General features: G+C 43.2%; 5 long non-coding RNA genes across 7 annotated transcripts; 2 read left to right on the forward strand and 3 right to left on the reverse strand.

Moving 5' to 3' along the window:
• Positions 1 to 1,860: 1,860 nt before the first annotated feature.
• Positions 1,861 to 83,092, reverse strand: LOC310837033. 2 transcript variants are annotated; one of them, XR_014560354.1, is made up of 11 exons: positions 82,876 to 83,092; positions 53,859 to 53,942; positions 52,076 to 52,245; positions 23,950 to 24,013; positions 21,299 to 21,526; positions 20,930 to 20,962; positions 17,944 to 18,082; positions 14,161 to 14,227; positions 12,967 to 13,049; positions 5,769 to 5,960; positions 1,861 to 2,494 (listed from the first exon to the last, which is right to left on the reverse strand). It is a non-coding gene; the product is annotated as an uncharacterized lncRNA (long non-coding RNA). The 2 variants fall into 2 exon arrangements; XR_014560355.1 differs by lacking the exon at positions 1,861 to 2,494 and having other exon boundaries at positions 5,538 to 5,960; positions 17,989 to 18,082; positions 82,876 to 83,091.
• LOC310837061 lies at positions 28,575 to 29,160 on the reverse strand. The gene is made up of 2 exons (XR_014560393.1): positions 29,100 to 29,160; positions 28,575 to 29,015 (listed from the first exon to the last, which is right to left on the reverse strand). It is a non-coding gene; the product is annotated as an uncharacterized lncRNA (long non-coding RNA).
• On the reverse strand, positions 34,814 to 40,201 carry LOC310837031. 2 transcript variants are annotated; one of them, XR_014560348.1, is made up of 4 exons: positions 40,084 to 40,200; positions 39,348 to 39,793; positions 37,093 to 37,134; positions 34,814 to 35,386 (listed from the first exon to the last, which is right to left on the reverse strand). It is a non-coding gene; the product is annotated as an uncharacterized lncRNA (long non-coding RNA). The 2 variants fall into 2 exon arrangements; XR_014560349.1 differs by lacking the exons at positions 34,814 to 35,386; positions 37,093 to 37,134 and adding an exon at positions 39,181 to 39,195 and having other exon boundaries at positions 39,249 to 39,793; positions 40,084 to 40,201.
• On the forward strand, positions 39,736 to 41,103 carry LOC310837048. The gene is made up of 3 exons (XR_014560373.1): positions 39,736 to 39,795; positions 40,162 to 40,942; positions 41,010 to 41,103. It is a non-coding gene; the product is annotated as an uncharacterized lncRNA (long non-coding RNA).
• Positions 45,995 to 94,480, forward strand: LOC310837046. Its single transcript, XR_014560371.1, has 3 exons — positions 45,995 to 46,587; positions 50,649 to 51,018; positions 94,470 to 94,480. It is a non-coding gene; the product is annotated as an uncharacterized lncRNA (long non-coding RNA).
• The last annotated feature ends 49,699 nt before the right edge of the window (positions 94,481 to 144,179 follow it).

Here is a 144,179-nt window from a genome sequence, read left to right on the forward strand (position 1 = left end):
GAAATGTAAGGTTATCAAGAGTATGGCTCCTCCTACTTCCTGCTGGCTTCTATAAGGGGCAATAATATGACTGAGGAGGAAGGTTACAGGCAGTGTCACATCTTTAACCAACTGCTAAATAGAAAGGTAGACAGATCAGGGGCTGGCTGAAGGTAGAATGAGATTGGTGGGGCAGTGCCTCATTTGCCCTATTGGAACAGTCTACAGTGTTGAGAACAACCATTTGACAAATAGTGGAAATTGCTGAGGAACAGAACTAATTCATTCCTGAGCAACCTTCTCAGTTGTCATAAAAAAAGGCTAGTCCCAAACACCTCATTTAGATGGCTGCTTCACTAATGAAGGATTATTGGCATTTGTGTTTTATGATAATTAATTTAGGAGTTACTGGATGTGGGTGTAAAGAGCTTCACCTGAGAAAAGCGTTAGGGAATGCCAAATAGTAACAGGTGGTGATACAGAAACTGTTGCCTGTTTGCTGAAATCTAATGTTCTTGCAAGAAAGACTTGTTTTAACAATTTTCTGCAAATGTTTTTATTTCAGGACATCTGGTAGTTAGATGGTAAGATACTATTTTTTATTTTATTTTTTACTTTTTACATTCTCTTCTTAGAATAGATGAGTGCATTTCATGACTTGGGTCTTTACATTTTCTTTCCAGCTAGGACAACTGTACGATAAAAATGTTTTAGCTGCCTACATTTAGCAGCTTTGGGGAAGCTAAACATGTGAAGCATCCTCCTAGAAAGAGGGATACAATTGGCAGACCCACCTCTTCAGATTCTACTACTCTCTTTCTGTCTGCCAGAGTAAATTTAATCAGTGTAACTGCAATCTGATTTAATAGTTATTGGACAAGGCAATCATGGTATACACATAACAGTATTGCCCTGCTGAGCTTGGATTTTGCCCCCCCCCCCTTCTTCCAAAAAAAAAAAGAAAAGAAAGAAATCTTACAGGAAAATAACACAATTTGGTCAAATTATGTGGTTCTATTTGGTAGACCAGTAAATTAAGAAGAGTTAGAAAACTCTGAACAGAACATTTAATGGTGCTGCCTTGTGCCCATTGGGACTGGTGAGGCAGAAGGAAGGAAGAGCAACAATAAGGGGAACCAATGACAAGCAGAGCCAGCTAATTCTAGCTTTGTCTCTATTCTGCTCCCTGTTGAGTTGTGCAAAGGCAAAACTGAAGCTGGTGCTTCCTTCCCTTGAGTGATTTTGAGTAGGAAGAAAAACAGGTAGGGGTAGAATTAGGATGGTGGGGCACTGCCCAGATAGGCCAGCCTCCATTAGCATTTCACTGGCTTGAATATTACTTTATGAGAGCCCAGAGAGAGGTTCATATGACTGATTTCAAGGGAAACCAAGAAAATGTATTGCTGAGTGTCATAACCCCGGGCTCGGATTATGCTTATTCAGGGGATGAGATTGGGGACCCTGTGAGTCATATTAAGATACTCACACCATACATTTAGACTCATAGAATCGTAGAATTGTAGAGTTGGAAGGGATCCTGAGGGTCATCTAGCCCGAACCCCTGCAATGCAGGAATCTCATTGAGATCATCCATGACAGATGGCCATCCAACCTCTGCTTAAAAGCTCCAATGAAGGAGAGTCCACCACCTCCCAAGAGAGTCCATTCCACTGTCTAAAAGCTCTTACTAGCTGGAACATGTACAGTGCAGGGTGATCAAGGGTATGGAAACCAAGTCTTACAAGGAACAGTTGAGGGAGCTTGGCATGTTTGGCATGGGAAAGAGGAGGCTGAGAGGAGATATGATAACTATCTTCAAATATCTAAAGGGACATCACATGGAAAATGGAGTAGCCTTGTTTTTCTCCTGCTCTGGCTTCAAGTTATAAGAAAGGAGTTTCCGACCAACATCAGGAAAACGCTATCCATATTTGAACATAAAATGAGAAGCAATTGTGTGCAGCTCCAAGGGATCATACCACATAGAATAGCACCCTACTGATGAAAAATGCAGACTTATTTACCATGCACAATGACAGCTAATCAATGGAGCTTTAGCCTGTTCACCTGTGCTATCAGACCTTTGGGGTGGATGTTTGCAGGGGAATTAACTTTTCTACAAAACAAGGGGGGAAGAGAGGGAAATGTCTGAAAATTTCAGGAAGGATTTGCTGCTTACAAGGTGGCCAACAGTTTTATATTTTTCTTGCTTTTTAACTTGAAAAGAGAGAGAAGGTTTTCAGGAAATGGAGTGGTGGTGACTTCGGCCCAGCCTTAACATCGAGGGATGGAACATTTGCTTTCAGAGTGGCTATGGAGGAAGACCAATAGGACATCATGAACTCTCTCTTCTCCAGGGCCCCAATCTTCACACAAGATTTATAGCTCATAGATTCTTTTGCAAGAAACACAAGTGTATGCCAGAGTCTCCTGCCTTCAGTTGTGAACAAATGCAATATCAATGCCAAAGTTTTCTTTTTTATATTTCTCTGCCTTCAAGGAAGCATCTATTTCTCTGCAAGCAACAAAAAAGAACAGCTACATCTTCACAACGAAACAAGGGAAACTGTCCACTAGGTATTGATTGTTGGAGAAAGGAGAAAGGGGGAGGAAAAGATACATAGCAAGTTCATCATTGTGGGGCCTGAAAGTCTTGCAAGCTGGATACTTTGGAGAAACTAAATAAAGAAATTGCACGACCTTGCATGATTGTATATTAGGTATTTGTGTGGTGGAATCACTTATAATTGCTCATTATGTTGTTGCCATTTATCTTGCATTTATTTTTAATTTTTTTAAAAGAGAGAGAGAGAGAGAGAGAATGAATCCCACCCTTCTGCTAGGCAGGGGCTTAAAGGTGGCTTAGGAGTAACTACAGGAATCCGTTTAAGAGGAAAGGTTTGCAATAAGAATGTCAAAGTTACTTAGTTATCATTATGTAGGGTTGCCGTACGTCCGGGAAAATTCAGACATGTCCTCTTTTGGAGGTGATGTCTGGGTTTGGGGGGGTAGGGGGGTACATGCATGCCCAGGAGGGCATTGTGCCCCCAAAGCAGAAACACTGGAGTACAGTGAGGCCCTCACAGTGAAGATAAGGTAGGAACTGGGATACTGCCTCCACTTGGACTGGCAGCGACTTGGGCTTGGGCTGCTCTGCATGCTGCAGCTGCTGCCAGCCCAAGCTGGGGAAAGAGGCCCGTGGGCATTCTGCATGCTGTGGCCACTGCCAGCCTCAACCATGGAAAGAGATGCTTGCGCTTGGTGGCTGTGGCCCCATGCACCTGGATTCATGTGCCCCTTTCCCCAGCTTGGGCTGGCAGCAGCTCAGGCTGTCCACCTCATATGCTTGGCTATATATTTTGTTCTGTAACTTCCTAGACAAGTGGATGAAAATATAGCATCTTTAGATTTAGTCTTGCTTTCCTTATGTGAACAACAGTGTGGCATTTACACCCCTGAACACCTGAACCAGGCATCAATTTGTTCTCCTTCCTAAACAAGACCTGAGTAGGCATCAGTTACATGAGATAAGGAGTCTGTCTAGGGAAGTGGAGAAATTCATACCAAAATGCTGATTGCTATTAGAATATGGATGACTAAATTTAAATGAGAAACTGAGATCGTTCCTTTGTTCTAGGATAAAAGAACTACACAAGATCCCTTCAATGACTGTAAACAGTTCTAAGGAAACACAAGCGGAACTGTCAACAAATTGTAGCTTTTATCCTCACCTTCCAGCAAGAGTGATCCTCTCTGGCCAACCATCCATGCCTGCTATATGATACAATGAGTTGTAAGGCATTCAAGAAGGCTGTTCTGCATACCCCTTAAATTTTCTACCACCACCACCCCAAATGACTTTCAAAAGACTGCAGCTGCCAAGCATGCTCAGTCCTCATGACCTTTGTAAGTGGGGATTTTTCAGCTTTTAAAATATTCCTGAAAACTGCAAGTGTTCCCTCAAGCTTGCTGATTTCTCCCTCTTGTTTCTTAGGTCCTATTTTGGTTCCAGTGCTGTGGGCACCCATCACCAGAGTTTTCAATTAAAGGAAGTAGTGTTCATAAGCCAACTTGCATTACGCAGACCAGTATCTGTGAGTGAAAGCTGTTCTCCAAATGGAAAAGGCTAACTTTGGTCATCTGGAGTTTTAGAGTACATTGGCAGCAATATGCTGATGACACACAACTCTGCTTCTCCTTTACATCTGCAGCTGTGGCAGTGGATGTGCTGGACCATTTTCTAGCCTTGATAATGGACTGGATGAGAGCTATCAAATTAATCTCAATCCAGATAAGACTGAGGCACTGTTAGTGGGCAGTTCCCTTGCTTGATTGGAGGTTGCCTGCTCTCATTGGGGTTATATTCCCTCTGAAGGAGTGGGCATGAAGCTTAGGGGTACTCCTGGATCCTTTGAGGCTGAGAGGACCTCAGTGGTGTGGTGTGCTTCCATCAGTTTCAGGTTGTAGCCCAGTTGCATTCTTATCTGGACAGGGATAGCTTAATTTATGTTGTTTATGCTCTGGTGACCTTTGTGTTGCATTATTGCAATACATTATACATAGATGGTTTGGAAACTTCAGCTGATGCTGAATTCAGCAGCCAGGATGCTCACTAGGATAAGATGGTTTGAGCATGTAAAGTCAATCCTGACCTGAGTGCACTGGCTGCCTATTAGATTCTGGGTCCAATTCAAAGTGCTGGTTTTGACCTATAAAGCCTGGAATGACCCAGGACCATGTATCTGAAGGACCACCTCTCCCCATATGAACAGACCCAGACCCTGTGATCATTATCTGAGGCCCTCTTCTATGAGATGTCTGGAGGCTGGCAACACCGGAACAGGCCTTTTCTGTATTGGCTCTCCACTTGTGGAATACTCTCCCCAGGGAGGCTTGCCTTATGCCTTTGTTACATATCTTTAGGCACGAAGCAAAAACATTCCTCTTCCTCCAAGCCTTTGACTAATTAAACAACCCACAGCCTTTTAAACTGTGTGTGTTATTGGGGGGGGGGGTTCCTTGTTTACTATGGTATTTTTTGTGTTTTTATATTGTAAACTGCCTTGTGATCCTTGGGTGAAGGGAGGCACAGAAATATAATAGACAACAATAACAACAACTTTTGATCCAACCCACTGTGACCCAGAATCTAGTAGCAAAGTATAAAATGACTTTGTTTGACTTTGAAACATGCATCCATCTGTGGCACATTTGGCCTCCATAGCCCTGTCCATGGGCGGATGCTTTCTTAATGGGATTATTCTTGTACCGGAAGATTAAGACCCTTGAAGAGAACAGCTGAAGAGTGAAAATGCATCAGCTTCATCATTCATGGGAACCATTAAGGATGGTTTTTACAGACCAGTGGCACGGTGGGGATATAAATGGCACTTATCATGCCAAAATGTTACATGTGTCGCACTGCTTGTACAATCTTTAATGGTTCCCTGTAATTATGTGGGCACAATTACATATTCCATTTTCAATACATAAGGCTCTAAACAACTTGGGATGCACTTCTCTGTAATGCAACCTTTTTCACCTGTAATGCAACCTTTCACTGCATGTCAGTTCACTGCAAATCTTCACAAATTATTTACTGGTTATAACATTCTGTAGGGATACTTTAGGCAACATTTTGATGGTAACTTTGCTGGTCCATTCATGTATCAAGTGCATTTGAAGAGTTGTTCTGGTAAATATCAAGAGATTAATATTGTTGACAATAATTAAGCAAAGTAGGCCCAAGGACTTTGTGGTGATGCCTGAATGTCACCACTGCCACTCACCTCTCTGCCTGCAATCCTGAGGATTCAGCCAGACTTGTTGCCAATCCCTGCAACTCCAGAAGTCATGCTTGCATCCTAGTGAGAGGCTGTACCCACATGGCAAGATAGTGTAGTGGGTGATGCTCCCATTTGTCACCCCAGAAGGGAGGAAAAAAGAGTCCATTTTGTCCTGATTGCTAGTTAATCTTCTATCTAATGAAACAAAACCCTGATATTGAGATATATATATATATAAAAGCATCTGCATTGCCTCAGAACATCAGAAGTATGAAATCCAGTGGATACTTTAGGACACTGTCCTTCCGTTTCATTGATTGAATCCATGTAACTATTCCTGCTTTCTTTAAAGCAGGAATTTGGATGGAGGGCATACACACACACACACACACACACACACACTTTGAAAAGTGTTGCATCTGTCCAATGAGCTATGAACATTGCAATTATCTCTTTCCAGCTTATACCTACATCATATTCAGGTTCCACTGTTTATTCCCTACCAAGATGTGAACCAATCTTCATACACGATTCATGCCTGATAACATTTTATCAGCATTTATAATGTGCTTATTATCTTTAGGGATACTATGTGACTGCCTAAGCCGTTGTCTAAAGGATTAAAAGCCTAGCAAAATGTTGAAACTTTTTTTTAAAGCTGAGATCTAATAGCTTTAGAGATTAGTATTAATTGAATTAGACTTTGATCTTTGGTGTTAGCTTAAAATAAAAAAAGACAAGCTTGGTGTAAAAATAAGAGAGTGTATCTAAAGAATGATTATCTTCTCTAAATGGAAAGTGTTATGACAACATCATTTCAGAATATACTGCAGAAGTAACAATAAAGTTTTCTAACAACTCCAAGTCCTGTGTGTGTGTGTGTGTAGAAAAGAAGGGGTTCAATACAGACAAAAAACATCAAGAAACAAACATCATCTTGCTTCATATTGGGACTTAAGGTCTATGAACTGAACAGGTTTTCCACTCATGGCTCATACACACCTCCATTTGCCCCAAGGGAAAGTGGATCTTTAGTGTGGAATCAGAACAAATGACAACTGGGTTTTCCACAGCGTTCCATTGGTTCCAATTTAGTGCTAAAGAGTGTGTTTTCTGCAGAAAAGTAGTGGGGCAAAGGCAAAACCATTGAGACCCATGCCTAGAAAGCATGGAACCACAATTGAAAAAGTTCTCTTTCCAATCACTACCCTCTGCACTTCTGATGGAGAGTCATTCTGATGAGCTTCTTAATGCATTAAATTAAGATCCTAGTAGGTTCATATGGGAAGAGACATTCTTTCAGGCACAGAAACCCTAGTTCCAAGTCCTGTAAAGTCTTAAAGGTTACCACTAGCAACCCAAATTCAGCAAAGAAATGCATGGCAGCTTTTCTACAGTGCAAGTCCAAACTGGGTGTCATCCTCACCCAGGCATGAAGGTGCTTTATTAGCCCAAGGACAACATTCTCTTCTAAACAACGTTCTGCGGGTCGCATGGCAGTGAAGGGTTGGACTAAAGGCAAACTGGGTGAAGCAATGAATATGAACTCTCTCTTCAGACAGTAGGCTAATTTCTTCATGCATGATCAGGCACTACTCTCCCACCTCCATTCAGACGAGAAACAATTCAAGGACACATTTTAGCCAGACAGATATGTTTGGGGTGTGTGAAGCAAGGACAGTGAGGGGTGTGAATTGGAGCAGTGAGTTGCTTCCAAGGGCCAGGTAGAGAGGCTTGGGGGGGCAACAATTGGCTCCTGGGCCCCGGGCCAGCCCAATCATAAGACAAGGTGAGGCGACCGTCTCAAGTGGCAGGATTCACAGTGATTCCCCTTGCTCCTGACGTAGATATTCACGTACCCCTTCTCCCTTAGCAAGCAGGGAGGCACTATTTCGTGGTTATCCTCAGGTGCCAAAATGTATTGGGCTGGCCCTGCCTGGGCCTGAGATTCCCCCTCTCAATAGCTGTCAACTTACAGATTTGAAAATAAGGGACCAGCAGCCTCGAAAATAAGGGATCAGCAGCCAAAATAAGGGATTTTGCTTAGCTTATACAGAAATCCGGCACTGATGAAGCCATGCTGCTTTTGCTGTGACTTGACAGTGTTTTGCAGGGGGTTGGACTAGATGATCCTAAGGGTCTACAACTCCGACCAAAGAAGAGTGGCAGACAAAACTGATGAACGACATCCAGATGGCAAAGCTCACAGGCAGAATTAGAAACCAGGAAGAGAACCTCTTTAATAAAGAATGGGGAAAGTTTATAATTTATTTGAAAAGCTATTGTCAAGACTTACATACATTGGTAGGATTGACAGAAAACTTGTAGTAAAAATTTGAACTATGGATGGACAAATGATTTATAAAAATAGAGTTATGAAAGGGATGCAGAGGGGGAAATCACTACATTAAGATGCTGTACTGGTTGGAGGGTATGCTAAGCAGCCATCGGCCCTTCTCCGCCCGATAGGGAGGGAAGGAGAGAGACTCTCGCCCATGCCGCCCGTGAGCCCAGCATGAGGCAGTTGTGGTGCCGCCGCGGCCCTGAAGTGCCACCCTTCTGCATCCCTCCCCATCTCCTCCTCTTCCTCCTCCCTCAGGCCGCCTCCTCGCCACCACCCGTCTCCTCACAACGCGCCCCTGAGGGGGAAAAAGGAGAGATGGAGACGTGGCAGCTCATGCGCATGCTCTCTCTCACGATGGAGGACCCTGAGCCGCTGCTTCCCTCCTGAGCCGGGCGAGCATGAAACCCGGGAAATTTAAGGGACATCATCCATAAGGGACAGCAGCGGGACATGGCGCTGGGATAAGGGAGTTTCCCGCCAAATAAGGGACGGTTGACAGCTATGCTCCTCTGTACTCTTGACTTTTTCTATCTCTGTGGAGGAGAGGAAAGTTTCTTACATACGAAGATTAACTTGCCAGGCAAATTACAGCCACATTTCACAATACATTTTCTGAAGCCCTCACACAATGTCTTTACTGTGCCATTTCTAATTGGGGAGATGTTTGCCTAACATTTTCCCCGTATGAAAATCTCTGGATTCTGTATGCTAGAGAAATCACAAGGTCTGGGATACCTCCGACATTAATGTATGGATGCATCATATATAGAAACTAACAAAATATATTATAAGGTTGGGCAGAATCATATGTTTCTGTTCCAAGTTAATTGTGAATGTGTTCCTTCTTCCCATTTCTGCATTATGTGATGGCTTTTTAAAAACACAAAATCCATATGAAAGTTCATATTCTAATATCTATTTTCTTACAAAATACCTATTTAAATACATATCTTATCTCAATGTACACATTTCTAAATGCATTTCATTCCAAAATGCACCTTTTTTTAAAAAAAAGGTCCGCATTTGAGCCGAGACTTGCATCACAAAACTTGTAGAAGTCCAAGTCAGAATTTCTTTTGGTAACCTGTGAGGAGACTCTTGAGAGTCCCATGGACTGCAAGAAGATCAAACCTATCCATTCTTAGGGAAATCAGCCCTGAGTGCTCACTGGAAGGACAGATCCTGAAGCTGAGGCTCCAATACTTTGGCCACCTCATGAGAAGAGAAGACTCCTTGGAAAAGACCCTGAGGTTGGGAAAGATGGAGGGTACAAGGAGAAGGGGACGACAGAGGATGAGATGGTTGGACAGTGTTCTCAAAGCTACCAGCATGAGTTTGACCAAACTGCGGGAGGCAGTGGAAGACAGGAGTGCCTGGTGTGCTCTGGTCCATGTGGCCACGAAGAGTTGGACACGACTAAACAACTAAAGAACAACAACAAACCTGTGAGTTACTGTAGGAGGTTTAAACTAGGCCAATCCATTTGCAAGTGTAGACTGTACTAACTTCTCCTCCATCCCTGTATGATACTCATCTCTGTCAACACTTGAAACACTGAGCTTATATTCAGCTATTTATAAATGAACTGTTTTGCTTCATCTTCATTCCTCCTCCTCCTCACTCTAAACCAAGATAGTTTGAAAGCATAACACTTAATTGCTGAGTGGAGCCAGGCAAAGTAAAGAATCAAGCTGTGAATGCCACTGCTATCCTTAGCACTCAAAAGATAATCAACATGCCATGGGGTCTTCTTGACTGCCTGTTTTGCTACAAGGTATGTTCTTGATGAAAACTTTGTTCTTACAATTTGGTTGCATTTTATTATTCAGAAAGGCAAAAAAAAAAAAAAGAGTGGAAGGAAATAAAAAAATAGCTAATTATCGGGTGCTATAAGAATGCAAATTCCTAATCAAACACCCTTGACTGTCATTGGTAGCGGTATTCTGTCTGCAAAGGGTTACAATTACTGACACACACAAGACAAATATATTTAAAGATTGTGTTCAGGTATTTGTGGCTAGCCAAGAGCTACCTGCTGGTATCTTAGCAACTCCTACAATTTATTAAGGCAACTTTAATTATAGTTCTCAATCACTGATGTCTGCTCAAAAAGAAGAGGTTCTTCAAGCATCGCTTTGGACTCATAGGGTACTTTACTCACTGCTGTTTGTTAAATCATCTGCCATTTTGATTGTGATAGAACTTTTCACTCATTACTTCTAATTATTAAGTAGCACTCCCAAATTTAGTCTCTGTCATTAAGACACAGTCAAAAACAGATCAAGTTGAAATGAAAGTGTGTAGCCAACAGGTGGATATCATACATTTATTTTTATTTAGACAAAACTTTTCTTCCATAGGCTTCAAAGCAGTTGTATAAATGCCCATTTTAACCATGCTCTGAGACCTGAAATAGAGCATCCATTAAGAAGCCATCAACTTTTTCTTGGGAGCATTATCTATGCATTACCTGGTTTGGAATGTCATAGAATGTATATGAACATCCTAAGTACTTTTGAGACCTTCCATCAGTAGAACACTGGCACACAATGAAACGAAATTCACTAAACAATTGGTTGTTAGCAGGGAGTGGCAGTCACAAACGTTTACTCAGAATTGACATAAGATGGAGATAGTAACCTGGTTTGTGCCACATGCAGTGAAGATTAGTGAATGCTATACAACAGTATTTTAATTGTTAGATGCAGATTCTGCTGAGCAATTTTATTGTACTGAATCTTTCAGTATTTTGTCTGCATGCCAATAAAAGTTTGAGATTGATTGAGATTGATTTATTGTGTTGAATAAGAGAAATTTACACTCACATGCCACCTTCCCCATACATGTCCATTACAGATGTTCTGAATGTTTGAAAAGGGCTGGTGTGTTTCCTGTTTGAGTCTTGTTCTCCTTTTTAAAAAAAACCAAAACAAAAAATCCTGGGCACTTAGAGTTCCCACTGGGTAACAGGAACACCAGTATGTTAATACCATTAATTTCCAGTCAGAATAGAACAGATCTTTCAAACTTCAGATCAGATTAAGTCAGTCTGGGAAGTTGGGTGTAGATTTGCTCATTAGGGAGTAAAATGTGAAGACTCTGTTATCCTTTTTTCCCCCTTCAAGATAAGAAAGTGAGATTAGAGGGCCTGACCTAAGGATGCCTTTGATCATAAAATGACTTATTCTTCAATTGATAGAGGTGAAAGGCTCAACGCTGGCAAACTTCCTTCACTGATTGGCAAATATAATAGAATACACTGCAGAAAGATTGAGGTCAGCCATTGATGGATGTCCCTTCAAGGTCTCATAACAAGACATGCACTTAAGGCCCAAAAGAAAAAAGCCATAGATATCTGCAGTATACCCACTGTTATCTATTATGCTAACATTAAAGATCATAGAAGGTATATAAGAAAAGTACATGATGCTAAAACACTCTTATTTCAACCTTCACCATAGTTTTCCTCCTTTTGGTCTTGTAAAAACTTGACATAGTTAGATGCAGAAAGTTTTGAACCAAACAATAAACAAACAAAAAATACACCAATTATGGTTTTAAGAGTTGCAGATTGTTATACCACGGGGGAATGTTGGTCCTTGCCAATGAAGTTGCGCTAATAACACACTTTATGGTATTTTGTTTTGTTTATTTATGTTGGTACTTGGATAGGGTCTAAAGTGAAACCCTAGGATTCAAGGAAAGGGGGTGGAACCAGAAGGTGTAGGTCATTGATTTTGGCAGGTCCGGGTACAAAGCCTAGTGGGTTCTTAAAAATAGGTACAGTGTTGGATCCCTGGCCTAAGGTTCTAGCATGGAGAAGGACCATAGTTCAATGGATAGAGTGCATGATTTCCATGCAGAAGTTCCCAGGCTCAATCTCTGAGCAGGAATTCTGCTTGGCCTGCCATACCTCCATGCTCTGCACCTGACATCATATTTGACATCAGATGTGCAGAGCTCAACTGAAAGGGGCTTTGCAAGCACCACCAGCATAAAGCTCCTTACGCAGTGCTTCTCAAGCACCCAAGATCCAGCTGACTGTCATGTGGTTTAGAAACTTCCTAAGCACCAAACAGAGGGTTTGCAAACCCTGTGAGCAGCACCTCTCAAGTGCCCTGCAATCAGTATGCAGTGCTGAGCAAAGCCAGCAATTACATTGTATATTTATGATGTCACAAGATTGACAGGTAGGTGGTCCTGGCCATCTGCCAAAGATGCCTTGCAGAGATGAGGGGAGATAAAAAAAATCTGGCCCCAACCCTGAAGCAGAAGGTGATTGCAATGATGTTTTTTTCTTTCTGGGACTGTGGAAAGCTTCTGCCAGTCATAACAAGCAGCAGTAGGCCAGTTGGATCAGGTATAAGGCAGATTTCTGCATTTGATTCAAAGCTTCATGCACTGGAACTTACTGTATGCTGAAGAATGGGCTGGGCTAGATGGGTACTACATTCAATTCAAGGCATGGCTGCGATAGTGCCTCTGGAGCTCTGTTCAGGAGATAGATGGGACTTGACCCTGAAGACCTGCAACGTTCCTTCTCTCCAGCAGCATGCTTTACTCAGCTTGATAAATGTAGGCCAGAACTACCATGTCCCAGAAAGGCATTACAAGTACAAAAGAAGGACAAAAATTAACAAGCTGAAAAACAAAGACTTAGGCCACATTCACACCATATATTTACAGTACTACGATATTACTTTAAACAGTCATGGCTTCTCCCAAAGTATGCTGGAAGCTGCAGTTTAAGGGTGCCAAGAGTTGTTAGAAGATTCCTGTCCCCAAACTACAATTCCCAGAGCTGTTTAAAAAATAAATATTGTTAGCAACTTAAGTGATTTAAATTGAATTACTTACAATTTCTGGAGTTCAAAGGATTTATTCATGCAGGAACTATTTACATGTGAGTGAAGATAGGAGAGAAATAGCAGCCATATTGTCTAGAGAAAACAGCAAAAAAAAGTCTAAGTTTTTAGGGGTGGAGTTAACTTAGAGAAGCTACAAACATGGGATAACTAGATCACTAGTCAAACAGATCACTGGTCAAACAGTGCCCTCTTCTGATTTAAAGTAATAGAAGTAGAAGTTCAGGAGAAGGAACGACTCCCTGTCTGAAACAATGGAATACTAAGCTAGATGGACCAATGGTTTGCTTATGCATAAGGCATAAGGCAGCATCCTATATGGCGGCGCGTGTAAATGCAGCAGCTGGTTGCTCCTCATTATGGAGCAGTCAAGTAATTTTGTTCTCCCCGAGAGGGGGCAATGACAATAAAGATGATATTATTATTATTATTATTATTATTTGCTTATGTCCCTAATTTAACACAGTTTGAATTCACCAACTCAAGTGTTTGTTTGTTTTGGCAGGTGGGGGTTGAACTTGTCTTGTACCACTGAACTTGTACCTCATAAAATTATAGCTTACATTAGAAGTGTATTAATTAGTCCCCAAATTCCTGATGAACATCTTACATCTTGCAGAATGCTTATAGCAGAGGGAAAGTTAATAAATTTAATAGTCCCAATCAGCTCACATGATGCTACTTTAGAATGCTAATGTTAATGCTACCTTTTTAAAAGTGCAAATCACCTTTCCTCCAAAAGTGGGAAGAAGAGTTGTCATTTAGTTTGGGTAAGTCTATTGCTTGAGGCAGTTTGCTTAAACCAGAGAATCTCAATTTTCCACATGATGGGCTACTTTCTAATTTATAATGATGTTTTAATCAAGAGACGTCCATCCATTTTGCAAGGAAAAGGAAGGCAAATAAAATATATTTTTAAACAAATGAAATGGAAAAAAATCATTTCTGATGAACAAGACCTGTTCAAAACAAGGGTGCTATTTCTCTGCCCCTTTGACAGGAAGTTCTATTCGGCTGCAAAGTTTCATTTGAGAGAAAGTTTATGATAAACGTTTTCAATGTGAACCAGTAAATGATAGTCAGTTGTGATTATACTTAAGGATGTTACAATCATATTTCTGGCTTACATTACTGGCATTCCACCCCCGCCCCCCTGCCCCCTTTTAAAAGGCTTTCAGCTGATTACTTTGTTCTTTTCTTCTTCTTCTTTTTGATTGGAAAGGCCACATCAAATGAAACACCTTGGAGAGATACTGTGTAAAAATAAACATCATGGATTTTGATTAACGTTAACATGGGGCAAACACTTCAGAAACATAAAAGACATCTGTAATATTGCAAAGTATCCTACTGTCTCTAGAGCAGGTTAAAAACAATCCTCTACATGTGTTCAGAATATATTCTCAAAACTGGATGGTAAGGAAGGTGAAGGGAGTTCACCACCAACCTGTTTGTATTGTTTAGTGTCGCTGAATGTCTTCAGCTATGGAACCTTTCTGAGCCTAAGAGCTTCATTCCCTGATTGCCAGCTTGCTGAAGACCAGTAGTGGGGAGCTTCAGAAGCAAAAGTGGACAGAGCAATTGATGTAGCTCTTAGGGCTTGCCCACACTTCATGCCTAGAAAGCACATCTCAGAGTGGTTTTCCCTTTACCCCGCTTCTTTCCCATGGAAAACCCGCTAAATCGGAGCAAACATCAATCCATAGAAAACCTGAATTGCCATTTGCTCCAACTGAGTGCTAAAGTGTGGTTTAAAAGGTAAAGGTAAACCATTAGGTCCAGTCGTAACCAACTCTGGGGTTGCGGCGCTCATCTCGCTTTATTGGCCGAGGGAGCCGGCATACAGCTTCCAGGTCATGTGTCCAGCATGACTAAGCCACTTCTGGCGAACCAGAGCAGCACAGAAATGCCATTTACCTTCCCGCTGGAGCGGTACCTATTTATCTACTTGCACTTTGACATGTTTTCGAACTGCTAGTTTGGCAGGAGCAGGGACCGAGCAACGGAAGCTCACCCCACCGTGGGGATTCGAACTGCCGACCTTCTGATCGGCAAGTCCTAGGCTCTGTGGTTTAACCCACAGTGCCTCCCGTGTTCCATAAAATGTGGTTTACCCTGGGGAAAAGCATCAGGACAAGAAGAAGTGTGGATAAATCCTTAAAGTCAGTTTCATTCCATCCATGGCAAGAGACATTATCAGACACACTTCAGCCAGTAAAAGTCATTCATTGTGGATGTGGAACAAAACTGGTGATCTGGGGAGAGTGGGTGTGACTGGGAAGAGTCCTGAGGGTGGACAGAGAAAACTGGAGGGCTGTGTATTCAGCCTGAGGGCTGGATATTCCTTATTTGCGGTCTTGGGGTTGAGTGCTATGTGCCAGGTTGATGAAAAAATAAATGAGAGACAAATATAATGATGGCTCTGTATCAACTGCAGCTAATAGCTAACTTAGAGAGGATCACCTTGGTTGAAAAGTGGAGATCTGGAATGAAAGCTGAAGCTTAGAACCGAAGAAGAAAGCAGTGGAGTATTTCCTCTACTTGGGTTGTTCCTTTCCCAGATTTTCCTGCCATGATAAATCTTACAACAGCATGTGTAGGAGGAGTGAGATCTAATGAACCAGGGGCACCGACTTGCCTCACATAACCCCTCTGCCGTCCTGCCCCTGTATGGCGCATGAGTGCTCACCTGGCAGCAGCAGTGGGGGATGGGGAACATGGAGGATGACCTTCACCCTCCCTGTGTCCTGCTCCTGCCCACCACATGAGCACTGCTTGGTAGCAGTGGGCTGTGGAGGATGGAGGCCCCCTCAGCATGGGGGGGGCTCAGTCCCCTACTCACAAATATTGAGGTGGCTGAAGCCCCTTCCACCCCTATAGTTGGTGCCCCTTTAATGAATCCATTCCTAGGGATAAGGGCCAAGTTTGTTTTAGTTCACACTTGAAGGTAAATCTGCATAATTTGAACTCTTAGAACCAATACACGAACTGAAAAACAGCCATCCTTTGAAATTTATAGGATTTTGAAATGCCAGGTGCAGTTTACAAAAATGATATACTGTACTAGATCAGAATGTGTACAAATTTCGGTATGCATTTCATGCATTAAAACAGGGTCAATTGCAAAGGTGTGTATATGATTAGGCAACGTTTCACACAAAATGTATATTGTTGCACGTCACCCCAATCTCTAAGCGGTGCAAGATTCAAGGGGTTCAAAGCACTTGTCCAGAGTTCGTGCTCCTTTCGGAATGAGGGACAGTGGAGATTGTGGTATCTTTATTATATATGGTTTATTTCTACATATATACAACCTGAGCCCATGATGGAGGAGCTCACAGCATTAACACCCCAAGAGGGTCTATCTCACATAGCCACAGCCTTGGATTGCAGGAAAAATCAGGCATGTCTCTCCCTCACAGGTTTTAGCCTGCTGCTTTATCAAGCTTCTATTTTCTAGCTTATACACCCACCCACCCACCCACCCACACCCTCAGCTCGAGCCTTTGTCCAACAAGTGAGTGAGTGGGGGACCACCCTTTTGCCACCTGGCACACATCCACTTCCTTTCTCCCTTTAATGGCCCATTACCTAGGTTATCACCTCATCAGGAAGGTAGCTAAGCTACTCTAGGATTTTTAATCCTTGCTTAAATTTTAACCCTTGCTGGATGAAGGAATGTTCCTTCCTTCGCAGCCCATAAAGTGAGCATAGTAGATGAACAACATCTAGGGCAGGCATAGGCAAACTCGGCCCTCCAGATGTTTTGGGACTACAACTCCCATCATCCCTAGCTAACAGGACCAGTGGTCAGGGATGATGGGGGTTGTAGTCCCAAAACATCTGGAGGGCCGAGTTTGCCTATGCCTGATCTAGGGGATCACGGTTACCTTTTGCATTAGTCTTCAGGGCTGCCACCTCAAATCAGGTCATTAAGGTATAAAGGTTGTGGCTCCATGGTAGAGCATCTACTCTGCTTGCCAAAGGCCCCGGTTCAACCCCCAGTATCTCTAGGAAAGACTGGAAAATTTCCATCTGAAACTTTGGAGAGCTGCTGCAAAGCAGCATAGACAATACTGAATTAGATGGACCAATGGTCTGATTTGGTATAAAGCAGCTTCCTTTGTTCCTGAAACATGTTTAGTTGGTTAAAGCAAATCATCCATTCCCAATAACTGAACTGTACACTTTTCACTTGTAAAAATTCTTCTGCTTACTTTGTTTTAGCCACACACTGAATCCACTATTTCAAAAATTTATATGGTTTGAAAAATAAGCTGAATTTTCTGCGCTTCAATATTTCATGAATAAACCCAATTAGCTGAAGACATTGTATATTCAAACTCATTCTCACATTGTCCCCTAATTAGTTTTATTCATGAAATATTGACAAAGAGGAAATCCAAATTATTTTTTCACCATGCATTAAATTTTTGGAGCGAATTCATTGGTTAAAAGAAAAAGAAAAAGAAACACACCCTACACAAGACAAAATAATTAATCAATTTTTACTCTTAATGCTCACAAAAGTTACTTTCCTGCCCCACTCCAAGAACATTGTTATTGGCAGGGAGCCAATGAAAATCAGGGACACTCAGCAGCAGACTTATGCTGGGTATTTGTGATGTCATGAATCAGAAATGCAAGGCAGGAGTAGATCTTCTTTAAAAAGAAAAAAATGAGCAGTTTGGGTGGTTCTCATCTTTATAGGAAGGAATTCAATGAGAATGCAGAACATGCTGAGGAAGTCCTCTTGAGCTCTGCTACAAATAAGGATGAGGGAGAAGTTTGATTCAGTTTGCCTATCTACCTAATTTGTGCTTTCTGAAGCAATATGTGAACTGAAACAACTTAATTCCCTTACAAATTCAGAAATAGCAGGTTTAGAAATGCATTCAGAAGAATTTGGGTATGAAACTGCTTAGCAGTGGTCACAATCTGAAAACCTTTCAGTGGTGGCTCTCCTCACTTGTGGGAAAGACTTGTGGCTCTCCTATAAGGGGGGGGGGGAGACCTGTTTTGGTGGCTGTGCCCCAGTAATGGAACTTCTTCTCTTGGGAGATCCATACAAAAGAATCCATGCTGATCCTTCTCCAGCCAAAGAGGGCCTATAGGACAAAGCATAAAATGTGGCCTCAAATCAACACTGCCAGAACAGTCATACCTGAACTTTATAAATGCTTCTCTGATTCTGTCGAACAAGTGCTATTGGACTGCTTTAGCAACTGCATTGAACAGCAACCTACAACATAGCTATGTCCTTTTGGGCAAAAGTAAACAGCAATTCCCCAACTGGTTTGAGGCTGGCATTAAGGACATGGAACCTTTTATCACTGCAAAGGGTTAGGCTCTTGTGAACTATAAGCATGTGTCTTGTGAGAAAATGCTTGCTGCACTGAGAAAGGCAAGGAGTAATGCCCAGTGGATTGCCAGGCAATGTGCCAATGACTACTGGCTAAAGCTGTGTCAGAGCATTCAACTTGCTGCTGACAGCTACACATGTAGGGAGGTGTGATGGGCACAGCGCTATCAAGAACTGAACTCATGGGAAAACATGGACTTCAACTGAACAGTTAGCAACTCTGGTTATCTTGGGAGAGCTGGATGTCCCTCTATCAATGAGCTGAAGAATGCCATCAACTCTCAAGTATGTGGTAAATCCCCAGGACAAAGGTTGAATCCCAATAGAAGTGCTGAAAGCCAGTCTCAACACCTCCCTCATGATGCACCTCCACAGCCTTCTCTTAATAATAAAATAATAATAATAATAATAATAATAATAATAATAATAATAATAATAATAATTTTATACCCCGCCTTCCCCAGCCAAGGCCGGGCTCAGAGTGGCTTACAAGCAATAATAAAAACAAGATGAATGATTACAACTTAAAAACAAAAATAAAATACAACATTAAAATATTGGAACATTAAAATATTAAAATGTAGCCTTGTCGCAGGAGGAGAAGGAAAAGAGAAAAGAAAGAGAGGGAGGGAGGGAATCAAATTGGCTCCAAGCCAAAGGCCAGGCGGAACAACTCTGTCTTACAGGCCCTGTGGAAAGAAATCAGATCCTGCAGGGCCCTGGTCTCATGAGGCAGAGCGTTCCACCAGGTCGGAGCCAGAGTTGAAAAGGCCCTGGCTCTGGTTGAAGCCAATCTAACTTCCTTAGGGCCTGGGACCACTAGTGTTGTTATTTATGGACCTTGAGGCTCTCCGTGGGGCATACCAGGAGAGGCTGTCCCGTAGGTATGAGGGTCCTAGGCCGTGAAGGGCTTTAAAGGTCAAAAGCAGCACCTTAAATCTGACCCTGTACTCCACCGGGAGCCAGTGCAGCTTGAAAAGCACTGGGTGAATATGCTCCCATGGCAGAGACCCCGTGAGGAGCCTCGCTGCAGCATTCTGTACCTGCTGGAGTTTCTGGGACAGCTTCAAGGGCAGCCCCGCGTAGAGCGAATTACAGTAGTCAAGCCTGGAGATGACCGTCCCATGGATCACTGTGGCCAGGTCAGGGCAGGAAAGGTAAGGGACCAACTGCTTGATGCAGCGAAGGTGGAAAAATGTCGCCTTGGCTGTTGCTGTAACTTGCGCCTCCATGGAAAGGGAGGCGTCAAGGATTACACCCAAACTCTTAACGGAAGGCAATGGCACTAATTGGGCCCCCACAAGAGAAGGGAGTTAGTCCCTCATCCCCATGCCATCCAGACCTAGCCATAGGACCTCTGTCTTCGAAGGATTTAGTTTCAATCGGCTCCCACGAAACCATCCAGCCTCCAAGCATCTGGTCAGTGTGTTCGGGGCTGAGTCGGTGTGGCCATCCATCAGCAGATAGAGCAGCATATTGGTGACAGCCCAGCCCAAAGCTGAGAAACAGAGAGCATACAGATCTCCTCTACCTTTGCACAATTCCAAATTTTGCATTGTGTCTATGTTTTAATTGTCTCTTCAGGGTGAACAGAAAGAACCCCCAAGTTTCAACATTTAGGCTATGCATGATATTTGTCAGAAAGCTCCTTTTCCTTCCCCCCTTCTAATAATTTATATTTTTTAAAGGAAGGGTTGATTAATGATCCTTGATTTATTGGAGTACTGCATGAAAAACCCATCTTGTTAGTCCTTTCAAGAGATGGTGCCACATGGGATGTGAAATTGTTAGCATTTGATGTCCCTCTGGTTCTAGCAGGCATGATAGTTTTATTAGAAATGTGCCGATTAGTGGTTTTATTTTCTGCCATTTCAGAGTTCTTTCTTCAGTGACCTTTTAACAGAAAAGAGCTGTGGGTCTGCTGGGGATGAGCAGCCTGTTACCTAGGGAAGGTGAATAAATCGTCATAAATCTTTATAGGTTATTATAAACCAGAGTTATCTTATCTCTAGCCAATCTGATCCTAAATTGTAATGACTCAGATTAGTTTTGATACAGCTGCTGCTAAGGTAGTGCAGGAAGCCTCCTGAGACATAAGAAAGACTTTGAAAGAGCCTTGATTCAGACTACCTTCTAGCTTAATGTATTTGCCAAATGAAGGAACTGAAGGAAACACAGCCCTTAAGAACAAAGTACAGGAACAGCAGCAAGGGCTAATGTGAGCCAGGGTTAAGCACTGGACTGAATTTTAAATGTCAAGATACAAACCCAGAACATTTAAAGCCATAGTAAATTCCTTTGAGCATGCATAGAGTGACATACAATCACCCAACATCCATTCCAAAAATTGTCCAAGGACTTTGGTTTGCATTCTGCTACTTAATGCTCAGCACAGACTCTATGACACAATGTGATGCAGCTTTTGCTTGACTGTAAGGCTTTAGAAGAGAGTTAGGGAAGCCAAAGCCCAGGAAGGCAAATGTGGCCCTTCAGTCCTCCCTAACTCGCTCCTGAGGCTCACCCCAGACCATAATTCCCCCTCAACCACATTCCCTCCCTAGCCCTGCTTTGCACCATCCATGAGTGTCCTTACCTGGCTGAAATGCTCCCTTGAACTCTTGCTTACCTGGATGGAGAAGAGAGAGAGGCATGAGTATATGTGAATTAACTAGCCTATTGTACATAAGAAAAAATTCTATTAATTGCCCCACCTATATTTGGTTTCTGGCTCCTCCAGCCACTGACATGTGGCCGTCAGAAGGTTGCTCAGAAAGGAATGTGGCCCCACCACTGCTTTAGATTTCCATTGCTGCAGAATTGCATGTTTTCATACTTCTTCCATTTAAAATCTATTGTATTGAAAATAAGAATGGCACAGGGAAGGATTGTCACCTAATTTTTCAATTACCATGCTATGGTGTTTTTTCTGTTTAGTTCCTGCCTCCCCTGTTATAAAACAAACCTTTCAAATACGTTGGCTCCCTCCACCCTCCTCCTAACATGCACATTTTGGAGTGGTAGAATCCAGCAAGAGCTGCTGGACCACATGCCTCTGGACCACATGCCACAGCTCACAATAGGTCTCAAATCTTCTTAATGCAGCTCTTGCTTTCTGTTCAAGTCGTGCCGTCAGCATCAAATTGTGAATTGCAGGTTGCTAAATGAGGCATACTCACTCAGAACCTAGTGTCTTCCAAGTATGAAGGGAAAATGAAGGCATGGTAGTTTATCACAAATTTGATTCTTCACTTGGTTCACTCTACATTTGACTAATGTCCTTGTTTCCTCATTTTGAGGGCATCAGCACGGGACCCCAACATTTGAAATCAAAATAAATAAATTAGGATTGGATGTTTTGATTCTTTGGAAAGGAAGGGGACGCCTTATCACACCCCCACCCATTCTGGGGAAGAAAATAAATCTTTGCTTCTATTGCTAAGAATTCTAGCTTCAAATGTGCATAGAAGTCCCATGAGCTTAGACCTGGAGAGTCTAAATTGTAAGGAGAACATTATTTACTAGAGAGCAACTGTGAAAAAATTAATGTACCAGGACCTTTTTCGCCCCCATTCCAGCTTTTCTGGATGGATTGCAGCTGTAATGAACCTTATCTGATTTCTATTCATCTGGCTCAGAATGGCTGGAATTGGAAATGAAAATTTAAAAGATTGCCCTTTGTGTTGTCCTTTTGCACCCCCTTACATTTTTAGTGGATTTTTTTAAATCCAATTTTAATTCTAATTTAGCTGGATCATCTGTGCATCACAGTTTCCCATGCAACAGAAACAACATTGCAATGCAGTACAAAGATAAACGAGGTTAACCCCCCACTCCACTTAATCTCCATTAATAATCATGATGTAGTACCTCACCTGTTCACCTCCAATTTACATACTATTAATAATTAATATTTTTGTTCCACCCTTTTCACCAAAGAGCTCATCACAGCAGCAGCAACCCTATGGGGTAGTTTATGCTGAGAGACAGTGGCTGCCTGAAGCACATCCAACAGACTTTGTGCAGTGTAGGCTGGCCCATTAAGGCTGATGTGATACTGCCACATCAAGTTTAGTCTGCCCTAACCTGCCTGCCTTCTTACTTACATCCAGTCCAGGGCATGGGACTGACTACCAGCTTGCTTCTCATTAATTTCAATGTTGCCCTTGAATAATTCAGCAGGGAGGAGGATGGGAACAAATCTAGAAATAGTTGGCTCTCTGCTTGTCACCAGCACTGACTCCACCTGCTGTTGGGCTCCCTATCTTCCATCCAAATGAGCACCAGCCACCACTGACTTTGTGGTTGGGTGGAGATTTGAACTTGTTCCTCAACCAAACAACTTAACCACTGTGCCACACCACATTTCCCCTTGTATTTTGTTAAGGGAAACATAACCCTGATACTTACAAAAATGACAAGTAAATAGGGTTGTTTGATGCCAGGTAAATGCTGCAGAAGGATGGTAGATTTTTGGCCTGATAACAATGATTTCTTGTGTGCACAGAACTCATGCATATGTGGATGTCCCCACTAACTTTAATGGAGGGAGCAACTGCACAGATACATTTCTTGTTTGGGGAACTGACCAAAGCTGAATGGCATGCTTTGAATGTAGAAGGTATTGGATAAGGGTGTGCAAAAGATTTGGACAAACCCTGAAGCAAGGATGGGAGCGAGTCTGCTATACACAGATTTAGAGGTTTGGGGTTCTTCAGAAGTTAAAAAAAACAAACAAACCAAAAAACCCAAAACCAAAACCCAGAAACAACCCTACAGTCAGTGGGCACCCCTATTGTGGGATAAGCACCCAACATGCAAAATAAATAAATAAATAAATAAATAAATAAATAAATAAATAAATAAATAGATAAATAAAAATGCAGTGTCTGCACGACTCACAATACCAGTTTGTATTTCCCCCACTAATCCATATTTATGTTTTACATGGGAAATTTGAGAAGTAAAGATAACAAACAAACATGTTGCCAATGACTCATTTGCAATATCTGAACCATCCATTTGCAGTATTAGCACACACAGCCTGTCTGGAAGCACTCATTGTGTCTGCAAAAGCTGAAACATTACTAATCCAAGCTCACTATATAAGGACAACACCGGGGGGGTGTGACTCTTTTCTGATGGACATATCTAGCTTCTAAACAGACAGAATGGTTTCACCAGAACAATCACAGTGCTTGGGAGAAGGAAGTTGGAGTAATGCATCACCTTGTTCTTGTCTGCCCTGTGCTCCTTGCTTGCTCTTCTAGTGGCTGCCCAGCCCCTGCTTGCAGACCTCCAAAGAGGATGAGCCTATCAGCCCCAACATAATTGGTTCCATTATTAAATGTCTCTTACTGTTTAGATATTCCTTCTAATGTTCAAGACTTAATTCACAAACCCTTAGGTAAGGGAATGGGGAAGGGTCACAAATCACTTGAGAGAGTAAGCATGTCACGGACAACATGTGGGATATTTGCTTCTTTAAAAAAAGTATTAAAAAATCTACCACAGCAGTTCCATTTTAACCCCCAAACCAAGAATCGATCTACATTTGCTATTTTAATGTTATTAGAATGTCACAGGGCACAATGGTAAAATACAAATGTTCCTTACCTTGTTTCCTCCATAACAATGCAGCTTCCTTTTCTGCCAGTTCCTGGTTGCTCTGCAGTGCCCTCTGGTGTCACATTTTAATAACACAAATTTAAATGTTACAAGCAAAACATAATGCAGCCAAATGCGTTATGATAACAGTTCCTTAAAAAGGTAAAGGTAAAGGGACCCCTGACCATTAGGTCCAGTCGTGACTGACTCTGGGGTTGCGGCGCTCATCTCGCTTTATTGGCCAAGGGAGCTGGCGTACAGCTTCCGGGTCATGTGGCCAGCATGCCTAAGCTGCTTCTGACAAACCAGAGCAGTGCACAGAAACACCATTTACCTTACCGCCAGAGCGGTACCTATTTATCTACTTGCATTTTGACGTGCTTTTGAACTGCTAGGTTGGCAGGAGCAGGGACCGAGCAATGGGAGCTCACCCCGTTGTGGGGATTCAAACCACCGACCTTCTGATCGGCAAGTCCTAGGCTCTGTGGTTTAACCCACAGCGCCACCTGCGTCCCTTAGAACTGTTCCTTAATCCTTCCTTAATGTTATAAATCATGAGTGTAGATCAAGTAATTCAGAATTTCAAAATTCAGGCAGAAGTTCAGATGATGAAAAAGTCAGAAGCACCCCTAATTTCAGCCCATGGAGATAAATTACATAAGCAGGTCATCTACCCTGCATAATAAATGTCACACATCCCAGTTTATATGACTCCATGATCTACTTACACAACACAACAATTCAACATACCCAGTATCATACTTCTCAAGCCATTATAATGGAATGGTGTCAGCCACAACTATATCTTAGTTACAGAGAACCTTTCTGGTCCATCTGCATTCTCTCAGATTTGGGAAATGTGACCTTAAGTCTAATCTGGATCAATCAGTATCTTTCTGCCTCTGTTTCTTGTCTGTAAAATAAGAATAACTGTATCCATACTTGCAAGAAAGTTAAGTGGGCATCCCTGCCAGAGACTAGCTAACACAGAGGCAGCTAACCTGTGACCTTCCAGATGTTGCTGGAATAAAAATTCCACCACCCCTAGTAATGGGCTGATGGGAGCAAACGTATGGCAACACCTGGAGGCCCAAAGCCTAGACACCTTGGCTGCAACACATTAAAAAAAAGAAAAGTGGTGAAAAGTGGCTACCTGCAATAACATATGGTGCCAGACCAGGCTGAATTAATTTGGAATACTCTGCTTTGCATATTCAAATGCAGTGTTTTACATATGCTCACATTCAAACCATAATGCACAAAATGTGATGACACTGGAGCATAATTAACCAATGACTTTGAAAATATGGAAGCAGGGGTCCTCATTTAGGTAGACAGCAAAAGAAATGCAGAACCCTTGCTAAGCGTTCCACACGCCTCCTTATCATTTGGAAACAAAGCTTCAATTTGCTTTGTTCTCGGCGGCATTATTTCATGACAGAGTTTGTGATCTATAGTTATCTTGCATTACAACAACACTGAAATTCTTCACCCTTTAGTACACGCTTCCGGACTAATTGTTTGGAAGCTCCCAGATGAATTACGCCAAAGCAAAATAAATGGCATGAGCAACGTCAGGAGCAAGTGGGCGGCAGGATACAAATGCTGAAGGCAACTAAGACTTGCTTAGATGAATATCTTTGTCGTTACTTCCCCAAAGAAGACTTGAGACACAACAATTATGGTACAAGCAGGTTATATTTATTGGAATGTAACAAATTAGAGAATCTGCAGAAACCAAATAAACAGATTAGACAAATCAATGTCATCTGGGCAGCTGCATTCTATGGCCTCACAGCAAAGACTTGGAAAGAATTCTCCTTTCCTTGCTACATGTACTTTGGCATGTGAACATGACATGCACAGTGAATGTTAAGGAGCATCCCCAAGGCTCCCCCACCCACCCACAATGCCAAGTCAATGAAAGGCAACTCAAGAGTACCCTAACTCAATACTGCCTTAGGTATATAAGCAATCCATATTAAATTCTCTCATGTGCTTGGATTCAATGCCACAGGAAGCGATCAGCTCCAGCTAATTCACTTCCACCCACTCAGACACAAGCTGAGTTCTCTGCAGATCCTAAAAAAACAAGCAAAAGTCACAACCCAAAACAGTAAGATCCCCAGTGTTCTACCATGGGGGAATATATGTGCCCCCATGGGCCAGAATACTTTAAAAAGAATACCAGTCTGTTTACCTTATTCTGTGTCCTATAAACTTATTATGGTGCACAGCCTCCCTCCAGTTGTGCTGCTCTAACAGCTCAGACCATACCGACAACATCTTCAGAGTCCTTGTTTGGAGTCAACAGATATCCTTGGTAATCCCAGCCAAAACTTCCAGAGCCATCCATTGAACAAAGCCATTCTCACCAGGGTGCATACCAGATAATAGGAAACAGCTCCTCCCCACAGCACACCCCACCACGACTCTTCTGAATGTATGCCTTTGAATGCCAAGATGGGGGGGGCTACCACTCACGCCCTATTTATTTGGCCTCTGTGGTAACAGGATACTGGATTAGATGGGTCTATGGCCTGAAGCAACAGGGAATGTATTATGCTTTCAATTTATTTATTAAATTTATATCCCCTCCTTCCTCCCAATGGAAAAATAAATGTGCGAGACTATATCCAATGCTTGGAGATTGTTGTTCTTTGTCCAGAGAGAGTGGGAGTGGGGTGGGGGGAGAGAGAATATAATCACCCAACTGTATAATACAATTACATCAACAACGTGATGGGTTAGTCCTTGTGGACAGGAGTAGATAACAGGCATGAATTAGGTACCCATTCTGAATTGTGTTGCTATGCCATGCCTAATGTGCCCAGATCTCTGAAACAGACGTTGAAAGGGGTTCCTAAGAATGTATGCATCTTTTGCTGCTATAATCTAGATACAAATATGGGGCTTTTCTTTTGATGTCAGTTTAAATGTACTTACACAAATGAGAAGGATATGTGTCATGCTAAGCCCAACAGAGAGATCAGGCGCAGTCTTCATTAAAAGAGGTACAAAAGGATACACCATCTGCTTCAACCAATCCCAGCTCTCAGTGGGTTTGTTTGCTCGGTCGCTCATACTAGTTGGAGCCACCTGTTCACTTTAATTATAAACGCTTTCTTAAAACCTTGCCTTTTATGATCTCTGCATCTCACCATAAGTGAAGAAGCGGAGTGGCGAAGATGGGAAAAGGAGCCTTCATCGCAGAAAGGAGCAAAAAAGAAGAAGAGATGTTTCAGTCACATGGACATGGAGGACAAAATAAAAATGAAAGAATCCAGAGTAAATGTGCAATGCTAGAGCACATCAAAGTTCACACCATGTTTCTTCAATCACAAAGATAAATGGCCCAATTCACTTCTCATTAACAGAAGATTTAGCTTGGTCAAGCATCATTAACTTTAGTGGGCTTAGTTGTGACTTACTCCAGAATAAATAGGAGAGAAAAGAAGGGAATTGTGTTTTGAGATCTGATCATGAGCAGATCTTTATTTCTGAGAGGCAGCATTTATATTAATGCTTGGAGAGTTGACATTTACGTGGGGAGGCTCATTGAGGTTGCTATCACCCATCTGTGACATAAGAAGACATATTTCTTGAAAGCTTGAAAGCTTAAGTAAGAGGTGCCAAGGTTCCCACTTGACCTCTGATCAGGATGCACTTTTCTATATTCTTATATGCTTGGTAACTATGGATCATCAAGTCAATTTCCAAGGGAAAGAAAGTAGTCACGTGTTCAGTTATGGAAAACTTTATAAATATTATATACAAAAATAAATAAATAAAATAAATACTCAATGACCTGCCTTTCAGATAAGTGGAAATGAAGCAGCTGGTTGCCATGGTGAAATTATGATGACACTCTCACTCTGTTGTCTCACTGCTGAAGTCATAAGTCAGATTCAAGGGGGGATTTGCCCCCAAGGCCCTGCTTACCAGTTAACAGTCACCTAAAGTTTTCCAGTAAAACATGAAATGGTGCACACGCTACACCTTGTTTGTGCGCTTATCAGGCATGTCCAAAGTCCATTTTGGGGGCCTAATCCAGCCCACCGGTCAGTTTAATCCGGCCCCTGTGGCAGTTTATTTATTTCCTGGGGTAAAATCCTAAAAAAACAAAACCTCAACAAATTCAACCCCAAAAATAGGTTAACAACTTGGGTTGGCCCTTTCGGCGGCCCTCACAGCCCTTCACTTCATCAAATATGGCCCTCTTTGAAAAAAAGATTGTACAGGGTGACAGTCAAAGAGTTCAAGAGAAGCAAAGCTGGGGAGCTGGATGTCCGGAGTTTCATTCTCTCCCGTGCTGCAGAGTGTGTGAGACTACTGGATCACATACTCTGTGTGTTGAAATTCCATTCTTTGGAAGAAGGAACAGAAGAAACTGTGCGCCACTTCTGTCTTCTTTGTTCTGTGTTCTGTTCTGTTGTTCTCTCTCGGAGGGCCCACCCCCCATGGTTCTTCCGTTGGAAAAGAGGTGTGGTTTAAGCAGCCCAGTTGCCCCACCCTTTCCCATTGTGCCCTGTCCCTTTCCCTGCAAGGGTTCAGGTGAGTATAAACGCATGCAGAAAGACAAACGTATTTTACCACCCTACTTCCCATGTTAATCACAACACTATACAACACAATACAATAAAAATACCTTTATTGGCATTTCAAGTTAAGACCTTCCAAAATGGCTTGAGATACAAAGTCTTTCTTCTTTCTGTTTCCTGTTTCTGAGAGATTTGAATTGGGAAATCCTTTCGATTCTTCATGAATAAGAGGCAGTGGGGTGAGGGAGGCCACGGCCACATCCACACCATTTAACGTGCTATGAAGCCGCTTTAAACACTCATGGCTTAAACACCCCCAAAGACTCTGGGAGCTATGGTTGGAAAAGGGTGCCAAGAGTTGTTAGGGGACCCCCTGTTCCCTGGCAAGAAGGGAACCCTACCTCTACCCCCACCCCTACCCCTGACGCTAACCCTAACTCTAACCCTAACGCTAACACTTAAGCCTTAACTAGAGCTACAATTCCCAGAGTTCCCCGGCAAGAAGGGAACCCTAACCCCAACCCTTCCCCCTATCTATAGCTACAATTCCCAGAGTTCCCTGGCAAAAAGGGAACCCTAACCCTATCCCTGCCCCTGACGCTAACCCTAACCCTTAACCCTTAACTAGAGCTACAATTCCCAGAGTTCCCTGGCAATAAGGGAACCCTACCCCTACCCCTAATCCTACACCTAATCCTAATCCTAATACAGTGGAACCCCGCAAGACGAACACCTCGGAAGACGAAAAACTCGCTAGACGAAGGAGTTTTTCGTTTTCTTAGCCGCTTTGCAAGACGCATTTCCCTATGGGCTTGCTTCGCAAAACGAAGCTTGCCCCGCAAGCTCCAGGGATAGCGGGGAAGCACAGCGCGCCTTCCCCTCTGTTCCCGGACCCCTTTTGGACCAAGGGGTGGCAACAGGGAGAAGCAATCTTCTCCCCGCCACCCCTTGCTTTAAACAGGTCCGGGGACAGAGGGGAAGGCGCGCGGCGCTTCCCCTCTGTCCCCGGACGGTCTCCATAGGAACACATTGATTTTCAATGCATTCCTATGGGAAACCGTGCTTCGCTAGACGAAAAACTCACAAGAAGAAAAAACTTGTGGAACGAATTAATTTCGTCTTGCGAGGCACCACTGTACTTAAGCACCGTAACAAGTCTCCGTCCCCTTAACTACCTACAGTTCCCAGAATCCCTGAGGGGAAGCCATGCCTGTTTAAAGTGACTTCATAGCAGTTCCAGTGGTGCACCTAATGTGGCCTAATGTTCCCTCCCTCATTTTCTTCTCTCCCCACTGCTCCATCACTTGCAGTGCAGCAGATGTCTGCCTGCAGTTTCCCTTCAAAGCTCCTTCTCTCAAGTATGGCCAAGGCCTTGCCCATTCCTCACTGCCAGTTTTTAACGTTCACTTCTCCGATGTAAATAGGGATGTCCTGCGGTTCTCTTGATGACTTTGAAGACTGGACTTGGGGAAAACCTCACTGGCTCCAGACATCCCTGTAAGGCAAAGGCAAACAGGTGAGTGGGATGGCCAACACCCGACAGCGTCCCCCCAGATTCCTCCTCTGTTTGGCTGCCTGTTAACAAACAAGGCTTCCAAACCACTTTGCACCCATCTCAGCCAGCGTAGCCTCACAACATCCACTAGCCTGAATGCAAATTCTTCCGACAACCATCCACCAGCTGCAACCTCATCAGGTCCATTGCCAGACATCAACCAGCTTCAGAGCTGAGTGTCAGTCACCTTCAAGAAGCGATCCCATCAGCAAGAAATCTTTGTACTTGCCTTCTCCTTGCTCCACAGCATCCCAGCTCTGAGCGATTGCCTCCTTCCGCTTGCCAGCTTGCCGCCACGGGACAGGAGACCGCCTAGGCTGAGTGTCTTCTTTCTGTTTCTTGTTTCCGAGAGATTTGAATTGGGAAATCCTTTCGATTCTTCATGAATAAGAGACAATGGGGACAGAGCATTTCAAGTTAAGACCTTCCAAAATGGCTTGAGAGACAAAGTCTTTCTTCTTTCTGTTTCCTGTTTCCGAGAGATTTGAATTGGGAAATCCTCTCGATTCTTCATGAATAAGAGGCAATGGGGACAGAGCATTTCAAGTTAAGACCTTCCAAAATGGCTTGAGAGACAAATTCTTTCTTCTTTCTGTTTCCTGTTTCCGAGAGATTTCAATTGGGAAATCCTTTCGATTCTTCATGAATAAGAGGCAATGGGGTGAGGGAGGCCACGGCCACATCCACACCATTTAACGTGCTATGAAGCCGCTTTAAACACTCATGGCTTAAACACCCCCAAAGACTCTGGGAGCTATAGTTGGAAAAGGGTGCCAAGAGTTGTTAGGGGACCCCCTGTTCCCTGGCAAGAAGGGAACCCTACCGCTACCCCCACCTCTACCCCTGACGCTAACCCTAACTCTAACCCTAACGCTAACCCTTAAGCCTTAACTAGAGCTACAATTCCCAGAGTTCCCCAGCAAGAAGGGAATCCTAACCCTGCCCCCTATCTACAGCTACAATTCCCAGAGTTCCCTGGCAAAAAGGGAACCCTAACCCCAACCCTTCCCCCTATCTACAGCTACAATTCCCAGAGTTCCCTGCCAAGGGAACCCCAACCCTATCCCTGCCCCTGACGCTAACCCCAACTCTAACCCTTAACCCTTAACTAGAGCTACAATTCCCAGAGTTCCCTGGCAAGAAGGGAACCCTACCCCTAATCCTACCCCTAATCCTACCCCTAATCCTAATCCTAATGCTTAAGCACCGTAACACGTCTCCGTCCCCTTAACCACCTACAGTTCCCAGAATCCCTGAGGGGAAGCCATGCCTGTTTAAAGTGACTTCATAGCAGTTCCAGTGGTGCACCTAATGTGGCCTAATGTTCCCTCCCTCATTTTCTTCTCTCCCCACTGCCCCATCACTTGCAGTGCAGCAGCTGTCTGCCTGCAGTCTCCCTTCAAAGCTCCTTCTCTCAAGTATGGCCAAGGCCTTGCCCATTCCTCACTGCCAGTATTTCACGTTCACTTCTCCGATGTAAATAGGGATGTCCTGCGGTTCTCTTGATGACTTTGAAGACTGGACTTGGGGAAAACCTCACCGGCTCCAGACATCCCTGTAAGGCAAAGGCAAACAGGTGAGTGGGATGGCCAACACCCGACAGCGTCCCCCCCAGATTCCTCCTCTGTTTGGCTGCCTGTTAACAAACAAGGCTTCCAAACCACTTTGCACCCATCTCAGCCAGCGTAGCCTCACAACATCCACTAGCCTGAATGCAAATTCTTCCGACAACCATCCACCAGCTGCAACCTCATCAGGTCCATTGCCAGACATCAACCAGTTTCAGAGCTGAGTGTCAGTCACCTTCAAGTAGCGATCCCACCAGCAAGTAATCTTTGTACTTGCCTTCTCCTTGCTCAACAGCATCCCAGCACCGGGTGATTGCTTTCTTCCGCTTGCCAGCTTGCCAACACGGGACAGGAGGCCACCAGAGCCACGGCATCCCAGCGCCGGGCAATTGCCTCCTTTCGCTTGCCGGCTCACCACCACGGGACAGGAGGCCGCCTGGGCTGAGTGCCACCGAGCTGCCCATTTCTCTCTGGGGAGGGCAACTGCTGAGGCTTGCGCCTTGGCCCACATTTATACCCGCTCAGCAGCCAAATGTTTTTGTCACATCACAATCAACCCACAGACAATGGCAGCAGCTGGGGAGGCATCACCATCACTCCCTCAGCCCTCACAATGGTGAGCCCAGCTCAGCAGCCAAAACACACACACACACACACACACACACACACACACACAAGTTGTGCCAATATCTGTGAAGGCCACACCGGAAACCCAAAGGGGCAGGAGGGGGACATTTTTCAGCCCAGTGGTTGCATTTCCCTCCACACAACACTAGTCCAACACACAAATGAACAGAGCAATGAAAGCAAGCCTTATCTTTGCACAGGAAGCTGTTGAAGGAATGACATGCAGAGAGAAAGTTAGCATCTCAGGAAAAAAACACTTTTTCATCAGTCAATCAATCAATCAATCAATCAATCATTTATTTATTGTATTTGACTAAAACCCATTATAAATCCAGTTACAAAAGCACCAAACCCAATGACCCAAACTATGGCTCCCAGATTCTTGGGGGGGGGGGGAGCCAGGTGGATGCCATGTTAACTCAGCAATGTGTCAAGTGATGGCGACCTACTACCTCCAGGTTCAGAGGTGACATATTTCTGCATATCAGTTCCTGAGAATCACGAGGGCTGTTGTGGTCAGATTCTGCTTGCAGTTTTTGCACAGGCATCTGTGAGAATGGGATGCTGAACTTGGGCCACTGGCCTGATCCAGGCAGCTTTCTTATGTTACAAAGGAAGACTTCCAAGAGAATACTTTTAATGCAGCACTCCAAGAAATGCTGCAAGTTTCAGAAAGTCACAAAATGCACTCCAAAAACAGAAATTTTGAAACCATTTCAGAACTGTGTCATTTATCTATTTTTCTGCATCTCTTATCTGAACTATGTACTTGCAGTTTCTTTGAGTATGTTTTTTCCAATTTATTTTTATTTGGTAGCCATTTCTCCTTTTCCGAGGAAGGAACAAAAACATTTGAAGTTCTTAGTGTCCCTGACTTAAGGGTCTGACTCCTCTGCCCTGCCTACCAAGCGCTCACTGGCTGGTGTGCCTTTCACTGTAGGGAGATCAGAAGAGGACCGCTACATTGGCAGAAGCCTAAGCAGCCACGAGCTTGCTATTCAGACACAAGGATATTGTTTTAGTCATTTATTCTTATTTTTAATTACTTGGCACCACAGGCAGCTCTCTCCAAAAATGGCAAAGGCTACAATCCCACCTACATGGGAGGAAGCCCCACTGAATTCAGTAGGACTTACTTCCAAGTAGACATGGGTGCAGCAGTGCTGCAAGGATCTCTCTTGGAAGTCCAAGTAAATAAACTGCCACAGTGGCCGGATTAAACCGACCTGTGCAAAAACTGCAAGGTTAGGATTAGGGGTAGGATTAGGGGTAGGGGTAGTGGTAGGGGTAGGTTTTTTTAGGGTTGAATTTGTTGAGGGTTTGTTTTTTTAGAATTTTACGCCAGGAAATAAACTGCCACAGGGGCCGGATTAAACTGACCGGTGGGCTGGATTAGGCCCCCAAAATGGACTTTGGACATGCCTGATAAGCGCTTGGTCAATCATCATTAACTTTAGTGGGCTTAATTGTGATTTACTCCAGAATAAATAGGAGAGAAAAGAAGGGAATTGTGTTTTGAGATCTGATCATGAGCAGATCTTTATTTCTGAGAGGCAGCATTTATATTAATGCTTGGAGAGTTGACATTTATGTGGGGAGGCTCATTGAGGTTGCTATCACCCATCTGTGACATAAGAAGACATATTTCTTGAAAGCTTGAAAGCTTAAGTAAGAGGTGCCAAGGTTCCCACTTGACCTCTGATCAGGATGCACTTTTCTATATTCTTATATGCTTGGTAACTATGGATCATCAAGTCAATTTCCAAGGGAAAGAAAGTAGTCACGTGTTCAGTTATGGAAAACTTTATAAATATTATATACAAAAATAAATAAATAAAATAAATACTCAATGACCTGCCTTTCAGATAAGTGGAAATGAAGCAGCTGGTTGCCATGGTGAAATTATGATGACACTCTCACTCTGTTGTCTCACTGCTGAAGTCATAAGTCAGATTCAAGGAGGGATTTGCCCCCAAGGCCCTGCTTACCAGTTAACAGTCACCTAAAGTTTTCCAGTAAAACATGAAATGGTGCACACGCTACACCTTGTTTGTGCGCTTATCAGGCATGTCCAAAGTCCATTTTGGGGGCCTAATCCAGCCCACCGGTCAGTTTAATCCGGCCCCTGTGGCAGTTTATTTATTTCCTGGGGTAAAATCCTAAAAAAAACACCTTCAACAAATTCTTTTTTTTAAAAGAATATTTATTAAAGTTTACAATAATAGAATAAAAGGAAAAAAGTTTCATTCTCTCCCGTGCTGCAGAGTGTGTGAGACTACTGGATCACATACTCTGTGTGTTGAAATTCCATTCTTTGGAAGAGAGGGAACAGAAGGAACTGTGCGCCACTTCCGTCTTCTTTGTTCTGTGTTCTGTTCTGTTGTTCTCTCTCGGAGGGCCCACCCCCCATGGTTCTTCCGTTGGAAAAGAGGTGTGGTTTAAGCAGCCCAGTTGCCCCACCCTTTCCCATTGTGCCCTGTCCCTTTCCCTGCAAGGGTTCAGGTGAGTATAAACGCATGCAGAAAGACAAACGTATTTTACCACCCTACTTCCCATGTTAATCACAACACTATACAACACAATACAATAAAAATACCTTTATTGGCATTTCAAGTTAAGACCTTCCAAAATGGCTTGAGATACAAAGTCTTTCTTCTTTCTGTTTCCTGTTTCTGAGAGATTTGAATTGGGAAATCCTTTCGATTCTTCATGAATAAGAGGCAGTGGGGTGAGGGAGGCCACGGCCACATCCACACCATTTAACGTACTATGAAGCCGCTTTAAACACTCATAGCTTAAACACCCCCAAAGACTCTGGGAGCTATAGTTGGAAAAGGGTGCCAAGAGTTGTTAGGGGACCCCCTGTTCCCTGGCAAGAAGGGAACCCTACCTCTACCCCCACCCCTACCCCTGACGCTAACCCTAACCCTAACCCTAACGCTAACACTTAAGCCTTAACTAGAGCTACAATTCCCAGAGTTCCCCGGCAAGAAGGGAACGCTAACCCTGCCCCCTATCTACAGCTACAATTCCCAGAGTTCCCTGGCAAAAAGGGAACCCTAACCCTATCCCTGCCCCTGACGCTAACCCTAACCCTTAACCCTTAACTAGAGCTACAATTCCCAGAGTTCCCTGGCAAGAAGGGAACCCTACCCCTACCCCTAATCCTAATCCTAATACAGTGGAACCCCGCAAGACGAACACCTCGGAAGACGAAAAAATCGCTAGACGAAGGAGTTTTTCGTTTTCTTAGCCGCTTTGCAAGACGCATTTCCCTATGGGCTTGCTTCGCAAAACGAAGCTTGCCCCGCAAGCTCCAGGGATAGCGGGGAAGCACAGCGCGCCTTCCCCTCTGTTCCCGGACCCCTTTTGGACCAAGGGGTGGCAACAGGGAGAAGCAATCTTCTCCCCGCCACCCCTTGCTTTAAACAGGTCCGGGGACAGAGGGGAAGGCGCGCGGCGCTTCCCCTCTGTCCCCGGACGGTCTCCATAGGAACGCATTGATTGATTTTCAATGCATTCCTATGGGAAACCGTGCTTCGCTAGACGAAAAACTCACAAGAAGAAAAAACTTGTGGAACGAATTAATTTCGTCTTGCGAGGCACCACTGTACTTAAGCACCGTAACAAGTCTCCGTCCCCTTAACTACCTACAGTTCCCAGAATCCCTGAGGGGAAGCCATGCCTGTTTAAAGTGACTTCATAGCAGTTCCAGTGGTGCACTTAATGTGGCCTAATGTTCCCTCCCTCATTTTCTTCTCTCCCCACTGCTCCATCACTTGCAGTGCAGCAGATGTCTGCCTGCAGTTTCCCTTCAAAGCTCCTTCTCTCAAGTATGGCCAAGGCCTTGCCCATTCCTCACTGCCAGTTTTTAACGTTCACTTCTCCGATGTAAATAGGGATGTCCTGCGGTTCTCTTGATGACTTTGAAGACTGGACTTGGGGAAAACCTCACTGGCTCCAGACATCCCTGTAAGGCAAAGGCAAACAGGTGAGTGGGATGGCCAACACCCGACAGCGTCCCCCCAGATTCCTCCTCTGTTTGGCTGCCTGTTAACAAACAAGGCTTCCAAACCACTTTGCACCCATCTCAGCCAGCGTAGCCTCACAACATCCACTAGCCTGAATGCAAATTCTTCCAACAACCATCCACCAGCTGCAACCTCATCAGGTCCATTGCCAGACATCAACCAGCTTCAGAGCTGAGTGTCAGTCACCTTCAAGTAGCGATCCCACCAGCAAGTAATCTTTGTACTTGCCTTCTCCTTGCTCCACAGCATCCCAGCTCCGAGCGATTGCCTCCTTCCGCTTGCCAGCTTGCCGCCACGGGACAGGAGACCGCCTCGGCTGAGTGTCTTCTTTCTGTTTCTTGTTTCCGAGAGATTTGAATTGGGAAATCCTCTCGATTCTTCATGAATAAGAGGCAATGGGGACAGAGCATTTCAAGTTAAGACCTTCCAAAATGGCTTGAGAGACAAAGTCTTTCTTCTTTCTGTTTCCTGTTTCCGAGAGATTTGAATTGGGAAATCCTCTCGATTCTTCATGAATAAGAGGCAATGGGGACAGAGCATTTCAAGTTAAGACCTTCCAAAATGGCTTGAGAGACAAAGTCTTTCTTCTTTCTGTTTCCTGTTTTCGAGAGATTTGAATTGGGAAATCCTTTCGATTCTTCATGAATAAGAGGCAATGGGGTGAGGGAGGCCACGGCCACATCCACACCATTTAACGTGCTATGAAGCCGCTTTAAACACTCATGGCTTAAACACCCCCAAAGACTCTGGGAGCTATAGTTGGAAAAGGGTGCCAAGAGTTGTTAGGGGACCCCCTGTTCCCTGGCAAGAAGGGAACCCTACCGCGACACCCACCCCTACCCCTGACGCTAACCCTAACTCTAACCCTAACGCTAACCCTTAAGCCTTAACTAGAGCTACAAATCCCAGAGTTCCCCGGCAAGAAGGGAACCCTAACCCTGCCCCCTATCTACACCTACAATTCCCAGAGTTCCCTGGCAAAAAGGGAACCCTAACACCAACCCTTCCCCCTATCTACAGCTACAATTCCCAGAGTTCCCTGCCAAGGGAACCCCAACCCTATCCCTGCCCCTGATGCTAGCCCTTACCCTTAACCCTTAACTAGAGCTACAATTCCCAGAGTTCCCTGCCAAGGGAACCCCAACCCTATCCCTGCCCCTGACGCTAACCCTAACCCTTAACCCTTAACTAGAGCTACAATTCCCAGAGTTCCCTGGCAATAAGGGAACCCTACCCCTACCCCTAATCCTACCCCTAATCCTAATCCTAATACAGTCGAACCCCGCAAGACGAACACCTCGGAAGACGAAAAACTCGCTAGACGAAGGAGTTTTTCGTTTTCTTAGCCGCTTCGCAAGACGCATTTCCCTATGGGCTTGCTTCGCAAAACGAAGCTTGCCCCGCAAGCTCCAGGGATAGCGGGGAAGCACAGCGCGCCTTCCCCTCTGATCCCGGACCCCTTTTGGACCAAGGGGCGGCAACAGGGAGAAGCAATCTTCTCCCCGCCACCCCTTGCTTTAAACAGGTCCGGGGACAGAGGGGAAGGCGCGCGGTGCTTCCCCTCTGTCCCCGGACGGTCTCCATAGGAGTCATTGATTGATTTTCCTATGGGAAACCGTGCTTCGCTAGACGAAAAACTCACAAGAAGAAAAATCTTGTGGAACAAATTAATTTCGTCTTGCGAGGCACCACTGTACTTAAGCACCGTAACAAGTCTCCGTCCCCTTAACCACCTACAGTTCCCAGAATCCCTGAGGGGAAGCCATGCCTGTTTAAAGTGACTTCATAGCAGTTCCAGTGGTGCACCTAATGTGGCCTAATGTTCCCTCCCTCATTTTCTTCTCTCCCCACTGCTCCATCACTTGCAGTGCAGCAGATGTCTGCCTGCAGTCTCCCTTCAAAGCTCCTTCTCTCAAGTATGGCCAAGGCCTTGCCCATTCCTCACTGCCAGTATTTCACGTTCACTTCTCCGATGTAAATAGGGATGTCCTGCGGTTCTCTTGATGACTTTTAAGACGGGATTTGGGGAAAACCTCACCGGCTCCAGACATCCCTGTAAGGCAAAGGCAAACAGGTGAGTGAGATGGCCAACACCCGACAGCGTCCCCCCAGATTCCTCCTCTGTTTGGCTGCCTGTTAACAAACAAGGCTTCCAAACCACTTTGCACCCATCTCAGCCAGCGTAGTCTCACAACATCCACTAGCCTGAATGCAAATTCTTCCGACAACCATCCACCAGCTGCAACCTCATCAGGTCCATTGCCAGACATCAACCAGCTTCAGAGCTGAGTGTCAGTCAACTTCAAGTAGCGATCCCACCAGCAAGTAATCTTTGTACTTGCCTTCTCCTTGCTCCACAGCATCCCAGCGCCGGGCGATTGCCTCCTTCAGCTTGCCAGCTTGCCGCCACGGGACAGGAGACTGCCTAGGCTGAGTGTCTTCTTTCTGTTTCTTCTTTCCGAGAGATTTGAATTGGGAAATCCTCTCGATTCTTCATGAATAAGAGGCAATGGGGACAGAGCATTTCAAGTTAAGACCTTCCAAAATGGCTTGAGAGACAAATTCTTTCTTCTTTCTGTTTCCTGTTTCCGAGAGATTTGAATTGGGAAATCCTTTCGATTCTTCATGAATAAGAGGCAATGGGGTGAGGGAGGCCACGGCCACATCCACACCATTTAACGTGCTATGAAGCCGCTTTAAACACTCATGGCTTAAACACCCCCAAAGACTCTGGGAGCTATAGTTGGAAAAGGGTGCCAAGAGTTGTTAGGGGACCCCCTGTTCCCTGGCAAGAAGGGAACCCTACCGCTACCCCCACCTCTACCCCTGACGCTAACCCTAACTCTAACCCTAACGCTAACCCTTAAGCCTTAACTAGAGCTACAATTCCCAGAGTTCCCCAGCAAGAAGGGAATCCTAACCCTGCCCCCTATCTACAGCTACAATTCCCAGAGTTCCCTGGCAAACAAGGAACCCTAACCCCAACCCTTCCCCCTATCTACAGCTACAATTCCCAGAGTTCCCTGCCAAGGGAACCCCAACCCTATCCCTGCCCCTGACGCTAACCCCAACTCTAACCCTTAACTAGAGCTACAATTCCCAGAGTTCCCTGGCAAGAAGGGAACCCTACCCCTAATCCTACCCCTAATCCTACCCCTAATCCTAATCCTAATGCTTAAGCACCGTAACAAGTCTCCGTCCCCTTAACCACCTACAGTTCCCAGAATCCCTGAGGGGAAGCCATGCCTGTTTAAAGTGACTTCATAGCAGTTCCAGTGGTGCACCTAATGTGGCCTAATGTTCCCTCCCTCATTTTCTTCTCTCCCCACTGCTCCATCACTTGCAGTGCAGCAGATGTCTGCCTGCAGTCTCCCTTCAAAGCTCCTTCTCTCAAGTATGGCCAAGGCCTTGCCCATTCCTCACTGCCAGTATTTCACGTTCACTTCTCCGATGTAAATAGGGATGTCCTGCGGTTCTCTTGATGACTTTGAAGACTGGACTTGGGGAAAACCTCACCGGCTCCAGACATCCCTGTAAGGCAAAGGCAAACAGGTGAGTGGGATGGCCAACACCCGACAGCGTCCCCCCCAGATTCCTCCTCTGTTTGGCTGCCTGTTAACAAACAAGGCTTCCAAACCACTTTGCACCCATCTCAGCCAGCGTAGCCTCACAACATCCACTAGCCTGAATGCAAATTCTTTCGACAACCATCCACCAGCTGCAACCTCATCAGGTCCATTCTCAGACATCAACCAGCTTCAGAGCTGAGTGTCAGTCACCTTCAAGTAGCGATCCCAACAGCAAGTAATCTTTGTACTTGCCTTCTCCTTGCTCCACAGCATCCCAGCACCGGGTGATTGCTTTCTTCCGCTTGCCAGCTTGCCAACACGGGACAGGAGGCCACCAGAGCCACGGCATCCCAGCGCCGGGCAATTGCCTCCTTTCGCTTGCCAGCTCGCCACCACGGGACAGGAGGCCGCCTGGGCTGAGTGCCACCGAGCTGCCCATTTCTCTCTGGGGAGGGCAACTGCTGAGGCTTGCGCCTTGGCCCACATTTATACCCGCTCAGCAGCCAAATGTTTTTGTCACATCACAATCAACCCACAGACAATGGCAGCAGCTGGGGAGGCATCACCATCACTCCCTCAGCCCTCACAATGGTGAGCCCAGCTCAGCAGCCAAAACACACACACACACACACACACAAGTTGTGCCAATATCTGTGAAGGCCACACCGGAAACCCAAAGGGGCAGGAGGGGGACATTTTTCAGCCCAGTGGTTGCATTTCCCTCCACACAACACTAGTCCAACACACAAATGAACAGAGCAATGAAAGCAAGCCTTATCTTGGCACAGGAAGCTGTTGAAGGAATGACATGCAGAGAGAAAGTTAGCATCTCAGGAAAAAAACACTTTTTCATCAGTCAATCAATCAATCAATCAATCAATCATTTATTGTATTTGACTAAAACCCATTATAAATCCAGTTACAAAAGCACCAAACCCAATGACCCAAACTATGGCTCCCACATTCTTGGGGGGGGGGGGGGAGCCAGGTGGATGCCATGTTAACTCAGCAATGTGTCAAGTGATGGCGACCTACTACCTCCAGGTTCAGAGGTGACATATTTCTGCATATCAGTTCCTGAGAATCACGAGGGCTGTTGTGGTCAGATTCTGTTTGCAGTTTTTGCACAGGCATCTGTGAGAATGGGATGCTGAACTTGGGCCACTGGCCTGATCCAGGCAGCTTTCTTATGTTACAAAGGAAGACTTCCAAGAGAATACTTTTAATGCAGCACTCCAAGAAATGCTGCAAGTTTCAGAAAGTCACAAAATGCACTCCAAAAACAGAAATTTTGAAACCATTTCAGCACTGTGTCATTTATCTATTTTTCTGCATCTCTTATCTGAACTATGTACTTGCAGTTTCTTTGAGTATGTTTTTTCCAATTTATTTTTATTTGGTAGCCATTTCTCCTTTTCCGAGGAAGGAACAAAAACATTTGAAGTTCTTAGTGTCCCTGACTTAAGGGTCTGACTCCTCTGCCCTGCCTACCAAGCGCTCACTGGCTGGTGTGCCTTTCACTGTAGGGAGATCAGAAGAGGACCGCTACATTGGCAGAAGTCTAAGCAGCCACGAGCTTGCTATTCAGACACAAGGATATTGTTTTAGTCATTTATTCTTATTTTTAATTACTTGGCACCACAGGCAGCTCTCTCCAAAAATGGCAAAGGCTACAATCCCACCTACATGGGAGGAAGCCCCACTGAATTCAGTAGGACTTACTTCCAAGTAGACATGGGTGCAGCAGTGCTGCAAGGATCTCTCTTGGAAGTCCAAGTAAATAAACTGCCACAGCGGCCGGATTAAACCGACCTGTGCAAAAACTGCAAGGTTAGGATTAGGGGTAGGATTAGGGGTAGGGGTAGTGGTAGGGGTAGGTTTTTTTAGGGTTGAATTTGTTGAGGGTTTGTTTTTTTAGGATTTTACGCCAGGAAATAAACTGCCACAGGGGCCGGATTAAACTGACCGGTGGGCTGGATTATGCCCCCAAAATGGACTTTGGACATGCCTGATAAGCGCACAAACAAGGTTTAGCGTGTGCACCATTTCATGTTTTACTGGAAAACTTTAGGTGACTGTTAACTGGTAGGCAGGTCCTTGGGGGGAAATCCCCCCTTGAATCTGACTTATGACTTCAGCAGTGAGACTACAGAGTGACAGTGTCATCATAATTTCACCATGGCAACCAACTGCTTCATTTCCACTTACTTGAAAGGCAGGTCATTGAGTATTTATTTTATTTATTTATTTTTGTATGAAATATTTATTAAGTTTTCCATAACTAAACACGTGACTACTTTCTTTCCCTTGGAAATTGAATTGATGATCCACAGTTACCAAGCATCTAAGAATATAGAAAAGAGCATCCTGATCAGAGGTCAAGTGGGAACCTTGGCACCTCTTACTTAAGCTTTCAAGCTTTCAAGAAATATGTCTTCTTATGTCACAGATGGGTGATAGCAACCTCAATGAGGCTCCCCACGTAAATGTCAACTCTCCAAGCATTAATATAAACGCTGCCTCTCAAAAATAAAGATCTGCTCATGATCAGATCTCAAAACACAATTCCCTTCTTTTCTCTCCTATTTATTCTGGAGTAAGTCACAATTAAGCCCACTAAAGTTAATGATGCTTGACCAAGCGCTTATCAGGCATGTCCAAAGTCCATCTTGTGTCTTCCAGTACTTTGCAATAAGTATTCTTACTGCTGTTGTAGCGTACATAAAGAAAGTTCTATCCTTCTTTGGCACCAATTGGCCGACCATGCCCAGGAGAAAGGCCTCTGGTTTCTTCAGGAAGGTATATTTAAATACCTTTTTCATTTCATTATAAATCATTTCCCAGAAAGCCTTAATCCTTGGGCACATCCACCAAAGGTGGATGCAAAGTACTGGAAGACACAAGATCTACCCACTCTGGAAGAATGGCAGATGAAGATGATTGACTATATGGGACTGGCAGAAATGACTGGCAGAATCCAAGACCAGGGAGAAGAGTCGGCGGAAGAAGATTGGAAGAAATTTAAAGACTATTTACAGAAATATTGCAAAATTAATGAATGTTAGAATGATGTTGGATAGAAACTAAGTGGTTTCCAGCTGTAATGCTTTAAGAGAATATGGGAAAAAAGGTTTAGAAACAGGTGAAAATTTATTGATAAGGATTTGCTGAACTAATAATTTGAACTGGAATACAAAAAAGGGAGGTATGAGGTGGTCTGGGAAATAAGTTAATGAAAAATAAGCATTGGAAACTTTATGTGTTTTTTAAATATTTTCATTTTTGTATTTTTGTATTTTTGTTACTTCTTTTCTTTTCTTTTTTCTTTTTTCTTTTTTCCTTTTATTCTATTATTATTGTAAACTTTAATAAATATTCTTTTAAAAAAAAGAATTTGTTGAGGGTTTTTTTTTAAGGATTTTACCCCAGGAAATAAATAAACTGCCACAGGGGCCGGATTAAACTGACCGGTGGGCTGGATTAGGCCCCCAAAATCGACTTTGGACATGCCTGATAAGCGCACAAACAAGCTGTAGCGTGTGCACCATTTCATGTTTTACTGGAAAACTTTAGGTGACTGTTAACTGGTAGGCAGGGCCTTGGGGGCAAATCCCTCCTTGAATCTGACTTATGACTTCAGCAGTGAGACAACAGAGTGACAGTGTCATCATAATTTCACCATGGCAACCAACTGCTTCATTTCCACTTACTTGAAAGGCAGGTCATTGAGTATTTATTTTATTTATTTATTTTTGTATGAAATATTTATTAAGTTTTCCATAACTGAACACATGACTACTTTCTTTCCCTTGGAAATTGAATTGATGATCCACAGTTACCAAGCATCTAAGAATATAGAAAAGAGCATCCTGATCAGAGGTCAAGTGGAAACCTTGGCACCTCTTACTTAAGCTTTCAAGCTTTCAAGAAATATGTCTTCTTATGTCACAGATGGGTGATAGCAACCTCAATGAGCCTCCCCATGTAAATGTCAACTCTCCAAGCATTAATATAAACGCTGCCTCTCAGAAATAAAGATCTGCTCATGATCAGATCTCAAAACACAATTCCCTTCTTTTCTCTCCTATTTATTCTGGAGTAAGCCACAATTAAGCCCACTAAAGTTAATGATGCTTGACCAAGCGCTTATCAGGCATGTCCAAAGTCCATTTTGGGGGCCTGATCCAGCCCACCAGTCAGTTTAATCCGGCCCCTGTGGCAGTTTATTTCCTGGCGTAAAATCCTAAAAAAACAAACCCTCAACAAATTCAACCCTAAAAAAACCTACCCCTACCACTACCCCTACCCCTAATCCTACCCCTAATCCTAACCTTGCAGTTTTTGCACAGGTCGGTTTAATCCGGCCGCTGTGGCAGTTTATTTACTTGGACTTCCAAGAGAGATCCTTGCAGCACTGCTGCACCCATGTCTACTTGGAAGTAAGTCCTACTGAATTCAGTGGGGCTTCCTCCCATGTAGGTGGGATTGTAGCCTTTGCCATTTTTGGAGAGAGCTGCCTGTGGTGCCAAGTAATTAAAAATAAGAATAAATGACTAAAACAATATCCTTGTGTCTGAATAGCAAGCTCGTGGCTGCTTAGGCTTCTGCCAATGTAGCGGTCCTCTTCTGATCTCCCTACAGTGAAAGGCACACCAGCCAGTGAGCGCTTGGTAGGCAGGGCAGAGGAGTCAGACCCTTAGGTCAGGGACACTAAGAACTTCAAATGCTTTTGTTCCTTCCTCGGAAAGGGAGAAATGGCTACCAAATAAAAATAAATTGGAATAAAACATACTCAAAGAAACTGCAAGTACATAGTTCAGATAAGAGATGCAGAAAAATAGATAAATGACACAGTTCTGAAATGGTTTCAAAATTTCTGTTTTTGGAGTGCATTATGTGACTTTCTGAAACTTGCAGCATTTCTTGGAGTGCTGCATTAAAAGTATTCTCTTGGAAATCTTCCTTTGTAACATAAGAAAGCTGCCTGGATCAGGCCAGTGGCCCAAATTCAGCTTCTCGTTCTCACAGATGCCTGTGCAAAAACTGCAAGCAGAATCTGACCACAACAGCCCTCGTGATTCTCAGGAACTGATATGCAGAAATATGTCACCTCTGAACCTGGAGGTAGTAGGTCGCCATCACTTGACACATTGCTGAGTTAACATGGCATCCACCTGGCTCCCTCCCCCAAGAATCTGGGAGCCATAGTTTGGGTCATTGGGTTTGGTGCTTTTGTAACTGGATTTATAATGGGTTTTAGTCAAATACAATAAATGATTGATTGATTGATTGATTGATTGATTGATTGACTGATGAAAAAGTGTTTTTTTCCTGAGATGCTAACTTTCTCTCTGCATGTCATTCCTTCAACAGCTTCCTGTGCAAAGATAAGGCTTGCTTTCATTGCTCTGTTCATTTGTGTGTTGGACTAGTGTTGTGTGGAGGGAAATGCAACCACTGGGCTGAAAAATGTCCCCCTCCTGCCCCTTTGGGTTTCCGGTGTGGCCTTCACAGATATTGGCACAACTTGTGTGTGTGTGTGTGTGTGTGTGTGTGTGTGTTTTGGCTGCTGAGCTGGGCTCACCATTGTGAGGGCTGAGGGAGTGATGGTGATGCCTCCCCAGCTGCTGCCATTGTCTGTGGGTTGATTGTGATGTGACAAAAACATTTGGCTGCTGAGCGGGTATAAATGTGGGCCAAGGCGCAAGCCTCAGCAGTTGCCCTCCCCAGAGAGAAATGGGCAGCTCGGTGGCACTCAGCCCAGGCGGCCTCCTGTCCCGTGGTGGCGAGCTGGCAAGCGAAAGGAGGCAATTGCCCGGCGCTGGGATGCCGTGGCTCTGGTGGCCTCCTGTCCCGTGTTGGCAAGCTGGCAAGCGGAAGAAAGCAATCACCCGGTGCTGGGATGCCGTGGAGCAAGGAGAAGGCAAGTGCAAAGATTACTTGCTGTTGGGATCGCTACTTGAAGGTGACTGACACTCAGCTCTGAAGCTGGTTGTTGTCTGGCAATGGACCTGATGAGGTTGCAGCTGGTGGATGGTTGTCGGAAGAATTTGCATTCAGGCTAGTGGATGTTGTGAGGCTACGCTGGCTGAGATGGGTGCAAAGTGGTTTGGAAGCCTTGTTTGTTAACAGGCAGCCAAACAGAGGAGGAATCTGGGGGGGACGCTGTCGGGTGTTGTCCATCCCACTCACCTGTTTGCCTTTGCCTTACAGGGATGTCTGGAGCCGGTGAGGTTTTCCCCAAGTCCAGTCTTAAAAGTCATCAAGAGAACCGCAGGACATCCCTATTTTCATCGGAGAAGTGAACGTGAAATACTGGCAGTGAGGAATGGGCAAGGCCTTGGCCATACTTGAGAGAAGGAGCTTTGAAGGGAGACTGCAGGCAGACATCTGCTGCACTGCAAGTGATGGGGCAGTGGGGAGAGAAGAAAATGAGGGAGGGAACATTAGGCCACATTAGGTGCACCACTGGAACTGCTATGAAGTCACTTTAAACAGGCATGGCTTCCCCTCAGGGATTCTGGGAACTGTAGGTGGTTAAGGGGACGGAGACTTGTTACGGTGTTTAAGTATTAGGATTAGGATTAGGGGTAGGATTAGGGGTAGGGTTCCCTTCTTGCTAGGGAACTCTGGGAATTGTAGCTCTAGTTAAGGGTTAAGGGTTAGAGTTGGGGTTAGCGTCAGGGGCAGGGATAGGGTTGGGGTTCCCTTGGCAGGGAACTCTGGGAATTGTAGCTGTAGATAGGGGGAAGGGTTGTGGTTAGGGTTCCCTTTTTGCCAGGGAACTCTGGGAATTGTAGCTGTAGATAGGGGGCAGGGTTAGGATTCCCTTCTTGCTGGGGAACTCTGGGAATTGTAGCTCTAGTTAAGGCTTTAAGGGTTAGCGTTAGGGTTAGAGTTAGGGTTAGCGTCAGGGGTAGGGGTGGGGGTAGCGGTAGGGTTCCCTTCTTGCCAGGGAACAGGGGGTCCCCTAACAACTCTTGGCACCCTTTTCCAACTATAGCTCCCAGAGTCTTTGGGGGTGTTTAAGCCATGAGTGTTTAAAGCGGCTTCATAGCACGTTAAATGGTGTGGATGTGGCCGTGGCCTCCCTCACCCCATTGCCTCTTATTCATGAAGAATCGAAAGGATTTCCTGATTCAAATCTCTCGGAAACAGGAAACAGAAAGAAGAAAGACTTTGTCTCTCAAGCCATTTTGGAAGGTCTTAACTTGAAATGCTCTGTCCCCATTGCCTCTTATTCATGAAGAATCGAGAGGATTTCCCAATTCAAATCTCTCGGAAACAGGAAACAGAAAGAAGAAAGACTTTGTCTCTCAAGCCATTTTGGAAGGTCTTAACTTGAAATGCTCTGTCCCCATTGCCTCTTATTAATGAAGAATCAAGAGGATTTCCCAATTCAAATCTCTCGGAAACAAGAAACAGAAAGAAGACACTCAGCCGAGGCGGTCTCCTGTCCCGTGGCGGCAAGCTGGCAAGCGGAAGGAGGCAATCGCTCGGAGCTGGGATGCTGTGGAGCAAGGAGAAGGCAAGTACAAAGATTACTTGCTGGTGGGATCGCTACTTGAAGGTGACTGACACTCAGCTCTGAAGCTGGTTGATGTCTGGCAATGGACCTGATGAGGTTGCAGCTGGTGGATGGTTGTCGGAAGAATTTGCATTCAGGCTAGTGGATGTTGTGAGGCTACGCTGGCTGAGATGGGTGCAAAGTGGTTTGGAAGCCTTGTTTGTAAACAGGCAACCAAACAGAGGAGGAATCTGGGGGGACGCTGTCGGGTGTTGGCCATCCCACTCACCTGTTTGCCTTTGCCTTACAGGGATGTCTGGAGCCAGTGAGGTTTTCCCCAAGTCCAGTCTTCAAAGTCATCAAGAGAACCGCAGGACATCCCTATTTACATCGGAGAAGTGAACGTGAAATACTGGCAGTGAGGAATGGGCAAGGCCTTGGCCATACTTGAGAGAAGGAGCTTTGAAGGGAAACTGCAGGCAGACATCTGCTGCACTGCAAGTGATGGAGCAGTGGGGAGAGAAGAAAATGAGGGAGGGAACATTAGGCCACATTAGGTGCACCACTGGAACTGCTATGAAGTCACTTTAAACAGGCATGGCTTCCCCTCAGGGATTCTGGGAACTGTAGGTAGTTAAGGGGACGGAGACTTGTTACGGTGCTTAAGTACAGTGGTGCCTCGCAAGACGAAATTAATTCGTTCCACAAGTTTTTTCTTCTTGTGAGTTTTTCGTCTAGCGAAGCACGGTTTCCCATAGGAATGCATTGAAAATCAATCAATGCGTTCCTATGGAGACCGTCCGGGGACAGAGGGGAAGCGCCGCGCGCCTTCCCCTCTGTCCCCGGACCTGTTTAAAGCAAGGGGCAGCGGGGAGAAGATTGCTTCTCCCCGTTGCCTTCCCCGGACCTGTTTAAAGCAAGGGGTGGAGGGGAAAAGATCGCTTCTCCTTGTTGCCGCCCCTTGGTTCAAATGGGGTCCGGGGACAGAGGGGAAGGCATGCTGCGCTTTCCCGCTATCCCCGGAGCTTGCGGGGCAAGCTTCGTTTTGCGAAGCAAGCCCATAGGAAAATGCGTCTTGCGAAGCAGCTAAGAAAACGAAAAACTCCTTCGTCTAGCGAGTTTTTCATCTTCCGAGGTGTTCGTCTTGCGGAGTACCACTGTATTAGGATTAGGATTAGGGGTAGGATTAGGGGTAGGGGTAGGGTTCCCTTCTTGCCAGGGAACTCTGGGAATTTTAGCTCTAGTTAAGGGTTAAGGGTTAGGGTTAGCGTCAGGGGCAGGGATAGGGTTGGGGTTCCCTTGGCAGGGAACTCTGGGAATTGTAGCTGTAGATAGGGGGAAGGGTTGGGGTTAGGGTTCCCTTTTTGCCAGGGAACTCTGGGAATTGTAGGTGTAGATTGGGGGCAGGGTTAGGATTCCCTTCTTGCTGGGGAACTCTGGGAATTGTAGCTCTAGTTAAGGCTTTAAGGGTTAGCGTTAGGGTTAGAGTTAGGGTTAGCGTCAGGGGTAGGGGTGGTGGTAGAGGTAGGGTTCCCTTCTTGCCAGGGAACAGGGGGTCCCCTAACAACTCTTGGCACCCTTTTCCAACTATAGCTCCCAGAGTCTTTGGGGGTGTTTAAGCCATGAGTGTTTAAAGCGGCTTCATAGCACGTTAAATGGTGTGGATGTGGCTGTGGCCTCCCTCACCCCATTGCCTCTTATTCATGAAGAATCGAAAGGATTTCCCAATTCAAATCTCTTGGAAACAGGAAACAGAAAGAAGAAAGACTTTGTATCTCAAGCCATTTTGGAAGGTCTTAACTTGAAATGCTCTGTCCCCATTGCCTCTTATTCATGAAGAATCGAGAGGATTTCCCAATTCAAATCTCTCGGAAACAAGAAACAGAAAGAAGACACTCAGCCTAGGCGGTCTCCTGTCCCGTGGCGGCAAGCTGGCAAGCGGAAGGAGGCAATCACCCGGCGCTGCGATGCTATGGAGCAAGGAGAAGGCAAGTACAAAGATTACTTGCTGGTGGGATCGCTACTTGAAGGTGACTGACACTCAGCTCTGAAACTGGTTGATGTCTGGCAATGGACCTGATGAGTTTGCAGCTGGTAGATGGTTGTCGGAAGAATTTGCATTCAGGCTAGTGGATGTTGTGAGGCTACGCTGGCTGAGATGGGTGCAAAGTGGTTTGGAAGCCTTGTTTGTTAACAGGCAGCCAAACAGAGGAGGAATCTGGGGGGGACGCTATCGGGTGTTGGCCATCCCACTCACCTGTTTGCCTTTGCCTTACAGGGATGTCTGGAGCCGGTGAGGTTTTCCCCAAGTCCAGTCTTAAAAGTCATCAAGAGAACCGCAGGACATCCCTATTTACATCGGAGAAGTGAATGTGAAATACTGGCAGTGAGGAATGGGCAAGGCCTTGGCCATACTTGAGAGAAGGAGATTTGAAGGGAGACTGCAGGCAGACATCTGCTGCACTGCAAGTGATGGGGCAGTGGGGAGAGAACAAAATGAGGGAGGGAACATTAGGCCACATTAGGTGCACCACTGGAACTGCTATGAAGTCACTTTAAACAGGCATGGCTTCCCCTCAGGGATTCTGGGAACTGTAGGTGGTTAAGGGGACGGAGACTTGTTACGGTGCTTAAGTACAGTGGTGCCTCGCAAGACGAAATTAATTCGTTCCACAAGTTTTTTCTTCTTGTGAGTTTTTTGTCTTGCGAAGCATGGTTTCCCATAGGAATGCATTGAAAATCAATCAATGTGTTCCTATGGAGACCGTCCGGGGACAGAGGGTAAGCGCCGCGCGCCTTCCCCTCTGTCCCCGGACCTGTTTTAAAGCAAGGGGCAGCGGGGAGAAGATCGCTTCTCCTTGTTGCCGCCCCTTGGTTCAAATGGGGTCCGGGGACAGAGGGGAAGGCATGCTGCGCTTTCCCGCTATCCCCGGAGCTTGCGGGGCAAGCTTCGTTTTGCGAAGCAAGCCCATAGGGAAATGCGTCTTGCGAAGCGGCTAAGAAAACGAAAAACTCCTTCGTCTAGCGAGTTTTTCATCTTCCGAGGTGTTCGTCTTGCGGGGTACCACTGTATTAGGATTAGGATTAGGGGTAGGATTAGGGGTAGGGGTAGGGTTCCCTTCTTGCCAGGGAACTCTGGGAATTTTAGCTCTAGTTAAGGGTTAAGGGTTAGGGTTAGCGTCAGGGGCAGGGATAGGGTTGGGGTTCCCTTGGCAGGGAACTCTGGCAATTGTAGCTGTAGATAGGGGGAAGGGTTGGGGTTAGGGTTCCCTTTTTGCCAGGGAACTCTGGGAATTGTAGCTGTAGATAGGGGGGCAGGGTTAGGGTTCCCTTCTTGCCGGGGAACTCTGGGAATTGTAGCTCTAGTTAAGGCTTAAGGGTTAGCGTTAGGGTTAGAGTTAGGGTTAGCGTCAGGGGTAGGGGTGGGGTTAGAGGTAGGGTTCCCTTCTTGCAGGGGACAGGGGGTCCCCTAACAACTCTTGGCACCCTTTTCCAACTATAGCTCCCAGAGTCTTTGGGGGTGTTTAAGCCATGAGTGTTTAAAGCGGCTTCATAGCACGTTAAATGGTGTGGATGTGGCCGTGGCCTCCCTCACCCCATTGCCTCTTATTCATGAAGAATCGAAAGGATTTCCCAATTCAAATCTCTCAGAAACAGAAAACAGAAAGAAGAAAGACTTTGTATCTCAAGCCATTTTGGAAAGTCTTAACTTGAAATGCCAATAAAGGTATTTTTATTGTATTGTGTTGTATAGTGTTGTGATTAACATGGGAAGTAGGGTGGTAAAATACGTTTGTCTTTCTGCATGCGTTTATACTCACCTGAACCCTTGCAGGGAAAGGGACAGGGCACAATGGGAAAGGGTGGGGCAACCGGGCTGCTTAAACCACACCTCTTTTCCAACGGAAGAACCATGGGGGGTGGGCCCTCCGAGAGAGAACAACAGAACAGAACACAGAACAAAGAAGACGGAAGTGGCGCACAGTTTCTTCTGTTCCCTCTTCCAAAGAATGGAATGTCAACACACAGAGTATGTGATCCAGTAGTCTCACACACACTGCAGCACGGGAGAGAATGAAACTCCGGACATCCAGCTCCCCCTTCTCGGCTTCTCTTGAACTCTTTGACTGTCACCCTGTACAATCTTTTTTCAAAGAGGTCCAGATTTGATGAAGTGAAGGGCCGTGAGAGCCGCCAAAACAGCCAACCCAAGTTGTTAACCTTTTTTTAGGGTTGAATTTGTTGAGGGTTTGTTTTTTTAGGATTCTACCCCAGGAAATAAATAAACTGCCACAGGGGCCGGATTAAACTGACCGGTGGGCTGGATTAGGCCCCCAAAATGGACTTTGGACATGCCTGATAAGCGCACAAACAAGGTGTAGCGTGTGCACCATTTCATGTTTTACTGGAAAACTTTAGGTGACTGTTAACTGGTAGGCAGGGCCTTGGGGGCAAATCCCTCCTTGAATCTGACTTATGACTTCAGCAGTGAGACAACAGAGTGACAGTGTCATCATAATTTCACCATGGCAACCAGCTGCTTCATTTCCACTTCCTTGAAAGGCAGGTCATTGAGTATTTATTTTATTTATTTATTTTTGTATGAAATATTTATTAAGTTTTCCATAACTGAACACGTGACTACTTTCTTTCCCTAGGAATTGCATCCCTAGTATTGCATCCTCCCCCCCAGCCCCTCCCCAAAGGTTGCTGCACCCCAAGGCGTTTTGCACTCACCTGAACCCTTGCGGGGAAAGGAGCAGGGGACAATGGGAAGGGGCGTGGTGACCAGTCTGTTTAAACCACACCCCTTTTCCAACAGAAGCGGCAAGGGGGGGGGGTCAGTATCCAGACCCCCTTCTCTGCTTCTCTTGAATTCTTTGACTTTATGGGGACAAGCACAATTACTGGAAAGAGATTTTTGGTAAGACATGGCTCAAAGTAAAGCAATGGTCTGGCACTGAAGCCAGTTAGGCTGCTTTACACTGACATAATGCACACTTTAGAGAGTTCCAACAACAGTTTCCCTATTCTCATGAAGAAAAGATGCCCAAAGAGTTCAAATTATGCTTCTCCATAACAGGGTTGCGCATTGTTGGTTACATTTTGACAGCAATAATATGAAGATTTACAAAACATAAGAAAAGATCCCTGCCTGATCAGACTAGAGACCGATCTGGTTCAGCTTTCTGTTTCAACAACGGCCACCTAGATGCCTATGGGAAGCCCACAAGTTGGGCGTGAGCACAATAGTGCTCATTTCAATGCAGCCACTACATATGACTCCTCCACAGTATGTTAAAATTGTTACTAAAATCACCCCCTTACTGTACCTAAAGCAAATTTGTGGAGGTGCACTTGTAAGTTCTGTGGGAGCGATTCCATTATCAAAGGAATATATGTTCCTGAGTATGTTTGCCTGACTGAAAGGTGTCCTGGAAGTCTGATTTAGGCCTCTTACTTGTCTGGAGGATAGAGAAGGGTGAGTAAGCATGTGCAGAAATTAGCCACCAATACACATTAAGATCTATATTAGTAGTTCCACCCCCTTTGCCTCAGCCCCACCCATTACTGTACAGGCATTTATTTTGTGTTTTTATCTCTTTTTTATATGCTATGAACCACCCTGCGAACTACAGATGAATACAGGTACACAAATTTATTTGTTTATTTGTTTGTTTGTTTGTTTGGTGGCTGTTTGAAGACTGCCTGAAAGGGAATGTGGCCCTAGTTAAAAACCAAAATAATATCAGGAGCTACAGTTAAAACAGAGGCAAATGTGGTCATTCGCTTGAGTGAAATAATCAAGAAACTTCAAACAATACCCCCTCCCTCTGAAATATTTCCATCTGTGCACTCTCTCTCTCTCTCTCTCTCTCTCTCTCTCTCTCTCTCTCATATGCACACACAAAGAAAGAGAGAGCGAGAGAGATAGAAGGAAGGAAGGAAGGAAGGAAGGAAGGAAGGAAGGAAGGAAGGAAGGAAGGAAGGATCTACTCAGAAAGGTACCATCAAGCATATGAAAGCTCTGAGTAACATTCAGTTAATGGAGAAATAACTTCTCCCAGAAAGCAAAGACTTCTTCGCTGCTCTTATCCAAAACTAGCCAAGCCTCCCAGCAGCTGTTCTTGCTGCATTTGCAGTTTGCACATCTGATTCACACTCCCAGAAGGCAAGATACACTATTGATTAAAGATTAAAACATGATCTGGGGTTCTACTGGGCAAACTCGAAGAAACCCAGATGGAACTTTTTTTTTTTTGCTGGGAGATATGGGAATTTCAAGAGCAGATGTGACAAGAAACAGATTCTGCAAAGGCCTCCAGGTAATTCTAGCCTGTGTGTCATCGTCCCCCGCCCCCACATTTTTCACTGAGATCAACCCATTATGTGCAACCCTTTCAAAAACTCCACTTTTCTTCAACACACATGCACACAAATATTGAGACATTCCTAGACTTTCAAAAGGTATCTCTACTATTATGTCTAATATCTGGCTTCCTCTAATAGCAGACTATACCTTCAAATCACTCTTCAGGGACTTGCTTTCACTTAAGACTTGACATTCTCTTATTGCTTATTTCAGAAGCGGCTCAATTTAGACCTAGTAAGAAAAGCAGAACAGTTACTCACCATTGTGTTTTAGTCAAGTTCACAATAAGGGAAAGTGGCTTTCAGCAAAGCCACGATGCTGCCCAAAAGCATACATTTAGCTTTGAGTTAAGTCTCTCTCTCTCTCTCTCTTTGGCATCATTGAGTAAAAGAGATGAAATTATGAAAGAATTGTGTGCTAAGAGGTCCAATAATAACCATTCCATTATGGCTTTATATTCCTAATCAGCACCTTTTAAAAAAGCTTTTTATGGTTGTTGCAGTGGGGAGCAGAGAAAAGAGAAGATGCCCCCGAGAGATATTCAGGAAAACTAAGACCTTCCGTGTACCTCACTATCATGCTCTGCTTTGAGCTCTATTGCAATTATCTCTGTAAATCAGCTGGTAGCAGCTTTTGCCCGGCTCCTTCAAAGTGGCACTCTTTTTGCCTTCACTCTTATGTACCTTCATTTCCCCCTTCTGTGACATTGTCACATAGCCAGACCTCATTTTGCGACCTCCTTTGGAATTCTCTTTTTACTTCAACTCAGTTTTTACTTCAAACCATCATTCTTCTTGCCCCTGCTCTCAATTCACTTTGCTTTTTACACTGTGACATCATCACATGGCCCAAAGTTATTTCATGCGACAATGTCGTTGTTTCTACAAAGAGGATTGAAGTTAAAATTTTAAAATACGGTATGGAAGCATTTAGCTGAGAAAGCTGTAAACATTAGTGAACAGTCATGAAAGTGTACACTTTTTATTATTTTTGAAGAAACACTTTGCCCTCACCCAAGTCCATAAAAACTATTTTCCCCGCCCTACACTGAAAATGTTCCCCAGAAAATACTTTACAAGTTCGGACTAACTTGTTCCTGTGCAGCTGCTCAAACTCTGTGCTGAAATAATGTAAGAAAATGGTTTGACTTCACAATAATTTACTTAGGAGCATCCCAACATACTACACAGTGAGATCACCCATGTGGAGGCAGACCAATGGAAATGGCCATTTCTGTTATTTATTTATTGAATCATGACAACACTTCACCCTACAGAAAGCCCACCATTTATTGAAGGTTTTTTTTTCTCAAGGGTTGTGCTAAAATCACTGCAAATGACAAGGACATAAGTTACATTTCAGAGGTGGAATCCAATGAAGCACTCATTTGAGTCACAGAGTGGTAAACTGATCCTGCTAGTGAAAGGTTTTGCACAAGTAGAACGTCATTGTTGTGCACACACACACACACACACAAATGCATAAGCAGGTTGCTGGTTACCTTGTTGCACAATAGATTGTGCAATCTGTTGCTCAACAGGTTTCTGCTTGTGCGACCATTGCATTTGATTCCTCTGTTGTGCAACATTTAAACATCAAAATTTACCCATCACTAGCACAAGATCCCTTGCACTAGTAGACAATGTTGCATAAAGCCCACTTTGTAGAAAGGAGAGGATAAGTGATGTCATTATACACAATAATTACTCCAAAGCGCCACACCACTGGCTAGAGCAAGATGAATTATTCAGTATAATTTTTTCCCATTCTAGATAATGTGCAAATTTGCTTCAATAATATTCCTGGCATGTGTCAGGCTGTTATCATTGTTGTTGTGGAAAAATAAACACTGCCTATAAATACTTAAGTAGACAGTCCTTTTTACCCACCTTCATCTTTGAGTGAAAGGAAAATGACAGGAACCATCTTATATCCCAATCACACGGATAGTGGAGTATCATTACCAGCACATGGACTTCTTCACTACTACTGGAATTCTGTCATTAAGCAGAGGAAGAAGGATGGACAACAAAAAGAAATATTGCAATATGAAGGTGCTGGTGACAAGTTACCATAAATATTTCACTATAGATTCATATAGCCTTTTCAAGATAATCGGCTTTGAAGGCTCCTACTGGATCCAAAAAGAGAATATTTAAGTGTAGGCCTTGTTAAAAGACTTTTAAGAGGAATGAATAGTGTGCATGTGGATGGGGGAGACTGGGGCATATGCTCACACTGCTGGGTTTAACTGGAGAAGGAATGTCAGGCTGGCTGATTGAAAAAGCAAATGAAGTTTGGTTCTAAATATAAGGGTTGGGGAGCACACATTCCATGTTCTTTTGATACTGCATCATAACATTTTGAAATTACATTCTTTGAAGTCATTCAAGAGACTCATCAGATTACTTGCACTCTCTGATCAAAACTGATATTTTTGTGTCGTGTGTTCCAGGACCAGCAAAGGGAATTTAATACATTGGAGTGTTCTCATGTGTTAAAGTATATTTTGGACTTCTACCACTTTACCTGCTCGTCAGTGGCTACTAGTGATGATGACTATATTACCTTCGGTATCAGAGGCAGTGTCACTCTGAATACCAGTTGTAAAGGATCACAAGAGGGCTATTGTGCTCATGTCCTATATGTATACAGAAGTATACCTAGTGTCCCTTGCACCCTTCACAGGGAGCTGTATTGGTTGGGCTTCCACCAAGGAAAAAAAATATATATTTACTCCAATAGCCACATTACAAACTACTATATTTCATGCAACCCAAGTACTTGAAACATCTGGAGTAAGGGCAAGGCAAGAAAGAAGGGAATTTTTATTTATTTTTTTGCAAGCCTTTGTACCATGGTGCGAGACGGGAAGCTTCTCTCACAGTGCCAGCAGCAGCACATACTCTCCATTGTCTGAGATGTGGGGTTATTTTTGTTTGTGTGTGCGCACGTGTGTGCACACATACACACGCACGCACACACTGGGCCTCTGCCACCAGTGGTGTCCAGTTTCACCAACCCCTAGTTACACATCTGAATGTGAGATTCCCATGATTGAAGAAAGGATGCTGGGCTTTGCAGACTTTGGTCTGAGGTACCAGGGATCTTCTTATGTTCCTTTGCCTTTGCATTGATGATATCCCCATTGCTCTATATACCATGGGTAGAAAAACATGTGCTTCAACAGATGATGTGGGGCTCCACCTCTCATCAGCCCCAGCCAATGCTATCAAAGGCCATGGATTATAGGAGCGGTAGTCCAGCGGCCACATGGGTGTCCCATTTCTGCTCTACTGTACGTCATTACTGTGCTTATTGATGTCAAATGCAGATATATATTTTCAATTATAGTTGCTACATTTACTTCAATTATAGTTGTTACATTTACATTTTCCTTAACTGATCATCATGTTAGACTTCAGGTTTTCCTTTGGCTGCTTAAACAAATGTATGTTGGGAGGTGACTGGACAAGGTCCCATCCTTGTGTACTTTGGACAAGGTCTAGAAAGTATGAAGTGCCTATGCATCTTCTACTGATCTGAGGCTCAAACCTATGCATAGTGGACATACTGTGAGTTTCATCAGAATTCAAGATAACCACCAATTCAAGTGGCATGCATAGCAAGATCTGTGTGCTTCACATTCACTGAAATAATAGTGTACACTGGAAAGGCAGGTATAATTATGTTTTTAAAGGTTACTGAACAGCTTTGTGTGAAGTCATTCATAGGTCAGCCATGTCATGGAACCCATTATTAGCTGTCATTATTGCGTAAAGTAGGCTGAAGGAAGGTTTCTCAGGTAATTGCTAATGAGGGCATGTGTAATTTGTTCCACATTGTTTGATGAATGATGTACTGTAGTTTCCTGCTTAGTCTTCAGCCGTGGGAGGTTGTTTTAAAAAAAGGGACTCCTTTGAAAACCCTGCAACAATGGATTTTTGAGTTCTGTACATGAAAAGCATACATATTCAACTCAAATCAAGCTAATTTTCAAAGGAGAGTGCATTCCTGAGGATTGCCATGCTTAACCTCTATCTGAGGGCCCTAACTTTCCCCTGGGTAAATGGCCATACAGCCTAAATGTTGTTGTGCTTTATAGTGACAGACACACTAAACACAATCTCAAATTAACAAGAAGCTTGGTAAAACAAAGTACTGGAATCACGTCATGTCATGGATGTTCTCAAACATGCCTCCTTTTCTAAGGCAAGTTCAACCTTAGTTGCCTATGTATGCTTTTCATGCAAGCAGATCGATAGTCCATTGTGGCAGGTTTCCAACAAATGCATTTTAAAACTCCAGGTGATCTTGATGGTAAATGTATCATTGTGTTTCTTTGTTTTTGTTTTGCCCAGAAATATTTTGACAACTTACCCCAATGAAACACATTTGTTTGGAATTGGGATGCAGGAATACTGGCAGCCCAGGAAACTAGCAAGGATGCATACCAGAGGGCATGAATCCGTGGCACCAGGGCCTGAAGTCTACCAAACAGCTACCTTATTCCAAATTCGACCATTGGTTCATCAAGCTCAGTCTATACTGTGTCTGACTGGCAGAGACTCTCCAGCATTTCAGAGAGAGGACAATCCTAGCTCTACCTGGAGATGCCAGGGTTTGAATCTTCTGCACGCAAAGCTGATGCTCTATTAATATCTTACTATCCTTCCTCAATGTTGTTGGACTCCTCAGGTAGCACGGCCATCTGTCAGAAATGATGAGAATTGTTGTCCAAAAACATAGCCCTTTGATCTGCATCTCTGAGTAGCTCACTACAGGAAGTAGCAGAGTTCAAACCTGTAAGTTCCCCACTTGTAGCCCCAGCAGCTGCTAACAACAAGTGGTGGTCCTTTCTGACTACATACTCCAAGGTATACCCAGTGAATTGTTTCTGTTTCTATTTGTCTCATATCCTCACTGTCTGATCTTTGTGTATATCTTTTGGTGTACCTTCACCCATATCAATACTGTCATAATTTTATTTTTAAGTGAAATAAACTATAGCAACTTAACAGCTAAAATATTCCTGTTGTTTACCTTCCTGCCACAGCGGTACCTATTTATCTACTTGCACTGGCATGCTTTCAAGCTGCTAGGTTGGCAGGAGCTGGGGCAGAGCAACAGGAGCTCACCCAGTATAAATTCAGTATTCTCAGTAAGAATACTCTGGTACGATTACTTTTAGTAGTAATTAAGATATATCCGAAAGTGTCAGCATTTGCATTTGTGACTGGAAGAATGTTGTGGCATCAATATTTGATTTGTAAAGATGATTTTTCAGTCAATAGCCAATAGTATAATCTAATCTCAGTATAGATGGTACTATTGGCTATTGACTGAAAAATCATCTTTACAAATCAAACATTGATGCCACAACATTCTTCCAGTCACAAATGCAAATGCTGACACTTTCGGATATATCTTAATTACTACTAAAAGTAATCGTAGCAGTATGACTACTAGTCATGGCAAAGCATCTTACATGACTTATCAATAATAACAATCTGTCTGAAAACTGATGTTCAGATATCTCTTCTTAGAACTTGATATAGTGGACTGGAAAGACTTCAATATTCCTACAGCCACAAATAGAGAATATTTATACAGAAATAGCAACTTTCTAGTGCTTTACAACCTATCTCCGGGAATCTCCTAGACATCTGAAATCACAGGAAGTTTCTAACAGATAGTGAATATGGTTTAGAAATTTAAACTTGACATCCTAGATTCCAAGGTATTGACACTGATTCAACTTGTTACTCATGGCTCCCATTTTAAAAGGTGGTGGCTGAACTACAGGATGAATCCATATCATGCATGAGATGAAATAGGCTGATGCTTATGACATGCCACTATCTATGAAATGGTTAAAATGTCACAGAACATTTTTGAATAATTGGGATACAGGTTGAACTTTCACACTAGCAATTCCCAGGCTAAATTGATTTATTCATCCCTCCACCCCTTATTTTCGTGCCATTTCTACAGCATCTTTTAAATGAATGGTCTACAGCAACCTGTAAACATCAAACACAGCTCTATCCAACTTGCTGCAACAATATATTATTTCATTTTTGGTCAAGCCAAGTTAATGACGCCTTTCCATCATGATCATTTCATCCAGGTTGCACAGAATGAATTATAATGCATGCAGGCCTTAAGGCATTGCTTTTCGCAGCTTAAAGATTATACCACAGGATAATTTATTATTTCAGCTCTCTTTTGCTTATTTCTCTTCCCCTCCCCCAAAATTGAATGGGGACATCAATATGATGAATGTCTTGAATGGATCAGAAACTGTCCACATCACACATATTTTAAACAATGTGGGATGGAAATGCAAACAACTTACCTCTTCGACAATTAACAAGCAGTTCTTAAAAAGTAAAATGCAAAATAGTTTGCAATATCAGAGTATTTGAAGATGACTTATGCTTCTTATTGAAACCTGAGTCTATACATAATCTAATCTAATTTGTTAGACAACTTGGTTAAGACAATGCTTGACATTAACGTTCATGTTGAAAATATTAACTTATATTAAATTGCTGTTGACTTGTTGATAACCGAGGCTATGAAAACAAATCAATTAATGTAGTTCAATCTGGCATACCATATTTTTTCATGTATAAGATGCCCCCCCCATATAAGACACCCCCTATTTCTGGGGACTCCAAATTAAGAAAACACCCCTCAGCACTACCCATGTATAAGACGAGCCCCCATTTTAAACTTTTTTTTTGGTAAAAAAAAACCCTAGTCTTATACACAGGAAAATATGGTAATCACAATGAGGTGCAATAGATTTTATCAGAACCTTAATTCTGATAAACCTTAATTCAAACCAGGAAACCTCCATTCTTCAAAGGAGTCCACTGGCTGCTCTTGTTTCCTTTTCTCCAGAGGTGTTTCTCCTTAGGTGGCTCTCATATGGAGCTTGCACTCAGAAGGAAGCAATGGTGAAAATACATTGTAATTGGTATCTCAACAAGAAAAGACAGCAATGTGTGGACAAGGATGGAGGAATCTGTTAGTTTTGGGTTTTTCATTTCCCCAGTATTCAGTTCTCTCTATTTCCTTATCAGTTTGCATTTCAATTAATATGTGCAATTTCTCCGATATAATGCATTTTGCACACTAACTTTGCAAAAGTGCTTGTTTATTTACTTATTTAATAAATTTGTCTACCGCCTTTCAGCCAAAGATCACAGGGCAGTTCACAGCATAAAAATACAAAATGAAAAGTACGCATTGAAGCAAAAACAAAATAAACCATTAACCCCCACTCCCACAGACACATTTAAAGGTTAGAAATGTGTGGTTGATGATAAACATTTTTGCTTGGCAACTAAATATATGTAATGAAGGCACCAGGCAAGCCTCCATGGGGAGAGCCTTCCACAAGTGAGTAGCCACCATAGAAAAGGCCCATTCTCACTTTGTCATGCTCCAGATCTCTCATGGAGGAGGTGCATGAAGAAGAGCCTCAGATGATGATCGTAGGATCTGGGTCAGTTCATCTAAGAAGAAGCAGTCCTTGAGGTAATGAGGTCCTGAGCCATTTAAGATGTTATAGGTCAGCACCAGCAAAATGAATTGGGCCTGGAAACTTACTGGTAGTCAGTGTTTTGGGGCCAGGATTGGTGTAATATGCTCAAATCATCATGTCCCAGTGAGTAAGCTGGCTGCCAAATTCTATACCAGCTGGAGCTTCTGAACCATCTTTAGTGGCATCCCTATCTATAATACATCAAAGTAATCTAACCTAAGAGTTACAAGAGCATAAACAACAGAAATCAGGCTATCTCCAAAGCTGATGGAAGGCACTCCAAGCCAGTGAGGCCACATGAGCCTTGAGCAACTGCAAAGGATCCAGGAGTACCTCCAAGATGTGTAACCCTATCAAGAACAGGCAACCTCCCATTTTTATTTGCTTTTCATTTAAAAAGGGGACAGGAAGCACTGCCTTCATTTTAATTTTGGTCTTACAGTTTGGGCAGATCTGATTGGCTTTGCAAACTGTGATGTCATAACAGTGGCTAGATGAACCATTATTGGCTGGATCATATAGCTAACCACTGGATATGTGTGTGTGTGTGTGTGTGTGTGTGTGTGTGTGTGTAGTCAAAGCAACTGCTAAAAGCTGTAGTGAAGTGGAGCAAAATGGTATAAAAATGGCAATATGTTTGGGGATCTGAAACTCCCTTTTTCACTCTGGAAATATATGCCCACATAAATTCAACCCAGCCCTTAAAAATATTCAACATCACTTTAGGAGAGTATATTGTGCCTAGCACTGTTTTGTGAGACTCTTTTTTTGCGGCAATTCTAACTGCTGTGTGGATATATTTTTTGAAAGCTGAGCCCACATAAATGTAGTTTGTGAAAGTGGTAGTCTCCCCCCCCCCACCTCCAACTCCGCCACACACACAGCTGAGATATTCCTTCTTTATCACTGTGAGTGACATTTCTTTAGAAACTTCTCCCTTGGGGAATCATTGCAGGAAGTGCATTTTTCAGCCTATTGTAGAGTGTTTCGGGGGGGGGGGGGATATATAGAAATATTGCCGTGCTGGGTTGAAATGATGGGTTAGCTGTAACACAGTTTTCATTCTGTTAACCATATTGCAGAACAATGGGAGTTACATATTTTGGAATGTTGGGTCCTCTTTCCAATCCTAGTCTCTTACTCTTAAAAACAATGAGGCTGGAGAGGAGAGAGCAATAACTGCTGATGACCTGGTATAAATGATGCCTGGAGCACCCCCAATCTGTTCCTTTATGTCAGGGATGGAAAATCCATGGCACTCCAGATATTTCCTTGGAAAATGCTCCTGGCTTATCTCCTTGGTAGAGCACATCTAAATGCTGCAGATTTAATCATTGGCACCTATAGGTAGGGGTGGGAATTTCCAGTCATTGAAGGCCAGTGTGGGAACCTGTGGCTATTCACATATTGCTGGATTTCAACTCTCATCCAACCCAGCCACCATGACCAGTGGTCAGGGATGATGAGGATAACACATTGGCTGCCAGGAACGTGGCCCCCCAGGACGCAGCAGAAAGTCAGCCCCAGAAACTGAACTAAGCGAGCAACGGGCCGACTCTGCAGAGGAGAGCTGTCTGTCAGAGTTTAGAGAAGACAGCCCAACCCCCCTCCTTCCCATGGAAGACACTGCCAGCTCCCTGGGAGAGGAAGGGTTGGAAGTCAGCCAGAGCATTGCCAGGCAACCAGCAGATAAGCCAGAGTCAGGGGTTGTGTCTTCTGGGAGTGGGGAAGAGACAGGCCAGCAATTCAGTCCCCACACTAGGAGATTAGAGAAGCTCAGAGAGCAGTGGAAGGGAAGGAGAAGAAAGGTGAGACTTTGGCGTTCTTCCTTCTGGGGGAGGGAGGGACAACGAGTCAGATTGAACAACTACTGTTAATGAGAGCACCCTGTTCACCGTGCTCTGGGTGTGTTTTCCTTGTAAATAAACTTATATAAAAGTGCTGGAGAGTCCTTGCTGCTTATCAGGATGCTTGCCTGCCAGTGATTGTTGGATTGGTCACCTTTCCTTTATATGAAAGCTGTAATATACCAGGTCAGACTGTGTGTCCATTGAGTCCAGTACTCAGGTGGTTAGAGCATTCTGCTAATGCCAAGATTGCAGGTTCGATCCCCATATGGGATAGCTGCACATTCCAGCATTGCAGGGGATTGAACTCAGCATCCCTCTTAACTCTATGATTCTATGATTCTACTTGTGTCTTCCAGTTGTTGAGAAACCCCCATCCAAGACAGCCAGCAAGGATAGTTGATGGTCAATGACTGCCAATGGCTGGAGCGATACAGTTTCCCATCCCTGCATTATTTGTGTGGATGTTTACTCTCCATTGTATCCCACTCCTCGATTCTGTTTCAGCTTTCAACTAGAGGGGTTCTGTTCACATGTTACATTCAATGAGTGTACAATCTCTATATGTGTGTACACAAATAGTTGAGCAGTACACTGAAATGTTATCCAGTTTGTTTGGTTATTGCATTTGTATCCCACCCTTTTCTCCAAGGAACTTAAGGCGGTGTACATGGTTGTCCCATTCCTCATTTGAACCCCAGAATAGCCGAGTGATATAGGTTAGGCTGGGGTAGCGACTGGCTCAAGGTCTCACAGTGAACTTCATGGCTGAGTGGCTATTTGAACCCTTCTCTCTCAGGTACTAGTCCAACACTCTAACCTCCTCCCCACATTAGCTCTCATCATGTAACGTTCAAGGGATGTACAGTTGTTGATCTGTACAAATTAAGAAGCACACACTCTTTCAAATGAGCACTTTTAAAAGTGTGGAATCAGCTTATACTTTTGTCAGAATGACATGTGAAAAAGTATTGGCATAATTTCTAATATTAATCCGGGAACTGAAGTAAGTGCCATTTGGTGCAGTTTCCAGTTCCTTCATTTTATTTACACTTTCCAAAACAATATGTAAACCCAAACACAGCCATTCCTCCAAATTTGTACCTCTCCAGTTTTTACAATGCAATTGTTTGACCAGCTGTTGTTGTTGTTTGGGGTAAGTGTGCATATATATGTGCATATATTAGTGAAAATATACAGAAATGCATTATACAGTATATTGGGGAAATTGCTTTGGAGAAGCAAAATTGCATACAAATATTTGGTAGATTGGTAGAAATTCCCGCAAAAATGCTGATGTGCAAACGTAGGAAACTGAACTTAGAATTGGGGGTGGGGAGAAACTGAAAGAAACCAAAATTAACAGATCTGACCTTCCCTATTCCCACCCATACATGTACAGTAGTGAAATATCTCCCCCTAGAAATAATAATAATAAAGCAACCTGGATGTGGGCCTCGATATGACCCTTCCTCACTGGGATAGCAGTGGGAATGCTCTGTTGCTCATTGAGCACGGTCCATCTCTTACGTGTTTTGTTTTTGTTACCCCACAAATGTCTCCTTATCTGCCTCTATTGGTTCCTCTGCTCCCAGCCCTCCCAGTCTGTTAAGAGGAGGGTCAACAAAGAGCAGAAAGGATGGATGGATGAATCAATCAATCAATCAATCAATCAATCAATCATGCCAGCGTTAAAAATCTTTGATTCTTCTTGGAACATGCCTCTTTATAGCCTGGCCCTTGGTGTGAAGAAGATCAGAGCATCATAAAAATACAGCATCACTTTTGGGTAGTGTAAATTATTGCTGTTGCTAGAATAATCCTCAAATTATTCAGTGCCTTAAAGTTTTATGCCCTTTATACACGTCGCCGTGTTTATTTGATCAATTATTTTTTATCCTGTTTGGGATTTCTTTATGAAAAAGAATAAAAGATGTGAAGCTGATATGTGATGTCAAGCTTTTTTGTTTTTTTTATCAGCATGTCCAAACAATTTTATATTGGTGATTTTTTTTTTTTAGATCAAAGGATGCCAAGTTATTTCTTACTTGTTTGATTTGAAAAATCTGACCAAGAATAACAGTGCATCACAGAAGAATAACTAGAAGAGAGCAAAGAGGGAAATTAGATGCTTGTTCTAACATGTATTGAATGATTTATTTCAACAGGAGGATTTGTATCATCATCATCATCATCATCATCAATTCATTTATTTACTGCATTCCCCCCTCCTTTTGACCTCACTGTTTACCACCCGTGTGTGTGTGTGTGTGTGTGTGTGTCATTTCCACACTTAGCATTTAAAATGGTATTGTCAGGGACTGGGCAAAGGAGGAATGGTGGAGACCGTCTCCCCATCATGACCCTTCCAGGAAGGAGGAAGAGGAAGACAGTATAGATTTACAACAGGGGTTTGAGGGAGGTCGCAGCTCAGAGGCAGGTGAGGGGGGAAGCTGGGAAATCATGGGAGAGCTGAAACAACACCCAGCTGACATGTTGTCATTAGAAATCACTCCAGAGCCTCCATTTCCCAGAACCCAGCAAGCCTTAAAAGTAGGAGAGGAAAGAGCTTGAAGACAGAGGGCACGTAGCAGCACCCGTAGAAGAGGTGATGAGAATGACGAATGAGAAAGTGAGAGAGACGGGGTGGAGATTCACTTGGGAGAATACCATTATCCAAGAGGATGGGTTCTATAGCCTCCCTCTGTAAAGACTGAAATAAAAAAGATGGTAAGAAACTTTTCCTTGTCTTTATTCTTTCCTGGGCAACCAGCCACTGACAGCATCCTGGCAGGTATGTAGTTCCTGGTTTTTCGGATATGTTTGGCATGCTGCCACAGAGTGTTATCATTATTTAGCTAGTATTCCAGAATAATGTAATAAAAGAAAAACCCCTGCTTTTTCTTATACTATAAAAATAAATAAAAATCCAGCTTTTTCAGAAGACCCAGAATGGATCCTCAATGTTTTCATATGTTGGGCATGTATACAACCATCATACTAGTGTGTGTGTGTTTTTTGGGGGGGGCGAGATTGGGGTTGGTGGACGTGGCTTGGGATACATCTGTTTCATGCCTGTGAGCTGTCAGTTTGTGAGCTCAGTTCAGAGGAGAGATGTGGCAGACGGAGATGATGGTACTAAGTCCAAGTGCTGTGAAAGAGAGCAACCATTAGCTGCTGAAAAAGTTTCATCACAATAGCCAGGTTTGCTCAGGCAGACATTTAGTTCCTCTTCTAATCTCCTATACTCCTGCAAGATTAGAATTTTTGAATATTAGGCATTTGCCAACATACCCAAAAAAGGCACCGGAGGGAGACCAGAGCCAAGCAAGCAAAGAGCAGGGTGAGTCCCCCTGGGCTGGCAGTGCTGTGCTGCCTTACACCCTCATCCAGCACTTCTGAGGACTGGACTGCCAGGCTCCAGTTGTGGGAGGCAGCACAGCACAGCCTTGGGTGGGGCCGGCACTGAGAGGCTGAGCTGGGGGGCTTGCTGAGGGACAATATGCATCGCCCATCCTCTCCCCACCTGGATGCCAGCAAGCGGCAGCCAAGTCCCCTCTGTGGTGGGGGACTTGAAGCGTGTTGTGTCTGTGCTAAAACACCAGAAGGGAGGAGATGAGAGTGGGCACTCCAGGAGAGAGAGAAGTGGGTAAGCAATTAGGCACCTCATCTGCACTCTCACATGGTGGCTGCAGTGGAGGCTGGGGCAGCTTGGCCCAGTCAATTTTGGGAGTGCCCGTCCCCTCCAAAAATATTTTTTTTTGTGGGAGTAGAAGGGGTCTGAGTCCCTTAGAGTTGGTGTCTATGACTAGCTGTCACACATTGACTCATGCCAACGAGGAGTCGTGTCTTTAGGATCGTGAGCCTATCTCTACATAACTCCCTCCCACCTTAAGCAGGTACTGTCCTTACTGACTGCCAGGCTGTTTCATTTTGGGAGGCCTTTGCACCCTGATGGCTTCTCAGATGTTTTACTTTTTGGGGAAAGGGGGTTTAGATTCATGAGGTTTTTAGCTCGAGGGGATTTGATTTACAAATTTATTTATTTATTGTATATTGCAATTTTTATTGTTGTAAGCTGCTTTGAGAGCCAAATGGTGAAATATGGGACAAATTTTAAAAATAAATAAATGAATGGGCCATTGACCAGAACCAACAGGCTCTGTTTACTTAATGCATCTGGTCAAATGGACAACAGTCCCCAAAGGCTTATCCCCATAATTAATGTGTTAGGTCTAAAGTGCCGCAAGACTCTGTTATATTTCAATGCCATTTTAAAAATACAGATTTTCTTTGCATATTAAATTCAGATTAATGGGGAAATGGGGAAGTATGAGTTCATGAATTAAGACATGAAAAAGTGACACCAACCAGAAATAGATTGATAGGCCCAAATGATATGGTTGTTTTCTTTCCTCAAACTGAGGAATCAGCTGCATGATTTGGGCTTTCGTCCATTGGGGCTAATATGAGTGCACTTTTTTCAAATATTACGCCACACATTTGTAGGCATTTGAGCCTGGAGAAGCAGGATATTGTAGGATTAAAATAATGTGCATATATCATATACTGATATATCATGTACTGTATTGATTGATTAAAGGAAAATCAATGGGGTTCAAGATTATGGGGACATGGAATCCTAAGACTGACACTCTGTTAAAAGCTGAGAGTAGCTAGGACTTCATGATATAAGCAAAAGTTACCAATGCTTATTTCAAATATAGAAACTGATTAGCATAGTATTGCAATAGTGAATATGCTTACATTACAGAGAAAAAAGCTTAGCGGATGAGATTTTAGAGGTATAGCAGTTTAATGAACGTTTCAGAACCAGGCCAGATAGACTGTGACAGTAAAAAGAAAAGGGCCGACCTGTGGAAAACCAGCAAGCAGAACCCAGTCACAAACGTACTCTCCTCTCCTCTGGTTTCTAGCAACTGGCAGCCAGAAGCACAGTGTCTCCAACCATGGAGGCATAGCATAGCCATTGATAGCTATCCTATTGATTTGTCTAATCCTCTTTTAAAGCCGTCCAAGTTGGTAGCCATCACTGCCTCCTTTGGGAGTGAGTTTCATAGTTTTAACTATGTGGTGCAGAAATAAGTACTTTCTTTTATCTGTCCTGAGTCATCCAACATTCAGTTTTACTGGATGCTCTTGAGTCCTATTGTTACCAGAAAGGGAGAAGAACTTCTACGTACTTTCTCCATGCAGTGCATAATCTTATAATCCATCAGGTAACCAATTTCTCACTCATATTTTCTCTAAACTGTTAAGTCCCAAATGCTTCAATGCTGCAATCTTTTCTAATTTTCATCATTTTGGCTGCCCTTTCCTGAGCCTTTTGCAACTCTACAACACACTTTTTGAAGTGAGGGGACCAGAACCATACACAGGATTCAAATGTGGTCATACCATAGATTTGTACAACAGCATTATGATATTGGCAATTTTATTTTCAATTCCTTTCCTAATGATCGCTAGCCTGGAATTTGCCTTTTTCACAGCTTCCACACACTAGGTCAACATATTCATCAAACTACCACTACAACCCCAAGCTCATTCCTGGTCTATCACTACCAGTTAAAAGCCCATAAACATATTTGTGAAATTTACACACACGCATACATACATACATATATATATATATATATATATATATGCCCCTACATGCATTTCTTTACACTTGTTTACACTGAATTTCATTTGCCATTCACTCAGTTGGGACAGGTCTTGTTGGAGCTCTTTGCAATCTCTTTTTGTTCAAACAACCCTGAACAATTTAGCATTATCAGCAAACTTGGCCACCTCACTACGCACACATAATTCCAGATTGTTTATGAACAACTTTAAAAAGCACAAGTCCCAATGCTGAACCTTTCTGTCTCTCAGTTTATAGAACTGTCCATTTCTGTGTACTCTCTGCTTCTTTAAACTTAACTAATTCCTGATCTGCAAGACGACCTCTCCTGTTATCACATGATTGTCGAGTTCAGGAGTCTTTGCTGAAAGCTTTTTGAAAGTTCAATAACATTATGTTAGCCAGATCACCAATGTCTTGCAGTCCATGGACCAGGGGAACTAGGATAGCCCCCTAAATGTTTCCAATAAACAGTGGCGTAGCGTGGGTTGTCAGCACCCGGGGCAAGGCAAGTAATTTGCACCCTCTAACCTGTGGATTTGCGCCCCCTAACCTGTGGATTTGCGCCCCCTAACCCTAACCCCCAGATGTTGCGCCCGGTGCGGCCGGCCCCCCCTGCACCCCCCACGCTACGCCACTGCCAGTAAAATAAAGTATTAAAGCCTGGCACTTCCTTCCCAAAGCCCAGGAAGCTTCTTCCCAGCTAGGGAAAGAAGCATGATGCTCATGCTTTCGACGTCACATGCATGACATCGTCACACGGATGACATCACCCTCACAAGCTGGTCCTCTGGCCCTAACTGCCATTCCCCTACACAAAATTTCACTGCACACCAGTGCACATCACCTCTATCTATCTGCTTGTTGAAGAATTTTGGAGTCACATTCTCAAATATCTCATAAAATAAAATTCATTAAGTGCAGTATCACACACCTACACACCCCTTGAGATGGTATCATCTGAGCCAAGCCATTGTGCAGGGCTTCCTAGCCTCTGGCCCTCTAGATGTTGTTGGACAGGCCCAGCCAGCATGGCCAATATACAGGGTTGATTTAAGTTGTAATCCAGCAAAATGTGGAGGGCCATGGGTGTCCCCCCCACATCCCTACAACAAAGAATCACGGGAGACTGCTGCCATATCATTTTTCTGCTGGTGCCTGCTGAATGCTTGCTGCAAAAAGAATCCAAATTTCTGTAGCAGGCACTCATTGCCTCATAGTTTCAAACCCATTTGTTTGTTCTTTTAGAAAACCAACACTATTCAATATTTAAAAGATGTATATTGACATTTTAGAAAGTTAGCTTGAACTCATTCAAAGAAAATTGGATCAAATTGAAAATGGTAATTAAGCCAATTAAAAGGGGAAGTAAAATAAAACACTGTGTACCTCTTAGAAAGCATTCACATCTAGATAGTCTAATTTACATACAAGTGACATCATCATTAAAGAGAGTGATTTTTTAAAAAAGGGGGGGGTTCTTTTTGCTACATGATTTACTGCTAAGGAGGGGCTGATTTCCACGAGATTGATGGTGCCCTTGATGCAAGTTGATATGGTTTTGTTTAGCAGTCAGCAAATGGCATGTGATTGTATGAGGTTTCGTTGAGATGAATTGAACTGCAGCAGGATTGCCATTTGGTTTGAATTATCATGGAGTGTTCTTTTTCAGTGTATCATTTAATGCACATTATGCTTTCCCTGCAAGGAATAACTGTCCTTCTTTGGGATAAAGGTTTATTCAAGAAGGGATAGGTATTTCCTAAATAGATAGACTCAAGCAGGGGCAGTCAAGCCATTGAGCTTGTGGGGCCAGTCTCCTTAGAGATGTGGAGCCAGTTGCTTTGGGAGCAACTACAGCTAACCCACCACTACAATAAGCCAGCGGCCTATGGAATTGGGTTGATATTTTCCTGGGATTCAGCCAAGTAAATCACATTCATTAGAACCTTGGGTTCACTAGGGTTGTGTGCATAATTAGAGAAGCTCTCAAGTTCCAATGTGGGAAGCAGTTTAGGAATCCTTTAGGAGAATGTATCCAGCAGTAACAAACTCTCCCTACAACATGCTGAATATAGGACCCTGCTAATTCAGTTTAGGGTCTAATTAGGTCTGATTTAATCTGGGATTGCCCACACCTATATGATGCATTTTTTAATGTGATCTTAATTAATATATGCATTTTACACAAACTTTGTCCTAGGTCATAGGACATGACTTGGCTGAAGAACAGAATTTCCAACTCAGCTTTACTCAGGGTAGACCCATTGAAATTGATGGGCATGACTAATTTAGACACAATAATTTTAATAGGTCAAATCTAAGGTAGTTACATACAACCCAAAGTATATATGCTCTACTGCTGAGATATGAATTCAACCATGGTGCATTGCTCTATTGCCAGTAGATTGATTTCAGATATTTTGATGAACTTCAATTTTATATGCAATAAGAAAGTTCCCTTTAACAATAGAAAGCGTCACCAAGAAATGTATTTCAATGTAATATACTTGGCTTGGATAATGTGTTGCACTGGGACTCTTAACACTGTATATCTGCCTTGTTAAATTCCTGTTACAAGCTTTCAACAGCTGTCTTAATTAGGTGTCCCATAATTAAGGAGATTATTACACTGATTGAATCGAACTCCATGTTTTTTGAACTGGCAAAGATTTGCCATGGATTTGCACACAAAATCTGCATTTTCTGTTTATAAAGAAACTGTCTCAGTTTGAAGTCAGACAAACGAGAATGCAAGGTGGAGAAGGAAGCTTGTCAGGTTCTAACTGAACCACAGTTCAAAGCTTGTTACTGAGTCAGTCCTGTGATGGTGGCATAGAAATAGTTTTTCCCACTGCTGTTGCATCTTCCCAGGGTTGTTCAGTGGAGCTTTTTCAAGTAGGTAGAGGCCTTTTGCAATCTGGCCCTAAGAGAAATGTAACTCTCAGTAGCATGCTGTGACATATTTTCAAGGCGCTTTGAAGACTCCACCATTACTGAAGTTCCATTGGTGGAGGTGCTCAGTGCACTGTCAGGTCCTCTTTTATTGAATGAGTTTCATTGATTGCAGTGTAAGATGGGATGGGCTAAGTAAGTAGTTTGGTCCTGTTTTGGTCTTGCTAGCACTCAATCATATGTCTGCTCCATCCCATTGTGTGCTGTTGTGTCTCATTTCCACTGTGTTGCATGCAGTTCTTTGCCATTCTGTCCCTTTGTGTGCACCCTGTATGCAACTTGTACATACATTTAAAATATGAATTTTTTATGTAAAATAGGTGTGGCCATATATCAGCAGCCATGTGAACAGCCGCATGATGACAGTTTTTCTCCCAAAAATGTAGTACAGAGAGAAATTACATGAATAAAACTTGCATTTTTATACATTTAAAAACATAAAATACATATTTTTGTGCAAACATTTTGTTCACTGAAAATGCAACCAGGCCCTCAGGACTCTCCCCAAGCCACTCCACTGACCAGACCTGTTCCATGCCCACCTTAAGTGCTTTCCCCTGGCTAGACTATGCTGTTGAACACCTATTGCTTTGGAAGGGGATAGAGAGGTATATCTGTGTGTCTAGAAACCTCTGACCTCTCTCTGTGTCTAGAATGTATAAATACAAGGATTGCATCCATTGCTCTCCCTGCTTTTGCCACAAACCTTTGCCTCTAATACCACCCACTTTTACCTCTGACTCTGCCAATCACGGGCTTGAGACCGAAAGTTTTTGTATAAGTCAACAACATTACCCTATGATTGAAGATTTGAACTCAATCTTTTTCCTCAGGCCACATTATGCAAGACACACTTTTCCATCCTAATACTGAGACTTTAAAAAAAATTGTGTGTGCTTTATGGAACACGTTAGGAGCACTAGCAAAGCTGCATATAAATGATTTAAATACATTTTAAAAAATAAAACTCTCCTTCTGTTGCTTTTACTACAGCACAGCACTTTTTAATTATTATTATTTTTTTGCAGAAGTGTATCCTCATTCCATGAAACAGCTTACCGTCTATTGAGCTTTATAATAACTGAGTTATTCTGATGCACACCCTATTAAAAACAGCATTAAAATCAGAAAATGGAGTGTTTCACAATATGTCACCTTTATCATGAAGACATAATAATTACACACATACCCCTGGAATGTAGAAAGCTGGCCACAAAGCAACAAACATTTACTGAAGCAAATGTGGTGATAATGAGAATTATTACCCTATTCGTTGCAGAAGAGAGTTGCTGTTACTCCCACTCTCGACACTCACAACTTTGTTATAAGAGTATATAGTGGTGATAGCATCCATCTTTTTTAAAAGTGCTACCAAAAGCAAATATCATTCAGCTTCTTAAAGTGTTGTAGCTCATCTCAAACAACCTGTGTACAAATTTGGCTCCTAACAAAACAGGTGGTGCGTAGAAGACGTTTTGAATGTGATACTTTAGTTTCTGGTAAGCATTCTCACACACACTGATTTCCAGTGGCAGCTGGTACCCATTGGGACTGCTAGGGCAGAAGGCAGTTAAAAAACAAACAAACTGGGTGACACCAGAGCCCATGATGGGCAGAGCCAGAGCCAGAACCAATGACAGATGGAACCAAATATCCTACCCCTACTTTTCTCTCTGCACTGATACCCCCCCCCCCCCAGGCTAGTGTCTCAAGACAAAAGCAAGGAGAAAGAGCAGGCTGAGGTTGCTCACTATAGATCAAAAACCACAAGAAGAACTTAAGTGTCACTTCATACACATTGATTGATTTGATTGATTGATTGATGTATTCATACACCCACACCCACACACCCCTCACTTTTTCTGTCCATATAGGAGTTTCTTATATTGACTTGCAAATAAAAAAAGTTATGTTTGTGGCAACCTAAGATGACACAGAGAACCTGAGATAGGTGTATGTGTGTGAGTGTGTTGCGTGCTGAGGTCCCCAAGACACCCCAAACCCAATAACTCAAACTTCACACATTATTTTTGTTTAAGGTTTTTGGCATAATTTTGGCCACAACTTTATTATCAATACAAATTGTGAGTGGTTGCTTAGGCATTGGTTAGACTATCTGTCCTCCCCGCCTTGGGGACAGCCCTGACTCCGTAGTCAGTGCGGAAGAGCAAGATCAGGGTCAACTGGAGCTGCGAAACAGACCCTCAGCTAATCCCCGCATGCTCCTTGGAACTTACACGGCCCGCACCCTGCACCAAGGGTTTGGACGAAGGGGATGGTAAGTTCCAGAATTCCTTTAACGGAATACCCGTGCAGCATTGGAGGGGCAGGCCCAGCCTATCCATACCCCTCCACCAACCAATTTTAACCAATGCCTAACCGCCAACCTTACAAGTTGTGACGATTTGCTACGCAGTAGGCAAAACCCAATTGGCACACACTAATCAGCCAAGAGGTAAATTCCTACTGGGCCCCCGCACCAAGGCGAACGACCCCATGACAGGCATAGCAAGGTCAAGCGAAGCCCAACAAGGGAGGGCGGGCGGGAGATCCGATGTCCACAGCAAAAGAGAAAGAGAAAGCTGTGGACCTTGCTTAAATAGCCACTGACCCCACCCCTAAGTTTGCAACATCAACTTTCCCCAGATAACCAGATCCTCCCATCTAAACAAGCCCTGGCTTTAACTTGCCTAGCAATCATGGGGTGCCTTGTATAGCCCCATCCGCAACCCGTGCTCTCCTTTTAGTGAGAACACGCTTTGCGTGCTGAGGTCCCCAAGACACCCCAAACCCAATAACTCAAACTTCACACATTATTTTTGTTTAAGGTTTTTGGCATAATTTTGGCCACAACTTTATTATCAATACAAATTGTGAGTGGTTGCTTAGGCATTGGTTAGACTATCTGTCCTCCCCGCCTTGGGGACAGCCCTGACTCCGTAGTCAGTGCGGAAGAGCAAGATCAGGGTCAACTGGAGCTGCGAAACAGACCCTCAGCTAATCCCCGCATGCTCCTTGGAACTTACACGGCCCGCACCCTGCACCAAGGGTTTGGACGAAGGGGATGGTAAGTTCCAGAATTCCTTTAACGGAATACCCGTGCAGCATTGGAGGGGCAGGCCCAGCCTATCCATACCCCTCCACCAACCAATTTTAACCAATGCCTAACCGCCACCCGAGCCCTTTATGCTCGCCGCCAACCACTCACAGACTAAACCACACCCTCAACTTGGACACCACTGCATCCAACCAGACATCATTCCCCAACGGGGAAAGATGCACCCCATCATCCCTGAATAATTCAGAGGCCTTGAACGAAATCAGAGGGTGAGGAATCACAAATCCGCCCAAACCAACCACCAATTTGCTTGCCGCGGAATTAATCCGCTTCCTAACTCTTTCGGTGGCCGCCGGGCAAGGGCTACCCCTCCAAATGCGGCGTTTCAGCAGCTGCGACCAAATTAGTGTGGTTGAAGGCACCAAGGCCGCCAAATCCCTCAAGTCCAGTAATATGGCAGCACGCAGCCCAAAGCAGGAAGAGGAAACCATATCATTCTCCCCCAGCTGCACCACTATCGCTGTAGGGGGGCCAGCGTGGAGGACCCGTCTGTGCATGAGAGGCAATAATTCTCTCCACTGCATCCCTCGTCTGGAAATCCAGGACACCTGCACGTGCTGCGGAAGGCCCAAGCCAGCTCCCAGACCAGATTGACGAGCTCTGACAGCGGCCCAGTGCACAATGCTGTGTCCCACTATCCAATTACGGATAGCGGCCAGACCTAGGGTTAAAACACAAAAATGTCAGTACACACACCACCATTATTTCCTCACATATACTTTGAATGCATCCGATCTCCAACGACCCAGGTCCTTTATCCTCCTTGCAGACAAACCCCAATGGGCAGCTGTCGTTGCGGCACCAATACGGAAGGAGTGAGGAGCAAATTCCGATGCTTTGCGGCCGCAGGCCACTACCACCTTGCGCATCACCTTAGTGAACTGATGCCGGACTAAAGGGTGCCCATTTTCATGAATAAACAAAGGCCCCTCGCCTGCCGGCCGCAAGGACAAGTATCTCTTAAGATCCTTTACGGGGCAAGGACCCTTCTCTCCCGTTGCCGAGAGCCGAATGACGGCTCCCCTACCCACCTGGTCGGTCTTCGAATTCCTGATATGCACCCTCAGGTCCGACTGTGACATGCTCACGTCCTGCAACAGCAAACCCCTGGAACCTCCATCCCGTTTTTGCTCCAGGACCACCTCGCCTACCCTCAGTGCCCCAAAGAATGCCAAGGAAAAGGCTGCTGAAAATAGACGGGCCTCAAACTTGGACCAACAGATGCTCCGCAGTTTACTGCGCATCTGTATCAGCAACTCAAAAGTGATGGGACTTCTGGGAACAGTCCTCGATGGGGTGAGCCGTCCCCATCCCTCCAATGCCCGGCGCACCACAAACTTCCTACATGGGTCCTTGTCAAAAGTGGCCCTGCTAAAGAAAGAAATTGCTGCCGAGTGAAGTCGCAGGGTCCTAGCCGCCCGGCGCATCTGGAACAAATGTCCCAGATACTTAAGCACCTGGGCAGTAGAATGAGGGGTGATGACCGCCCCCGCCGATTGGCCATTAAAGGACAGAAAATCAGCCCAGGCCTTCTTATAGGACCTTATTTTTTTTTATTTTTTTTTTTTTTTATTTTTTTTTACCAGCAGCTCAAGAAAGAAAGAAAGAAAGAAAGAAAGAAAGAAAGAAAGAAAGAAAATAATAATAATAATAATAGTAATAATAGTAATAAAAATAAAAATTAAATATCCAAAGGGCAAAGATCCAGCAGCATCAGCATGAACCTGAAAATCCCTGTGCAAGTTCCAGGTATCCTGCCATGGCCAACTACTATTGCATACAGTTAGGAATTGCAACCATTGCATGAGATCCCATTGCATGAGAAAGGCAAGGGGACTTCAACATTTAGGAATTGCAACCATTGCATGAGAAAGGTAAGGGGACCTCAGGCCGCAGGCAGCCTGGCCTAGTGGAAAGGGGAGGGGCGGCCTGGGGCAACCACTCTGCATGCAAGATTAATTAAGTGATCCAGCAAGATCGGATCTGATGAAGCATCACTTGCTACAGAGGAAGTATTACAAAATAACTTCCTTCAAGGCAGACAGCTTCTCCATAGGCAAGTGGTTTGTTTAGCAACGATATCCATCTGGATCCCCAAATAAAATGGGAATATGGCAAAAGGTATTGAGGTATTGCTTGCCAGCTTCCAGCCCCCTCTTGGGCAGGGGGCATCTTGTGCTGCCATCATAATATCTACGCTGGCCAGAACCCCTGAAGAAGTTCCGACAAAGCTGCCGCGGAGCCAGCTTCCTTTTCAGACACACACTCTGTGTAATGCAAAAAAAAAAAAAAAAAAAAAAAAAAACACACACACTCCGTGCAGCACACACACACTCCATGCAATGCAACTACACTCCGTGCAACACAACTACACATTCCGTGCAATGCAAAAACGCACTCCGTGCAATGCAAAAACGCACTTCAAGCAATGCAACTACGCTCCATGCAATGCAGCTACACTCCATGCAATGCAACTACACACTCCGTGCAATGCAACTACACTCCATTCAATGCAACTACACACTCCGTGCAATGCAAAAACGCACTTCAAGCAGTGCAACTACGCTCCATGCAATGCAGCTACACTCCGTTCAATGCAACTACACACTCCGTTCAATGCAACTACACACTCCGTTCAATGCAACTACACACTCCGTGCAATGCAAAAACGCACTCAGTGCAATGCAAAAACACACTTCGAGCAATGGAACTACCCTCCATGCAATGCAGCTACACTCCATGCAATGCAACTACACACTCCGTGCAATGCAACTACACACTCTGTGCCATGCAAAAAACACACTCTGTGCAATGCAACTACACCCTCCGTGCAATGCACACACACTCCATGCAAAGCCACTACACACTCCGTGCAATGCAACAACATGCTCCGCGCAATGCAACTACACACTCTGTGCGCTGCACACACCCTCCGTTCAATGCAACTACACACTCCGTGCAATGCTCACACACTTGGTGCAATGCAACTACACACTCCGTGCAATGCAACAACACACTCTGTGCAATGCACACACACCCTCCGTGCAATGCACACCTCTGTGCAATGCAAATGCAAATCTCTCACGCAATGCAATGCAAATGCAGCCTGTGCAGCGCTGTGCCCTGCAATGCACAGAGCAAACTGCAATGCGGGCACGCAAAGGTGCTTTCTCCCGCTTGCATATTGCAAACGTGGCACCTGTCAAATCCCTCGCAGTGAGGGAACCACCAAAAGTCCCTCGGCACTGGGCCTAAGTGTCCAGGTAGAACAATGGGGGAGCATGGAGCTGTCCCATATAGGGACCAATCCTGCAACCTAGGCATTACCGGCACTATGCACTGACCAGCTGAGCTATCCAGGATGATCCCTAAAGACGCAGACAGCCGCACCCTGACCCCTGTAGAGGTCCAAGGTGATGTCTGAATTATCATCCCTGCTCCTCTTTGCCCTCCTCCTGGATTGCAGCCTCCAAAGATGCTTCCTTATGGAAGAAGGCACCTGGGGCGTCCGCAAGTCATCCCCTGCAGGAGAGGCAAGCTCTGGGGGCATCTGCAAAACCCTGTCATAGTCTGCAAAAACTAAACCATGTAAGGAACCGGTGAAACCAATGCTTCATGGACCACATGGGGACACTATTCAGGCCGGAAACGCTTCCAGGCCATCGAATTCTAGGACAAAGCCCTAGAATCACCTGCTAGGCCAGGTATAAATGTCTCCAGTGAAATAGCAGAGTTGAGGTAGCCCACAGCCTGTCCAGGTACCCCTGCTTGCCCTTTTAGAGGGAAGCACCCCTTCAAGAAACCCAAAGTTCTTTTACCACAAATGGGCCGAACTACAGAATAGCCCAAAAGGAGCAGTTTGTTTTGTTTTGTGATAACAATGGCTAAGAGGGGGATATGAACCCTGTCTCCCAGGTCCTAGTCCTACACTTTAGCCACTAAGCCACAATGGCTCGTCTCTAAAATGGCAGTCGCCACTATCAGGGCAAAACAAACTTAACGAAAATAAACTTGTTCAGAAACAGCATAGTTCAAGAGCATATACAGAGTGCTCATAGTCATTGGAGGCACAGAGAGCCTCTGCCGCCCTGTCTGCCTCAGATATACATTAGCAGCAACTGAGCCTGCAAGAAGATACATTCTTAAGAGAGGTCAGAGACTTAACAATTAACTGCTACCTGTAGCAGACAAGGCTTGGAAGTTATGTGCAGGCCAAATAGGCCTCCCTGCCTCTGCTCTTGAGAATCTTAGTCTCATAGCAATATTAAAAGAACTCAAAATAGTGCTCCCGCCCAAGGCTAGATTAATATTTGGCCAACAGCGCTGCACACACTCAAATAAAGCCAATCTTCGGGGGTGCTATAAACGAAAATGATTCCAGCTAAGCTGGGAACAGCCTTGACTAGCCCCACAATTTACAACAGGAGAAATGGGGGGAACCTTTTTGCGAAAGAAAGCCCCTACCAGGGGCCCTCTCCCTATTGGGAAAGGCAAGCCACAGATACAGGGAGAATCTTCCCACAGGGCAGGGTAAGGGGTGGGAAATCGAACAGGAAAAGGGGGGAATTAAATTATTTAAGGGACTAAAGAGGATTAAAAGAAGGGGGAAATAAATAAATGTAACCAGACAATGAGAAGATTGAATCACTGTCCTCCAGACAGTCCCAGTGCTCCATGTGATCCGATGTCCACAGCAAAAGAGAAAGAGAAAGCTGTGGACCTTGCTTAAATAGCCACTGACCCCACCCCTAAGTTTGCAACATCAACTTTCCCCAGATAACCAGATCCTCCCATCTAAACAAGCCCTGGCTTTAACTTGCCTAGCAATCATGGGGTGCCTTGTATAGCCCCATCCGCAACCCGTGCTCTCCTTTTAGTGAGAACACGCTTTACTAGACATGGGGGTGGAGGATGGTGGAAAGTTTTATTCATTGCACATTTTAAAATAAACCAACACAATTCACAGGTGTGCACAAATTGGAACACACACAGTTAAGAAATTGATTGTGCACTTATCAGAAAATTGTACTGCAGTTTCAGTTCTTAAAATGCATGCAAAATGAGAATTTTATGTGGGAAAGGCATACAAATGTGTGTATAATTTAAATGTGAAGTTTGTGGGTGGGTGTTGTGGGTGGGGATAATTAGCAGACAATGGGATGGAATACACTTATGACTGAAGACCTGCAAAACTGACATGGAATGTATGTCAGTCTGATTCACCCAATCCTAAAAGGAACTGCTGAGAGGAGGGAGGAGGGAGAGAAAGGTCATGCATGGAAAAAAGAAGCATGCAGACGAGAGGCAAGATAAGACAGGAGAAAAAGAGTTGAGCAACACTGAGATCACATATTAGAAGAAGGGAGGCTCAAGAGAAAAAGATATATTCTTGCACAGTCCACTGATTAGGTAGCTAAGGGGAAGGGTAGTGTGTGGGAATTTACTAGCCAAAACATTGGCTGCAGGCCTCCAGTTATTTTTAATGGAGCTGAATTACACCAGCACTTTATAGGATGTATGCACAGTCACCTGTGAGTTATGGAGGTATGAGGTATTGAGGGATGTGTTTCTGAGTGATATACAGGCATGTGTACATCATCCATAAATCCATGTCAGTGTCGTTTTGTAACAGCTATTGATGGGTCTGGGCTTCTTCAGATGGAGACAAATTCTTATACAAGAAGCACTTGTTCCCTGCAAGAACTAGTACAGAATGCAACCTGTTTGTAGCTTGTCAATTACAGTGGACCAATATGTGTTTGCTTTTTGTGTAGATTTGTGTGTGTGATGGGAACCAACAGCCAGTCACAGCTTCCCAGGATATGTATCTTGCATAACTATGGAAAGGTGGTGTACAAATTTGTGATTCTATATAATGATCACCACACAGGTTGAATCCAGCTCTTACCATAGAGAAGTAATTCCCATGTGCAGCTTCAGAACTTGTTCACACATGCATATATATTCCTTCATTTCTCATTGTTCAGTTAAGGAACATGCATTGTCAGCTGAATGTCAGAACCAAAGCCATGGGGGGAACTAAATCTTAATATGAAAATTATTTTAGTTTTGATAGGTAAGTGATGGATGATCCACATGTGCAAGTTGTCACTTGATGGATGAAACCATCAAGTGACAAATATGAACAACATCTTTAAAAAGCCCTGCTTATCAAGTAATTTATAAAGCAAGGTTCACACATATATTTGTTTGCCATCGCTTTGGAGAAAGAGCAATGCTGAACTTACAGATGGATTCCACACATTACCTGATCAAAATGTGCAAAGTCTTCAAGTGATGTTGGAGGGTATGCACAAGTAAGCAGTGACTCTTGCATTCTGTGTGCATTAACCCATCAATGCACTTTTCTACCTTTCCACATTTGGGGACTATGCATTGTGGGTAATGCATAAAAAATGTCATGGAGGTTGTGCATCTCTGACCAAATCACATTCTTTATTCACTGTTAATTATCTGTAGTGACAGATTAACATGGAAAATCCCATCAATGGTCATTGGTCACACTTCCCACACTTGCACACATTCACTTGTCGAATCACACTAGCCCCAGTATGCAACCAGCATATATGAGCTCCATTCTTTCCCACAAAGTCCTCAACCCATACCAGATAATCATATATATATATATATATGCATTTCGGCACTTATTAGACAAAATCAGCCTAAGTTTATTTTGCTTATAATAATTTGCAGAGACACACCAGACAAAGACAATTCCTGTTCTACTGCATTGCCAAGACAGCAGATTGAGTTAAGCATAGAATTAGACCTGCATTGTCAGCATTTGATAAATATGTAATATGTGTTGCTGGCAGCTCTGTACAAGTTGAACAATGACACAAAATGTCTGCAGTGTCGGGGCTGACTATATCGGAGTGACGGATGAGAGATCATTGGAAACATCTCGTCTATAAAATTTTAAAATTCCATTCAATTTGAGGAAGCAAGCAGCCGAAATACCATTCTTTTCCCATCTTACTTTTTTCACTCTGGTATAATTCACTGGTGGTGATACAGACCTATGAATCTCACCCCATCCTTAACATGCTTAAATCAAATGGTTACAAAATGAATCCCTCTCTCTCTTCCCCCATACACATGTTCAATCTGTCTTCACACCTTCTGAATCCAGTTCTCTGAATGTATTAGCACATTTCAGTGCTAAGCCTCTGCATTAGCACTAACTCACTCATTTAATAAATGAAAGTACATTCTACCTCTCCAGAGTGTCATTCCTGTAATTTATCTAAGCAAAATCACTTTCATTATCCATCACCGTTTGATGGCAGTTTTTAAAATGAGTACCATTAGGATATCTTACAAGCTTCCTTTTATACACCCCCTTTTCTATTCGGTCATCTGTCTGTCTTCACATCCCAGGGAAATTAAATGTTCAACAGTTTTGTCATAGGCTTATCACTGAACGTGATCATCTGCTGCGAAAAATAATTTAATAATCCCTTCACAATTGCCCCCTTCTGTAGGAGTGAATCTGTGCTTGTTTGTCAAAGCTTTTTTTTTGAAGCAGGCAATGGTAATGAGAAGGAGGAATTGGTGGAGTTGTGCATCCTCCTCTGTTTGGTGTGCAGATTTTAGAAGAAGAAGAAGAGTTTGGATTTGATATCCCGCCTTTCACTCCCTTTAAGGAGTCTCAAAGCGGCTAACATTCTCCTTTCCCTTCCTCCCCCACAACAAACACTCTGTGAGGTGAGTGAGGCTGAGAGACTTCAGAGAAGTGTGACTGGCCCAAGGTCACCCAGCAGCTGCATGTGGAGGAGCGGAGACGCGAACCCGGTTCCCCTGATTACAAGTCCACCGCTCTTAACCACTACACCACACTGGGAAGTCATAGACTAATGGAAGCTGGCACTCATTAGAGGTGGTAGCACAGAAGACAGGGAGGCCAGTATTTCGTGGAGACATAACAAAGGAAAGCATAGCCACTAATTGTTTGCCTGTTTGTTTGAAAATGTCTGTACAGGGGGAGAGAAAGGGTCAATAGGAAAGCCAGAGGCAGAGCCTACCTGTTCATAAAAGGGCTTCGCCCGAGGTTTGTGTTAGGTGGGTAGTTGGTTGGTTTTTGTGGGTTGGTTGGTTGGGAAAGGCAGTTGGGAAAGCAGTTGGCAGACAGTTGGAATTAGAGAGACTGTTAGTGCAGTTGGTTCTTGCATGAGGGGAGGTAGAAGAGTTAGAGATCGGATAAAAATAAGACTAAGAAGGCAAAGAGTAACAATGTTTTGAATGCAGTTAAAGTTTGTGTCTGCAATAAACTACACTCTACTTTGTTAACTTCAGAACCTGACTGAGACTAAGTGATTTACTGGGGAGGACCTGGTTGGTGGCAGTGGATTAGTGGTGTAAGGCTCAATAATCCGTGAGACGACCAGGGGCTCCATACGAATGCCACAGTCATCCTCCTACTTCTTGAGCTCTACCAAAGCAACATTGACTCTAAGGAGGAGTAAGCTGACAGTCAGGACCAGCATCCTCTGGACTAAGTTGACCTTCACAGCCTAGGACCCTCTTACCTATGGGCCCGCCTCTCCAGGTATGCCCCAAGGAGAGCCTCAAGGTCCATAAATAGTAACACCCTAATGGTCCCGAGCCCTAAGGAAGTTAGATTAGCTTCAACCAGAGCCAGGGCCTTTTCAACACTGGCTCCGGCCTGGTGGAACAGTCTGCCACATGAGACCAGGGCCGTGCAGGATCTGATTTCTTTCCACAGGGCCTGTTAGACAGAGTTGTTCTGCCTGATCTTTGGCTTGGAGCCAATTTGATTCCCTCCCCCTCTTTCTTTTTTCTTGTTCCTTTCTCCTCCTGTGATGAGGCTGCATTTTAATATTTTAATGTTTCAATATTTTAATTGTTGTATTTTAATCTTGTTTTTAAGTTGTATTCATTCAACTTGTTTTTATTATTGCTTGTTAGCCGCCCTGAGCTTGGACTTGGCTGGGGAGGGCGGGATATAAATAAAAATTATTATTATATTATTATTATAAGTAAGGAGGTAGGCAGCTGGCAGCTGGCTGCAGACTGAGCTTGTGGGATAGTGCCTCACTTGCCGTAAGGGAGCAGTTTCCATGATCAGTGATAGGCTCTGAAAATTCAGAATCATCTAGTTCATCCCCTCACTGCAGGATGCAGCTTCAGAATCTCTGAAAGGTTGCCAAACCAGTTTGGCTGGTGGTGGGCGGAGGACATAGCTCATTAGTAGAGCATCTGCCTTGCATGCAGAAGGCCCCAGATTCAATTCGCTGAGGTAGGGCTGAGAGAGACTCATTGTCTGAAATCCTAGAGAGCCACCATTCACTACCACCATTCAGGGTACACACTCACTCGCTGGATCATCACCTTGTTGTGGTGACTGGGCTTGCATGTTCCTATGATCATTATGAGCGAAGCCATCGGGAGTCTTGTACTCCCAGTAGAGACACCCAAGGAGGTAAGGTCACGGGGGAGAAGTTAGACAAAGAATGATCCAATAAATCCTCAATGGCAGAACAGGTGGAAAATTACACGCATTATGTTACAACGACTGTGAAGGTGGATGAAGGCTGCAGCAGATTAAAAAACTACTGTAGTGATACTCATGCCATTGGAATAGACCCTTACGGCAAAGACTGTGTGTTGATCAGCGTGCAATTATCTTCACACATAAAACAAATTCACACACTGGCATATTCAAGGTAGACACCACTGAGCTAGATAAACCCAATGGTAGAACACACTGTAAAGCAGTTTCCCAGGTTCCTATAACATTGCTGAGCATCCCAACTTCGCTCCTAGGAGCACAACACAATTCCTTCCTCTACCCTTTCTCTGATTGTGACAGCAACCCAAGGCCACTTTTGGGTTGCATTTACATTTGGCCAGGCTGATGACATTTCAGCTCTAACGAAGGGCATTTGGTCACCCTCACTGTGCATTTCAAGGACTACATCATGATCTCCTAGTTCAGGGGATGAGTTGGGAATTTGGAGTGGGGGTCCCAGAGCCAGCCTCAAAGGCACTTGTCTGACAGGAGCCTATCATTCCACATTACCTGCCTCTGACTCTGACTCTGACTCTGAGAGTTCCAACTCAGAAGTCCTAGCAGAACTGCATTCTCCCCTGCTCTGTCAGAATCAAAAATTGCTAAAGGTGGCTATGCCCCAGCAAATGAAGAGACTCTTCTAACAGAAGGCATGACTTGCTTTTCAGACAGAACTGCAGTTCCTATTTAAGGCTTAGCCTGAGAATAGCCCTATCCACATGTGATGTGTAGGACATTTCCATGGTAACTGTGGTGTGGGGATGCACTTTTAGCCTCATGTGCAAATGCTTTCTGCAACAATTATGTGTTGCATGTGGTTGTCTGTAGAGAAATCTCTATATGTGACCACCTATTCCTGTAAAGCAGTTTCGTGTGACCAGGACATCCTAATGTTCAGGTGTCATAGTCACTTGGAGCCCCTACACCTGTGTAGCTGCTTGTACATTGGGATTTCTTTGCAAACAATTATCATTCTACTGCTCCCACCCAATGGCAGCTTAGATATCCATTCCCTGTACTCACTAGACAATGGGAAATGCAGTCTGGAAAAGACAACTTGAAGGAGCAGGAAGTTATTGAGCCCAAAGTCTCCTGCCTGATAATAATAACTTTGTAACACAGGGAGTGACCCTCTATGTACTGGTTGCAAAGAAAAAACAGCAAAAGAATTAGCTAAAATCTCTGAAAATTGTTGTGGTGATTCAGAGGTTTAACCTGAAATCAAGCTAGATTTAAGTTTGTTAGTGTCTCTGGTATCTTCTGTCTCTTACATCATGGATGTTGGCTTTTGTTGTGGATGGATGATCTGTATTATTTTGTTGATGCTATTCTTGTAGGTTTTTCCTAGTCTCTTGCTAAAACAAGATACTTATGAACTATAGATGGACATATGGGTGCATATGTGTTAACATATGCATCAGGATTTCTCTTCAGAGAACTGTATGCAATATGCAGTTGTCTCGGAAGGCAATTCTAATGTTGGTGACAGAGCTAAAAGTGCAGCCCTATTCTGTAGTCAAAGCTGAATTTCCCTACACATAAGAAACATTTGAGTGGGACTACAGACTGCTACTGAAACAACACCTGAGCTCTGTCTCCAGAATCAACCTTGCACAGAAGTGTTCAGAGTACTACTGATAGCTCATCATGCCTCACCTTTGCACTGCTGAGGCCATCACTCAAAACAGAACAGCGTAAACTGTCTCATGGAAATCATAATTATAGGCATGCATCTCATTATTCCATCAGCAAAAGTGTGCTTGCAGTCCCACAACAGACTCCACAGCTACAGATGTTTCGCTGAGATCAGAATTTGGATTAATTGTCTGCCACAATTTGAAATATGCACCAATTAATATAAATGATTATTAGCCTCTTCAGCAACAGTTTTGGGGTAATGAAATGTCACAGATTCATTTTAATGAAATTATTTTTATATTTGGCTTGCAAGAGAAATAGAGCTGACAATCAGCGAAAGAATGAGTTCTAATTTTTTTGTGTAAAAAAAAAAAGCCCACGATTATGACAGCTGCACCAAATTAGCCAAGGCATATGTGATGCTGGGTTAGAACAAAATCCATTTGTCAGCTAAATCTGATAAAGTATGTATTATCCCTCTTCATATTTGGATTTTTTTATGATAAGGTTTCACAGAATAGTCACAAACATCAATTTATTGCTATTAAGACAGGTTCCCCCCAAGGTGCTTTTGCTTTAAGGATAGGCAAGTGACTTTCATGTGACATTGGTTGCTTCTAGACAGTTGCCTCTTTTCAACATTACATATCTTTAGGTGCCAGGCAAAAACATACCTGTTATTCCAGGCCTTTGGTTAATTAAGCAATCTATTGCCTTTTAAACTGGGGGAGCATTGTTTTTGTTTGTTACTACATTGTGTATTTTTATATTGTAAACCACCCTGAGATCGTCGGATGAAGTGCAGTATAGAAATTTAATTAATACTACTACTACTACTAATAACAATAATAATAATGTGTGTGAGAGAGAGTGAGAGTGAGAGAGAGCGCAGAATTGTCTGCCTGCCTATCCATTATCCATGCATCCAGAAACATCTGAAGATACTGTTGCCAATATTGGCACAATGATTCCGGAGATGGAGGGTGCAGTTTCTATCTATACTTGAATACCACACTGGACACCATTTTGAATCCTTGAATATCATTGGACACCATTCTGAATCAAGATGGTGGACCAAACCATCTGATTTGGGCACCTTTTAAAGATATCAATACCAAATGTGGCATGATGGCCCCTGTGATTCAGTTGCAAGTTTTGGTCTATGTTTAGATACCATGAGATGCCCCTTTGGACCAAGATGATGGACATAGCCTATCACAACTGCACTGATTTTGGACACCTATTATAACTGCCATCCCCTGCTGGAGGAATTCTAATCACAGGAGGATCGGGCATTTCTGAAAGCAAATGTTACAGAGAAGCAAAACAGAGAGGTAAACCGGGGGAATCTGGGGCCTTCATGGGTCACAGCAGCCCAACTTTCTCCACAAGACACAAGGCATCCCTACACTGCATTGGAGGCAGAGGTTGAACCACTACCAAGTTTTGGGAGGAACCAACACCTAAAGGCGTAGATCCAGTCAGCTGCCTGCCTGAAGAACGACTCCTCAGAAGTATGTGGCTACTTGTGAGGACCAAACTCTACAGATGGCCCAGAGGTGGTTAAAAGCTTATAGTTTCTAGTAGAGAGTGCTCAAATAACATTAACCCTCTAGTGTGTATTGTGGTTTGGACTTCCTTGTGTTTTGATATTTGGATATTGGGCAGTCACATGTTTTGGGTTGCTCCTGTGGGTTGACTTTGGATCACTGGATTTGATTTTATATGAAGTAGGATAGTAAACAAGCTTTGCATTATGGCCCATGAAATTTAAGAGGAGCTTTGTCCCAATGTTTGGATACAATTGGATTGTGTTTTGAATCAAGATGACAAACTGAATCTTTCAAAAATGCAATGATTTTAACCAAAATTGGCAGGGTTATATATATTATAGTTCACCCTCCAGTGCATAAGAATGAAAATACTGGGTTTGGCTGTATCCTGAAAAGGACTGGGTGGATTGTGGTGGACTGGAGCTTCAGCAGAGTTGTCTGGAGTTGTCTGAGACTGCCCTGGATTGTCCATGTGATGTGACCTAGGACTGTCAAGGGGTGGCAGTGTGTCCCAGTTTGCAACAGGACTTTCAAACAGCCCTGCACTGTGTTTTGGCTATGCATGACTTTTGTAGCACTTTTGCTCATGTAAGGCTGGGCATATCACCTGTCTGAAACCCTTAATATCTGTTGCTAAGCAGTGTAGACAATACTAAGCTAGATGGACGAGGCTCTGACTTGGGTATAAGGCTGCTTCCTATGTTCCTATTTAAATCTGAGCTGGCAAAGAATTCCTTTCATCCACTCATTTTGATTGCCCTGCCTTCCCATCCACCTACACCTTCTTGCCCCTTAGCCCATGAAACCCCACTTACCTGGATGGAAAAGCTTAAAAATAGGGAGCAGAGAGAAGGAGGAAATCTTCTCTAATGAGCTCTCTCTCTCTCTCTCTCTCTCTCTCTCTCTCTCTCTGCTTTCTCTGTGTTTTGTAGCCTTTTTATCCTTATGGGATAAAGCCACTGACCTTGCAATAGCCCTTGGGAAAATTAATTTCTCAAGATACTTGGGGAAGGTGTCCTTGAGGCCTGGCCTTCACACAATTGTGAGCACTGGGCAGGGACCCATGGATACACAGCTTGGGATTCCCTTACCCAGGTAAACAGGTAAAAGGTAAAGGACCCCTGGACAGTTAAGTCAAAGGTAACTATGGGGTTGTGGCGCTCACCTCGCTTTCAGGCCGAGGGAGCTGGTGTTTGTCCACAGACAGCTTTCTGGGTCATGTGGCCAGCATGACTAAATTGCTTCTGGCGCAACAGAACACAGTGACGGAAGCCAGAGTGCATGGAAACGCTGGTACCTTCCCATTGCAGCGGTACCTATTTATCTACTTGCGCTGGTACGCTTTCGAATTGCTAGGTTGGCAGGAGCTGGGACAGAGCAATGGGAGCTCACCCCGTTGCAGGGAATCGAACCGCTGACCTTATGATTGGCATGCCGAAGAGACTCAGTGGTTTAGAACACAGCGCCACCTGCATCCCTTTACCGAAGGCTCACTTAGCAAGGATGGAGACACTTCTCACAATCCTTGAATGAGATGCAAATTAGGTGATGGTTCACCTGGCCAGGGTGGGGGGGGGGGAGGAGCGGATGTAATAATTGATTCTCCTGCCCACACTTGAGCATTTGGCTAATTGTCAGATCCTCTGATTCAATATATTTTAATAAAAACAGCCTTTCCCCAATGTTGTCTTCAGTCTTCTTTCTAGTTATGAGGGGAAAACTATATTCCAGAAATCCTGTATCTTCTTACAATCCCACCACATTCAGAAATATGTTCCAAGTGAGATGCAGCTGACCCATCATTTTACGGCATATGTTCCATTAATGTATGAAATCTTCCTGAGTGTGAGGTGTTATCAGTGTGCAAATTCTCCTAATATACTGGTGTTTGTCTTCAGTTTTGAGTTTTATACATTTTTGGGCAAGCAGGCTTCTAAAACATAATTCACTTTCTATTATTTTCATAACTGTTTCTTAACTTCTGTTTCTGCCCTGGCAAGTCTGTGCAAAGGTGATATGGTAATGCCACTCAGCAAGTAACTTCCAAACCTTAATATGACTGAGGGTGCACCTGAGAAATCATACCAAAATACCGGCCCTCAGAACACCAAATTCAGAGGGCTGTGACTGTCACCAATTATACTGGTTATGTCTTGTGGATGTCACGTCCCTGCACAGAATGTCCCGGTGATCAGTCTTTTATTTTAAGTCTGAGTGCTCAAAGCCCTTGTCAAAGGTTCAGGCCTTTTGTCATTTACTTTGGGTTGAGATGCTTGGGAGATTTATTAAGGGCCATGTTTAATGATGCATGCCCAGCTCTTTACAAGAGAGTCACTCAAATGTCAAAAACAAATGCTAGAGCAGAGCTGTAAAAACCAATGGGCTGAGTGCTCCCTCTCCCTCCCTCCCCCCCCTTCTCCTTTTCTATTATGGAGAACTGCTCGCTTCACACTTGAGTAAAGATTGGTTAAGCCCTTTCTAGCTTCAATCAAAGTGTCTTTCATTTGTATCTATTTGGAGAATAAGATACTGCTAATTAGGCACTAACAACACGGTCAGGACAAATTAAAGCTACTTTAATGAAGGCAGTTGGTGATGTAGACATCCCACATTTTGTCTGTCTGTGTATTTGTGTGTGCTTCTTGTAGCAATAGGTCAAAGCAGTCAAATCTATCTATCATCTATCATCTATCTATCTATCTATCTATCTATCTATCTATCTATCTATATCTATCATCTATCTATCATCATCTATCTATCATCTATCTTCTTCTATCTATCATCTATCTTCTATCTATCTGTCTGTCTGTCTGTCTATCTATCTGTCTATCTATCTATATCTATCTATCTATCTATCATCTATCTATCTATCTATCTATCTATCTATCTATCTATCTATCATCTATCATCTATCATCTATCTATCTATATCTATCATCTATCTATCATCTATCTATCTATCTATCTATCTATCTATCTATCTATCTATCATCTATCCATCCATCCATCCATCCATCTATCTTTGATCTATCATAGTTTCATCAGGCCTTTCAGATAACCTGCTCCCCCACCCTGCAACAATGGCTGTCCATAAAATAAATTGCAAACAGTTCGGTAAAGAGACAAGAATAAAGAGGGAAGACATCAAATATGGGTTGTAAACTAGGGCTACTGTAATGAATACAATTTATTACCTACTTGAGGAACCAATGTGCAAGAAAAGACTTCAACAAGCTTTGAGTGAATGATATAGGTTAGCCCAACAGTGGCCTGTAAGCCCCTAACAGAGTCCCACAAGCCCTGTGTGCATGCCTTGGGAATCACAATTTACCAGAAAAGTGTCTCAGGGCATTTCCCATTTGTGCCAGCCTGTTCCTTTTCCTGCATATACCTGCATATACCTGCTAAGTTAGCAAGGCAATTAACATACTTACTGAATAGACCTTACTCCTGTAAATGATGCAACCCAACTAAGAGCTTCATTTATAGATATTGATATATTAAAATACATAAAATGTGCATATGAAACCAACCTTTATCATCTTTAAATACTTCCCTTCCTCAACTGTATCTGAGAAATCTACCTCCAGCATCACTGAAATTGAAGTAAATAATTTTCATTAAACAAAGGCTTATTCTCTGGAAAGTGATAAACAAGTAACCTTATTGATTTTCTTTTCATGCATAGCTTAATCTCACAAGGTCTTCAGACAGAAGAATTTGAGAAAACAGCAATTTCTGTTCCAAACTGTCTTTATCACACTCAGCACTGTTTCTGTTCCACTGCAATTTAGCTATGTAATTTAGCTTTGGAACAAAGTTGAAATGTTGTTGTGGGCTGGGGATGTGAGAAAGTTCCAATGAACCCCCCCTCCCCCCAAAAAAGTTGTGAATTGAACAAAATGACATAATTATTTCCACACCATTCATTTCAATGCAAAGGAAGCACAACCGAAAGGGGGATAAGAGAATAAACAAATATGTATCATTTGCAGGCTAAAAACAACAATGGTGAATACCATTTGGCATTTGTTGGATTGATTTCTACTCAATGCATGGGATAAAAAAGCTCAGAACAGCAATTTCTGCTTCTATTTCCATTTTCTTTGGAATTTTCTGGCATCCCTAACAGTCATAAGAATGTTTCAACTTGGTTTCATAGCTCAATTCAATAGGCAAATAGGCCTTTTCCTGGCAGCAGTCATTCCATGAGCCTAAAGCCAAAAACTGTTGCATAGCTAGGGCGTGGGGGGAGGGTGGGGTGTGCTGCAAGGCACTTACCTTGGGGACGGCATGCTGGAGCCCAAGGTGCCACCCAAGTCCCAAAGCAGCGTGGTCTGGGGTTGGACTCACAGGGTGCTGGGCTGCTGCATCTCCCCCACAGCTGCCAGAGGGCAGCTGAGAAGGACACAACTGTCATGCACTGGCCCCATGAGTGGCACTGGGCCCACAGCACACCTGAGCCATGGTGTGTCTCTTGGGAGTGACATGGCGGCTCGGGCACCTGCAGGCACCATGCCACCCGAAAAAGCAGCAAAGGGCTGGCCTCTGCCCACCGCCTCCCCCTCAGCCGCCCTCCAGCTGAGGGCCTGCAGCGCACCCGAGCAGAACCCGGCGGCTTGGGTGCTGGGATTCTGGCAGTGCACGCTGCCCCATGCTGCCCCCAGGTGGCTCACCCTGCCCCCAGGCACAGTGTGTGCATGCAGGGCACACACACCACCCTAGGTGCCCAAGGGGCTAGCTACACCGCTGACCAAAAAGGAAGAGAGGAGAGGAGGGGTCAGTCTGTTAGTGCTGTTAATAGACTGGCAATGTCTCCTTATCTCTTTGTAATGATTCTATCTCACTTGGCCAGCAGAAGGACTTGCAATTAAGAACTGGTACCTGAGATTTATTTCCTCCTTCCTCCAACTCATTTTCCTTTCATGCCATGTATTTTATGTTACAAGGCTGATGGCAGGGAATGTTGTTGCTTTTCCCATAGCATTTTGTAAGTCAAACTGTTTTTGTGGTGGGAATAGGGCTAAGCTAAAGACCAGAGAAAATATTATTTCAATCTATCAATCTATCTTTTCTCTGCTCATCTGACAATGTAATTGGCATGACTGTCTTTCTGCACCCATACCCAGGTTCTCAATCCCAACATTCTTCATCTTTCAGGTGAGATATGTTTTGTCCACTCCTTCTTTAAGTTGGCTTTCCTTGTGACATCAGAGAAGTTGGGGTTGTGGGCAGAAAGCAAAATCTGTCCTATGAGTGCTGAGCATCTGTGACTCTTGGGGGCAGGGATAGAATGGAATGTCCTGTAAGAGAGGCTGCAGACAACAACACACTTCGCCACAGTGTTTTTATGTTGGTTTTGCTTGCAAGCTCTGTTGGAAGAGCATCAGCAGGAGGGGCTCTATTGCATGGACAGGCGGACTCCCCCTAACCCCAGGTGACCCCCGAGTGGAATAACGACTCAAGACAATGTGCTATGGGATTAAAATTGGCCACAACTTTATTAAGTTTCAGATGTAGGGAGACCTTGGCTCAGGCATTGGGCATTTATACTTCCCAGTCCCCAGACGGGGATCTGGGAGACTTCAGGGTTACCCAGAATGTGTGGGGATTGGGCTGGCTCTGGAGAACATATGTTCAAGCAGAGAGCCCGCCCCCCCCCTGTTTTGCCGCCATTGGAGGGGAGAGCAATGACAACCTCTTGGCGTATGGCCAACGCCTTCCCTCAAGACCCCTTTAACGGGGAACTCTGGTATCACCGCTGTAAGGGGGGCGTGGGTCACCGCTTCAGCCCCCCCCCATAGGAAGGTAGACTAAAGGATTCCGCCCAAGGCCTGAAACCGCCCAAGTTGTGATGTTTTGCTACGGGAAAGGCAAAACCTGCCAATGCAAGAAAATTCCTTTCCACCCCTTCAACAGCGACCCTGACATAGCAGCACCTGCCTACTTGTGGAGAAGAGGTTAACCTGCAATAGAAGGCTTAACTGAGGGAGGGGAGGGTGGGAGAAGCTCTGAAGCCGACTGCAGCTTTGCAGGTAAGATTCACCTGTTGTGTGGTAGAACGGCCCCTCCCCTACCTGGTCAATCCCCTGGCAATGCCTCCCTAGGCGGCATTGGGCAATTGGCTGAGGTAGGTGGAGACTTCCAGGTATCCAGCCTGGGGAGGATGAAGGCAGCCTGAACTACCAGGAGTTGCACTGGGGTTGAGGGGGCTGTGCGCGACCATGCAAAAAGTGCCCCAATCTGATGTGGGGAGCGGTCATTCCCAAAGCACCTCAGTATTAGCACACTGCAGTGCCATCATTTCCTCCAACTCCTGTTTGAAAGGTGAAAGATTAGGATGTCTGTCCCTTTAGGAAACACAAAACTGTAATCTGGAGACTGCAAATCAATCAATAGTGTGTATTTCTGAACTGTGAATCCCGCTAAGATGAAAATCACAAAGATCTCTTTGAATACCATGCTAGTGCCAGATGTAAATTTTATGTAAATGTTATGGATTTGGAGCAGTCTTAGGGAGTATAACAAATAGGTCTGATAACAAAACTGTATCCGGCAAAGATTGGTTTATCTCTTGTCTCTAGCTGATTGCTAATAGAAGTCTTTTATGTTCTGAATTCACATCACAAAGCTATTATTTCGACAGGTCCTCCGTGAAATACACTCCAAATATTTTTGTTCCTTAAAGAAAGTAACTTATTGGTGGGGGGGGGGGAGAGATTTATCCTTTGACGTCCTCATAAGTTTCCAACCTATCAAAAGAATGGGGGAAAGCAAAATCAAAAAGACAGCTTTTATCTGATTTTGGATTGTGTTGGCTGTCAGTCACTTTTACAGGGTTTTGTTGCTGTTATTGCTGCTAGTATATTTACCTGTCAACACATACATTTCAGAAGGGAGAGAGAAGGAAACATTAAAAGGATTTCAGATATTTTAAGGTTTACACAACTACATAGTGCAAAAATAGAACTTTTTTGTTGTTTACTCTCTAGTTGCAAATAGCAGCAAGGTGTCGTTTGCATCTTTCTGAAATTAAAAATTAGGTTTTATGGAGAAGATTCCATGAACCACCTAGTCCAACAATATGCCAACAATTGCCATACACATAGTGCTGGGAACTCTGTAAGCAAGACATGGAGATATTTATTTATTTAGGTACCCCTGCCCGTACGGGCCAGTCGTGACCGACTCTAGGGTTGTACGCTCATCTCGCTCTAGAGGCTGGGAGCCGGTGCTGTCTGAAGACACTTCCAGGTCACGTGGCCAGCGTGACGAAGCTGCACTGGCGAGCCAGCACCAGCATCGCACACGGAAACGCCGTTTACCTTCCCTCTATAAAGCAGTCCCTATTTATCTACTTGCACTTAGGGGTGTTTTTGAACTGCTAGGTGGGCAGGAGCTGGGACCAAACGGTGGGAGCTCATCCCGCTGCGGGGATTCGAACCGCCGACCTTACGATCAGCAAGTCCTAGGCACTGAGGTTTTACCCACAGCGCCACCTGCGTCCCCAATTTATTTATTTAGCTGCTATCTATTTAACTCCTATACATACCACCCCAAAGAATGCATAAAATCAATGAAGACACACAACTAGTCACAACAAATCACTAAATAGCAATGACAAATAGCAGGAGCAACTAAACAAGTCAGCTAAGAGGCAGTATGCCTATGAATACCAGTTGCTGGGAATCACAAATGGGGAGTTCACTGTTGAGCTCTGGTTCTGCTGCCAGGCGTCCCATAGGCATAAGACTATTTGCTATGAGAAAAGTTTGATGGACTGGAATTGCCCATTGGCCTGATTCAGCAGGCTCTTCTTATGTCTCTCCTCCTTCAAATAACCACCAAAAGAGGTGTGTCTTAACTAGCAGCTTAAAACTGTAATGACTGCTGCAGTGTGAATTTTAAAGCATATACAGTATGGCTATTCTGCATGCAACTGCTGTAGCAAATGTATTCTTGCTGAGCAGAACCAAGTATCCAAAAGGGCAGTTCAGAGCAAGCTATTGAACGGAACAAACAGATGAGCTGCCCTTTGATCTGCAATACAGATACCATATTTCTTTACCAGACAGAAGAGCATTAAATAATCCTGGAGAAGTAAAATATAACTTCTTTGTCAAATAAAGGCACTGGAATTTGCTTACCTTCATCCAAGTCGGACATGCAGCACAAAGCAATAACAATGGTTTGTGTCACCGATAAAAAACAGATGCAGTCACAGACTGTTGGTTCAGACATGCATGCCTATTGCTGGATGAATGCAGCTGGCCTGGTCTACATGTACATGAATTGGAGATTATAGAGGGGATTTCAATCTGTGGAAGGATGAACCCCAAGCTTTCCTCTTGATGTGCTTGCTTTCTGTTTGCAGAGTGTTTGAAAATGCGTTTGGAGGGGCACCATTGTAGATCTGTGATAGAGCACATGCTCTGAATTCAGAAAGTGCTAGTAACATAGGAGGCAGCCTAAAATCAGATCAGATTCCTTCACACCATCTAGCATAGTATTCTAGATGGTGTGAAGGAATCTGATCTGATTTTAGGCTGCCTGTGGGCAGAATGGTACCCTTAAGGGAATCCCATGTTGTCTGAAAAATCTGAAGTCTTTGAGCCACTCCATCTCCACTATTCCCTTCATCATGAGGTGTTGATGGTGATTGCCCCTCACCTTTAAAATGTGCGTAGAGTTGAATGAGGAAGTTGGAAGAGTGACTTTATCACTGCCCTCTTTAGCTCTATATGCTTTTCGGAGCTCAAATCAGCAACTGTACATACTTTGGAATGATCAACAGGAGGGAAAGGGAGTGTTATGGGAGTGTGTGTGTGTATGGAATGACTGGTGGGAAGAAAATGGGGTGCCCCAGGAGAGAATGATACAATACTCTTGGAATTATGCTCTGCTCCCCACCCCCCACTGGTTCCACCAAAATAAACCATAATCAAATCACAGATCACATCTATCTCCATGGGACAGAACCATAGAAAAGAACATCATAGCTATTGATATAAATTAGTACAAAAGCCACATTCCCACTGACATATCAAGATAATTGGAATAGAGAGTAGCCACTGCCTGTAAGGAGCACTGTAAGCATAGCCTTGCCCAGCTATGGGTCTCTGAAAGGCTTGCAAGTGAGGTATGAAGGTGACAGCTCCTACCCTGTTTTTGAGAAAGTGACAAGGTTCAGTGATAGAGAGCACATGCTTTTTATGCAAAAGGTCCCAAATTGAATATATATATCTACATGTAGGATTCAGAAACTTTGTCTGAAACCTTGGAGAGTTGTTGTCAGTCAGTGTAGACAATACTGACCTAGATAGACCAGGGGTCAGCAAACTTTTTCAGCAGGGGGCTAGTCAACTGTCCCTCAGACCTTATGGGGGGCCAGACTATATTTTTGGGAAAAAATATGAATGTATTCCTATGCCCCACAAATAAGCCAGAGATGCATTTTAAATAAAAGGACACATTCTACTCATGTAAAAACACGCTGATTCCCAGACCGTCCATGGGCTGGATTTAGAAGGTGATTGGGCTGCATCCAGCCCCCGGGCCTTAGTTTGCCTACCCATGAGATAAACTAATGCTGTGTTCTTGTGTTCCTGTGTTCATAGGCAGTTTCTTATTCTCCTAAGAATAAACACCAACATCATGGTATGGGGGAAATTGCAAATATGATTAAACCTTCCCACAATGGTGAAGACGTTTTAGGTGTTCTAACCTTTCCCCCTGCCTTTTCTCTGAAGTTTCACCCCAGATTAAAAGATCTGAATGACTAAAGACACCAGAGGCTGGCACTTTGGCTGACTTAGTTGTTAGGTTGCAAACTTTTAAAAGCCCATTATATTTATGTCAACATCGCTCAACATTCAATGTCATCCAATGCACCAGTATGGCTGCAGTAATTAGGGAGGAAGAAATAATCTGTGGCAAGCTGTAATGGAGAAACAGCAGTAAAGGGAAAATAAACTTTAATTCCACTGGTAAAAAGGAATTGCTAGCTGGTAGTCCCAAGAAGCAAAGGTTAAAAGCACCCTTCCTCCACCTCACTGCTAAATGAAAAAACGAAGTTGGTGAAAGCAACAGTGTTCTTTTGCCATGGAAAAGATCCCACCAAGTTTTTTTTAAGTGACAACGTATGATCATGGTTTCTTTTGTTCTTGTTTTTGTTTTCTGCTCCTCTGCAGACAAGATAAGTATCTTTAAAATGTACTGAAGTAATAAGGTACATGATAATGCAAACCTAATTGTGTTCCTTGAAATTTTGCGAGATTACTTTATCATAATTTATTATGTTTGACTTTGGTACAGAAGTATGTACCTCATCTGTTTAGTTCTAGGTATCCCTCTTGACATGGATGGTCTAAACCACTGAGCCTCTTGGGCTTGCCAATCAGAAGGTCGCTGGTTCGAATCCCTGTACAGGGTGAGCTCCTGTTGCTCGGTCCCAACTCCTGCCAACCTAGCAGCTCGAAAGCATGCCAGTGCAAGTAGATAAATAGGTTCCGCTCCAGTGGGAAGGTAAATGGCATTTATGTACGCTGCCCTGGTTTTGGTGTTCCGTTGTGCCAGAAGTGGCTTAGTCATGCTGGCCACATGACCCAGAAAAACTGTCTGCGGACAAACACCGGCTCCCTTGGCCAGTAAAGCAAGATGAGCGCCGCAACCCCAGAGTCGTCTGCGACTGGACTTAACTGTCAGTGGTCCTTTACCTTTACCTTTTATGTTCTAAATAAAAACATGTAAATAAATAAATATCACAAAAGAAAAGAAAAGGAAGGAAGAAAGGAAGATAATCATGATTCCTTAATTGCATTTATATTCCTTCTTTTCTCCAAGGAGTGAAAGGCAGCATGCTCCACTCATATTTTATCTCACAAAAATAATTAGGGTGACTTAAAAGATGGTGACGGGGACGCAGGTGGCGCTGTGGGTTAAAGCCTCAGTGCCTAGGACTTGCCGATCGAAAGGTCGGCGGTTCAAATCCCTGCGGCGGGGTGCGCTCCCGCTGCTCGGTCCCAGCGCCTGCCAACCTAGCAGTTCGAAAGCACCTCCGGGTGCAAGTAGATAAATAGGGACCGCTTACCAGCGGGAAGGTAAATGGCGTTTCCGTGTGCGGCTCTGGCTCGCCAGAGCAGCGATGTCACGCTGGCCACGTGACCCGGAAGTGTCTCCGGACAGCGCTGGCCCCTGGCCTCTTAAGTGAGATGGGCGCACAACCCCAGAGTCTGTCAAGACTGGCCCGTACGGGCAGGGGTACCTTTACCTTTTTAAAAGATGGTGACTGGTCCAAGTTCATCACAGCGTTATGTACATATTCTAGTACTTTAACTCATGGGCTGCCAATACATGGTCCTCCGGATCATATTAGACTACAGGATGGAAGTTTAAGCCTTCCAAATTTCAGTTTGTCTCAATTTCTCAATTTAAAATCTTGAGTTTAGTTCATCATCTTTCCACATCAGCTTAAAAGTATTTTTTTTAAAAAAAAACCATCCTCATGAAAATTCCTTAGCATTTTAGTGCACATTTCTCCTAATGTACATATTTTTATTTGGAATTTTGTCTGCTATACACGTTTTTCAAGTAATTTTCCTGAATATAATGCATTAGACTATATCATTTTAACTCCTATGTGAATTTTAATGCACCATTACTTTATTACATGCATTTCCTATTGTGGAGAACTGCAGAACTGGGAAAAGTGCAGATTTCAAAGGGTAGTTGCAGCCCCCCCATATTTCATTTTGGTAATTCAAACTAGCTAAGTTCACATTAAAATGCAAACCAAACCAAAAAATTTCCCGATCCCTGATAGCCATTGATCAAGATGTCTGAATACAAATTTTGCAAGCAGAGACACAAGTTTGAAAGAAACGGGGTCTGTAAAATGCACATGTACAGTCGGTCTTCCTTCGTTACACATGCTGTCTGCCATGTAAATGAACTGATAAGATTGTTGTATTAACATTTTACAAGACTATTTGATTACTCAAGGGACCCCAGGAGACCAGCGAGAAGCACAATTTCATATTGGATGCCCCGGGAAAATACTAACACACCTGCACGGAAATTAATGTGTTGCAGCTTTTTTGCTCCATCTTTATTTCCCCATTTATTTTTACAACTAATATCCTATGAAAATAGAGTCAGTTCTTTCAAGGCACTTTGGGACAGTATTAACAAAAAGAACAAAAATGAATAACCTTAAACGAGAATCAAATATAATCAGAATCTCAACCAAGTGGGCTTGTTGCAAGTAAAGAGGTAATATTTATAACTCAGTGTAAAAAACAATGGGTGGGAGGGGAGGGCAATGCATTCTGGTGAGGTTTGTGTCACATTGATACAAACTTAAAATGGAATTCTGCAAAATTAAGCTAGCACAACATTGTTGGTTCTGACTTTTGATGCAAAAGGACAGGTTAATCTTTGAACTTGCATTGTAACTAGATTGGCAATGGTTTCAGTTCTGGCTGAATGTTTCAAAATCTTTGCGTGGTGCTGGCTAGTTCAGTGTATAGAACAGCAGATTTGAAGCTAGGAGAACTATGTTGGAATCCTTGTACAGTACACCCAACATACAGGGAGGTCCTGTTTTTAAACAGCTAGCCCATTTCTTTCCAGACCCAATTTAATGCATTCACATTGATGTGTCCTAAATGGCAGCCAGGAGTGAGCCAGCAGTAAATCACATCAGGCAAGTTTTTGGTGTCTTTATTAGCAAAAACACATCTGCACAAACTTGGTGGAGTGCCAGGCCTAATGAGCACAGCAACTCATCTCTAATAGATCTTACCCCCATGAAGCAGTTGCTGAAGGTCCCCACCACCCCAGAGCTGCCTCTCCAGAGTCCCATCCTCTCCAGGGTTTTTCCCAAGCAATTGTAGACTGTGTATGTTGCAGCCAATCTCTCTTCTGCCCTTTTCATGCCTCTTCTGGTTCTGGGAGACAAGGCGGGAGAGGAGCTTGTCACAGCAGGAGAGGGAGATACCTGTGACTCTTCCCCACTCTAGCTTATCCCTGCCTCTTGGCCTTCCTCCTTCCCTGCTACAGCTTCTGCCTCTAATTTTGGACTACTCTCTGCCAGAGATTTTCTCAGCTCACTAAACCCTGTTATTCCTTCTTCTTCTCACAAGTCCTCTTCACAGTTTTCCCCCTCATCTCCCAGTGACCACTCATCATTGTGTTGCCACTCTGGGCTGTGAGCCTTCTTCCCTTGGTAGGTTCCCATTTGATTCCTCTGTGACCAACCAGTCTATGACAATGACTTAGGTGCCAAATATCTGAAAGACAGCCTGAGATTCATAGAATCATAGAGTTGGAAGGGACCCTGAAGGACATCAAGTGCAGAAACAACCCAGAGGCTATTAAGAAGAAAAATGATAACAACAAGAAGACTGGAAGATGGGATTTGTGAACATCAAAAGCAGTAGAAATATGAGATGATTGGACCCTTACTGAGCTCGAAATATGGGAACCCCTAACAAAGATTTTTAAAATTTAGCAAAATATTCGGATTCTGTAATATGTATTGGTATAATTTGGAATAATTAATGTGATTTGATTGGATTGTTAAATGGAAAATTTAATAAAAATTATTATAAAAAAGAAGGACATCAAGTGCAACTAAAGCACCCATGGCAGATGGCCATCTAACCTCTGCTTAAAAACTTGCCATGAAGGGAGTACACCACCTCCAAAAGAAGTCCGTTCCACTGGTGAACAGCTCTTATAATCAGAAAGGTCTTCCATTTGTTTAGTCAGAATCTCTTGTCTTATAACTTGAAGCCATTTTTAGGTTCCTACCCTTCAGAGCAGGAGAAAACAATCTTGCTCCTTCGTCCATGTGGCATCCCTTTAGATATTTGAAGATGACTATCATATCTTATCTTAGTTTCTTCTTTTCCAGGCTAAATATATGAAATCCCTCATCTTGAATCCCAGTTTAGTCTTCTGTGGCATTAGCCACCCCTCCCACTTTAGTGTCATCTGCAAATTTGATGAGGACCCCTTCAATTACTTCATCCAAATTGTTCCATTGTCTTGGGTATTAAGATCAGCTGAGGAGGCCCTCCAAAGCACAAGAAATGATGACCCTGAAGAGAACATTCTCTGTAGCATCCTTTGAAATGCAGATTTCTCTCACTGATCTGCTGTGTGCAGGGTTGGCTGGAATAAATAGCTGGCAAGCGGACCTGAGTGAAGCCTGCTTCATCCAGGGTTGCTCCTCAATCCATGCCCCCTAGGCCATTGCAGATGGGCTTGTTTGAATTAGAGAAGTTGGCAGAACCCGTGAGCCCCCTCGGCAGCTGAGGGGGATGCAGAAACAGCCAGAAAATGGTGTGGTGCAGTGAAGCAACCTGGAGGAGGCGCTGTGGCAGGCCTTCAACCGCCTCTCACTGCAAAGCATGGTAAGTGGCTATTGTCAGTGTATAATTTCTACGTAATGCTGAAGATGTAAATTTTTGGGTTGGATATTCAGACTTGAGAGAGATATTTTTAGGACCTGCCCTATTCTTAATGATTTTAATATAATTTTTCTTATTTATATTGTTGTAACCTTCCCTCAAACCTTATGATGAACTCTTGGCAAAAAATTAAGTAAACAACAACCTACCGCACCAGTGTTGAAATGGCTCCACACTTTTTGTTTCCATTTCATAGTACAGTTCAAATTGCTAATTTTAGCCTTTAAAGTGCTATATGAAGCTTTTGACTTTCAGGGCTCTCTTGAAGATGTATTTATACTGACAGGCCTATGTAGCTTTTTTTTCATTTTAATGTTTATTTGTATTGTTTTTAATTGTGTTTTATGTTTTAGTATTGCGGTTCACCCTGATATTTTATGATACAGCAGCACAGAATTACTTTAATAAAAATAAATACTACTGGAGAAAATTGCTTGCAAAAACATGCCGATTAGGAGAAATATGCATTAAAATGCTGACAAATTTTCATGAGGCCTTTCTCTGTCTCTTTGCAAAACTAATGCGGAAATGTAGCAAACTGAATGTAGGATTGGAATAATGAGAATCTGAGAGAAACGGAGACTGACAGATTGGCCATCCCTAGTCAGGACCAAAGAATAACCAAAACAGAGGAAGCAAACCAGAGTTCAGGGAAACCCTTTTGCTTCAAGCAAGCCTCCTGCAGAACAGAAAGCCCTTTCATACTGCTTACACTTTTTCCTGCTCAGAAGGATCACATCATCAGCCTGGCTGAGCAAAACCAGTCTAGGGCCTGAAGATACATCACTGAAAAGCTGTGTCTTGCAGTTCAAATGTTCCCCATGCAGTATAGCTGTCCAGAGATGCCAGGAGTTCCTGAGAGGTGACCTCTGAAAAAAAAATTAGCTTCTCTCTCTGCCTTCTGCCCTACCAGTCCCAATGGACACCAGCCACCATTGTGTAAGTAGCTTGCCTCACAAAAGGAGGAGGGAGTTTTCAGTCTTTCTGGAACAGCATATCTATGTATCTGTGGAGCAAACTTGTCAAATCAGTTTGGCATGGCAAATCAAGAGATGGAAAGCATATGTGCACTCAGGGAGTCCAAGGGAGAACATTATTCAAAGGAATTGTTATTGATAACAAACATGCAAGGAAATCTTTCAACATCAAACATCACAGCCTTGCATTTGGTTGTGGTTTTTTTCTCCCCCCCTTTTTTTAAAAAAGTCTGAATATATTGAAGGAAAGGTTAGTGCTATGCTCTCTGTCGCAGTTAATATGTTTCTCATAACCATGACTCCATAGATAAATTTTACAAAGTGCAACAAGAAAACCCAGTCCTTTCAAATAAACAGTTTTCATTTTTTGTTGCATGATTAGATTTACAAAATATGCATCTCCTTTGTTGCATTCCAAAACAATAAAGAAGGTGTATATTTTGTAAGTGTGTGTGTGTGTGTGTGTGTGTGTGTGTGTGTGTGTGTTTCAATCACATACAAATGATTTCAAAGCATTCTTATCCACTTTGGCACAGCTTTAGTTTATTTTTGCATCACATCAAACAATATTATCTTCCCTTTTAGATACAAAACTCAGTGTGGATGTTGAAGGAAATGGTATGCAAGGGGGAGGAAGGAGAAGGCGCTGAAAACATATCACCTGCTTTCCATTCTTGAAAGCAATAGATCTGGATGGCAAAGAAAGACAGCGCAGGATGGAACCAGAAAGTCATAAGTGTTCTTATTTCACTCTATGGAAATTGGATGAAATCTATTTCTGGTGCATGGACATTGGTGGTTTAAAGCTGATTTAATGCTCTTTCCACGTATGTCACAAAGTGATGTATTAAAGATTATTATTATATTGACATTATTTACCTACCCTTCACCTTAAGGTCCCAGATTGCAACATTAAGACACCATATTAAAAACAGCTTAAAGTGATTTAGAATCACAAAAATAAGATGAGTCCTATCTATATCTATATCACCTATATCTATCTATATCTATATCATCTGTTTCTATTTCTATATCTATATCTATACCTCAAGTGTCAAAAACCAGGATAAGGAGAGGCATCTTTAGCACACACCGGAAGATGTATAATGAAAGGACAAGGCACATATAATAAAAACAGGGTGTGGCTTTTTTGTTTTGTTTTTTTAAAAAACAGTTTTAAAGAGCAAGTTTGCAGAAGATTTTTTTAAAAAACAAACAAACCAGTACTAAATGGAAACTCAATATCTACCAAATCAGAGCCTACAATGCATATTGTAGTGGGTGGTGGTTTGTATTTTCTGTTGTTTATATTCAATAAAAGTTTATTCTTTTTTAAAAAGATGAATACTTGTGAAAGGTGTCTCAAGGTGATTATTTGTGGTGGAGAGCCTGGTATACTGGTGTTCTGAATTATACAGGGTTCCAAATTATGTGAGGAAAATCCATGGGTACTGATGTCTTCCCCATTGCAGGCAGACAATTTGAACATGTGGAGGATAATGAGGGTGGAGATGGAAGTCAGGAGAGAGAAGGACATGATACTCTTGAAATTGCACTTCTTTTTTCATTGTTTCCACAAAAATAAACCATCATCAAATCGCAGAGGTTCCTGCATTGCAGGCGCTAGATGAAACTTGAGGTCCCTTCCAACTCTTCAATTCTATGGTTCCATCTATCTTCATAAAACAATAATAACCACTGATAGAAATTAACAATCTCTCACTTTTTAAAGCCAAGTAAGTCCATTGCTAATCACCATATAGAGAGAATTGGAACAGAAAACAGCCATTGCCTGTAAGAAGGATGAAGTTGTTTTGGGGAAAGCTGTGCCTTCTCCAGCCAGGTTCTTCTGGAAAGCTTACAAGCAAGATATGAAGGTAACAACTCCCTGCTTCTTGGGGAAGGAACATCGTTTGGTGGCAGAATGCATGTTGTTAATGCCAAAGGTCCCAAATTCAATCCCTACATCTCCAGCTAAGGCTCAGAAAATGTTGTATCTGAAACCTTGGGAAGTTACTGTCAGTCAGTTCAGACAATGCTGGCCTAGATAAACCAATGACTTCCTTAATTCCTGTGTTCATAGGCAGCTTCATATTTTCCTAAGAAGATAAGGTTAAACCTGCCCACACTGGTGAAGACATTTTAGACATTCTAAACTTTCCAGCTGCCTTTTCCTTGAGGTTTAGCCCCAGATTAAAAGGTCTGTGTGACTAAAAGACTCCAGAGGCTGGCACTTTGGCTGACATAGTTGTTGGGTTGTAAACTTTTAAAAGCCCATTATATTTATGTCAATGTCGCTCTACATTCAATGTCATCCAATACAGCAGTATGGCTGCAGTAATTAGGGAGAAAGAAATAATATGTGGCAAGCTGTAATGGAGAAACAGCAGTTGAAAAAACCCCCAGAAGTTTATTTCCACTGTTGAAAAGGAATTACTTGCTCTAAGTCCCAAGAAGAAAAGGTTAAAGCTATCTTTCCATTACTCCACTGCTAAATGAACAGCTGAAATTGGTGCAAAGCAAGGGTATTTGTTCACCATGGAAAAGATGTTGTTGTGTTGTTTCTCAGTGACAAAATATGATCATGATTTCTTAATTGCATTTATATTCCACCTTTCCTTCAAGGAGTGAAAGGCAATATATGCCACCCATGCTTTATATTCAAAACAATGCTTAGGTTAGCTTAAGAAATGGTGTCTGGTCCAAGTTCATTGTGGAGTGAGATTGTGAACTCTGGACTTCCCAATCATATTGCAGTACTTTTACTTCAGGGGCAGTCAGTGTGGCAGTGTCCAGATCACATTAGGCTATATTGTCCATGATGGCAATATCATCACATACTTAGAAATACTTAAAGAGAAGAGAGCCCAGGATGGATGGGAGTTTTTTTTTTTAAAGGTGAACTACTGAAGGCACAAAGGAAGACAACTCCCAACAAGAAAGAAAAGTGAGAGGCATCTAAAGAAACTGGTGTGGCTGCCTCTTGTCTTCACCCAAAAGAAAAGCAGTGCACAACTGGTGGTAATGGTGGGGTGGGAGTTATATTCCAAACTAAGAAGGAGGGAGTTATATTCCAAACTAAGAAAAGAGGCGGTAAGGGAACACCTAGCTACTTTAAATGCATTCAAATCTGAGCTGCACTCAAGGGTACTAAAGGAGCTTGCAGATGTAGTCTCAGTACCCCTGTCTATAATCTTTGCGAATTTTTGGAGAACAGATCACAGAGAACAGATTTGGAGAACAGATTAGAGTTGCTAACTGTCCTGTACAATACAAGATTGCCCCATTGTAAAATGCTATACTCAATACAGGATGCAGTTTGTCCTGTATTTCTGCTCTGCTGCTTTTGCTGCTTCTCTGCACCCTCCTCTCTGCCAGGTTAGGGATCCTCTCCAAATACCCACCCCCCATTCCTACAGGGAAGGCTGGCTTGGCTGGAGAAACTTGCCTCTTGCTTCTTTCCTTTCTTTTCCCCCTCTTTCCTTACTCCCTCTCCTCATCCTGCCCCCAAAGAGGAGCAAACCAGGGCAAGGCTTTCGTGATGTTGCTTCTAGCTGCATGCAGCTTCGGCAGGGGTAAGACAGCCACCCACAGAGCTGCTGCCTGAGATTGCCAGGCCCCATCCCACATTGGTTTCTCAATTAATTGCTTCTAAGTTTCCATTCATTTGTTTGGCATCTTTTGGAAAATAATAGTCTATGCCACCATTGTCTTATTAACAGGTTCTTAGAAATAGGCAGGTAGGAGATAGCTAAATAGATCTGATTGCATGTTTGCATGCAACTAATTATTTTCGAAGACTCTGCATACTTTGCAGGTGTCCTTGAGAAATGAAAATAAATATCTGAACTATTAATATTTTTCTTTTAAAAAAACCCAAAAACTTTCTTCTGAGTTCGCCTTTGAATAACTGGGGGGGGGGGATTTCCATTCTACTTCAACCCCTCCATCCAAAATACACCTTGTGCTTGCACAATGCCTTTCGATCAAACTCATTTGTAATGAGCCCACCTGCTCATTCTGTTTCATTAAATCACAGAATAATCTATTCACAGGAGTTGTATTATTCCCAAAATAGAAAGAGTTATTAAAAGTGGGGAGAGAACATAATTGCAGGTTCTTAATTGGTATTGCTATTGGTTATTGTTATTGGGATGTAGTGGGAAGTAGAATACAATGACTTAGTTTGACATTTTTTTTGAAAGTTGATCGTTTTGAACATTATTTCTTTTATGAAAAATAATAGCCAAAATAATTCTGACTCTCTCGAGCTCTCTGGGGGCACAATCATATTGTGATGGAGCCCTGTTGCACTTACTGACAGGAGAGAAAACCCTTGTAAAAGATTTTCAAGACATCCAAGGACAAAGTACACATTATGATAAATGTGTTTTTGGAAAGCTTGCTTAAACTGGATTATTGTAATGTACTTTGTGTAGGGCAGCCCTTGAAGACAAACCAGAAATCTTGACCGATCCAAAACACAGCAGCTAGGTTATTGTCTAGACCAGAATTCTATTTAGAGCTCACAAAATTCCTGTTTTCAATCAGCTGAATTTGCTGCTAATTTGTTCCAGACTCCAATTTAAGGTATTAGTGTTTAAAGCCCTCAATGACTTCAGTTCTAAATATCTGAATGATATCTCCTTCCTTGCAGACCCTCTTGAGTGTTAAGATCAATGGAGATAGCCCTCTTGATAACTCCACTGTCCTAAAAATTTGGGTGGTGTTAGCCCAGGAGAGGTCATTCTCTGTGGCAGCTAAGAAATTCCTTCCCCACAGAGGTGTCTCCAGCATCTTTCTAAGTTATCTTCACAACAACTGTGTAAGGTGAGAAATTGTCAGTGGCCCAAGGTCACCTACTGAGTTTCATGACTGAGTGAGGATGTAATCCCATGTCTCCTAGGTTCTACTCAAGCACTCTAACACACCAAACAGGCTTTCAATTTGTTTTTAAATCATTTTGTTGAATGGTTAACACAAAACAAAACTTTAGACATAGCTCAAGCTACATTTGCCACAATTAAAAATAACTTCTAAAGAAAGTTCTACATTTTATCCTAGAATTTCAAAGAAAGGTTCCCCAAAGTGCTTCGTTTTTCTACTGAAAATCAATAAATCCATATCCTACTCACGTTGGCTAAACTTGTCAAACCTTTTCTCCCCCTTCCCTTGGAAAAACTGTATTTACAGAGAGAAAAATGGGAAGATTTGCCTTTTGACAAATGCATCTTTAATACCTTTTTTGACTTGCAAAATGAAACCAAACACCTTGGCTCCCATGTATCTTGTGAAGTTCTCTGACACTTTGAAGTCCTTTGATCATTTCCTTTCGTTTGTCACACTCAGGTCTAAAGAGCAGACAGGCAGACTATGTTGTAGGGTTTGATGATAGAAATGCAGATTTGACCCAAGGGGTTCTCTCTCTCTCTCTCTCTCTCTCTCTCTCTCTCACACACACACACACACACACACACACTGGACTTGGATCAGGTCCTGTATGCCATAGGAACATGGGAAGTTACTTTATACTGACTCAAACCACTGGTTCATGTGACTCACTTTGGTTTACTCTTAATTGCCAGACCTATCTGGACTTGTTTGGGGTTGAATCTGGGATCTTCTGCATGTGAGACACATGCTGTACCATTGAGCTACTGACTTTCCTTATCTGATTCACTAAGCCAGAGGTAGAATATTCTCTACAGGTGGCTATGTAGCCTGCACTTACAATGAGGGAAAGCACCCCACCCCAGGTATTTTAATTAGTTTCTCTATTGCACTGTTCTGACCATGTTCAGTGAAAACAGGGCCAGCCCTACCATGAGGTGGAATGTAGCAATCACCTCAATCAATTGCCGTGGAGAGTGCTATCCTGTTGCCAGCATTGAAGTTGCATTCAACTACCACTCCAGTAAAGGCAAAGGGACCCCTGACCGTTAGGTCCAGCCGCAGACGACTCTGGGGTTGCGGCGCTCATCTCGCTTTACTGGCCAAGGGAGCCGGTGTACAGCTTCCGGGTCAGTGGCCAGCATGACTAAGCCGCTTCTGGCAAACCAGAGCAGCACACGGAAATGCCGTTTACCTTCCCACCAGAGCGGTACCTATTTATCTACTTGCACTTTGACGTGCTTTCGAACTGCTGGGCTGGCAGGAGCAGGGACCAAGCAATGGGAGCTCATCCCGTTGTGGGGATTTGAACTGCCGACCTTCTGATCAGCAAATCCTAGGCTCTGTGGTTTAACCCACAGCGCCACCCGCGTCCCTTCAACCACTCCAGTTGAAGCTTCTGCAAATGGAGTGGGGAAAAGCATCAACTTGCTCTTTGTCTTGGGGGGCCAAATAAAAACAGAAGAAGAGCCTGCTGGAGCCTATGGCTCATTGGGTCCAACATTCCGTTCTCGTAGTTAACAACTAGATGCTTGTGGGAAGCCCACAAGTAACAGCTGAGGTGGGCTTTAATGAAACGGCTAACATATTGGCTAAGTTAAGCAGGGTCCGGTATGTTTTCAAATTGGATGAGAGACAATGTGTTGAGATGCCCGCATTGGAGGAGTTGAACAAGATTACCCTTGGGGTCCCTTCCAACTCTAGATAAATTTATTGTCATTGTCCGTATATACACAGTATACACAACAACGAAAATCAAACACCCAAGACCGGATTCACATACACATAGAGTTCTATAATTCTATGATTCTTTGAACCTGAATGCAAGAGCACTATGCCCTCCTGCATTTTCCAGCAACTGGTGTTCAGAAGCATACAGCCTCTCACTGAGGCACCGTGGAGGAAGAGCATAGTTATGTGACTAGTACCCATTGATAGCATTATCCTTCATTACTATCATGGGCTGAGCCTGAACTGAAACATACCTTCCTGGAAATATTTTACATCTGCATCTGCCATCTGCAGAAGCAGAAAGCCTTTACCTCACTGACAGCAAACATGATGGCCTCCAGATGTTGTTGAAGTTCAACTCACATCGGCTGCAGCAAGCAAGCATGGTGGGAGTTGTTGTCCAACAACATCTGGAGGGCACCATGTTAGACACACCTGTAGCATCCTTGCCTTTGTGTCAGCTGTGAAGGTATTTGAATGGAGCTGTCATGTCTTTTCCCCAGTTTACTCTCTATACACACAGGACTCTTGGAAATCTCCACAGATGTTTTGCCAAGTAGGAACACCTTTCAGATTCACCTCACATTTCACTGCAGGTGCAATTTGCTGGCAACTCAAGTTATGTTTTTAAGTAGGTTCAGCCAGATAGAATGAGCAGGAGGACTATATAGATGTGTGTGCATGTATGTATCAGTGTTTGTTTTCATCTGTAATGTTGCCATAATATATGAGGAAGTTTTTATCTAGTAAACCTTCAATTGTGTGTGTGTGTGTGTGTGTGTGTGTGTGTGTTTGTACTTTCTTGGTCTCCTGGGACTAAAAGCAACACAATTTCATCCTACTCAGGAGAGAATTGAGATGCATCTGATTGCATTATGCTGGTATTGCAGTTGCAATATTAATGAGTGAATGTTTCCCTGGAGACATCAGTTTAGATCTGAGGGAAAGGGACAGGAATAAGAGAAAAATTGGTGCCACCCCAACTCTTTAAAAAAGTCAGCAAATGCCCTGTTTTACAAATAAAACTGTTTGAGAGTCTGACTGCCGCAGGAGATACTGTGTTATTTCAGAACACTGAATATCACTTCAAAACCTTGATTTCGAATTGTCAGCCTCCCCATTTTTGTACAGTGGTGCCCCGCAAGACGAACGCCTCGCAAGACGAAAAACCCGCTAGACGAAAGGGTTTTCCGTTTTTGGAGGCGCTTCGCTAAACGAATTTCTCTATGGGGTTGCTTCGCAAGACGAAAAAATCTTGCGAGTTCCCGCGTTTTTTTCTCGCTTTTTTCTGCCCTTTCCCTAAGCGCTAAGCCGCTTCTCAGCTGTTCCGCTGATAAGCCACTTCTCAGCTGATCGCTAAAAGCCGCTAGACCGCTAATAGCGCTAATCCGCTAAGCTGTCAATGGGCTTGCTTCGCAAGACGAAAAAACCGCTAGACGAAGAGAATCACGGAACGGATTAATTTCGTCTTGCGAGGCACCACTGTATTCAGTTTTTCAGAGATGGATCATGGGAGTCTTTTACTCCTGGTGGATAGCATGTCTTTTATTATTATTATTTTAATCATTTTTTCAATACAAACATCAACTGCAAAAGACACATACAACAAAAACCATAATAACAATAATAACACAATTTGACGATTCAGATTTGAATACAGTGATATACCTATGACGACACCTTTTTAAACAATATTTTCCCACCTTTGTCTTTTGGGTAATTTCTCCCCAGATATGAATCCTGATAGGGTGCCACCAGAGGTGAGTGTCTGTTAGCATCTGACTATTGTATCTGTATGTATGAGTGGGTGGAGTTTTAAGCCTTACTGATGACAACAACAACAAAAGCCCTTAGCCTTCTCTTGCAGTGTGTGTGTGGGGGGGGGATAAATAAAAGGCAGTTTTAAATATACTTCTCCAAAGCCCAGATGACACAGGACACAGTAGAACCTTGTTAAAATATCCTTATGACACAATGGGTAGCTTAATACCATGCAGTCTTGACAGATGGATAATATTTTAGTGAGAAATTCCAGAGAAAACCAATGAATCCTGTTGCCAATATATATTACAAATGTCTCGGGTGGGGTGGGGTGGAAAGCAAGATTTAAAAGGGTTGTCAATAAATCACAAGCAGAGGTTTATTAAAAAATAATAATTAAAGAGTCGGTCTAACTTACTGAGAAGAGTCGTGGGCTTCATAACATATTAAGATTGCCCTGTAGAGGAAATGTGGTCATTAGCATGGTTTTAAGGGAGACAATTGGTTGGGGGCTGATGCCCCATGTTTTTCTGGCAATCTGAGACTACCAAAAAAACAAACCCAAACCAAACTTCTTCCTTAGATGAAGTACAGTGTGAACCAATGGTGAAATAACCCATATCTCTAAGATGCAATGTCAAAAGAGTCCATTTGAATTGTACTTAGATGATGGTTTCATCTTTCTAGTAGATGTAAATTCCAGTTACAAAGCTCTAGCCAGTCAAACTAGGGATGGAAGGATCTGGCACTTTCAGTGCCCCCTTTTTTCTAATTTTCCCAGTCTTAAATGCAGTTCTCCACATTTTGCATCAATATGCTTCTTTCTTCTTTCTTTTTAGAAAAAGTCTGTGTGTAAAATCGCCAGCATTTTACTGTGAGTTTCTCCTAACAGGCACATGTTTATATGCAGTTTTAACTAATGTTTATATATTCTGGCAAGAGATATTCCCTAATATACATTTTGTGTGTAATTCCCACCAATACATACTTTTTAAGGCACACTTTCTCCTAACATATGCATTTTGTTTCTGTAAACATTGGCTGTGGATTACATAGGAATTTTTTTTAAAAGTGCAAATTTTGAAGTGGAGCTCAATTTTTTCTATGCAATCCGCCAACCAAAGTTTACCTTTTTAAAAAAATATGTTAGAGGAAAGTGTGCAAATCTGATAGCTTTGGATTTAAATGAGACCTGAACCTAATTTCTCTCCCATCCTTAGTTCAGGCCAATTTCCTCCCCACCCCTGCCCTGAGCAAACCATATATTTGATTTGTTTTTTTGGGGTCTGCAAAAAGATGCAGCAGGGGAACATCAAAGCTAAAATGCTGAGGAAACTATCAATGTTCTGTCAGTTGAAACAATTTAAAGAGAAGACTTAATGGGAGACAAAATAAAAGGAGACAGCCATTTACAGTTAAGAATGAGGAAAAATGTTTTCGATATAGAGAATACAGACTTGAGTAAACATAGGATCATAAAATTATAAAGTTAAGTGTTCCAATTTTTGTGTAATCTGTAGGAAGATGATGACTGCTGTTTTTATTATTGACATAAACAATAAAAGAACACCATGTTGAAACAGAGTCCCATGCAGAACTCTCATTTTTTGTGTCAATTTTTCCATGAAGGCCATAAACCACACCTTATGGTGCCAGTATGTTACAATAAAGGTAAAGGGACCCCTGACCATTAGGTCCAGTCATGGACATCTCTGGGGTAGTGGCTCTCATATCGCTTTATTGGCTGAGGGAGCCAGCGTACAGCTTCCGGGTCTTTTGGCCAGCATGATTAAGCCGCTTCTGATAAACCAGAGCAGCGCATGGAAACACCGTTTACCTTCCCACTGGAGAGGTACCTATTTATCTACTTGTACTTTGACATGCTTTCAAACTGCTAGGTTGGCAGGAGCAGGGACCGAGCAACAGGAGCTCACCCCGTTGTGGGGATTCGAACCTCCGACCTTCTGATCAGCAAGCCCTAGGCTCTGTGGTTTAACCCACAGCACCACCTGTGTCCCTCCAAGTATGTTACAGTTGTTGTTGTTTAGTCGTTTAGTCATGTCCGACTCTTCGTGACCCCATGGACCAGAGCATGCCAGGCACTCCTGTCTTCTACTGCCTTCCGCAGTTTGGTCAGATTCATGTTTGTAGCTTCAAGAACACCGTCCAACCATCTCATCCTCTGTCGTCCCCTTCTCCTTGTGCCCTCCATCTTTCCCAACATCAGGGTCTTTTCCAGGGCGTGTTACAGTAGCACCACACAAATCTTTACAGCGTTTTTAGAAACACATAAAAATGAACATAGCTAAAGGGAACTGAACTCTTCTGGACTCATTGCAACCACAGCCACATTTAGCTCAGTGGTAGAGCATGTACTTTGCATGCAGGAAGTCTGTAGTTCAGTCCCTGGTGTCTTCAGGTAGGTCTGCATCTTTGGAGAAGGGCCATAGCTCTGTGCCTGAAACACTGGAGATTTGCTACCAGCCAGTGTAGACAGCAGACTGATGAACCTGTGCTCTGATCCTGTATATGGTTGCTTCCTGTGCTAATATTAAAAGTGGATCCACATTCACCCTGTCATATGTTTATAGGTTCCCAATTCAGATGTTTCAGGAAAAAGGCTGAGGTGAGAGGAGGTCAAAGCAGATCGGAGATTGATGAGCTGAGGAAATCTTACCCCAAACAGAACAAGGTAGGGTATTATAGGTCAGAGGGGATTCTTGCATCCTTTCAAATCCTGTTGGATCCACAACTGCAGCAAATCTCTGTAACAGTTCATGATGGATGCCGATGTGCAGAAATAATATCATGTCCTCACATGTACACAGAAACCCATTTTGCTGGTGCACAATGAGTAAGGTGCTGAGCAGCCGCTGAAACTATCTCCCAACTTACCTCAAGATGTCCCAGTTAACAGAAGACTTCCCTCTCAGCACTTTACAGGATCAGGTCCTAACACTGCAGCTTGCCACCTGTCTAACTTGATAGAGGTTCAAGATGGCATCTTCTTGCCTCATCAACTCTCCATCTGCTCTGTGCTCTTCTCTGAAAACATCTCTTTTTCTGCATTCATTTATCTTTCCTTCAAAATATTAATTATGTCTTCTGCTTCCTGTTCCCCAAGTGGCTCGAGCCTCAAAGGAACTCTCATAAAAATAAGTTTCCTTTGGGGTAGATGGCACAAGAAGCTTCTGATGTCTTTAAAAAAAACCCAACCAATTACAGGTAAAAGTACAGGCCACACATTTATTATGGCACACAAATATGTTGCAGGTTTTCTGCACGTACAAAGGCAAAAAGTATTAAGGACAGCAGTGAAGGTTAATCACACAGTTACACTAAAACACTTTATATTAGGAATGGACAGATGAGCCTTGTGTTTGCCCAAATGTGTGACCAAATGTGTGTGTGTGGGGGGGAATCAGCTGAATTAATAACAGACTTTCACACAATGCCTTGCTGTCAGGACCAACCAAACTATTTAGGCATCACCTTATACCAGCTGCCAGTCCTCCTGAGATAAAGAGATAGGATGGGATGGAGAACTATATCCCTCCTGCCAATCCAGTCAACAGCCAAAGAACTAAAAAAGCAAATTCCTACTTGGACCACGAGTGAGTGGCTGCTCTTAGACAGTAGAGTAGTGAGTGCTGAGGCAACTCATGCATGGCCATTGAGGAGCATAGCATAGGGTTGCCATATATCCGGAATTTCCTAGACATAGCCCAGATTCGACTGTTGGAAACAGTGTCTGGGTAGCAATTGCTGAAATGTCCGGATGCATGGCACCTATGTCAAAAGTGTATTTTTTTGCAAAAAAAGTGTAATTCCCCCCCCCCTTAAAAATAGCTTAGCAACTTTGGAGGTGGGGGGAAGTCAACAACTTTGCCCCCCCCCCTAAGAAAGCTTCATTAAATAGCTCAACAACTTTTGTGGTCGCATTTTCACTTTTTGAAATATGGCTATCCTAGCATAGCAGCATTGGGGGACAGCAGGGTGGGAACAGTTGCTGTGGTTCAGGGTAGGGAGAGGCATGGTGTGGAATGTGGGGCAGGCCAGGTAAGTGGTACACAGACAGGTAACTTGGGGGATCTTAGTTGTCCTATCAGCTGGCCCTTGGGTCTGTGGCTGCTGTTGTTTTATGCCAGATCAGCTCAGAGTAAGACGCCCCTCATTCATGATCTGATTGTATCAGATACAGAGTGCTACAGATCTGGTCTGTATCACAGAGACTTGGGTGAGTGACCAATGTGGATCTGGTCCCTTCCAGCTGTGCCCACTGTGGTACTCAGTGCAGCATTAGGGCAGACTTGAGGGTTGGAGAGGGGGAATTGCTGTAGTCTATAGAGATTCCATCTTTCTCTCCAGCCTCTCTGTCCAGTCAGGAGTATCTAGAGTGTGTGTTCCTGGCACTGGGAAATGGGGACAGATTGGGGATTCCGCTGGTTTACCACCCACCTTGCTGCCCAGTCATCTCCCATCCTGAACTGACAGCAGTAGCACCAGCTTGCCCCCACAACTGGGGACATGCTCCCTGGCATGCGCGCTCTATGTCATCAACTGGGCAGGAAGAAAGTGATATTAAAAGTGTGTTCTCCCTCATGGAGAGCACGTGTTACAGGCCACCCCTCTGTTGCCAGGCAGGATTATTATGGAATCCAGGGACAATGAATGGATGGCTGGGTTGCTGGGGCAAATTCTATGTTGCAATTTGGTGGGAGGGATCAGAGGTTTTAAATCTCATGCTCGCAGCTTGGGTGGTCTCTTTCGCTGCATGCAACGGATCACACATACACATACAAAGGAGATTCTATGAGGTGCTCTCCTTTTTCTGGGGTGTGGGGAATGAAAAAAGGATATTTTTTTTCTTTCAGAAAAAAAATGTTATCTGAGGAACTTTAGCTCAGCTCAGATATTGTGTCATGATTCAGCTGCACTTTCTGACCCCACGAAGGGCAGTGGATGAACTGACAGGAACCACAATGCGACTCCACAGACTGAGTCAAAGCTGCTCAGATATCCCCAATGCTCTGTGTCATAAACAGAAGAATGAGTCACCAGCTTACAACAAAAGCAGAATATGCTTGGGCAGTTATCACGGCCCATAAACTTTCAATGTGTCGTTCTGTTCATTATGTCCCTGTGAATAATTATGGAAGCATTTAACGAGCACTCGGTAAATAGCATTACTGGACCAGCTAGATTGCAAATAACAACAGCTGTTTTCTTGGTAGGGTACAGGAGAAAATAAAGCTTGTTTGGTTTAGGGGGTCTATCCAAAGATAGTGATGAATATCCCCTCTGCCAAGATAATTCGCTATCGCTGGATATTTCATCTCCAAGGCTTTGAGTGAGTCATACCACCCCCCGTAGAGCCTGCTGGTCATTGAGGGGGCACTTAAAGGCAAAAATCTTGAATCTCCTTAGTCACCAGACTGTTGGCGTCATTCCCATAGGTCCCATTTTTCTCCTCAATCTCACTACAAGCAGGATGGCACCAACGCGTTTAAAGCAGCAGTAGAGAACACCCCAAAGTCTATTAAATCTTACAATAACAAGTCCCCAGATGAATGCAATTAAAGCACTAAGATTTACCGACAGTACATGTGGAGACCTTCAAAGGCAGTCTACTGCTACTCCAGGCAGCAAGGGGAAAGAAACAGAGAACTGAGAAGTTAAGAAGTAAATGTGTGTCCTAAACCAATGACTGAAACATCGAAGAAATTATTGTGCGTAACCCAAAGTTCACCTGAGCCAGAAATCCCTATAGGTGAATCAAATATGATAGCTATGAGGGCTCAGCCAGACTTTCTTTGGTGTTGCATTTCTAGACACAGTTCTGAGTGTTAAAGCTCTTTGTCCAAATGTGGGTGCTTTTCATTTTTATTTTTTTGGTCCCAGAATTTCCCCTGAAAAAACCTGTTTTACCACAAAGAGCCACCAGATTTTCCACAGATTGTGTGGTGCAAAAGGGAGTTTGAATGAGCCCTCATTCAAAGACAGGAAGCCAGAAGGACTGCATTCTCTCCTAGAAACCTTCCAGGGATTCTTTCCTTTCTACAGTAATCATTATACTAGCTACACAGAAGCCAAAGGTTCATCTACATATCTTCATTTAGGGAACCGACTTAAGGACACATTCCAGCCAGGCAAAAACACTAAGCACAGATAACAAGGGCTGGTGAGTAATGAGGCCTAAGATGACATGGCCAAAGTGCATTCCAAAGGTTGCATTTGGCCCTCAGGACTGAGGTTCCCCAGCCCTGATTAGATATAGATGTAAGTCATATTCACAAGCCTAAAAGGTCAAATATTGATAGCAATAAATAGAATTGTAGAATTGTAGAGTTGGAAGAGATCATGAGGGTCATCTACTCCAACCCCCCTGCAATGCCGGAAACTTTTGCCCAAAATGGGGGTCAAACCCATGACCCTCAGGTTAAGAGTCTCATGCTCTTCCAATGGAGCTATACCAACTTCCCATCAGTCCCAGCCAGCATGGGAATAGTCAGAAATGATGGGAGTTGTAGTCTGAAACATCTGAAGTCCCATGCCTGGGCTACCTCTTGAGATAGGCCAACCATCAATTCCAATGCAGCTCCTGGACTTTAGTAATTGCCTCTCTATCTCTCTGCAGCTCCCCCTGACATAAACAATGTGGGAATCCCCCCATCTCCACCTTCAACAAACCAATCCTCCGCCTATATAATGTCTACATTTCTTTAGGAGTTCAATGATCTTCCCAGCCCATTTCTTTAGAAATGGAGATGGAAGAATGTGATTTTATAGATGCAAATATTTTACCAGCTACTGATATTTTTCTCAATGTAGATGTATTGATCAATAATCTACCGGTATGTCTGTCGCTTCCTCCTGAGAATGTGTATCAACCTTCCATGAGATCATACTCTTTCTTAGCCATTAGCTTGAGACATAGAGATTACTTGAATGTGATAGGAAACAATCTATTACGCACATATTAAACATCTTGGATTCAAGCCTCAGACTGATTCACTGGCTAGCCTTGGGTAATTCAGGGTTTCTTAGCCTCCATTTTCCTGTTTGTAAAATAGAAAATGACCTATCTTACAAGATTTGTGGGAGGATGAAAAGGGGTGGGTTTTTTAAAGAAAGTTGCACATTGAAGATACTATATATAGCATTAATTATAATTACCTAATACATAATTCATATATCCTCCTTACCATTCAGTCCAAAATACTCTTTTGATTAGGATTTGAGAGATAATTTGGCTTTTTGTTTTAAAATGTTCAAATGGCTGGACTTGTCAAAGCTTTGGGATGCTTCCCCACTACTGACAAGCATGCATTCTTTGATGTTCATTTGACACTCCCGATATCCTCCCCCAACTTGCCTTGTTTATGAAGCCTTCATCTTTTGCTTTTTTACTTTGTAATTTGAATCATCTGAACATCAATCAGCCAGCTAGCCTCTCACCTCTGCATTTTCAATTTGCCCTTCTTCACAACCCAGGTGAAACAGATTGTCTAGTCCCTAACATTATCTAGGTATGATTCATATCACAGTATTTTTGAAACTAGATAGACAATCTGGAATCCACTGGCCAGGCAAAGTCCTAGATCATTTCCAAAATGCATTTTATGTAAAATGTTTTAACTCTGATTTTTAGCTGAAATGGCTCCCAAAGAGGCTTACAAAAATCTGTAGCCAGAGACTTACCTGTCCTGAGGCTTACAGTGAAAGAGACATGCCATGCAAAGAAAAATGGATATGTAAGGAAGCTGGGGTGGGGGCTGCTGCTAGGTGACAGTTTTGTGGGAAACCAAAGACAAATGGTCTTTTACTAGAGCTGATAGAAGTGCTTCTTATCTTTCCTCTGTTCAGCAGCCTCATGGAATGAAATCTGCTCTGCCATTAAGTTAGACAGAGTGCATGCCTTTCATGTTGAACTCTGATTTACAGAGATGTTAACTGAACAGGATGTTGATTATCCAGTTTTTGAATTAGGAAACTTATGGAACCTACTCAGGTTTTTGTGACATAAGTCTGAACCTCTCAATTAAGGAACAAGTTAAGGGATGGGAAGAGAATATGGTTGGTTGTTACTGTGCCGAGTAACAGGCAGGCACAATTAAGCTTCAAGACTGGCCAGACTTGTTATATAAATACCTGCAGCATGGCTTTGTATGCCTACTTAGTCAGTGGATCAGAATTGTCTACAAAGTCACAGTATAAAAACAAAAAATGACTTGTATAATTTATTTGTTTGTTTATACTCCAAAGGGAGGAATAGAAAATACCACATTTTTTGCTCTATAAGACTCACTTTTTCCCTCCTAAAAAGTAAGGGGAAATGTGTGTGCGTCTTATGGAGCAAATGCAGGCTTTGCAACTATCACAGAAGCCAGAACAGCAAGAGGGGTTGCTGCTTTCATTGCACAGCGGTCCCTCTTGTTGTTCTGGCTTCTGAGAGTCAGAGTATTTTTTTTCTTGTTTTCCTGCTCCAAAAACTAGGTGCGTCTTGTGGTGTGGTGCGTCTTATAGAGCGAAAAATACGGTAATAATAATAATAATAATTGTTGTTGTTGTTGTTGTGAGTCAGATCATTGGCCCATTTTGCTCTGTACTGCCTACAACAGGAGTAGTCAACATGGTACCCTTCAGATCTTGCCGGATTCTGATTCCCTTAGGCCTCAACAACCATCATGGCCAGTGATGAGACATGATGGGAACAGGAGTTCCACAATGACTGAAGGCCATTATGTTGGCTATTCCTACTCTACACTGTCTAGCAGGGTTTCATAAAAGGGTCTTTTCCAGCCTTATGTAGCATTTATAGGACTTTTCGTCTACAAATCATGAGATATGGCCCTTGAAGTGGATTCCTAAAGAATCCTCAATCTAGGTGCCGCTAGTTTGGATTCCTATGTGTACACACATGTAGAGGAGGACATTGCTTATGATAGCTACAGGAAAATATTCAAGATGCCAGAAAATTGCATTTTATTAATAATTTGAGTCCTGTTTGCCTAACAACACCCTGTTCAGAATTTCTATTTCAAACCTTGTTTAGCTGAGCCTTAAAAAGGAAGCAGATTATTTTGGCATTTCTATCTGACCGTATTTCCTTCTGTTTCCCTTAGGAAAACAGGGTAAAACATAATGAATTGCTTTGTTCATATTAAGCAAGACTCATTTAACACATATGTGTTGTGATCCCTCCATAGATCTCAACCAGCTTCTCAGCGCATATATTTTTTAAAGCATCTCTTTAAGTTTAAAAAAGAGTTTGTCCAGAAAAAAAAGCCTTTGACAATGGAAATCATGTTTTTCATTGTAGCCTCAGAAGTTGTTTTCAGAAAAATAACTTTTCACTGTTCTTGAGCCAAAAGGAGGCCCTTTAATATGAAGCACACACAGCAGTTTGATGTCGTACGTTTTCGACAACTTAGTTACATCCCATAAATGTCTAGACAAACGTAATTAAATGCAATGAAATTCTTTTACGCCCACTAAACAGGATTAATCTTGCCTTTTTCAATTGGACTTGGATCAAGTTCTCTACAGGGCTAAAATACATTGGCTGGTTTGTTGTTGAGCTATTGTTTCTTTTGCTGCCTTTTTTTTCTTTTTTGAAACCTGCAATGTATATATATGAGCCTGCATTCTGAATAGTTGCTTTGAAAGATAAAATGTGCCTATTCTTTTTTTCTTCAAAAACCATTGTAGCCTCAAAGGGGAAAAAACCCCAAAGAAACCCACATTCCATACTATACAGTTAAGAACATTCAAAGAAAATGGCTTCTCTGAATTCTGGGAACTGTAGTTTTTTAAAAAAGGATGCCGGGAATTGTAGTTTTGTAAGGGGTAAATGACATTTACCGGCATTTCTTTCTGGAAAGCAATATGCTTTAAATATGCTATAAATGTATGACATAGATGTAAATTAACATGCAAGTAAAGTTCTGTGTGAAGGTGGGTAACAATAGATTTATAATATTATTAATAATATTATAATAATTAATAATATTATTAATAATAAAAAGCTTCTTTGGCACCTAGTGGCTGGACTCAATCAGTGATAGCAAATTGTTTATTTGCTTAAAGAAACACACACACAAAAACACACACAGCAACTTTTGTCAATGATTTATAGGTTGTTAACAAGGTTAGAACAAGACAAATTGTTTTAAAATGTCTGACTTTTTATTGTGCTTTTATTTGGTGGTTGATGTGTGTATAGGCACATGCACACAAACAGCAGAGAAAAGCACAATTAAAAGCTAGAGCATTTAAAATGCCCACAGCAAAATCTTATGCACATATACCCATAAGTAAATCCAGTTGAGTTCAAAGTTATTATTTACTCCCAAATAAGTGGCTAAAGGATTTTAAGACAGTAAGAATGATTTGAAACAACCGGGCTTTTTTCAAAGGCTTTTTGGCTGGCTCCAAGGTTGTTGCACAGTAAATATACTTATGAACACACTAGATGGGATGTTGCTGACCGCTCATTATTACCTGATCCTTCCAGTCTTGGATGTTTGCTATGTGACAACATCAAGAAGGGCAAATGAAGCCCTCACTCTGAAATGGCCTTTATCCCCAGCAGGGGAGCTGGAACCCACCAGACAAAGAAATAAAGGAGAAGAAGCTCATAATAATAATAATAATGGCTAACAGTAATTAAATAATAATAATCTATTATTTATACCCCGCCCATCTGGCTGAGCCTCCCCAGCCACTCTGGGTGGCTCCCAATCGAGAGTTAAAAACAATACAGCATTAAATATTAAAAACTTCCCTAAACAGGGCTGCCTTCAGATGGTTTCTAAAAGTCAGATAGTTGTTTATTTCCTTGACATCTGATGGGAGTGCGTTTGTTCCACAGGGCAGGTGCCACTACCAAGAAGGCCCTCTGCCTGGTTCCCTGTGACCTCACTTCTCGCAGTGGGGGAACTGCCAGAAGGCCCTCGGCGCTGGATCTCAGTGTCTGGGCTGAACGATGAGGGTGGAGACACTCCTTCAGGTATACAGGACCAAGGCCGTTTAGGGCTTTAAAGGTCAGCACCAACACTTTGAATTGTGCTCGGAAACGTACTGGGAGCCAATGCAGATCTCTCAGGACCAGTGTTATAATTCACAATTCACACATAATTTTTGTTTAAAGTTTTTGGCATAATTTTGGCCACAATGTTATTAAAATACATAAATGTGAGTGGTTGCTTAGGCATTGGTTATGACTATCTATCCCCACGCCCAGGGACAGAACTGACTTCTGGATTCCAGTGAAAGCCAGTGAGGGAAAACCATATTGGGGAGAGCATGGAGCCAGGCACCAGACCCTCACCCCCCCCCCGTATGCTCCCGGGGGCTTGCATGGCCCTAAGCCCCATTCAGGGACGCAGGTGGCGCTGTGGGTTAAAGCCTCAGCGCCTAGGACTTGCCGATCGAAAGGTCGGCGGTTCGAATCCCTGCGGCGGGGTGCGCTCCCGCTGCTCGGTCCCAGCGCCTGCCAACCTAGCAGTTCGAAAGCACCTCCGGGTGCAAGTAGATAAATAGGGACCGCTTACCAGCGGGAAGGTAAAGGGCGTTTCCGTGTGCGGCTCTGGCTCGCCAGAGCAGCGATGTCACGCTGGCCACGTGACCCGGAAGTGTCTCCGGACAGCGCTGGCCCCTGGCCTCTTGAGTGAGATGGGCGCACAACCCCAGAGTCTGTCAAGACTGGCCCGTACGGGCAGGGGTACCTTTACCTTTTACCTTTAAGCCCCATTCAGGGGGACGAAAGAATGGCAAGCCCCTGGATTCCTTTAATGGAATTCCCCCACAACAGCAGCTTTGGAGGGGCAGGCACCGCCAATCTTTACCCCTCCACCAACCAATTTTTTAACCAATGCCAAACCGCAACCCTACAAGTTGTAACGATTTGCTACGCAGTAGGCAAAAACCAAATGGCACCAGCCAATAAGCCAAATGGACAAAATTCCTACCAGGCCCCTGCCCCAACGGCAGATGACCCCATGACAGGCATAGCAAGGTCAACGCAATAGTCCTAGAATAAGGTGGGTGGGCGGGTCATCTGATGCATGCAGCAAAAGAGCCCAGTCAGTGCTGCGTGACTTGATTTTATAACCTTTGGTCCGTCCCCCTAAATGGCAACACCAAAATTTGCCCAGTAACCCAACCGCCCAATCACTGTGGATGGTCATCCATACTAACCCGCCCAGCAACAGAGGGGTGGCCTGTCGGCCCCCACTGCAACATGTGCTCTCTATGAAGGAGAACATGCTTTAACAGCACATAAAATGGGAGAAATGCTCCACTAAAACTCTTCCTGAATAAAGCGTATCTAAATCATTGGTGATGAACTTTTTCTCAGCCTAAGGGCCTCACTACATCTCACCACCCTGACCTGAAGCTTCCATAAAGCATAGTGTTTGGGATTGATAGATCACACTTGCAGGGACATTATACCAGGTAGGTGCCACACCTGAGAAACTCCCCTGAGAAATGGCCAATGTCTCTTGGTTTGTATTGGGACTCACCCTCATTACAGTCAAACCTGTTTTTCTCTTTTCTTTTCTTTGTTTTTTGCTGATCCTGAACATGATAGTGGAAACAACCTGCCAATTTTTCATTTAGCCCCATCAAAATGCTTTAATATTAACTCAATATGTTCACATGAAGATGCAACTGTTCCATTTATTGCAGACTCTCCAACTGTCCCTATTTTATAGGGAAGTCCCTGATTTAGAGAAGCTGTCCCAGTTTCTGATTTGATCCCGGAAAGTCCACCTTTTCCTTAGGACATTGGAGAAATGTTGGAGGGGACGGTAGGATGTCCCTATTTTCATTGGAGAAATGTTGGAGGGTATGGAATTATTTGACTCCCAAACCACCTGAAGGCAATCAAGTATAGGGAAGTTTTTAAAATGTTTAATGTTTTGTTATGTTTTTATATATGTTGGAAGCTGCCCAGAGTGGCTGTGGCAATTCAGTAAGATGTGTGGGGTATAAATAGTAAAATCATCATCATGGAATGAGACATTCCTATTTTCATGGGAGAAATTTTGAAGGATATGTTATTGAGCATCTGATTTGCATGCAGAAGGTCTAAAGTCCAATTCCTAGTGTATCCAGGCAGGGCTACAAATATACCCTGGTTCAATCCCCAGCCCTTTACAGTAGGACTGGCAGGGAACCTTGGCTGAACTCCTGGAGAGCTACTGCCAACTACTGTAAGTAGTACACAAATGGCTAACGACCTGACTCAGAAGAAGGCAGCTTCCTATGTTTAGAATGAAAATGTACAAAACATGCACCCCAGCTGCTCAGTTTTCTTAGCCATCCTCCCTTGTCATGTAAGTGATCTGCAAATGATCTTAATGCTCATCTAGATTAAATGTGATCATTGGCTCAACTCCTTGTATCCAATAGTTGTGTGTGTGTGTTTTGTGGAAGCAGAATAAACTGCTGTAGCTGTAAGGCAAAGCTCCCAAGAGTCATCACACCAAAGACAGATTTCCATCAATGTTGTCCTGACAGTTATCCCAGATTTGCAGGAAGTAGGAAATGTTTCAAAACAAGTGATCAGTGTCAAGGCTCTTTAAACGATCTGCCACCAAAACGAACATTTCTCAGTCAGCAGAAAGGGACAAATGTTAGACATGGTGAGGCAGCATATATCAAGTGGTGACAGAAGTGCTGTGGACTTCATAAGGAATGTGTAGCTGGCAACATAGACCAAAATGGGCACAGACAGGAGATGCATAGTGTATGTATTATGTGCTTATTTTTTCATGTCCTAGCCCCATATTTTTTAACCTACTTCATCCAGATGGTTGAGTAGGTAACACACCTAAAAGGAACTGTCAAATTCAGTGGAGCTCTATTATTGTGCTAGGTGCAGTTCTCAAAGAAATGGTTCTCTTCAACGAGAGAAGTCTCATTTTGCCATACATTTTGTATTTTGAATTGTTGTTAAGATACCTAATATGAAATACAGAGAGCTGCCTTAAATTCTGTCGGACCAATGGGGTATCCATCAATTGGGAGTCACTCAGGTGTAGGGAAACCTACAGCCAGGGGTCCAGGATAGGCAACAGTGCAGGTGGTCCTTGCTGGGATGCTAAACTTCCAAAAGCTTTCCAAGGGTACTAGGTTTAGATGCCAGGAGTTTTGACCAGAGAGTACCAGGTTCAAACCTCACTGCATTTGTCTTTAGCTTTTGTACTATGATTTGTGAACATATGTGGATGGGAAGCAAGGTAAATTCAGCAATTTAAAGAAGTGATAATAATCTTTTTCTTTCTTTTTTTGTAAGAATAGCCACTTTAGCAAGATGACAATGACAACAACAATAACGTCATCAACAACAACAACAACCAGCATGTTTTCCCCTTCTGCAGCTTTAAGGGGGAATCTCTGGTCTGAGGCCATCAGAGGAAGGGAAGAAAACTATAGCAAGTTTCCCAATGCACAGAACTTCCTACAAATATCAGGTTTATTTATTTATTTATTTATTTATTTATTTATTTATTTAGTAAAGAAAATTAGAATAATGGATGATTCCTGATGCATTAACAATGCTTTGGAAACAAGATCAAGTAATTCCAAAATATTAGAAATCCAGTTGAGAGTTCCTGAAACGTCCCTAACAAGAGATAGTCAAGCTACAATCCCCACCCTACTTACCTGGGAGAAAGCCGCACTAAATTCAACAGGATTTACTTCTAAGTAGATGTGGTTCGACTTCTGCTGTGAGTCATTGTTTATTTCAATGGCCCATTTAGAGTGAAATACAACTGCTGTGTAATCTTATACACTGAAAAGAAATCAGACCCTCTAACCTTCTGTTTTGTATTTTATACTCTCTTTTCTACAGCACTGGAACATATTTTTCAATCAATTGCTGATTGTAATTCTTCTGAAAAATTCCGATGTAATTCCCCACCCCACTCCAAAAGTCAATATTAACAGATGTTGTTTGCTTAAGTCTGAAAGTCTTCCAGAAATATGCTTCTGTCAAATGTATCCATCTATGGTTTCATAAAGTTTCAGATTCATAGAATCAATATCAGCAGCTGTTCTCTACTCTCTCTCTCTCTCTCTCTCTCTCTCTCTCTCTCTCTCTCTCTCTCTCTTATTTAATTTTCTCTCTCTCAGGGCATTACAGAAGTGCTTCCTCCTGCATAATTTTGAAAGAAAATTGAAATCACCAAGTGTATGACAGCTATCACTGTTTCCAGAGTGCACACGCCTGTCAACTTCTTGAGATATACATTGTCTTCATCTAATATCATTGGAGACCAATAATTAAGCAGAAAAGAGAGTTTTAATTAGTTCATGATGAATGCTTGTCTAAATCGATGTAGCGTAGGCCATATGTGCGAGACACATCTATATTAGTGCTGGATTAGCATTCCAGGATCTGCAATGACAACGCCAAATAATAGCTGTATATTGCTGAGCTGCTGAAAGGAAAGGTAAGGTATGAACACATTCCATAGCTTGGTAATCGTTTTTTTTTTTTAATGGCACAAATTAGAATTACGTCTGAAAAGCTTGAGAAAATAAAAGTGGGCTGTGTCTGCTACTGAAAGGACAATATAGTAGATGCCACACTCAGAGGCGTAGCATGGGGGGAGGGGGCGCAGCCCCAGGCACACACTTTTGAGGGGGGCACAATCAGGTGCCCCCCAAAACAGGCACATAGCCCTGGCAGCTGAGGAACGGCAGCGGGCAGCTTGGATTAGTGGGCAGGTGCATGGAGGCAGCAGGTGAAGAGCCTGTATAAGACCCCTGGGTGTGCGCCACTAGCCCAGCTGCCCAGTCCACCGGTGGGGGGGGGGTGTAACACTTGCCCCATTACAGGTGCCAGCAACCCATGCTATGATGCTGCCACACCCACTGCTGGGGAAAAAAACCAACCCCATCTTTTTATTGGACTTTTAGAAAGAGTATAAGCATATGTTAATAACAGAACAAAAACAGCAGAAGAGAGAGGATCAGAGACTGCAGGAAGAAACTTATTAATCAGGTCCAATCAAGGACATTTTTGTTGTTGTCCATATTTCAGACAAGATCATCTATCAATGACGGACAATAGAGCCAAAAAAGGGTGAAAAGGCCCTCTTTCTTTCAGATGTCTGGCTCACCTCGTATGGTGAGAACATGCACAGGATGCTCTCATTTAAGATATTAGTGTCATCAACCTGGCGTCTCTGAGTGGGAGTGTGCCTGAGAGTACATTCTGTGTGAAAGGTGTTTATAAATATCCCCTCAAAATTATGTTCCTTCTCAGAGTGAGGGCAGATCTCTCTCTCTCCCTCCCTCCCTCCCTCCCTCTCTCTCTCTCTCTCTCTCTCACACACACACACACACACACACAAAACACAGAGAGAGAGAGATTCAAAGTGGTCCCTTTCTCTGGGATGGGATTTGGTAGCCAAATGAGACTAATTCTCCAATGAGAAGGAATGGACTAGCCTAGCATTTCAGGTTTCTCCACTCCCTCCTTGTGCCTTTTGCAATGCCAACCCTCCCACTATAGTTCCTTTGCTTAGCAATTATTTCAGGGACTGAGAAGGAATTTTGGGGGAGCCACCGAACGGCACTTGGTGGCTCACTTTTAAATGTGACCTGAATCAGGTTTCTTCCCCACTCCTAGCTATGATTAGGCTTTAGTGGGTCTAATCCAAGTATGCACTCATTCCATCTGGAGAAGGAAAAGAGTTTCGTTTGACAGCAAAAGCTATAGCATCACACTTAAAATCTGGGAACTAGTTTAGTAACAGAAATGTACACATTAATAGTGGCATTAATAGCTGAATAGTCAAGAGTCCAGATGTCTATCAAAGTTTTGTTTGTTTTTTTCAAGTTTAAAATGTGTCTCTAGAGTGCCCTGTTCTTATTTTCTGAATACAGACATGCACACAGGGAAGCTTTCAGTCACAGGACTCTAAAATCATTGTTTCAGGTGTATGTGGTGGAGGATAGTCTAATAATAATAAAATAATAATAATAATAATAATAATAATAATAATAATAATAATAATAATAATAATAATAATAATTTGTATACCACTCTTCATTAGGGCAAATTGTGCCCTGTCCCACCAACCTCTATCTTGGTCCCACCAAATACCCTGCCTTCTTTCTTAAAACCAGCCCAGGCAGTGGTCCTGGCTGTATTCTTCCTTTCAGCCTGATAACTCAGTTGGTTGCAAATGAGACTTGTAATCTCAGAGTCATGGGTTTGAGCCCCACGTTGGGCAAAAGATTCCTGCATTGCAAGGGTTGGACCGATGACCCTTGTGTTCCCTTCAACTCTGTAATTGGTTCTATAATTCTTCTTAGTCTCAGGCCTGCCCCTTGTAGAAGAGGTTTCCCCTTGATGTTGGCTCAAGCTTTGACTACTCTTGGTTTCCCTGCTTTACATTGCATGAGTCCCAATGAGCACCAGCCACCACTGGGTATATTGCATTCAACCTATTCCGTTATTACATGTGTGTGGGTAAGAAGCAGTGCAAAAGAATTGAGCTCAGAGGAAGGCTTTAAATGCCTCCAGGATGAAAAGCTGCTAAAACTACTACAGGCAGCCATTGAAGAGCGCATTGGTAACACAGGGGAATGCTTTAAAATGCCAGGTTGATGAATGGTAATTAGGAAGTGCATATAGGTTAACAGATGAAATTTGGAGCCTTTATAGTACACTAAATGATTAGATCTGTTAGCAGAACAGATTTCTGTTCCACAGTGTGCTCCCCACCCTGTATATCTTAATCTGCCTGTAAGCATATGTGTAAAATAAGCCTCGTTCTTCAGCACTGCAATCTGATAAACAGCAGTGATTTTCATTTTGGTATTAGCGGGAAATGTAGGAATTACTTGGGACCATTGCAGTACGATAAGGCACACAGATGGTCCAACTGTGATATGAGGGTATGTCTCATTCAAGCATGCTTTGCTTAAATTGGTATCATTTCAACAGGAAGAGCAAATGAGAAAATGGCCTAGAAGGGTGAAAAAAAGAGTAAAATGTGAGCTCCAAATAGGCTTTAATTTGGCAGAAGGCTCAGGTAGTATTACATATCTGAATTTTGCACCACTTGGTACTGTATCACACAGGAGTATCAATCACATGATTTGACTACGCCTGATGACTGGCTGTGCAATGCGATTCTACAGGAAATGTTATGTTTGACTTGATATGATAATATTTGACTCTGGGGTTTGATCTTGTATAGAAGGGGGCAGCTGCCCATTCACACAATTTATTTAAAAATGTATGACCTGCTTTTTTATAACATAAATTCAAAGTAGCTTACAGATAGCTCCTGAAATACGTAACACAAAGTCAAAGTCAAATGACTGAAATGAGTTTCATGTAGGAAAATGTCTTACACTGAGTCAGACCATTGGTCCATCTGACTCAGTGCTATAGACACTGCCTGCCAACCACTCTGCAGGGCCTCAGACTGGGGAACGTTCCCTCTTCTACCTGGAGAATTAGCCTCAGATGTTTGGCATGAGAAGCAGATTCTCTAACATTGAACTGTGGCCCTTTTCAAAAGAGCAGGATAAAGTAAATAGGAACATTCAGACAGCACCACAAATGCATTCAAAGAACATGCAAGGGAGGTTACAAGGCATCACTGGCTAGCCCCATGTGCTAGCGCTCTCAGCAGCCAATGTGCCCATTCAGTGGCCATGCTCCAATTCCTTTGGAGCACATCACATGGGGCAATAGGTGTAGAACTTCTCCATCCAAGGGTGACACTAAATGGTCCCTTCTACACTCATATCTGTAGATAGGGGGAAGTTGTCCGAACCCTACTAACAAGCAGCATAAAAAGAGGGAGATAAAACTTTAACCCATGGTAAAAAGTTGAACAAAATAAAATGTTCCTGGCATATCACCACAAGAGGGAGGGAGAGAGAATGAGATAGAGAGATAGATAGAGAAATAGATAGAGAGATAGAGAGATAGAGATAGAGATAGAGATAGATAGATAGAGAGAGAGAGAGAGAGAGAGAGAGAGAGAGAGAGAGATGCACATGTCTAGGGAGGGAGTTACAAGACCTGGGTGTTCCAAAAGAAACATCCCATCTCACATCCTATCTTACATCCCAACCATGCTTCCGAAACTGGTCAGGTTCATAGCAGGATGGGCCCAATCCAATCTGGTCTGACCCCTGCATTCTGGCACAGTCATCAATTCCCAACCAGCATGGCTGGTTCAAGGCACCAAACAACATTTTGGTCACTTTACACCAGGGGTTGTAAAGTGGTCCCTACCACCCACTAGTGGGCGTTTCAGGATTCTAGGTGGGTGGTAGGGGGTTCTACAGCACAAGCTAAATCCTCCTTCCACTGAGCACTGGTGGGCAGTAAGGAAATTTTACCATCAAGTAAGATGCATTAGTGGGGGGTAGGTATAAAAAGATTGACTACCTCTGCTTTACACTTTGGAAGTCACCTCTCTCTGGTATCTGCCCTCCAAGATTTAGGACAGGTATGTTTCTCTAGATGTTGTTGACCACTGCCCAGGCTGTCTGAGGATGATTAGCACTGCAGTTCAACATCTGAAGGGCCACATCTTGGATTTAGCATCCAGATTTAAAGCTCAACCCAGAAGTGGTGAATGCATTGTTAATCTGTGAGTCAAAATGCTTCTTTCTCACTTGAATCAATATCCTCTCCAATCTTAGCTCAAGTGTGGATGGGGCTTGTAAAAAAAAAATGAGGAAAACTTTTTATTTAGCATTTGGTCTCTGCCAAGTGGATAGAAGATAGAAAATCACTGAGCTTGCCAGAATTTATCATACTGTGCCTCTAAAAGTGAAAACAGGTTTTTCCATAAAGAAAAGCAAATGTTGTGTTTTGTCACAGATAATATTTTGAAAGTTGGTTGCAAGTATCTTTGCGGCTCAGAAAAATGCTTTTTACAAACTGATTGCACACTTCAAAAAAAAAATAATACCAAAGCCTTCCGAGACCTCCTTAAAACTAATTAACCAGCTTTTGCAAAACACAGAGCCTTCTTTCAAGTTGAACTCACAATCCTGCCACCTTGGGGAATAATTTTCTTGTTTTCCTAACATTTTCCCAATCTAATTATTGTACCTCTAAATAGGAGATTTGTTAATACACAACTTGATTAATTAGATATGTTATTTCTCTATCAGGTGAAAAATCACCAAAGGATTTTGATAGTAAGCTTATAAAAATCAGCAAGGGCTATGGAAGGCAAAAAGCAATTAATTCCCAATTAAAAACCCATTTGACATATTTGAGAGATTAATACACAAATTGGATTTGTAACTAACAAAAATAATTAGATTTTCCCTTTTGCAAAAAAGAAAAAGAAAAAAAGAAAAAGAAAGACGAATCAATAGTTCCATTTGATAGGTTCTTCTTGAGTGAAAACATGGTATGAAAAATGACACACACACCAAGAAAATGACAATAAGCTGCCAATCCCTCTGGGGAACAGTTGTTGCTCAGTGATCAACCATGCAGTGATTTTCATGCAGAAGGTCCCAGGTGCAGTACGCCAAATCTCCAGGTAGGTCTGGGAATATTCCTGTTTTGAAATATTAGAGAGCCACAGCTAGTCAATGTAGCCAATACTTAGCTAGCTGGACCAATGGTCTGACTCAGTATAAGGATGTGTTACTATTTTATCTCATGTGCATAAAAATATCCCCATACAATTGGGGTCTGTTTGAGCTAGAAAAATGGGGCTGACCAAAAGTCCACCAATGGATAAAGAAACAACAGTAAAGACAATAAAGAGTTGACATAAATTTCACTGCTTGTTATTTGATAAGGGAAAATATAATGAAAATGTGTTATCATTGGGGCCTCACACCAGTAAAATTGGCAAAGATCCATAAAAAAATATTCAAACCTTTGTTGGAGATGTAAAGCGGAGGTGGGAACAATGCACTATATGTGGTGGGGGTGTAAGGTGATCAAACAATTTTGGACCAAGATACATGAAGAGTTGAAAAGAATATTTAAGAGCACAATTCTCAAAAAGCCAGAAGCATATCTATTAGGCTTAATAACCAACGATATCCCCAAAGATAAAAATAATATATTCCTCTATGTGACAGCAGCGGCTAGATTACTAGTGGCAAAAAAAAATTGAAAACAGGAAAAATACAAGAATTATCAGAATGGAGAATTAAGATCTGTGAATTTATGGAGATGGAAAAATTAACAGCATCAATTAGAGGCTGCCCCAAGCAAAAAATTAAGAGAGAGTGGGAGTGTGTAGAGATATATATGAAAAAATATGGTTATGGAAATTAAGTTTAACATAAACGTAAAAGGAAAGACTCGCAAGGATACAAGATGATATTATAAAGGATATGACTATCAAGCATAAATAACTACTAACACAACAAGAAACAATAATACAAATGCCAATAAGATCTCACATGGGTGAGGGGAAGTTGGGTGGGAGGGGAGGGAAGTAGAGGGTGGTATTTGAAAAATTATTGAGAATGTGATATAAAAGTAAAATGATTGTGTTTGTAATTTGAATTATTTTGAATGATTGTAGTTGTAAGTCCCCCCCCCCCCTAGTTTTTACTTCTCTTTCTGTCACAAAAACTTTAAATAAAAATAAAATAAAATATTGGTTTTGCCTCACCATTCTTCTGACTCCCCCTCTCTTCTGGCTCCAGCCTCTCCTATATCTACCCTAGATAGATGATAGATAGATTGATGATAGATAGATAGATAGATAAATAGATAGATAGATAGATAGATAGATAGATAGATAGATGATAGATAGATTGATGATAGATAGATAGATAGATGATTAGATAGATAGATAGATAGATAGATAGATAGATAGATGATAGATAGATGATAGATAGATAGATAGATGATAGATAGATAGATAGATAGATAGATAGATAGATGATAGATAGATAGATAGATAGATGATAGATAGATAGATAGATGATAGATAGATATAGATGATATAATTTATTTGTCACCCAATAACAGCAGATCTCTGGGTGATGGATGAAATACTGCAACAGATAAAGAATCAATGGATGTAATAAGCAGTAAATAAATGTAACCACACCAGTAAATAAATAAACAAAAGTACAGTGGCCTTAGAAACACATGAAAAGTTACATGTATGCAGAGGAATTAATATATGATCTGCACAACTATTGGGTGGATCAGAACATACTTATTTAAGAGAGTTCACACTTCCCTTGGCGTTGTGATGCAGATTTTGGCATATTAGCAAAGTAAAATTTAAACATGCATTAAAATCTGCATTGTTGAGACTCCCCCCTTTTAAACAACACCCCCAACTTTTTTTTTTAAAAAAAGCAGAAATGGAATAGATTTTGTTTGATTTTTTTTGAAGAATTCCTCCAACATTTTCTGTCTGCAGGACTTTCTACATCTGCCTTTGATTTTTACTGAAAGCAAAACGTCGACAATATGTAAACCTCTTCTTCATCCTAAAAAAATATCAAGATTGGTTTTGTTTCCTCTGAAATTCTCATAATCCTCTCCCGCTTTCTTAAGTAGGAACATACAAATTTACCTTGAATTTTGCTTTAGGTAGCAAATTCAGTAGCAACTCTTGTTATAAAACTGTATTTAAGTCAAAGCCCAAAAGCCTACAGCATTCTGGAGAAAAATAATCCATATTAACATATCAATCTTATGTTTAATAATGACAGACCACTTGCTGGGACATTTTACATCACTGACTACTTTGAAGAAGACTCCCTTAGTACTGGGTTTCAGGGTAGGGGGATGAGCAAAGCAAGCTTCACACAATTGCATGCTGTACTTTAAAGCCTCATTTAACTTTCATCGCATTCAGAGGGCTGTCTGGAGAACCATATGGATGTGAACTCTCACAATCTGTTACACATCTGATCTGAAAGTTCTTGTATTTCTTCTGTTGGAAACCTTACAAGCAAGGGACCACTGTGACAGTTGATGGCAACTGGCTCTGTTGCTTGCTCAGGCACAACTAATGTAATCAAATAGGTATTTCAACTTCACTTTCTAAACTGCATTCCTCAAGCACTGACAGAAATGATCTCTTTTGGCATTTCTGGCCCTACCCTTAGGCAGAGTGAGTTAGGTGACTCAGGTGGAAAGATGGGGGGCAGTGGCAAGATGTTGCAGGACAGTATTTTCTGTGTTACATAGCCTGCCCAAAGCTCCATAAATTATCTTGCTGTCCTCAAGTGTGGTGAAGGAACCTGTCCCCTCACTAATGCTGAAGTAAAAGTAAAGTGCCACTCTGATTGTCTTCTGCTTATGGAATAAGCGAGGTGCAATTTTGCCTCAGCAACAAAATATATTTGGATAGCCCTACTTCAGGAGGAGGTGAGGTTGTTGTTGATTCCCCCAAAATTTGCCATAAATTCAAGGACAGAGCACATTATTTGCATGCATACAGTCCAAAGACTGATCATGGGCACCCCCTGTTTGCAAGTGCTCAGTTTGTTCGCTCTGGAAAAGGCCTTGCCTAAGACCTTGAAAAACCACTGAGTGAGAGCACAGAATAAAGGGCTACATAGATCAAGAGTGTGATTCAGTGAAGGCTGTTCATATGCCCATCACTAGCTGTTTTTAAGAGCAGGTTGGATAAACATGCAATTTGATTGGTTTGGTTTTGTGGGGCAGGCAAGGTAAGTGGGTTATTCTTTATGTGTGCAGTGTTCACATGTAAGGCTATGCATGAGTGTATAGGTTTGTAACTGCTACGCCCTTACTGAGAGATGGCAAAAAATAAAAAAATAAAATGGTGATGGAATCTGACCGTGACTGGAGAGTATTGTTCAGAAATTGATCATTGCTGGTATCAGAAATTTAAAAAGCTGTGTTATATGCTAAGGGTGTTCTTCCAGATGTTCTTCAATACTGTTCAGTCCCAGCCAGCATGTCCAATGGTTAGGGATGGTGGGAAGTGAAGCCTTGACTAAAGGTACAGAGGTCCCCCATCTGTGTAATACAGAGTCTTTTGTTCATCTAACCCATTTTGTCTTGTCTGGCTGATGGTGCTTCTCTAGATTATTTCCCAGGCCTTGAGATCCTTTCACCAAAGATGGACCAAGAATTTGTATGTGTAAAGCATGTGCTTTTATCACTGATCTGTGCTCTCTCTGTATACAACTGGGCTTAGGTGAGCATCAACCTCGTTTATTTTTACCCTTTGCAAACTGTAAGTAGGGGTGACAGATGAAGAAAGGGTGGAATTCAGCTAAGTTTTAGGGCCCATCCACAATTCTGCTTGTGTTGTGGCTAGAAAGCACATATCTGAGTGGTTTTTTGCTTGAGCACACCTTCTAGGCATCAGTGTGCTCCCTCACAAGGGAAAACCCAGTCTTTAGTGATAGATTGGAACAAATGACAATGTGGGGTAAACCTGAATTGCCATTTGAACCAATTGAGTGCTAAAGAATGGCTGTCCCTGGTGGAAAGCAAAGGGAAAACAGGAAGTGCGTACAAGTGCTTACTCAGAGTCAACCAATTTAAATTAATGAACATTACTAAGATCTACTAATTTTAGTGGCTCTACTCTAAAACATAGTTGAATACCTCCCAAAGGATGCTATGCAATCGTGCAGTTTAGCAGACTCTGGCCACTTTCGACTCTGGTGCAACTCAATATTGAATTTGGATCTATCCATTATTAGATCTGCACCTCCATCTGATATTTCCCATAAGTAAATGGCTCCTTATAGGAAGAAAAAATAACTTCCACGCCTGGACATTCCCATACAAACCAGTCCTTCATCCACCTTCTGTTTATGATTTAATATCCCAGTGGGGTTGAGAAAGAAATAGGGATTGGGGGAGGTGGAATTAGAATCTCCTGCTGGTGAGTATCTTCATTTTGTCCCCCTTCATCAATGCCAGACAAGAGCTGCTGATTTACTGCAATGGCTCATGGGAGGTGAACATATATTGGCATTCCACTGACACACAACTCAGATTAGCCAGAATAGTCTTGCTAACAAGCAAAAATATTAATGTATTTGACTCCCCACCCACTAATAATACTACGATTACCTCACAGCAGAAGTAACGAAGGTCACATCCTATTAAACTGCACTGTTGAGAGAAAAAGAAACGATTAACTCTGTAAATATCAAGTCCACTCAATTACATTTTGTGTGATGGCACAGAAAACAGAATGTATGCAAATTGGATGAAATAAATAAGATGAATTGTGGAATTCTTTTTTCTCCTTCAAATGAATAATAGAGTGTTATAGCACTTATCAATTTTAAAACACATTCCCAACACCTCTAACACTTCTTTGCAACCATAAGAACTATATTGGTTCAAATAATTTCCTTCACAATGGAATGTGTGTGCATGAGAAATAAAAGAGAATTTAAATAATAATAATAATAATAATAATAATAATAATAATAATAATAATAATTTTTTATTTATACCCCACCCTCCCCAGCCAAGGCCGGGCTCAGAGCGGCTTACAAACATAATAAAAACAAGAAGAATGATTACAACTTAAAAACAAAAATAAAATACAGCATTAAAATAATGGAACATTAAAATATTAAAATGTAGCCTCATCGCAGGAGGAGAAGGAAAAGAAAAGAGAGAGAGAGAGAGAGAGAGAGAGAGAGAGGGAATCAAATTTGCTCCAAGCCAAAGGCCAGGCGGAACAACTCTGTCTTACAGGCCCTGTGGAAAGAAATCAGATCCTGCAGGGCCCTGGTCTCATGAGGCAGAGCGTTCCACCAGGCCGGAGCCAGAGTTGAAAAGGCCCTGGCTCTGGTTGAAGCCAATCTAACTTCCTTAGGGCCCGGGACCACTAGGGTGTTGCTATTTATGGACCTTGAGGCTCTCCGTGGGGCATACCAGGAGAGGCGGTCCCGGAGGTACGAGGGTCCTAGGCCGTGAAGGGCTTTAAAGGTCAAAAGCAGCACCTTAAATCTGACCCTGTACTCCACCGGGAGCCAGTGCAGCTTGAAAAGCACTGGGTGAATATGCTCCCATGGCAGAGACCCCGTGAGGAGCCTCGCTGCAGCATTCTGTACCCGCTGGAGTTTCTGGGACAGCTTCAAGGGCAGCCCCGCGTAGAGCGAATTACAGTAGTCAAGCCTGGAGATGACCGTCGCATGGATCACTGTGGCCAGGTCGGGGCGGGAAAGGTAAGGGACCAACTGCTTGATGCGGCGAAGGTGGAAAAATGTCGTCTTGGCTGTTGCTGTAACCTGCGCCTCCATGGAAAGGGAGGCGTCAAGGATTACACCCAAACTCTTAACAGAAGGCAATGGCACTAATTGGGCCCCCGCAAGAGAAGGGAGTTGGTCCCTCATCCCCATGCCATCCCAACCTAGCCATAGGACCTCTGTCTTTGAAGGATTTAGTTTCAATCGGCTCCCACGAAACCATCCAGCCACAGCTTCCAAGCATCTGGTCAATGTGTTCGGGGTCGAGTCGGTGTGGCCATCCATCAGCAGATAGAGCTGAGTGTCATCAGCATATTGGTGACAGCCCAGCCCAAAGCTCCGGATAATCTGGGCAAGGGGGCGCATAAAGATGTTAAAAAGCATCGGGGAGAGAATTGCGCCCTGCGGCACTCCACACACCAAGGAGTGGCACGACGACATTTCCCTCCCTAGTGCCACTCTCTGTCCCCGACCAGAGATAAAAGAGCACAACCAGTTATGGGCTATGCCCTGTATCCCCACATCTGCGAGGCGGTGATCCAGAAGATCATGATCGACCATGTCAAAGGCTGCTGACAAATCTAAAAGGATCAGCAGTCCTGACCCGCCTCGATCCAGTTGTCTACGGAGATCATCTGATAGGGCAACCAGAGCCGTCTCCGTCCCAAAACCAGGACGGAAACCGGACTGAAATGGATCTAATGCCGATGTTTCCTCCAGAAACCTACCAAGTTGTTCAGCAACCGCTATCTCAGTTACCTTACCCAGGTATGGAAGATTTGAAACTGGGCGGTAATTGGATAGGTCTAAGGGATCTAATGAAGTTTTTTTTAAGAGTGGACACACCACTGCTTCCTTCAGTTCCCCTGGGAATGTCCCTATGAATAAGAAATCCCTATGAATAGAAAGCTTCTGGATAAACTGAGGGAAAGCAGGCATGTACAAAATGGTGGCCGTTAGCAACATAACTTAAAGACTGAGATCTGTGGATTAATGCAATCCTTCCAATACGTAAAATATAATAATATGTAGTTCATGTATGAGAAAACTACCATGGGAGAAGCAGCTCTCAAATTCACTTAAATCTCCCATTCATTTTGTTATTCAGAGGGTTATATTGCTGACCCAGCTGCCAGAATAATAGAATCACAAACCCAGTTAGAATCATAGAATCTTAGAGTTGGAAGGGACCCAATGGTCATCTAGTCCAACCCCTGCAATACAGGACTCTCAACTAAAGCATCCATGACAGAAGGCCATCCATCATCTGCTTAAAAAACCTCCAAGGGAGACTGTTCCACTCTTACTGTCAGAAAGTTTTTCTGTATGTTTAGTCAGAATCTCCTTTAATTCTGACTTTGAGTCCTACCTTCCAGAGCAGGAGAAAACACGCTTGTGCGGTAACAAGAAAACAAGAGAGTGAAGTAAGGTGTGCACAAAGAATAAAATCTGTGGACTCAGCTAAATTGGTAAAGAAAAAGTGATTTATATGTGTTGTATATGCAATATAACACTGTGTCACCAGATGGCAGCACTGTGGAGCCCCGTTTTTCCCTACCAAATTTCCCATGTTTAAATTTACAACATGTTTAACTGAGACATTTCTTTGATGTGTCTAGATCCAGCCTGTGTGTGCTTAGGAAGAGGAGATCTCTAACACAGAATGGTCTAGAAGTATCACCTGGCATTTTTTGGTGTATTCTGTAATGACCCCCATGACAAGCAATAGCCAGGACTCAGAGGGCTCATCCACACTTATGCTTGTCATGTGTCTAGAAAGCACAAGTCAAAGTGGTTTTTCCACTTGATCCACTCTTTCTAGGCCCAGTTCCAAGTGGTTCTCCCCTTGCCCTGCTCTTTTCCCAGGGAAAACCTCCTCTTTAGCTTAAAATTGAACATCAATCAGAAGTAAACCCAAATTTCCATTTGCTTGAATTGAATGCTGAAGAGTGGTTTTCTGCAGGGAAAGCAGCGGGGGCAAGAGGAAGTGTGGATAAACTTAGCTGGCCCCCAGAGGTGAAAAGTCTAGACCAGTGGTGTCCAAACTTTTTTCAAATAGGGCCAGATTTGATGAGGTGAAGGGCTGGAATCACAGGCGCCGGAGATTCCTGAACCAGTATGCAGCTTCTCTTGAACCTGATACCCTTGATGGACATGGACTCTGCATATCAGGTGCCTCTGATTCCACAGTGTCTATTCAGGTGGAAGTTACAGAAAGCTGGTGGACAGCTGGGCCACAAGCTCTTATGCTGCACACTTATAGATCACACATCTTCAACCCAGTGAATACTGTACAGTCTTGTAGGTATAATTAGCAAGGGTATAATTACCATATATTCCATGATACAAGAAATGAACTAAACTGAACTATAACAACTAAAACTATTGATTGATTAGCAAGAGCCTACATACTGCTTGGGACGTGGATGGCACTGTGGTCTAAACCACTGAGCCTCTTGGGCTTGCCAATCAGAAGGTTGGTGGTTCGAATCCCTGCAATGGGGTGAGCTCCCATTGTTTGGTCCTGGTTCCTGCCCACCTAGCAGTTCGAAAGCACATCAAAGTGCAAGTAGATAAATAGGTACCACTCCGGCAGGAAGGTAAATGGCATTTCTGTGTGCTGCTCTGGTTTCGCCAGAAGCGGCTTAATCATGCTGGCCCCATGATCCAGAAAAACTGCCTGCAGACAAACGCCAGCTCCCTTGGCCAGTAAAGCAAAATGAGCGCCACAACCCTAGAGTCGTCTGCGACTGGACTTAACTGTCTGTGGTCCTTAACTGCTTAACACAATGCTCTCCCCAGGGAGACTCACCTGGCATCTTCATTACATATTTTTAGCTGCCAGGCAAAAACGTTTCTCTTCAACCAGGCATTTGACTTATTAACCTTATATGGCATGTGGGAGGGGGCGTTCTTGGTTTGTTTCTGTTTTATCATGTATTTTGTGTTGTCATTTTGTATTTTTCTGTTGTGAACCACCATGGGATCTTTAGAGGAAGGGTGGTTGTTGTTAATAATAATAATAATAATAATAATAATAATAATAATAATAATTTAAATTATTCAAATGTTAAAAGCAAGTTTTCATAATATTTTTCAAGATATATATAAAAGTGCACATTAAAATTACATGTCTTGGCATGCTTGCCTAAACAATGGAGAGAGAGAGAGAGAGAGAGAGAGAGAGAGAGCGAGCGCACAAGCACTGGAAAAGAATATAGTGAAGATGTCTGCATAAAATCAATGGGCAGGGAGTTCTAGAGAATAGGTGCTGCCGCACTGAAGGATAGATTCCTTGCAAGTACAGAACAAGAATTACACGGCACTTATAAAGGTGCCGGTTATGGAGACTGAAGTGGTCAAGTAGGCACATATTGGGAAAATCAATCCTTCAAGTAAACTGCCCCTAAACTGTTGGTAACACCTTTAATTTGGCAGCCTGTTTAGATCTCTGAGCAGGGGGGTAATAAGCTGCCAGGATCTCACAGCCGTCAGCATTTGTGCTGCTGCATTCTTTACTGTGGTTCTGGACCAAGCACAAGAGAAGCCCCATGTAGAGTGCATTGCAGTAATCCTCTCTTGATGCTACCAAGACTTTATTAAATAATACATACACACATACATTCAAATTACCTTTTCTGTGCATCTTCCATTGCAATATTGCCCTCCTTTGGATGGTTACCATACTTGCATCTCATCACTAGCCCAAATTATGTTGATAATAATTCCCATGCTAGCATCAATGATCCAGTAGGAAGGTGAATGCCAGTTTCGGAATTACTCATAGGATTGTGCTTGTCTACCTGTAGAATGAAATTTCTGTAAGAAATGTCACAGGCTGTTTCTATTGCAATTCATGGCCTATTGACCCCACTGTTTACACACACACCCTTCCCCTTCTCTTTCTGACAACTGAAGATAACACATCATGCATCTGATGAAGTGAGCTCCAGTCCATGAAAACTTTTGCCACAATAATATTTTTGGTGTTTTGTTTTGTTTCTTTTTTCTGCTTGTTTAGGTGCAAAACAGTTCTTTTCTTTTCTTTTGTTCCTTTTGCTACATGATGCAAAAATGTTACCCACTGTGGTGTGGGACACCGGGGAACACTGTTTCAGAGGCAACACATTGCAGATGTAATGTTTGAATTGATTCTAAGTGATCCTATAAACTGTAGATAGCCAACACCTGAATTCTCCAAGGCTTCTGTTTTCTTGAGATGACTACCTAGAGACTAGATTTTGCTGTAAAAATTGACTGGCTGGGATGAAATACCCCTCCCGACCACACTTTTCATAGGTTGCAGGTTCGATCCCCATATGGGACAGCTATATAATTGCAGGGCATTGGATTAGATCCCTTCCAACCCTACAATTCTATGATTTTATGAAATTTATCAGCAGCTATGATGATGTTCCCAACTGCTGGCAGGCTTTGCCCCCCTTTTCCTGAAGGTATTAAAGGTAAAGGTACCCTCACTCTTATTGGGCTTGATGATAGTACCACATGTCTTTGTCAAGTACAGTGGAACCTCGGGTTGCGGATGTAATCCATGATGGAGGCACATCTGCAACCCCCAGTGTTCGCATCTTGAAGCTCCGCGTCTGCGCAGGCACCAGCGCAATTTACCACTTATGCGCATGCACAAGTGGTGAAACTTGGAAGTAACCCATTCCGGTACTTCCAGGTTTCCCGCAGTCCACAACCCAAAAACGCATAACCTGAAGCATCCGTAACATGAGGTATGACTGTAGCCAAATAAGAGTGAAAGCAATTCCTCTTGCTTTCAATCTGAACTTTTGGAGGATGGGTCATGATCATCACTGCCTCCTGGACTACAAACAGGTAGTGGTGGCAAAGAAGGTGATGTGGGATTATTTCTTGAAATTGTCACGCTTCTCCAGAGAGCCCCCAGTGTCTAGTAAAGTGATCCTCTCACTAGTTGTTGGGTATGCAATAGAGTTGGTCTCATGAACTAAATAGGGTTTTGAGATTTTGACAGTATATTGCATAGCCCGGTATCTCAAAGCCTGAAGTTCTCATATTTCCTCCCAAGATGTCCATTAGCAATATCACTATCTGCAATGTTGATCACATGCAAGGCTTTGGGTTCTCTTTGTCTTTGCTGTCCTTTGCCTCTAAACTCAGTTCATTCCTAAGTTACATAGCTTTCCGCTTTACAGCATTATGAAAGAACAAGAAAGCCTCACATCATAAAAAGAACTTCCTTTTCCTCCCTTGCTCCCAAAATGACATACCTTTCTCATTGCTCTGGCCATATGACTACCCACCTTAAATCCCTTTGCTGGCTTTTTGTCAATACTCCTGGACCCTGCACAAGCTTCTCCAAAATGCTTTATGCCTTTGCGCTCCATATTGGTCTGTATTTCCTAGCACATCCTTTCCTGTGTTCTTTGTTCTTCCAGCTCTATTGCCCTCAGCCACCCAAATGTATCCTTCCCAGGTCACACCTCACACTGTCCCTGCCCACCCTCTCCTCAAGGGCTTTTCCTCAGTGGAATGTGTTCTGGATGAAGTTACTCATACACAGAAACCCTCTGGAATTTGCCTGGCTTGAATGTTGCCTAAAGGTAAAGGTAAAGGTACCCCTGCCCGTACGGGCCAGTCTTGACAGACTCTGGGGTTGTGCGCCCATCTCACTTAAGAGGCCAGGGGCCAGCGCTGTCCGGAGACACTTCCGGGTCACGTGGCCAGCGTGACATCGCTGCTCTGGCGAGCCAGAGCCGCACACGGAAACGCCGTTTACCTTCCCGCTGGTAAGCGGTCCCTATTTATCTACTTGCACCCGGAGTTGCTTTCGAACTGCTAGGTTGGCAGGCACTGGGACCGAGCAGCGGGAGCGCACCCCGCCGCAGGGATTCGAACCGCCGACCTTTCGATCGGCAAGTCCTAGGCGCTGAGGCTTTAACCCACAGCGCCACCTGCGTCCCTTGAATGTTGCCTACTGTCCCAAAATCAGAGTTGCATCCATTTCTCCATTTCCTTTCTGCCTCTGGCCATGAACACTATAAGCGCACAGCCCTCAAAAGGTTGTGTATGAGAAAATGTGGCTCTCAGGCTGAAAAAAGGTACCTTATTCCTAATACAAAGCATTAAATTCAGCAAACCTTGCAGCATAGCTTTCAGATAGAAAATCCTTACAGGCACAGCCTCTGTGTCTTATATCATATAGCACTGAGTCTAATCCGTTTTGTACTGCCACGTGCCACGTGCCACGTGCCATTTTTCCCAACTGTGGAAGAGAGCAAGCAGAGGGTGAGAACAAACATGGTCTAAATATAAAAGACTCTGACATTACTCGACTGAGCATTGGTTGTCCAACACGGTGCTCTGCATGTGACTTTATGACAGCATCGCTCATGATGTGAGATGAGTGTTGCCAATCTATGCACTGTTGGCATGAGCAGCTGTCTCCTTGGCAGAGTCTGCAGATAGCTCTTGGCATATCTTTAGCTGCCGCTGGGGCTCAGGCTGTCATCTGGTTAAACTTCTGACTTTTCATAAGGTTCACCCATTTAATGTCAATCTGGTAGTCCATCAGCATTGCTAAAGAACTGGTATT

This window comes from Podarcis gaigeae (assembly GCF_964106915.1).
Source record: "Podarcis gaigeae genome assembly, chromosome: Z".
Taxonomy (NCBI): Eukaryota; Metazoa; Chordata; class Lepidosauria; order Squamata; family Lacertidae; genus Podarcis; species Podarcis gaigeae.